Here is a 144,179-nt window from a genome sequence, read left to right as displayed (position 1 = left end):
ACATCTAATATAAAACTACAGCTTACTAACGTATATCATGAAAGGTATGATATAAATGTTACCTATTCTTTCATCTAAGTAGTAATATAATTCTCTGCTGATTCTTTTTATAGTATCTTATAATGACTTGAGGTTTTTTTAGCGCTCCAAGAGCTTTACATCCCCTGCTTCTCACACATATCCAGTATTAAATGATAAACTTGTGTTCGCATGTGGTTGCCACTAGGATGTAAATGACCCTACTTAAGACAAGTGTAAAGCATTATTTTATTTAGTTCAATGAGAGCCATATAAAAGGTATCTTCAGTGTACAGTGCCCCCAGTGGCAGCTGCAGGAAACCACAATTTATTATTTAAATGTTGTCGGTGCAAGGTCAGCTGCAGGCTGAGGCCCCACATTGTGGAAACACCAGATTTTGCTGATTTTTTTTTTTTAGCTAAAGCCAAAAATGGCTACAGAAGGAATGGGAAACATAAAGGATGCACTTATAATGTACCTTCTGCTCAATCCACTCCTGGCTTTGGCTCAAGAAATCACAGTAAAATCAGCAACAAAAAAAAAAGCTGTGTTTCTGCAACATGGGGCAGCCGCAGACAGGCCTCTTCTATCCAAAAAATACAGACCAAATATATCAACCATATTTCTTAGACTGAACACTATCCTGAGACCAGCATTTCAAGGTATTGTAAGTTACAAATAGGACCATTGCTTTATATTTTACACTAATGTTTGGGTGTGGAAAATGTTTCATTGTCCTGTCTCAATATCTTGCCTGGCCCCCCTCCCCTCCCCCATACTCACTGCAGGTAGTTAGTTATCCAATTCAATGTGTGTGTGAGTCAAGGCTGATGCTAAGTCATCTCGGAAGACTCAAAATATCTGCCCCATATTCGTGAACCCTATGCAAGTTGGAATTCACATCTGAAGCACATAGAAAACACTTAAAAACACTTCATTATACATGTATTCTATGATTTATATATTTTGTAAATATTGATCTCTTAATTCTTTATTAAAAGTAAATAGTTGAAAAATATCAAGGACCCATCTTGAAGAAATGACTGAGGTTTTTGTCTCACCCTTGCCCTACCCAAACACAATATACAGGGGTATGCTGTTTCTGACACTGACAACATGTTGATTTACATGCCTGGCTGCCATTTGAGAACTCCAATTTGTCACAGAAAAAGTGAGTGAACTATAAAGCAAAGTAGGCAGGTGGACAATAGCAGGGAATTATCCCTATCACTCAATCTGACTAAGGCCTGGTTCACATCTGTGTTCGGTAATTCAGGGGAGTCCACATGGGGACCCCCAAAACAGAATACTGAACGCATTGGAAAGCATTGTGCAGTGAAAGCACATGGACCCCATAGACTGTGCTTTCTGTGCGGTCTCCGCACAAGTCATGCGGACAGGAAAGCAGATTGTTAAGTACTTTTCTGTTGTTCCGTGCAGACACCGCGCAGAAAGAACATGGACCCCATTATAGTTGGTCCGTGTGCTTTCACTGTACACTGCTTGCTAATGCATCCTGTTGTCCACTCGGGGGAGTCCCAATGTAGACTTCCCAGACGAATTATCGAACGCAGATGTGAACCAGGCCGAAGCCTGCCTAGCACCAGAGTTTTCCTCTAATAAGAGGAAGCCTCACAGGGTACTTAAATAGAGACCCTCAGAATGCACTGTATCAGAGACTCAGGAACAAAGTACTCAGACACCAGCTAAGACCAACACATAGACACACAGACTGTAAGCAAGAGAGTAATCAGACAAGGCCAAGTTTCAGACTTCAAACAAGAGAAATTCGGGTCACAGGATTAGCTGATCACAAGAGTATAACCAGCAGAGGACTGGAGCAAGACCCCAATTTATATAGCACAAGGTTAACACTTGTCAGTCTGGACCAGCCCCCTAACACTCACATATATGTCCTAAGAATGGTGCTTGTTGACTTTATTATAAAGAAGAAAGGGAAACAGAAGGAATGAAGAGAAAAACATTTTTCATATTTTTATATTTAAAGTGCTATTGTTCCATCTGTACTAGTCTTGACATCATTTAAGTAACTTACGTCTGGGTTTACATTCTCTTATATAGGTGGTACCTGTATTTATGTACTTAATAATATTACAAATATGTTACGCTTGATAATAATATTCAGGAAAGAAGGAGGAAAGAATGATGGAAGATATATCTTCTTGTTTACATATAGTCCAGTGACACGATAAATTAGGACTCTCCGAGAAGAAGATCTGTATACTACAGGAGGCAGCCATTAAGAAACCTTAGATGGAGTAATATCATCAAAGATCAGGTAGTCAGAGGCTGTCTCATCTCCACTAAACCAAATTGGCTACAAAAAATGTTACCAGTAGGGAATTACAGGCATGGCAATTGTGATTACAATCCAAAAGCCAAATATCTCTAGTTTGGAGGTATAGGACACAAATAAAATAATGTATTAATTATAAGACAATGTTTGTAGCTTATGTTATATCATGTTTTTGTGACTTTTGCTATATTGGGAAGATTATTAGGTGTCTATTAGAGATGAGCGAACACTGTTCGGATCAGCCGATAGGAACAGCACGCTCCCATAGAAATGAATGGAAGCACCTGTGACGCCGGCCGGCCGCCAGCAAAGTCAGCGTCACAGGTGCTTCCATTCATTTCTATGGGAGCGTGCTGTTCGGATCGGCTGATCCGAACAGTGTTCGCTCATCTCTAGTGTCTATGTTAAAGTTCAAGAACATTTCAAGCCAATCGCATCTGGGAACCTAGGTTGGTCCATCATATTAGAGATATACATGTTGGTAATGCAGACGTGCTCCACTTTGTATGTAAAGAGCATGTCCTGATGTACCAAAATACCAACATTTCAACATGTCAAACCAACATGGCGGAGATAGGCATAAATTATTATTAAAAAAAAGAAGCTTGATGGATCTTGAAGGCAGATGCCTTGGGTACTCTGACCTTAAATGGTAAAAAGTATATGAGCTTGGTTCTTTAAGGTTTTTGAATTGCTTTTCCCCTTCATTTTTGCAAATACCTTTTCCTATTGAAATCGTAATCCTAAGTTGAATAATTATGATGAGTCTGCTCCATTATTATTGTAAAAGATCCACTTTCCACTTTTTACAACTAAAAATGCCTCGCTTAGGATAAGTTTCCTCCGGTGCTATGAGTTCCTTTTTTATACTTTTCATTGCTAGTGAATTTGTAAATATACCTGGCACCCGAGGCGTCTTTATGTATATGCTCATGTTACATCATGTTAATTTATGAGACGCTGGAGCTTTATTACATTGTGTTATATCCCCATGGGAATGACATATAAGAAGCACTAAGTACTAGGTAGTCAAAGAAAACGCAGGCTTATTATGTCATAGACATGGCACCTTGGCGTCTGGAGTCATTAAAGGGGCTCTATCATTGGGAAAAGTCATGTTTAACTAATCACCTTTAGAAAGGCTATTCCACACATACCATTAGTATGTAAATTGCCTCAGTGGTTTTTGAATGCGCCCGGTTTTATTCATATGCTAATTAGTTTCCAGCCAGCACAGGAAGTTCCCAGCAACCTCCTCTCTGCTATTCTTTCCTATCTGTGTGTGCAAACAAAGAAGCAGGAAGTCATTGTACACATCCATAGGAAAGAATAGGCAGAGGGTGCACGATGAGACTTCCGGGTGCACCAAGAGGCTAATTAGCATATGAATAAAAATGGACTTATTCAAAAACCACTGAGGCGATTTACATACAAAAGGTACATGTGGAATGGTCTTTCTAAAGTCTATGCAAGGATGTGCTTAGATAAAAATGACTTTTCCCAATGATAGAGCCCCTTTAAGGGAATGGCACACAGGAGGAATGTTCTTATAAGTAAGTCAGTATAAGTAAGTTAGTCAGAGGAAGCGCATCAGTGTGAGATACGGCCATCACTTATACGCTGCTTGCACCTCTCTCTATCTACAGTTATTACGCCAATTGGAATAAAGCTGGATGGTTTTTTTTTAGCATACATTGGTGACTGCCCCTCTTATTTTGCTCTACCATTACTGCATTATTGATGTTTATAGAGATCAAGCTATAAAGTCATGGCGGATTATATCTCCAGGATTGCCGGCTGCACCCTTCTATTTTTTATTCAGATTGGTTTTCTCACCAGCTCACCTTCCAATTTCATAGGCCAAACAAGACTACCGTAACAGGTGTTCCTATATAGGTGAGAAACCAAACATTCCCAGATTTCATGTTTCTAACACAGAAATACGGTCTTCTATTCGCCACAAAAAAAATTGAGTACAACATATCTAAAGCTACCATACTTATAGTAAATTGGTTGAAAATATAAAAAAAAACAAAAAAAAACACCTCGAGATTCTTCATTAGTTGATAGCTTTTTTTAATGGCTAGGTAATAAAGATGACAGATTACAAGCTTTCAAGGCTCTAGGCCTCTTCCTCAGGTAAATTTTTTAAAAAAAATTCTGAAGGATGCACATTTATGTACAAAACGACACTTAGCAATAGAATTTTAGGAGTAAGGGGGGGAAGAAGGTTATTGGTACATACAAGTTACTTGTTAGCCAGTAAAAAAGGTATCAACTACTGAAGACTCTCAAGTTTTTTGTTTTTTTATATTTCCTACCCACTGGCTAATACGGTACAAAAACAAACATTTTCCTTATACTAAGTTGGTTGAATCTGTCTGCTTGGAATTGATGGTAGAGCATGAACTTGTCACTAAAGTATAATTTACACATGGCCTGACTAAACTCCTAGGATTAGAGTGTAAAGGTCAAAGGCTTCTCAGAGTTAATGGGAAGAAGTAAGAGGATTTGTGGAAGTCCTATACAGACATAATGAAAGTTATCAAAGGAACTACAGAACTCACCATATAGACCCTGTTGAACTGTAAGCAGTTTTCAAGTCAAGTAAAATCTTTCACATTTGACCCTCCTGGTTTAGTATTCTTACTTTTTACTTCTGTATGCAGAATAAAAGAAATATTTAAGGATATGTTGATGGTATAAACACAACTAAAACTTAATCCAATTAATATTATAAATGTGAAAGATTGTGAGTTTGGATGTTTGTGGGTTTGTGTGTTTAGATGTTTGTTCCTCAATCACAGCCAAACGGCTGAACGGATTTAGGCCAGATTTCATACATACCTAGATATTTACTAGGAAGGAGCAGTACGGTACTTCTTAGGTCCCACACTCACCCGGTATCCCGACCGCGACCAGTGAACATTCTCTCTCCCTCCGCTGTAGGACTTGAGATGACATCATCGCAGGTCTTTCAGCTGGGCTGCGATTGCGTGGCTGCAGTCTGGGGGCAGGCCGCAGGAGAAACCGAGCGGCCTCATAGGTTCGCAGCACCAGTCACAAAGTCCGTGCCGGAGAAAATGGCGGCTTCTCCCGGGTCCGCTGCAACGCCGCCATGCCAGCCGGCTGCGTGGAGCCGGCACAAGTTCTCGCCGAACTTCAGCACACAATCGCCGCACGGCATAAGCAGCAGGGACGTGCCGTCGGGAAAAACAGCCGTGGGACTCTGACCGAGGTACCTCCGCAGCACTTATTCACTGAGTCCATTGTCCCTGGTGCTGTACACCCTATGCCAGCCCTGCAAATGAAGCACAGCCTAGCCTACCACACCGCAGGGCCGAGACGCCCTGTAGCGGCCTCCAGGTAGGGCTTGCTGTCTACAGGGATTAGGGGCTTTCACAGTTCATAGGGTAGGGGGGGAAGAGGGATGCTGGGGCTCCGTGGATGAACAGGGTTGTTGGTGGGGGGGGGGAGGGAAAAGGGATGTTGGGGGTCCAGGGATGAAGAGGGTTATTGTTGGGGGGGGAATGTGTAAAGGGATGTTGGGGGTCCAGGGATGCAGAGGGTTGTTGGGGGGGGGGGGGTAAGGGATGTTGGAGGTCCAGCGGGGAAAGGGGAGCCAGGTATTCAGGGGTAGGCCCGCAGGGAACTGTGGTAGGTGTGCAGCGGGGGGGTGATTTGCATATCTTCAACTGGCGGGGGCCATTGTTGCGAGCCATGGAGAGGGGTCAGTGGAGCGTTTGGGCAGGACAGGCGGCAAAGGGTGCGCCACAGTGGGGAAGACACATGGGGGGGTGCGTTGAAGACGGTGGGCCCGGGCGTGCGCAGGAGGTGGGTTTGGCAGGGTGTCAGGGGGAGGCGGACGAAGACGCGGGTACTGCTAGTATTTAATAAATTGGTTAAAACTTAATCATTTTCACTTACCAGCAAGAATACATAAGTTAATATACAGAGGGGAAAAGGTCAAGGACCCATCGGCGTGCATGAGGATTTTTACCGCACTTGATGTGGCAGGGTGTGCCTATAGCAGTATAAGTGGTCATGCATACAGCTCCTTTTATGAGAATGTTATATGAGGATGTTTGTACCTTGCACCCCTTTCTTCTGAAACAGCTGACTCTGTTGTTTTATCTAGTAACATCTCAGGTGTATAATTTTATTATCTGATAAGTGGAAACTATTAAGTTTTAACCAATTTATTAAACATTAAGTAATAGTCTTTTTTTTTTTTGTTTCTTTTTCTTCAAATTTTTAACAACTTCTAACCAGTATAGCACCAGTGCCAGATCACATTTTGTTTTAGGGTATAGCATTTTATGGGTCTGAATAAGATCATGGTAAGGACTTTTACAATAAAGGAGTCCATAGGGTGGAATGGCAATTCAAGTAAATGCAACATGACAATTGGAATAAGCAATTATTATGGAGAAAAATATAGCTGGGAACCTGGATGATTATCAGCGCGGGGGTCTTGTGCCCCCACCCTCATCCTGCTGCAAGATCATGGTCAGAAGGAGTTAAATGGCGCAGTGGTCACACATGTTATTTGGGACTGTCTGAGATACAGGAGCGCTGTATTCAGCTTTTACCTTTGCACAGGGTTTTGCAGGAGGACAGATCAGAATGGTCATTCACACTGTAATGAAAACAATGATGTATATAATATGTATCAAATATTTCTGTTATACACATAGATTGGTTACACCTCCCCTTCAGAGTGGAAAAAATGTAGACTTTTCTATAGTAATGTATTAATAATAGCACACAGTTATATAAAGTACCTTTTTTTATTTTTATTTTTTTACTACTGTCTACTTGGGGTGTTTGGTGAACATTTTTTAAATTTACTTTATTAACCTATTTTACTTCCTATTAGTAGAAATTAGGCCCTAAATATCTCTGCATCAATGTTGTAACTAATCCTTGGTGGGGCCTGTATTTCACCTATTTACAGATATAGCAGCAGTATAAATGTGTACATGAGTGGTATAAAACTGGAGATACCAGGGCCATATGATATGTGAGTTTCTGCTTTCATATTATATCAAGAGTGCAGTTCTCATTGTTTTTTAAATAAAACAATCAAAAATCTAAAAAACAGTCAGGATTATGGGTTTTATACGCAGTCTATGCTGTTTTTAAATAGCGACTTCTCCATTTTTGTTAACACTAGAACTTCAATCTTGGCAGGATGTTGGCAGAGATTTTTCTAGGTGGTATAAAACCAGAGCTACAGCTGTATTAACCCTCCTTTACAGGTCCTTATGGACTGGAGATTTACTCACCAGTCTCATCTCTAAGTAAATTTATAACATTTATATTTATAATATAAATTTAGAAAATTGTAGATTCACACTGAAGGCATCAAAACTATGAATTAATACATGTGGAATTATATACTTAACAAAAAAGTGTGAAACAACTGAAAATATGTCTTATATTCTAGGTTCTTCAAAGTACCCACCTTTTGCTTTGATTCCTGCTTTGCACACTCTTGTCATTCTCTTGATGAGCTTCAAGAGGTAGTCACCTGAAATGGTCTTCCAACAGTCTTTAAGGAGTTCCCAGAGATGCTTAGTAGAGATGAGCGAACACTAAAATGTTCGAGGTTCGAAATTCGATTCGAACAGCCGCTCACTGTTCGAGTGTTCGAATGGGTTTCGAACCCCATTATAGTCTATGGGGAACATAAACTCGTTAAGGGGGAAACCCAAATTCGTGTCTGGAGGGTCACCAAGTCCACTATGACACCCCAGGAAATGATACCAACACCCTGGAATGACACTGGGACAGCAGGGGAAGCATGTCTGGGGGCATAAAAGTCACTTTATTTCATGGAAATCCCTGTCAGTTTGCGATTTTCGCAAGCTAACTTTTCCCCATAGAAATGCATTGGCCAGTGCTGATTGGCCAGAGTACGGAACTCGACCAATCAGCGCTGGCTCTGCTGGAGGAGGCGGAGTCTAAGATCGCTCCACACCAGTCTCCATTCAGGTCCGACCTTAGACTCCGCCTCCTCCGGCAGAGCCTGCGCTGATTGGCCGAAGGCTGGCCAATGCATTCCTATGCGAATGCAGAGACTTAGCAGTGCTGAGTCAGTTTTGCTCAACTACACATCTGATGCACACTCGGCACTGCTACATCAGATGTAGCAATCTGATGTAGCAGAGCCGAGGGTGCACTAGAACCCCTGTGCAAACTTAGTTCACGCTAATAGAATGCATTGGCCAGCGCTGATTGGCCAATGCATTCTATTAGCCCGATGAAGTAGAGCTGAATGTGTGTGCTAAGCACACACATTCAGCACTGCTTCATCACGCCAATACAATGCATTAGCCAGTGCTGATTGGCCAGAGTACGGAATTCGGCCAATCAGCGCTGGCTCTGCTGGAGGAGGCGGAGTCTAAGGTCGGACCTGAATGGAGACTGGTGTGGAGCGATCTTAGACTCCGCCTCCTCCAGCAGAGCCAGCGCTGATTGGCCGAATTCCGTACTCTGGCCAATCAGCGCTGGCCAATGCATTCTATTAGCCCGATGAAGTAGAGCTGAATGTGTGTGCTTAGCACACACATTCAGCTCTACTTCATCGGGCTAATAGAATGCATTGGCCAATCAGCGCTGGCCAATGCATTCTATTAGCTTGATGAAGCAGAGTGTGCACAAGGGTTCAAGCGCACCCTCGGCTCTGATGTAGCAGAGCCGAGGGTGCACAAGGGTTCAAGTGCACCCTCGGCTCTCCTACATCAGAGCCGAGGGTGCGCTTGAACCCTTGTGCAGCCTCAGCTCTGCTACATCAGAGCCGAGGGTGCGCTTGAACCCTTGTGCACACTCTGCTTCATCAAGCTAATAGAATGCATTGGCCAGCACTGATTGGCCAGAGTACGGAATTCGGCCAATCAGCGCTGGCCAATGCATCCCTATGGGAAAAAGTTTATCTCACAAAAATCACAATTACACACCCGATAGAGCCCCAAAAAGTTATTTTTAATAACATTCCCCCCTAAATAAAGGTTATCCCTATCTATCCCCGCCTGTACAGCTATCCCTGTCTCATAGTCACAAAGTTCACATTCTCATATGACCCGGATTTGAAATCCACTATTCGTCTAAAATGGAGGTCACCTGATTTCGGCAGCCAATGACTTTTTCCAATTTTTTTCAATGCCCCCGGTGTCGTAGTTCCTGTCCCACCTCCCCTGCGCTGTTATTGGTGCAAAAAAGGCGCCAGGGAAGGTGGGAGGGGAATCGAATTTTGGCGCACTTTACCACGCGGTGTTCGATTCGATTCGAACATGGCGAACACCCTGATATCCGATCGAACATGTGTTCGATAGAACACTGTTCGCTCATCTCTAATGCTTAGCACTTGTTGGCCCTTTTTCACTCTGCATTCCAGCTCACCCCAAACCATTTTGATTGGGTTCAGGTCTGGTGACTGTGGAGGCTAGGTCATCTGGCATAGCTCCCCATCACTCTCCTTCTTGGTCAAATAGCCCTTACACAGCCTGGAGGTGTGTTTGGGGTCATTGTTTTGTTGAAAAAGAAATGATGGTTCAACTAAATGCAAACTGGATGGAATAGCATGCCGCTGCAAGATGCTGTGGTAGCCATGCTGGTTCAGTATGCCTTCAATTTTGAATAAATCCCCAACAGTGTCACCAGCAAAGCACCCTCACACCTCCTCCTCCATGATTCACGATGGGAACCAGGCATGTAGAGTCCATCCATTCACCTTTTCTGCGTTGCACAAAGACATGGTGGTTGGAACCAAAGATCTCAAATTTGGACTCATCAGACCAAAGCACAGATTTCCATTGGTCTAATGTCCATTCCTTGTGTTTTTTAGCCCAAACAAGTCCCTTCTGCTTGTTGCCTTTCCTTAGCAGTGGTTTTCTAGCAGCTATTTTACGATGAAGGCCGGCTGCTGCACAAAGTCTCCTCTTAACAGTCGTTGTAGAGATGTGTCTGCTGCTAGAACTTTGTGTGGCATTGACCTGGTCTGTAATCTGAGCTGCTGTTAACCTGTGATTTCTGAGACTGGTAACTCAGATTAATTTATCCTCCACAGCAGAGGTGTCTCTTGGTCTTCCTTTCCTGGGGTGGTCCTCATGTGAGCCAGTTTCTATGTAGCGCTTGATGGTTTATGCAACTGCATTTGGGGACACTTTCAAAGTTTTCCCAATTTTTCAGACTGACTGACCTTCATTTCATAAAGTAATGATGGCCACTCGTTTTTCTTTACTTAGCTGCTTTTTTCTTGCCATAATAGAAATTCTAACAGTCTATTCGGTAGGACTATCAGCTGTGTATCCACCTGACTTCTGCACAACACAACTGATGGTCCCAACACCATTTATAAGGCAAGAAATCCCACTTATTCAACCTCACAGGGCACACCTGTGAAGTGAAAACCATTTCCGGTGACTACCTCTTCAAGCTCATCAAGAGTGTGCAAAGCAGTAATCAAAGCAAAAGGTGGCTACTTTGAAGAACCGAGAATATAAGACAGATTTTCAGTTGTTTCACACTGTTTTGTTAAGTACATAATTCCACATGTTACTTCATAGTTTTGATGCCTTCAGTGAGAATCTACAATTTTCATAGTCATGAAAATACAGAAAAGTCTTTGAATGAGAAGGTGTCCAAACTTTTGGTCTGTACTGTACATACAAATAATAATCAGATGCAACTTAACCTAATGACTTATACAATCTGTGATGCCCCCATTGCATGTATAACAAACATCAAGGGTTTCATCATAACTACATCTACAGTGTTGGCCAAAAGTATTGGCACCCCTGCAATTCTGTCAGATAATACTCAGTTTCTTCCAGACAATGATTGCAAGCACAAACTCTTTGGTATTAATATCTTCATTTATTTTTCTTGCAATGAAAAAACACAAAAGAGAATGAAAAAAAAAGTCAAATCATTGATCATTTGACACAAATCTCCAAAAATGGGCCGGACAAAAGTATTGGCACCCTCAGCCTAATACTTGGTAGCACAACCTTTAGACAAAATAACTGCAACCAACCGCTTCCGATAACCATCAATGAGTTTCTTACAAGGCTCTGCTGGAATTTTAGACCATTCTTCTTTGGCAAACTGCTCCAGGTCCCTGAGATGTGAAGGGGGCCTTCTCCAAACTGCCATTTTGAGATCTCTCCACAGGTGTTCTATGGGATTCTGGTCTGGACTCTTTGCTGGCCACTTTAGAAGTCTCCAGTGCTTTCTCTCAAACCATTTTCTAGTGCTTTTTGAAGTGTGTTTTGGGTCATTGTCCTGCTGTAAGACCCATGACCTCTGAGGGAGACCCAGCTTTCTCACACTGGGCCCTACATTATGCTGCAAAATTTGTTGGTAGTCTTCAGACTTCATAATGCCATGCACACGGTCAAGCAGTCCAGTGCCAGAGACAGCAAAGCAACCCCAAAACATCAGGGAACCTCCAGCATATTTGTCTGTAGGGACCCTGTTCTTTTCTTTGATTATTATTATTATTATTATTATTATTTATTTATTTATATAGCACCATTAATTCCATGGTGCTTTACATTTGGGGCCTCTATGTCGATGCCTTTTCCCAGAAAGCTCTACTTTTGTCTCATATGACCAGAGAACATTCTTCCAAAATGTTTTTGGCTTTCTCGGGTAAGTTTTGGCAAGCTCCAGCCTGGCTTTTTTATGTCTCTGGGTAAGAAGTGGGGTCTTCCTGGGTCTCCTACCATACAGTCCCCTTTCATTCAGACGCCGATGGATAGTACGGGTTGACACTGTTGTACCCTCGGACTGCAGGGCAGCTTGAACTTGTTTGGATGTTAGTTGAGGTTCTTTATCCACCATCCACACAATCTTGTGTTGAAATCTCTCATCAATTTTTCTTTTACGTCCACATCTAGGGAGGTTAGCCACAGTGCCATGGGCTTTAAACTTCTTGATGACACTGAGCACGGTAGACACAGGAACATTCAGGTCTTTGCAGATGGACTTGTAGCCTTGAGATTGCTCATGCGTCCTCACAATTTTGTTTCTCAAGTCCTCAGACAGTTCTTTGATCTTCTTTCTTTTCTCCATGCTCAATGTAGTACACACAAGGACACAGGACAGAGGTTGAGTCAACTTTAATCCATTTCAACTGGCTGCAAGTGCGATTTAGTTATTGCCACCACCTGTTAGGTGCCTCAGGTAAGTAACAGGTGCTGTTAATTACACAAATTAGAGCAGGGGCGGATCCAGGGCCAGGTGAGCCGGGCAACCGCCCGGGGCCCCGCGCCTAGCGGGGCCCCGTGCCATACAAGGCACGACACAGGCCGGACAGACCTCAGCCAAGCACACGCTGGAGCCGGCCTTCATGAGATCCGGGCCCGAGCCGGCCCTGAAACGCCCTGCACCCTCCCTCCTCCACCTCCGAGCAGCCGGAGGCCCCGCGGCATCAGACACTGACAGTGACAGTCAGCTCATCAGTGCTGCCTGCAGATGCCCACCGTCCACCCGCTCCAAGTATCTGATGCACAGCGATACCTAGAGAGGGGGGAGGTGGTACAGCACTGACTGCTGCCTCCTGTCTGTGTACGCGATAGGCTACACAGTGACTGGAGGCATGTCATGTGGATTGCTCACTAAATAACAGGGAATCCGATTCGATTTCCTGATAGTGAGCGGATCGCTGCTGTGCTTTCAGTTCTATGCACAGACATAGAACTGAAAGCTTGTCAGTGTACTAGGAGCTGCAGCTCTGGCTCCTGTCAGCGCTTCAGGACGTTCCCCCTCTCTCCCCCCCCTCCCTTTCTCTGCCTGTCCTCTGCCCACCAATGAGAGGGCTGAGGAGAGCCCAGGGGGCGGGGCTTATCCCTGCCGAGCTCCTGCCGTCCTGCACACCAGAAGAGGAGAAGAAGCTGCTCCATGAAAACGAAACTAAAGATACACAGGTACATACTGGGGTTACTTATTAAGGTACTATTCCGTTATCGGGCCAGCAGAGCTGTTCAGCACTAGTATCGGGACAGCAGCAAGCAAGGCCGCATACCCGCATCGCAGTACAGTTCCGGACAGCATCGCGCATCGCAGATGAGTTTGGGACAGCATCGGGTTCAGCAGCATTCACACACACACACACACACACAGCTAATTGTAAGTGGATATACTTTATTTCGTAATTGCCGGCAGAGATGCTCAGCACTAGTTATCGGGACAGCAGCAGCATCGTAGTGAGAGAAATGGACGTGTCGGGCTGTGTTATATAACTTGTCTTAAACAGGAGGCATGAAATTAGCGATCTCTTTTAACAAATCTGTGAACATTGTTTCTTTGGAATGATTTTGTCGCCACATAAATTCGGCTAAGTATGACTCCAGATGCTGGCGGGCTGTTCCGCGCTGTCTTTTATTGCGCCATTTAGCACTTCCCCACAAACGTTCCACATTTTGCGTGTGGCACTGAGTGTTTGGGTCAACAAAATTGTACTTGTGGTTCACTGTTAAATGGTCGTAGCCAGCAGCTTTTAAGTCTGTAGTATTATACCCCTTCCAGCAATCAGAGTATATTATACTCCCATCTGCCACGTTGGCTTTAATAGAAGCTATCAATGTTGTAGCTGATCTTTCTGGGACTGCAACAACAAAACACTCCTTAGTCTCACGGCACAATCCTCCAAAGATCCATTGTGGTGGCAGAACCCGGCCGCTGTTGTTTTTCCTTTTTGTAAAAAGGCTTTCATCCACCTCAACCACTTTGTTTAGGCCTCCTATTTTTGTAGAAGGTCGGGATATTAAGGCACTTGTACACACTTCGCGGAGGTAATTATTCCAATCTACGAAGGTGTTGTGATTCATCTTCAATTGCTGTTCACAAAACTCTACGGATGTCAGCTCTTGGCACCAACAATATATGAAACGGGCAGCCGTAAGAAAAGGAATGCGTGAGTTGGCAAACCAAGTTTGCGATCTCACACCCTTTTTTTCGTCACACGGACGTTTGCTGCACCGCCATTTTGGAGATGCTTTGGCCAAAAAACACATTTTCATCTGGTGGTTACGAACACAAAACCGGCTCTTATGGATCAGACCATTGGCTTGGAACAGTTCAATTGCTGATTTTTCATCTGCAGGTAAATCCCACAGCGTGTAATCCATCTGACAAAACTGCTGAGAACTGTGACTGAAACAATGGTGAGTACTGTGACTACAACTACGAACACACTAATTTGGCGCCCAATTTTTCTGTCAGCATCGGACCAGCCCGGCACGTCCATTTCTCTCACTACGATGCTGCTGCTGTCCCGATAACTAGTGCTGAGCATCTCTGCCGGCAATTACGAAATAAAGTATATCCACTTACAATTAGCTGTGTGTGTGTGTGTGTGTGTGAATGCTGCTGAACCCGATGCTGTCCCAAACTCATCTGCGATGCGCGATGCTGTCCGGAACTGTACTGCGATGCGGGTATGCGGCCTTGCTTGCTGCTGTCCCGATACTAGTGCTGAACAGCTCTGCTGGCCCGATAACGGAATAGTACCCTTATTAATATCAGGCATTTGGGGTGATTACTTTTGTTTTAGTAACTCCATGTGCCTCATATTAATAGCAGTTAACCCCATCATGTCCCTCACATTAACCCCCTGTGTGCCTCAGCATAAGAGTTACTGATATGTGAGACATATGGGGGTAATAGTAATGAAGATACTTTATTATTACCTCCATGTCTCTCACATATCAGTAACTCTTATGTGAGGTACACAGGGGTTAATGTGAGGGGCATTATGGGGTTACCTGCTATTAATATGAGGCACATGGAGTTACTAAATTGTAATGCACATGACCAGATTTTTTTATCCACAATTGTCCTGGTATAGCGGTCAGCGGTGGTGACAGTATTTAGTCCTGTAGGGGCCACTATGGGACATAATACTGTGTGCAGGGGCCACTATGGGGGATAATACTGTGTGCAGGGGCCACTATGGGGCATAATACTGTGTGCAGGGGCCACTATGGGGCATAATACTGTGTGCAGGGGCCACTATGGGACATAATACTGTGTGCAGGGGCCACTATGGGGCATAATACTGTGTGCAGGGGCACTATGGGGTATAATACTGTGTACAGGGGCCACTATGGGGCATAATACTGTGTGCAGGGGCCTCTAAGGGACATAATACTGTGTGCAGGAGCCACTATTGGGTATAATACTGTGTGCAGGGGCCACTATTGGGTATAATACTGTGTGCAGGGGCCACTATGGGACATAATACTGTGTACAGGGGCCACTATGGGACATAATACTGTGTGCAGGGGCCATTATTGGTCATAATAGAGTGCGCAGGAATGCGTAGGAGGGACTCGGTCGAGATCTTCGGTGTCGGGGGAACCCCATGTCAAAAGTTCGCCACGGGGCCCCGCCATTCCTAGTTACGCCACTGGACAGTATGATGTGTTTGTTGTACTGAGGACTGGAGTATATAATACAGTAAAGGGGTACTGAGGAGTATATAATACAGTGAGGGGGTACTGAGGAGTATATAATACAGGGGGGGGGGTACTGAGGTGCATATAATACAGTGGGGGGGGGGTACTGAGGTGCATATAATACAGTGGGGGGGTACTGAGGTGCATATAATACAGTGGGGTGGGGGGTGTACCGTACTGAGGAGTATATAATACAGTGGGGGGTACTGAGGAGCATATAAAGTCAAGGGGTACTGAGGAGTATATAATACAGTGAGGGGGTACTGAGGCATATATAATACAGTGAAGGGGTACTGAGGAGTATATAATACAGTGAGGGGGTACTGAGGCGTATATAATACAGTGAAGGGGTACCCCCCAGACCCCCCGGTAACTAGGGCCCTGCAAAAGTCAATTGCCCAGGGCCCCGCAAACCCTGGATCCGCCACTGAATTAGAGAAGCATCACATGATTTTTCAAACTGTGCCAATACTTTTGTCCACCCCCATTTTATGTTTGGTGTTGAATTATATCTAATTTGGCTTTTTGACAATTCTTTTTGAGGTTTTCCATTGAAGACAAATTAAATGAAGATAATAATACCAAAGAATTTGTGATTGCATTCATTTTCTGGAAGAAAAGGAGTATTATCTGACAGAATTGCAGGGGTGCCAATACTTTTGGCCAACACTGTAAGTTACAATGTGGAAAGACATATACATAGAGTACTTACTAGCAGTCTGTAAACAGGAGGGTCAGCTGATACTACTACTGTTGATATGGCTTATACTAGGGTAAACATTAGCTTTTTTCTAATATGGGCATGGATGGTATTGCTATAGCAAGAGTCACTAAACCAATGACCTGTGGGCTGTTTAGTGTCCCATATCACCCTGACAGGTAATATACAGTGTTTATAAGGCCTATCTCCCTGACAACACTAAGAGTCTTTCTAGGTAGAACTTTACAGCCTGTTTTTTTACGCAAAGGAAAATAAAATAAGTTAACAATGTATATGACAAAACTGTTCAGTAAACCCCACCCTACACAGTAGTGAAAACCTGAAATGTTACTTGTACTTTATTTTTCTTTGAAATGTGATTGAGATTGCTAGAAAATACAGAATACCTAATGTCTTACAATAAACTGAGATTAGGGCGATAAGTCTTCTTAAACGCTCTCAGACACGAGCAGACTGCTTCACAGACAAACCATTCTTAGAAGACAGATTTTCTTAGAGATTATGCTAACTTCTTGGGGAAAAGTATTTCCTGGGAAGTTAATCTTTCTGAGAACGCTCGGTGACCATGTGGACCTTACAGTCATTATTCGCTTCAGTAAAACCACAACTCATAAATCTTTTATTTGTGGAAACAAAGCAGGCTGAACTCTTATGGCAAGCTGGTATATACACTTGTTTCTCTGTGCACTTTACCACAACTGTACAAACATTGGTCTCCTTCACTCCTCATAAATCGTCCTCACACATCCTTATGCTATAGAACATTACAGAGCAATAGAAAATCCCATCCATATACTAGAAATCAGGAAATGAGAATGGAGTTCCCAGGGTAGATAAGGCTTGTATAGAATACAGTTTCCCATTTCTTATACAGTCCTATGAAAAAGTTTGGGCACCCCTATTAATCTTAATCATTTTTTGTTCTAAATATTTTGGTGTTTGCAACAGCCATTTCAGTTTGATATATCTAATAACTGATGGACACAGTAATATTTCAGGATTGAAATGAGGTTTATTGTACTAACAGAAAATGTGCAATATGCATTAAACCAAAATTTGACCGGTGCAAAAGTATGGGCATCCTTATCATTTTATTGATTTGAATTCCCCTAACTACTTTTTACTGACTTACTGAAGCACAAAATTGGTTTTGTAACCTCAGTGAGCTTTGAACTTCATAGCCAGATGTATCCAATCATAAGAAAAGGTATTTAAGGTGGCCAATTGCAAGTTGATCTCCTATTTGAATCTCCTCTGAAGAGTGGCATCATGGGCTACTCAAAACAACTCTCAAATGATCTGAAAACAAAGATTGTTCAACATAGTTGTTCAGGGGAAGGATACAAAAAGTTGTCTCAGAGATTTAACCTGTCAGTTTCCACTGTGAGGAACATAGTAAGGAAATGGAAGACCACAGGGACAGTTCTTGTTAAGCCCAGAAGTGGCAGGCCAAGAAAAATATCAGAAAGGCAGAGAAGAAGAATGGTGAGAACAGTCAAGGACAATCCACAGACCACCTCCAAAGAGCTGCAGCATCATCTTGCTGCAGATGGTGTCACTGTGCATCAGTCAGCAATACAGCGCACTTTGCACAAGGAGAAGCTGTATGGGAGAGTGATGAGAAAGAAGCCGTTTCTGCACGTACGCCACAAATAGAGTTGCCTGAGGTATGAAAAAGCACATTTGGACAAGGCAGCTTCATTTTGGAAACAAAAATTGAGTTGTTTGGTTATAAAAAAAGGCGTTATGCATGGCGTCCAAAAAGAAACAGCATTCCAAGAAAAACACATGCTACCCACTGTAAAATTTGGTGGAGGTTCCATCATGCTTTGGGGCTGTGTGGCCAATGCCGGCATTGGGAATCTTGTTAAAGTTGAGAGTCGCATGGATTCCACTCAGTATCAGCAGATTCTTGAGAATAATGTTCAAGAATCAGTGACGAAGTTGAAGTTACGCCGGGGATGGATATTTCAGCAAGACAATGATCCAAAACACCGCTCCAAACCCTCAGGCATTCATGCAGAGGAACAATTACAATGTTCTGGAATGGCCATCCCAGTCCCCAGACCTGAATATCATTGAACATCTGTGGGATGATTTGAAGCGGGCTGTCCATGCTCGGCGACCATCTAACTTAACTGAACTTGAATTGTTTGTCCAAAATACCTTCATCCAGGATCCAGGAACTGATTAAAAGCTACAGGAAGCGACTAGAGGCTGTTATCTTTGCAAAAGGAGGATCTACTAAATATTAATGTCACTTTTCTGTTGAGGTGCCCATACTTTTGCACCGGTCAAATTTTGGTTTAATGCATATTGCACATTTTCTGTTAGTACAATAAACCTCATTTCAATCCTGAAATATTACTGTGTCCATCAGTTATTAGATATATCAAACTGAAATGGCTGTTATAAACACCAAAATATTTAGAACTAAAAATGATTAAGATTAATAGGGGTGCCCAAACTTTTTCATAGGACTGTATATCAGTCAGTATTGCTGGGGTGCAATAGGGCAGGTTTACTAATACTGTCTATAAGTAAGACCCTAGACAAGACAACTTCCATCTGCACCAGATTTATTAACTGCTGAATGGCCGTCTAATTTAATCTTACATCACCTATTAGTTGGCTTAGTTTTCCTCAAAAAATGTGTCACAAATGTTGGGTGTGCAAAGTTACATCTTAAACCCATATCTTACTAAACCATAATAGCTTGTCCAACAAATCGTAAAGAGAGTCTAAAATGATTGATAAATATGGTCACTTTTTGGCACAAGTTGCATCACAATTCTGGCAAATTTTCAGAAATAAATCTGTCCCTGTTGTTATCACTTTAATCAGCTTTTGTCAATCGTATACACAAGGTGGTTAATTAAATGGTATTGTGGCCCCCAGAATATGGAAAAGCTAGTCCTAAATGTCCAAAGAATATGTGTAATATACTTACAAAAACATCATTGCTATGTAAAGACAATGAGATGTAGTGGAGACGTCCTTACTAGAGATGAGCGAGTAGTGTTCGATCGAGTAGGTGTTCGATCGAATACTACGGTATTCTAAATACTCGTACTCGATCGAACACTACTAGCTGTTCGAAGTTTAAGGTTCGATGCAGAACCAGCGTTGATTGGCAGAATGCTATATATTTTGCCAATCAATGCTGGTTCTTCTCTTACCTTTAGAAGTCTTCTCCGTGCAGCGTCCCCGCGGTGTCTTCCGGCTGGAATTCACTCTGCCTAGGCATCCGGCCTAGGCAGAGCCGACTGCGCATGCGCGAGCATGCCCTCGCATGTGCAGTCGGCTCTGCTCAGGCGTCGGGCCGGTCTGAGACGACTGCGCATGTCCGCGCATGCGCAGTCGGCTCTGCCTAGGCCCTGATGCCTAGGCAGAGTGAATTCCAGCCGAAAGAAGACGCGGGGACGCCGGCGCCGGGAGAACACTTCAAGGAGAATCCAGCCCGACCGTCACTCGTGGACTTGGTAAGTATAATTTTATCAAATTTTGTGTACCCCTGAAACGAGCATTTCCCCCAATAGACTATATTGGGGTTCGAAATCCGTTCGAACAGTCGAACAGTGTGCGGCTGTTCAAATCAGATTTCGAACCGTGGACATTTTAGTGTTCGCTCATGTCTAGTCCTTACCTCAGTAGCTAGAAAAATCTTCACAAGCACCTGTTACCCTGTATAGTAAGCAAAAGTGTGAGAACAGCAACAACTAATCACTCTCATGTATCACACACAGGTAAGGAGGGTTTTCATATATCCTATTAATATTATAAATGTGAAAGTTTGTGGGTTTGTGAGTTTGTGTGTGTTTGTATGTTCGGATGTTTGTTCCTCAATCACGCAAAGCCCGCTCGACCGATTTGGCTGAAATTTTCCACAAACATAGTTAATACACCCGATTGCGCAATAGGCTACTTTTCGTCACAATAGCGCACATACGTTTTTCCCAGGAACCCCACAAAACCCAAACTCACATCACCATCTCTGCAATCTCACACACTTTGGACCATAGCAAGCCACAAAATTCATATTACCCTCTACAGCCTCGCCCCTAACCCCACACACTCACATTCACATATACTTTACCACTTTGCCCCTCACCTTAATGATACTCCAGGAGGCGCTCTATAACGCTCCTGAGCAGCCATGTTTGCCGACCCCCACCGCTCTGACAATCCGCGACACCGCCCACCCATGTCAATACCCCTAGGCGGTCTAATAAATGCAAAAAAAAAGTTTAAAAAAAAGTAAAAACAAAATAAAAACAAATAAAAAGGATTAAAAATTCAAATCCCCCCCCTTTCACTAGAACACATATAAAAGTAGTTAAAAACTGTGAAACACATACATGTTAGATATCCCCACGTCTGAAATCGCCCGCTCTACAAAGCTATACAAATATTTTTCCTGTTCGGTAAACGCCGTAGCGGGAAAATGGTCAAAAGTGCCAAACCGCCGCTTTTTCACTGTTTTGATTCTGAAAAAAATTTGAATAAAAAGTGATCAAAGCAATAACATTTCCCGAAAATGGTAGAACTACAAAGTACACCCGGTCCCGCAAAAAAAGAAGCCTTATGCATCCCCGTACACGGACGTATAAAAAAGTTACAGCTGTCGGAATATGGCGACTTTTCAAAAAAAAAAAAAATTTTAACACAGTTTTGGATTTTTTTTAAGGGGTCAAAATGTAAATGAAACCATATAAATTTGGTATCCCCGGAATCGTAATGAAACACAGAATACAGGGGACATGTCAATTTGGTTGCACAGTGAACGCCGTAAAACCAAAGCCCGTAAGAAAGTCGCAGAAATACATTTTTTCTTCAAATCCACCCCATTCTGAATTTTTTCCGTTTCCCAGTACATTATATAGAATAAATAATGGTGGCACCATGAAGAAAAATTTGTCCCAGAAAAATTAAGACCTCATATGACTCTGGGAGCGGAGAAATAAAAAAGTTATGGGGTTTAGAAGGAGGGGAGTCAAAACCGAAAAACCAAAATCAAAAAATGCCATCGGCGGGAAAGGGTTAACTTCAAATACTTCTGTCCCAAAGTCACTATGTAAAGTTTCTCACAACACCGTATATATAGCAGCTCAAATACAAATGAACTTCAACACAAAAGTCTCACGTATTCTCTGAATTACAGCAAAAACAAGATACAAAGTTACATTTCATATCCCATACCTTATACACAGTACGAAAACCTTACCCGCGCCTGTATATACCCACTTCTACAATCACCGCAGACGAAGTCGCGGGTACCAGCTAGTATATATATATATGTGTATATATATATATATATATATATATATATACACACAGTATATATTATATATATTTACAATGTAGTAAAAAAGGAATATATATATATATATATATATATATATATATATATATATATATATATATTCTTTTTTAACCACATTGTGTTCATAAGGTCATAGACTTCATAACTAGGCATTTTAACTTTCGTTTTTTTCCTTCATTCTTCTGTAATTGTGACCAGGGGGTCTTCTATAACTGTGAACGGGAAGGCAGGGATGGTAATAGACTGTCCCAATCTTCCCTATAGGAGGTCTGTTTGTAGCATATACACACACGTCTTTGCAGTGTTAAGAGTTAAAGAGGTTGTCCCATCACAAGGATCCTATCTATACTGCTTGTTAATATGAATATAAGACTTTTCCTAAATACATTGCTTCTGCAAAACTGCTTTGTTTGTCCACTATCTTACTTTATTCAATTCATTGTTGACACATCCCTTGACTTATCTGCTCAAAAGTCAAGCGATGTATCTGCCTGCTCTCAGGGGGGAGGGAGGAGGGGATAAGTGCACGGGAGCGAGCCTGGAGGGGGGGTAGTTTACACTTGGGGGGGGGGGGGGGAGGGTCCGCCAATACAGACCCGGCATCCACTGTAATAGAGAGGCGGATGCCGGGGAGGGTTAGATTCTGGCACAGGTGCCTGCAACATCGCTACGCTCCTGCCCTGCATGAAGCCAGCAGCAGCAGGAGCGATACTGCTATTCCGGAGGGGGGGGCGGAGGAGCACAATAGCAGTATCGCTCCTGCCGCTGCTGGCTTCATGCAGGGCAGGAGGGAGCGATGTTGCAGGCACCTGTGTCGGTGTCTACACTCCCCGGCATCCGCCTCTCTATTACAGCGGATGCCGGGTCTGTATTGCATTGTGAAGGCTGTACGTCCGATGCCTAGCTACATCGGGAGCGCACACGCAGGGCCAGCGGCATAGAAGCAACGTCTTCTCGCCGCTGGCTTTGCATATGTAACCCCGCCCACCAATGACGCAACAAAGCAGGAAGAAAGAAGATTTTACAGCAGCGAAGACTGGTGAGTATGCGACGTGGGAATACCCCTTTAAGGTCAGGAAGCAGATATTCCTGTCCCCTGGAAGATTATATGTGAATTAGCTCTTATTCACCAAGTAACTTTTTTTTTTTTTTAATCTCAGAAAGAGATAAAAGGTTTCCATCCAATGGTTAAATAAGAGCTAATTCACATATAATCTTGTGGGGGTGGTACAGGGTGGACAGATTTATATATTTATTTTTAAAAGCCAAATGATTCAGGCACACATCAGCTATCCAATGATGTATAGCATTTAGCAAGTTGGAACTTGGTAACAGGCCCTTTTTGAAAGAAACAGTAAAGTACGCAGCTCATAGATTCTATAGTTATATAAGACGCGTGGGTCCAGAAGGAGCACCACCTGCAGCCATTATTATAGTCTAGTCCTAGCAGTCAGGCATGATGTGCAGTTTTCATACAGCAGATGCTATTTACTTGCTGTGTGCAGGCAGTGGCGTAATTGTGGACCGGGTACAAACTTATGTCTGGGGCCGTTTACCCCCTTCCGAGACCGAATTCTTGATAGTGGTGGTTATGGGCGCTGAAGCGATATCTCAGATATTTGAATGGGATACAGCTTTAGTACCCACAACTGCCGTGATCAAGAATACAGTGAGTGAGCAGCACAGCACCCGGCATGTAAACAATGCTGGGACAGTATTACATGCTCCGTAGTAGCCCCCACACAGTATTACATGCTCCACAGTGGACCCCAACACAGTATTAGATGCTCAGCGGTGGCCCTCAAACAGTATTACGTGCTCCACAATGGCCCCAAAACAGTATTACGTGCTCCGCAGTGGCCCCCAAACAATATTACATACTCACAGTGGCCCCCACACAGTATTATGGGTGGATGAATGGATGGTTACCCCAGGACAGGTGAGTATAAGTATTTTTTTTATTTTTATACACCACCTATCATGGTGGTCCGGGGCCTGGTCATTTCCAGCTGGTCACAGACCCCATACACCTCTGGGCCCAGTCGCACCCCTTGTGACCACGATTGTTATGCCACTGTGTGCAGGGTCTCACCTCAGACTGTAATAAATGGAAGGAGAGAAACTGTCTTCAATGATTAACATAGAAACAGCCAATGGGAAGCAAGATGTCGTGTGTTATCCTGCCAGGGGCCATGTGAAAAGCCTAAAGAATTGCTCATGTCTGTGTGGTTTTTGCAGATTTAGCAAAATTGCTTGTGTCTCATGAATTAGACCTTATTCATATGACCATTCTGTTCTTTATATGCCATCTCGCCATTAAATATGGACTGATATTGGTCCCTTTTTTTTTAAAGGACCTATTTATATCTTAACCCCTTCCGGCTGCAAGCATTTTTTGATTTTGATTTTTGACTACCAAACCCCCTAACTTTCTTTTTTCTGTTAACAGAGCCATATGAGGAGTTAATATTTGCTGGACAAATTGTACTTCGTAATAGTACCAATGTACTGAGAAGCTGGAAAAAAATGAGAAAGGGATCGAACTGGAGAAAATCTGCATTAGTGTGACTTTGTGCGCTTTCATTTTACAGCGCTCACTGTGGAGCCAAAATGGCGCCTGTATTCTATGGATCAGTACGATTTCATGGATTCCAAATATATATTGTTTGATTTACGTTGTAACCTCTTAAAAAAATCCAAAACTTGCAAAAAAAACAAAACAAAACAAAAATCAAACATTCTGACACCCTAATGCTTTTATATTTATGTCCCCCAAAATATAGCTAAAAAGTACATCTGGTCCCGAAACCCCCCAAAAAACCTATGCAGCCCCATACACAGGCATGGGGATGTATAGTTTTGTTTTGTTTTTTCGGGGCCAGATGTACTTTTTAGTTATAATATGTTGGGGGATGCATATCACTTTTATCACTTTTTATTCAAAATTTTTAATAGTGGCGAAACAGCGAAAGAACGGCGGCTCAGCTCTTTTGAAAAAAAAATTTCCAGCAAAGGCACAAAATTATTTTTTTTTAGAAGTTTGTAGACTGGGTGTTTTTGGGCACTGGGATACCTAATGTGTATGTGTTTGCCTTTTTTTTCTTTTTATATGTGTGCTCGGGAAAGGGTTGTTATATGAATTTTTAATTGTTTTTTTCTTTTCTTTTTATTTGTAATTATAAGACCCCCTAGGGGTCTTGAACCCCACGAAGTCTGATCACTAATGCAATGCATTAAAAATTATACTTCTATTATAATGATGCATAATGCCAGACAAGGCTGTGAGCCTGTCTTGGCAACCTGTTGCTGACCCCTAATCTTGTTCCGGGATCAGCGATACTCCCCAAAATGCTGGCTTTCATGTGCTGGTGGGAAAACGGTGTTGGGGGTCTTAATATAGCAGAGACCTGACGGTTATGGTGGCTGCTGTAATAGTACCGAGGATGTTGGGAATGAGTTAATAAATAAGAAAAATACAACAAAACCTCAGTGTTATGGTGGATCATTAACAAATTCAGAAAAGGCAAGACAGAAGTACAATCATAGAACAGCATATAAGGAATGTAGTATAGGTCGCAATATCAGCCTGTTTTTTCATGGCTGTTAGAGCAGATTGTCATCTGACTGATGACCCTTAAAAAACGAACCCACTGTGGCAGATTTATTATGCCTTCTATGGCAGTTTTCTGATGTCTGTTGTAGGTATGTGTCCAGGTTTGTGTGGCATTATGCCAATTACAGGATAAAAACTGCTCATTGCCTTGGGCTTTTCTCTAATATACAGATGATCTCCATGGTTTTCCTCTTCTTGTTCTCTATTGATGCTGTTATACAGAGAGGAGAGTGAGGTCACATTGTATCAGGCTGGCCAGGTTCACAGCATATTAGGTTCACTTACAATTGACAGTGTCAGATTAGGACTGGTCAATTGTCAAAGTATTTATTAATAAGCGTACTAAAGATGCCTTTACAATAATGGGAGAATCGAGGAACTCATGAAGGAAAGGAACAGAAATGGGAACAAGAGGAAACAAGGTAAAGGCGGCGACAGGTCCATTTCTTCCTTCTCTCTTTTTCTTCTTCTTTCCTCTTTCTCTCCTACTCTTCTCTTTTTCTTTTTTCTCTTCCTTCTCTTATGCACCCACCTCTCCCTTCTTTCCCAACTAACACACCTTTCCTTTAAACCCCTAGACTCATTCCGCCTTTATTCAACATGTCCAAGTTGGTCTTCACCTCCTTTAATACCCATGGCCTCAACTCTCCAAATAAAAGATCTAACATTTTCACCATACTCCGTAAGCTACATACGAATGTGGCATTCCTTCAAGAAACACATTTTTAAATCTGGGAAAATCCCTCATCTTCCCACAAATGCTTTCCTCCTCTGTTTCCATTCCACAAATCCAGTAAAGTCCTCCAGGGGAGTTTCTATTCTTTTTCATCACTCATTACCCTTCCAGTGCTCTCAAAGATATGAAAACTCAGAGAGAAGTATTTTGTTATTAAAGGGCTCCATTGCCTCTTGCAAACACACCTTTGCTACTTTCTAAGCCCCTACCAAGGTCAAGTTTCTTGGCTCATCAAAGCTCTGGGAACATTGGAGCTTAATGTGGGAGGGTTATCCTTGTCGGAGATTTCAATCTTACCCTAAACCCCTCCTTCGATTCCTCCTCCGGCACCTCCACTACTCCTCAGAAGGCATTCTCCAAGTGCTTCATGCTCTACATTCATCTTGGGAAGGGAGGGGAAAGTCAATTCTCACCATTTGCTTCAAGCCATTACTCACGCTCAGAAAACTCATTCATACTTAATCCTTCTGGAGATAGATGCTGAGAAGGTATTTGATTTGATAGCGTAGACTAGCTGTTCATGAAAGCAACACTGAAAATTTTTTATTTCCTGCCCCAGATAATAAATGCAGTATTTACTCTTTATGACACTCCTCTTGCCCATCTAAAGATTAATCACCTTTCACCTAGCTTAAATATCAGGAAAGGGACCAGATAGGGCTGCCCCCTTTACCCCTCCATTTTCATCCAGTTTTGGAGTCTTAATTGCAGGCAGTCTCTGCACACCCAGATATTTCAGGCCTACAAATAGGTTCACATACTCTGCATTCTGCAGTGTTTGCTGACAATGTATTATTCTTAGTGTCTAACCCCGATGAGGGACTTCCAGTTATAGTTGATCTACTTACGCATTATGGTTATGTTTCTGGCTATAAAGCCAATTTAGATCAATCAGAGGTGTTGAACATCACAATTAGAGATGAGCGAACACCGTTCAATCGAATACATATTCGATCAAATATCAGGCCGTTCGAGGTATTCAATTACAATCGAATACCACGAAGCAAACGCAGGGAAAATTCATATCCCCTCTGCGTTTTTTGCACCAATATCTGCACAGGGGATCTATCTCCGATGTAGCAGAGCTGACCGATGTAGCAGTGTCCGATGTAGCAGTGTCCGATGCAGCAGAGCTGAGTGTGTAGCAGGTCCAGCTCTGCTGCATCGGCCTGCTGCATCAGACACTGCTACATTGGCCAGCACTTAGAGTTGAGCCGATCTTGACATTTCAGGATCGTTTTTAAAATCCGATTTCCGATCATTCGGAGATTGGATTTTAAAAACGATCCTATTCACAACACAGCATGTAGTCCAAAAATTTTTAAATTTTTGGACCCCACGCTGTGTAGTGATTAACTCCCCCACCGGTGTCCACTTACCTGCATAGCTAGAGCTCCCAGCTCCTCTTCTTGGTTCGGTCCTCTGTTCACATGTATTCAGAGCGCCATGCCCCCGCCTCCCGAGACTAGTATTATGGAGAAGGCGGGGGTTAGGAAAGTGTGGGCGGGTACTGGGAGGGGAGACATGAGTGATGCACTCACGTCTCCCTGCCCACACTCTCCAGCTGTACTAAGCCCCGCCTACTCCCTGCATCTCAAGGATTGCCATTCTCCTGTTGGGGCAGAAGTTACCTGTTGCAGACCTCTTCTTCACTTTTCTCTGGCGAGGCAAATGACCAAGACTTCCCATTAAGCTCCTAATGAAGAAAAAATTGGCAGGGGGCATGGGCCTTCCAGATATCTCTGAGTACTGCAAGGCTGTTGAATTGAAGGGATGGATAAAACTCACCTCTCTGGGGTCCTCATTCCTAATCTTTAGTATCTCCTACTGCACTTTTGGACCAACCTCTAAAACAGAGTTGTGGATGTATGGCTACCTGGGCCACCATTCTAAGTCAATTGATCAACTCTTGTTGGGCGCCTGGAGAAACGTGGTGTGATTTGAAATGGAGTTTGTCACACTCTCCTTCTCCTTTACTCTCAATTGGTGTTTTTCCTGACTGTTGAGGGCGTTCGAACATGGCATACACTGGTATGTGACACCGCTTACTTTCACCCAGGCTGCTAGATGTTCTTGACCAGACAACAGTAGTGGACCTCATGAAACTGGAATCCCTTGTCTTTGATAAACCCCTATCTATTCTATCAAAAGCACCATCTGTCTAAGTTTGTCCAGGACTGGACTGCACTCAACAAGACACGCACTGACCTTACACTCTTCGAGTGAACTCTTCTGGCACGTAACAAACTTCTTTCCAAAACTTCATATGTCCTAGCTTATTACATTAGTTTGATCCAGATTTATAAACCTGCCTTTCTGTCATCCTGGGAGAGGGAATTAAATGTCACTCTCTCAGATGAACAACTCAAGCAAGTACTCCACAACGCTCACGGATTCTCTTGCATACAACTGCAGGAGACACACTACAAGTTGCTGACCAGATGGTACCAGACCCCTCAGTGGCTCCACAGAATGAATCTAACAGATACTGACGTTTGTTGGAGATGTAAGGTTCAGAGCGGATCCCTGTCACACATATGGTGGTTCTGCCTGAGTATTAGTCAATTTTGGAAGGATGTTCAATCCATACTAGACTGGTGTCTTCTCCATCGTTTCAGATTACTCCGGCCATGGTCTTGCTCTCCCTACCATCCACTCACTATCATCCATCCAGGTCTAATCTTGTCTCACTCCTTTTATCTGCTGCCAACTCCCTAATTCCTCATAGATGGCTGAGCACTGATCCTCCTACGAAAGTTGAATGGATTGAAAAAGTAAACCAAATGACTCATTTTGAGGAGTTGTCGAGCTGGAAAGCAAGACGGCACGCTCGATTTCTCCAGACTTGGTCACCGTGGAGAGATTTGAAATTGTGAGTCTATCGTCCCCATGCATCCTCCTCTTCTTCCCTTCTCTTCCCCCTCTCAGGCACCTGAATCCTCAGCCCTTTCTTTCTTGTCCATACTAGTGGATACTTCTATAACCATTTAAATAACATGATCCTTGATATAAGAATTAGACATAAATAAAAACTATCAATATAACTTTCCCAATAGGAAAATTGGTAAAGGTAGCCTGTCAGGTGGGGTTTTTTTTTTTCCACCTTAACCTGGCTCTATCATGTGCAGGATGAAGTCATTTCCCTTTCCATTGGTCCCCTCTGTAATCTTTTTTATGCAGCAATGTGAAGATAGGTAACTTTTTATGATTTCAAACATTTCTAAGTAGTCAGAGGGTCGGGGATCAGCTTCCGTCTAGTCACAAAGTCACTTCTCCTAGACATGCCTGACCTATCCCTTGTGACGTCAGGGAACAAGGGGACTGTAAGGGAGAGGTTAGTCATACCAAGAGGTAGGATAAACAAGGTGAGAATGTGACTATGCAAAGGCTTCTTTTATCACCAAAATTCAAACTACATTTACATTGCCCAACATTTTGTTTCATCAGTGTCACAGACTGATCATACAATCTGGCTTTTATGAATTTAATACCAATTCCTACAGACATATAGCCAGAGATTAGGCAGTGTATATATGAAATATTGAAAAAACTTGGCACTCACCCTATATGTAAAAAATCCAAGCTTTATTGAAGAAGTCCAAGTAAAAACATACAATGGGACAGAGCTGTTACAGAGCTTGAAAAAGTGCTGAATAGCATGAAACAGCTGTCGCTCTTCCTCTGAGCGTGCCTCTTCCCATTGTATGTTTTTACTTGGACTTCTTCAATAAAGCTTGGATTTTTTACGTATAGGGTGAGTGCAAAGTTTTTTCTATATTTCATATACCTTTTGGACTTTGCTTCACTTTGAGCACCACCCTAATACAGTAATTTTTCACCCCCATCCAGGCTATTGCTATTTCTTGGTAGTGTCACCTTGCTCCACATATACTATTAGGCAGTGTATTCCTAGAACCCAAACTGTCTCAATGACCTATCTATTGAGTTTGATGCTGGAATTGTAACGACAATTGGCCAGGGTAAAGAAAAAAAAAAAAAAGTAGAAAAGGCAGCATTCAGCTTTAAATGACATTGCGCACTAGACATAAACACAAGATAAACACTTTATTACCATATACATATAGATATATATTTATTTATATATTGATGTCATGTTAGAGAGCGTCCATTCACTGAAAGAAAATGGGATTGTAAAACATATTCATTGCACAGTAAGAGGAAATCAGACAAATTCTTGGAAAGATCTACTCCTTAACACTGAAACATTGGAGTCTAAAAATGTCACTCTTGAGGTATCCAGCATGGAAATAAGACGGTAAAATGCCAAATGAGTTATGAGATCACAGCCAGGCTGCACAATGACTAGAATTCATAAAAAACAAGACCAGATGGTCAATGAAATGGAGGAACTGGATGGAACCAGCGCTCGATAACACATGCACCATCGGCTATGGTGCAGGAATCACGTGTACCAATGTGGTTAAGATTTTATGACTGTACCTGCTCATAAAACAGGAATGTTCTGCTTGGATTCTTTGCCAAGATTATGTATTATGATTTCATAAAGCAAGGTTCGCTGAGAGCAAGTTTCTAAAGAGTTCAATTCTAAAGGACTGAAATGTTAGCCATATGGATCAAATGGAACAAAATCATAATTTTACTACAATGCCCTATGCAAGGTGTTAATGCTTCATAGGATGCCCTTATTGAAATCTATTGCATATGCCATCCACTATTAGCATCAGGGGCCAAGAACTGAATGTGGCTTTTGTTTCCTAAGGTGTTCTGCGACTAGGGAGGACGAATAGGAGTATACTGCCTCACCAGCGCAGATCAGATACATTACACTATACTATTGCTTATTCCACTATCCTTCAAATCTACACCTTCATAGAGAGGATCTTCCACTCCGTTTTGCTATAGCAGCATGTCCTTTGCAGGTACAGTAAAAGCCTTATTCTTTACTTTGTACAGAGGACGCAATCCTGTAGAACTTCTTGAAAGTCACAAAGAATGGTGTAAAAGCTCCATACTTACAATTCCTAAACGGACGTGAAATAACTGAAGATGTATAATGCATAGACCACATACTAAATGCACGCTTGCTGCTGGGTTTTTTACAACTTTTGGTTTGATTTATTAAAGCAAAAAAATAAGGGAGTTGCATCTGTCACTGTCTATGTAGCTGGTGAAGAGTGACATTTTTATTAGTGTAAACATCTATTCCGATACAGTGATAGAGGTACAACATAACACAATACTACAGATATAGTCCAATTCTAAAAGGACTACCATTTTAACATGCTGTGTCACATCAAAGATCAGCCCTGAGACCAGTTCACATCCTTCTCGCAAGTCTTCCTAATGCTATTATTTCACACCCTGACATGCTTAAGATTCAGCACGTACTTCTAGCTTGACTCCAAACACTTCACCGCAGAGTTTTATCTGAAGTGATGTGTTTGGGCCGACACAGACGGATCAGAAGCAGTAAGAACTTAGGAATCACAACACACCAAGGCTAGTGGGAATGACATTGGAAATTCGGATAAAAGAAGTTAACTGAGACATTGATACAGCACCCATGGGCATCTTGGAACATACACTCACTACAGCTATTCATAAAGAGGATTTAGAAGGGTTACGCTGATCTTTAACTCTGTCACAGCCCAAGTGAAGGCATGTTGTGCTGGCCGCTCAGGAATTGAAATAAACCACCAGTAGTACAGTATCTGCCATACACATAGTAAAACCAGCTGTCGATCAGTTAAATAAACTTTACTTAATCTTAAAATTTGATGTCACACCCTCCCCGTAACACTGGATCAGACAGTAAGGCAGAGGAAGTGTCTGCAGCAGGACCAGTGGGAGACAAGGTGCGTTGAAAATGTCTTTTCTTAGAAGATAGGAATGTAGTTATCAATCTTGGCTCGGTGTCTCTGGGCGATGCACTCTGCGATCCACACAATATTTCGGCATTCTTGTTCCTTTAGCTTCACAAAAGCATAAAACACGCCGAAATGGAACTGGTTCAGAAAGGCCAATTTATTCAATTTCACCTGCAAAAAAACAAAAGAATATATGAATAAACAGACGAACAAGCAAACCTGTATAGTCAGAAGGAGAAAATCGGCAGAATGTGAGAATCATCTGAGAAGTTTTCTGAAGCCTGGTAAGGAATGGGATAGAATAAGCAATATTCACCAATCCAATGCCCCACTGCTCCAGTCCTACCACTCCAGTATACCTTTACTTGTCTGCCGTGAGGATATTCCTGTCTAGTTATGGAACTGCTGCAGCCAATAACAAGAATATTGAGGCCCTTAATTGCAGCAAGCACATAGGGAGGGGGGGGGGCATATCGTGCTGCAGCCACGTAAGCAATGAGTGGTGGGGACAGCTGGACCAGTGGGACATTGGATAAGCGACTATTACCATGTTTACCTGAATCCGGGAAGAATTAATGCTCCAATCTCTGCCTCTAGTTTGGTCCCCATTTAAGAGTATGTTCACACAACAAAGTCTGACATGGATTTAGAAGTGGGATTCACTCCCAAAATATGCACCAAATTCCATCCATAATTGTATTCAACGGAAGGCAGAAATAAAAAGAGGGCACTAAAAAATAAGTGCAACACCGGATATTCAGATAACCTCTGGGAGCGGATACCATGGACTTTTGTTCATGATATCAGCCCCCCATTTTCAATCAGAAGCATACTTGCCATTTAACAAGTTATATGATGAATGTAGCACCTAAGTTTTTTTTACAAAAATAAAAAAATAAAAGACTTTTTATTCTCCTTTGTTAGGGGGCGTTCACACTACCATCATTGTCCGACAGGTAGTGTCCGCCCCTAGTGTCCGTTCAAAATCTGGCATGGACATTAGGAGCGGGCACTAGCTGCGTCCGAGACACTTTTCATTCATTTAAATGGAGATCGGGTGCGTTCTTTTACACTCCGTGCCTGTCCTTAACTGTCCGTTTGTAAAGATGTCCGTCTTTTCAAGCGGACAGAAAAAACCTACATGTCGGGTCTTGCTGTCCACTTGAAAAGTCAGACATATTTACAAATGGACAGTTAAGGACACCCACGGAGTGCAAAAGAACGCACCCGATCGCCATTTAAATGAATGACAAGTGTCACGGACACAGCTAGTGTCCGCTCCTAACGTCCGTGCCAGACTTTGAAAGGACACTAGCAACGGACACTACCTGTCGGACACTGACGGTAGTGTGAACGCTCCCTTAATGAAAACAAAATAAAAAACAGAATTGGTATTACCACATCAGTAACAACCCATAAAATAAAATGAGTATGTTATTTATTCTACATGATAAACACCATAAGCATTATAAGGTAGAATTTAGGTTTTCTGATCATCTTCTCAAAAACAAAAAGAAATAAAAAAAAAAAAAAAAAAAAAAAAAAAAAAGTCTTCTATACTCACAAAAAAAAAAAGGTCTTGTAAAGCTACATTGAAATAAAATGTAAAAAAATATTGTGAAAGCGAGAATGCAGAGAGGGATAAATTGTTATTGCTTTAAGGCTAAATGTGTTAGATCGATAAAGGGTTAAAATGTACATAAGGCATCGGCGTTATGTGTCAGTAATATTTATTTCGACATCTACAATTAAAATGGTGCCAATTTCAGAAGGGTTTTGCAATTTTATGTGACAGTTTGAGGATTAATACAGTATATTACAACTTGTATTCATGGCACAAAAACTGCCAGAAAAACGGTCTGAGAGGTTTCTTGTTACGTTTTAATAGCATATACAATAAAAATCGGCAGAATTAGTCCTTTGGGCTAGTTAACATGGGGTTATTTGGGCCGGATTTTGACGTGCAATCTAAAAAAACCAGCCTCTCATTGAAATCAATGGGAGCCGATCATTTCCTTTTTCCGCGAGTGGTTTGTTCCCGCTCGTGGAAAAAAACAAACGACATGTGACTCGGTTACATAGACAAGCCCAGTGACCGTACAACATGTGCGGTCACTGTACCTTTAAATCCTATTTCCAGAAACATCTCAGTAAATTTTATAGATGACGGCCTGTCTTGTTTTGGATCCCATGAAGCTATATAGTTCATTGCACTGAATCTGGCACAAACTCCGAGACCTTATCAACCTGTAAATGTTTTATGCACAAAGATTGAGTTCTTTCTTTTAATTAAACGGAAAGACACAATATCGACAAACTAGCAAAAACCAGTTTCAAAGCCACTAAAATCTTGGCAAACCAACTTGCCCTTTGGCTTATAAGAGTGTTATTCTATTGTGCATAAGGACATTGGCAGGGGATCAAATTCATGAAGCAGTTCTCTAGTCTGTGTAAGGGATGCACCATTTATTACTTTATTGCTGATTATATTATATTCTTTATTTCTCTTGTTTATACAGCATAGGACCCAGCGCTGCGAGGCAATAGAGAATCCAGACTTAGACTCCTTCATAAATGTCAGAAAGCAGCATTAAGGAACAAATAGCGATTCCTAAGAAAGCAAATATGCAACAAGCTCTGCATCTCATAAATCATACAATAGAAGTCATTGTATAATACAATTTATTAATCTTTTTTTTTTTTTTTTTAAGCCATAGTCAATACTTTTTTTCCTAACTGCAACTCTATAGCCCTCCACATGGATTATGTAGAGACAACGTTTCGACAGTGCTATGACTCTGCTCTACTCTATGTAAGCAACTGGAGTAGAGCAGGGTTGTGCTGTTCATCCAGTGCAGTGAATACACTATGACAACTACACTCACCGGCCACTTTATTAGGTACACCTGTCCAACTGCTCGTTAACACTTAATTTCTAATCAGCCAATCACATGGCGGCAACTCAGTGCATTTAGGCATGTAGACATGGTCAAGACAATCTCCTGCAGTTCAAACCGAGCATCAGTATGGGGAAGAAAGGTGATTTGAGTGCCTTTGAACGTGGTATGGTTGTTGGTGCCAGAAGGGCTGGTCTGAGTATTTCAGAAACTGCTGATCTACTGGGATTTTCACGCACAACCATCTCTAGGGTTTACAGAGAATGGTCCGAAAAAGAAAAAACATCCAGTGAGCGGCAGTTCTGTGGGCGGAAATGCGTTGTTGATGCCAGAGGTCAGAGGAGAATGGCCAGACTGGTTCGAGCTGATAGAAAGGCAACAGTGACTCAAATAGCCACCCGTTACAACCAAGGTAGCCAGAAGAGCATCTCTGAATGCACAGCACGTCGAACTTTGAGGCAGATGGGCTACAGCAGCAGAAGACCACACCGGGTGCCACTCCTTTCAGCTAAGAACAGGAAACTGAGGCTACAATTTGCACAAGCTCATCGAAATTGGACAATTGAAGATTGGAAAAACGTTGCCTGGTCTGATGAGTCTCGATTTCTGCTGCGACATTCGGATGGTAGGGTCAGAATTTGGCGTCAACAACATGAAAGCATGGATCCATCCTGCCTTGTATCAACGGTTCAGGCTGGTGGTGGTGGTGTCATGGTGTGGGGAATATTTTCTTGGCACTCTTTGGGCCCCTTGGTACCAATTGAGCATCGTTGCAACGCCAAAGCCTACCTGAGTATTGTTGCTGACCATGTCCATCCCTTTATGACCACAATGTACCCAACATCTGATGGCTACTTTCAGCAGGATAATGCGCCATGTCATAAAGCTGGAATCATCTCAGACTGGTTTCTTGAACATGACAATGAGTTCACTGTACTCCAATGGCCTCCACAGTCACCAGATCTCAATCCAATAGAGCATCTTTGGGATGTGGTGGAACGGGAGATTCGCATCATGGATGTGCAGCCGACAAATCTGCGGCAACTGTGTGATGCCATCATGTCAATATGGACCAAAATCTCTAAGGAATGCTTCCAGCACCTTGTTGAATCTATGCCACGAAGAATTGAGGCAGTTCTGAAGGCAAAAGGGGGTCCAACCCGTTACTAGCATGGTGTACCTAATAAAGTGGCCGGTGAGTGTATACTCTCCTCCACATAACTTATTTAAGAAGGTAAAAGGGCTACAATACATAGTGAGGGGTTCTACAATGTACAACTTATATACTAACTGCCGAGAGAAGGAAGGAGGGAGGCACTTACACTGAATTTACTGAACCTTGCCCAAAAACAGGTCCGTGGAGTCAAGAATCAAAAGACAGACAAACACAGACAGACCCTGAACCGGTACAGACTGAGCGCACACAGCCCGGAGACGTACAAGCAACACAGGGAGACGTACAAGCCGCGGGAGAACAGGCTGTGCCAACACTGTGACCAGGGGGCCCTAGAAGACGAAGCACACTTCCTGCTACACTGCACCAAATACTCAGCTTTTCCGACTTCCGGAGTCGGAAGATACTCAAACTCTGACGGATTAATCCCGGAGATGCTGGACTTGTGTGCTCAGTTCTCCTGTCTTGCTGAATGATTCACCATATGGGCAGATGTCCTGACATTTTCCTTGGGAATTTGCAGGTCTAATTCAGAATTCATTGTTGCATCAATAATGGCAAGCCGTCCTGGCCCAGAAGCAGCAGAATAGGCCCAAACCATAATACTACCAACAGAGAGTTTCACAAATGGCCTCAGTTTTTAATGCTATTTCCTTTCTCCAAAGATAATGCTTTTCATTTAAAACCCAAAAATCTCTATTGTACCAATGGACTTCTGGCTTGTCTAGGTGTCCTTTAGCAAATTGCAGATAGGCAGAAATGTTTTTTTTGGAAGAGCAGCAGTTTTATTCTTGCAATCCTGCCATTTGTTCCTGGTATTCTTGTTAAGTGTTGTCCTGATGGTGGACTCCTGAAGATTAACATTAGCTAATAATTAGCTGCTTAGAAGTTACCTAGGGATCCTTTGTGATCTCACAGACTATTATACGCCTTTGCTTTTACCTTAATCTTTGTTTGTTGACCATTCCTGGGGAGGATAATCGTGGTCTAGAATTTCCTCCATTTGTACTCAATCTGACTGTAGATTGATGGCATACAAACTTTTTATAGACGGTTTTGTAACCTTTTCCAGGCATCAATTACTCTTCTTTTAAAGAGGACCTTTCACCATTTTGCCTATAGGCAGTTCTATATACTGCCGGAAAGCTGACAGTGCGCTGAGTTCAGCACACTGTCGGCTTTCCCGATCTGGGCCCGGTGTGAAGAGCTTACGGTCCGGTACCGTAGCTCTTCTATGGTCAGAAGGGAGTTTCTGACACTCAGTCAGAGATGTCCTTCTTCACAGCACAGCCAATCGCGCTGTGCTGTGAGAGCCGGGAGGAACTCCCCCTCCATCTGCTCGCAGTACTCGTCCATAGACGAGCATTATTATTATGGGGGGGGGGGGGGGGCGGGTGTATTGGGATAAATATAACAGTCCGTGGAGTAGCAGAGCCGAGGGTGCACAAGGGTTCAAGCGCACCCTCGGCTCTGATGTAGCAGAGCCGAGAGTGCACAAGGGTTCAAGCGCACCCTCGGCTCTGATGTAGTAGAGCCGAGAGTGCACAAGGGTTCAAGCGCACCCTCGGCTCTGATGTAGTAGAGCCGAGCGTGCACAAGGGTTCAAGCGCACCCTCGGCTCGGCTGTACAGCTATCCCTGTCTCATAGTCACAAAGTTCACATTCTCATATGACCCGGATTTGAAATCCACTATTCGTCTAAAATGGAGGTCACCTGATTTCGGCAGCCAATGAATTTTTCCGATTTTTTTCAATGCCCCCGTTGTCGTAGTTCCTGTCCCACCTCCCCTGCGCTGTTATTGGTGCAAAAAATGCGCCAGGGAAGGTGGGAGGGGAATCGAGTTTTGGCGCACTTTACCACGCGGTGTTCGATTCGATTCGAACATGGCGAACAGCGTGATATCCGATCGAACATGTGTTCGATAGAAAACTGTTCGCTCATCTCTATTAGAAACCATATCCAGAGAGTGGATAGAGACTGTCAGCCTCGCACACAAATCAAGTTACCTATAACATGGGGCAACACGGCGGCTCAGTGGTTAGCACTGCAGCCTTGCAGCACTGGAGTCCTGGGTTTGAATCCCACCAGGAACAACATCTGAAAGGAGTTTGTATGTTCTCCCCGTGTTTGCGTGCATTTCCTCCCATTCTACAAAGACATACTGATTGATAGAAAAAAAAAAGCACAAAGTGATCCCTATATGGGGCTCACAATCTACATTACAAAAAAAAAAAAGTTACCCGAAACATAGAAGGCTATGGAAAGGCCCATTCCCTGCCAGCAAGCAAAAACCTTGAAAGCGGTGAGGAATTGAAACCCAAAATATATGATGGAGTAGCATAACTTTTTAAAATACAAGAATGAAAGCTTTAAAGTAGTTAGTGTCTTTTCAGCAAACTTATTCTCCTATGATAGCCAAGGTAATGACACTTAGCAAAATGCCAAGGGGAGATTTATTATCTTCCTGTGTCACTATTTTAGAGTAAAAAAAGTTGTATGCTGCGAAGTAGGAGAATGGACATTACCAGTTTTGGAAGTCAGGTGTGCTTTATGTTATGTCATTCTCCATCTCAGCCAATACTAATAAATCAGCCACGAGAAGTATGCCCTGTATACAGATAACAGTCCTCATGGGCTGAAAATTAACACATCTTCATGGCCATGGGACTTTATTGTGGAACAAAGTCACAGTCACAATCACATGATGGTTCTTGGCCAATCAAGATGGTGACAGGCTCCATAATGTGGAGAGTTTCTTACTAGAAATGTGAACTATTTCCAGAAGAACATGAAGTATCGTGGAAGGACATGAAGCACAAGCCTAGTAAGTAAGTCTCCTTAATTAAGAGCGATGTTCACATACAGAACATACACTAATAGTCCTTCTTTTATAATGACAACAGCCTGAAATCCAGGACCTCTGCCATCTGGAAGATGAACTGGCACCTCGACAACTCGTCTCGCTCCCTCTAGGATTAAAAAGAGCATTCTGGAAACTGCTGCAGCCAACTTATCTTGTGTGATAAAAGTAGCAACAGTCAACCAAACATCTGCTTATAATGGGAGGTTACCAGAGAAGAGCAGACTATGCTGCAACATGGATGTGGGGTTCTGTGTTCTAGTTAAAGGGGCTCTATCATTGGGAAAAGTCATTTTTAACTAATCACATCCTTGCATAGGCATTAGAAAGGCTATTCTACACCTACCTTTAGTATGCACTGTAGATTGCCGCAGCGTTTTTTGAATAAGTCCATTTTTATCCATATGCTAATTAGACTGGGTGCACGATGCATCGTGCACCCTCTTTTCTATGGTTTCCTATGAGTGTATACAGCACAGGCTGTTGCTGCTGCTGCTGATGACTCAGCTTCCTGTTTGCACACACACACACATAGGAGATAATAGCAGGGACGAGTGCTGCTGGGAACTTCCTGTGCTGGCTGGAAGCTCATTAGCAATATGAATAAAACTATCTACTATCTCTAATCTACATACTAAAGGTCGGTGTGGAATAGCATTTCTAAAGGCTATGTAAGGATGTGATTAGTTAAAAATGACTTTTCCGAATGATAGAGCCCCTTTAAAGGGAAGGTATCAACCAGATAGTGAAATATATCCCTTGTTTTCAAATCTGTTTTCATAATCTGATTGTAGATTTTTTTTTAAAAATGGTTAATTATATGATTTACAGCATTGCTCTGCACATAAGCAGGAGTGGACTCACCCAGGTCCATGCATAGGGATGGGGAGTAGATAGGCTGTGACATAATGTATTGTTAGTAATGGATACAATATTGGTTGACATATTGTGGCGTTATCGTCCATTGTAATCCTGTCTGTCTGTCCTGCTTTGATTTAAATTAGGCGACTGCTACAAAAGACTGCTATAGAACTTGAAAGTGAGTTTATTAGGTTTAGCAACCAGAATGAAAATTTCAGTATATAGTACTTAGTGGCATGGGAAATTCAAAACTTTGCAAAAATCTACCCGGCACAAGAGTGAAATATTCATACGTATGTAATCAATGGATTGTCTTGAACCGGTTAAAAAAAATAGCATTCATTCTTCATTATTCCCACCTGGAACATTTACGTTTTATTCAGAGGATATACCAAAAATGTCAAATAGAAGTTTGTCGCTTTGGGACCTGTGTCAATTCAAGAATTAGGGTCCACCAGCCTACATGGCTCATGCATGCGCGGTTCTCTCTATTCACGTGTATGGGAGTTTCAAGCACAAGCAACCAATGAGGATACTTACTGACGTTCCATAGAAGTGAATGGGGAGAGCCTCACATGTATAGTCACTGCCCTAGTTGGCTCCCCCTGCGCTTGTCATCGTGATACATCTTTAAATCTATAATATTGGTGGCACTTTCAGAAGCCTTCACTGCAAATTCTTTCCCTGCTTGTGGAAAGACTATTGCTTCCAAATGACAGAAACCCCATGATAAGTCACGCGGCCCAATGGGTGACTTTCCTTATAAGGGAAGTGTGAATAGAGTCGATCACTATGTTCAGATGAAAATAATCAAATATTATTCATATATGGCTGTTTACATTGCAGTCGGCTTCACTTCAGTACAATTCCTTGGTGTGGGCCTGTCTTATATGATTCTGGAGATTAATCCCTGCTGTAAAGAGGTGTCATACTCATTCCCAGGCCTTGCAGCAGTATACAGATTACATTTGCAAAAAAAAAAAAAAAAGAAGAAAAAAAACCCGGTAATGAGCACAACACCCCTTGAGTACTGAAACGTTTGCCAACAGTGTACGTGTTCCTGACCCCGATGTAACGCAGGTGCTAAAGACAGAACATTTCCAAATGATCAGAACAGTCATTTGATACTTTAGGAGGAAAAAACACAAAGTCAGCAAAGCGGCAGATGGATCCTTTTATATTATGACAAAGTAGGGTAATGACAAAGAAATGAGTTTTCATAGTACAAAACCATCTGTAAAAAGAGTCAGACTGTAAGGCCAAGCACTAAGCAGGAATGGCGAGAAGGAGAAAAATTGTCATCTGGATCTCATCATATTCCCTGCGCTACTAATGAAGAACCAGAGAAGTTCTACCGCACCATTGCCAAATCTTAATGGGTCTGCCTTTATAGCCAGCTGTGTGCGCTGAAGGGCATGCTACATAGTCATGGCTTTCCTCAATATATTGTTACCTCGTGTTCGAAGAATCTGTCTTCCAGAGTTTTATCTCCAGGATTGTTTCCTGCACCTTCAAATAGCAGTTTGTATTCCTGAAGAGAGAGTAAAAGACATGTAAGGCCGCAGCAACACAATTTGCACATACATTTATTAAGACAGATATACGGTATTTTGATGGCAGCGGACATGACTGCCTGCCACTGTGACCCTCAGCAGCTGTCACTGGGATCAGACATACCAATGACAGCTGCATTTTATGAGCAGCTCTGAAGGAAGTTACCCGAAGTGAACGCACCATTAGTAGTAAGTAAATTTGCTATGTGTACTCTATCCAATGTAGGATTCACTGATAGCAAACATCTCATAGTGTAGATATCTGTTTGCATACACTCTCTGTTTTATATTGTTGTTAGGTGCTCATTGCAGTGCCTTTCTAGGTCCACAGTTGAAGGGACAGGTTCCGGTCAGGTGTACAGTAGTGATTCGGAGTTAGGTTTAGAGTAAAGTGGTAGTGTACATTTTTGGGAGTGTTTAGGACTACCCTCCTTGTATAATATCTCTCTCTCTCTCTCTCTCTCTCTCTCTATATCTCTCTCTCTATCTATCTATATATATATTCTTCTCTCCTTGTCCCTCTCTCCTACTCTTCCTGCACATTTGAACCACATATTGGTGGACCTCGTGGACGTGGCTTCTACGACTGGTGAGTGACGTGGTTTATTGTCTTGGAGGCCGCCGCATCTATCGTCATTTTGTTGGTTCAGTGGACATTGTAACCTGTTGTAGAAACCTACCAATATTTTATTGGTACATGCTGTTTTATAGGCATGCAATAAAAGTTACATTTTATGAATTATTCCCTTTGGAGCTGTAAAGAAGTCTTGTCACCTGAAGGCTGTCCCCCCCCCCCCCCCCCGACAGAAGGAGGTCCATGTACTTTGAATGGATTTTACATGGAACACTTGTCACTATATTTCTTGTACAGGCCATTTATATTTTAATATAAATTAACCATGTCATGCCTTAGACATCTCTCTTCAAGACTAAGGGTATGTTCACATGGAGTTTTTTTTATACAGATGAATCTGCCTTAAAGACCGTCTCCAATTCATTTCAATGTAAGTTGGTAGCAGATTTTTAACTCTAGCTGTTTTTTTTTTATCACTTATTTTCAGGTCAATCGACCTCACAAAGCCCACTGAAATGACTGGGAGGCAGACAAAAGAAAAAAAACACAATTCAGATTTTTGAAAATGAATCAGAACAATTGGAGGCTTTTTTTTTTTTTTTAAGACATATTTCTCTTTAACAATCTGTCGCTTCAGACCTCAGAGTATAATAAGCTGTGGCCCAGGGTGGGTGAGCAAACATAAGAAAACAGTGTTAGCAACTAGAGATGAGCGAACATTGTTCGATGAGCGACCACTGTTCGGAACAGCCGTTTCGAACAGCATGCTCACAGCACGCTCCCATAGAAATGAATGGAAGCAGCCGGCACACGGGAGGTTAAGCGGCCGGACAAGTCTGCGTGCCAGGTGCTTCCATTCATTTCTATGGGAGCGTGCGGTTTGGATAGGCTGATTCGAACAGTATTCGCTCATCTCTACTAGCAACCTCTTCCAAGCACCAGCGCTACTCCCATGTTCTCATCAAGTCTTCTGACTGACATGGGTCATGCGGCATCGTGACGCTTGTGTCTATGCATCAGGATGCCATGTGAACTCAGTAAGGTCCAAAGAGAACAGGGAGTCGTGCCAGGGTCCAGGAGAGGTGAGTAACACTGTTTTGCATGTTTGCTCACCTTCTCTGGGTTTCCGCTTATTATACTCTGGAGCCTGAACAGACTCCAGAGTATAATAATAGCAGTTCTGGTTCAGAAGTGTTTGGTCCAAATGAAATTACAGGTAGAACCTCGTAAATATCGTAATAACCAAACTGGAATAACCAACATGCATAAAATCACGTTGGGTTGATTTTGGGTTTTGGTTATTTTTTTTTATTAATTCCCCAGCCCGAGATCATGATAAAGCAAAGTATACAGGACAGATCTAATGAATCGGCGGCGCACCTAAAAGAAAGGAAATTTACTTACAGGATAATAGTCAGCTACTGTCTTGACCTGCTCATAATCATCAGCTCTCGCCAACTGGGCCAACCCTTCAGGGTACAATTTACCACAGTGTGGGAACAACTTGGCGCGATCTTCTTTCGAGAGCTCGGTGCCAAATGAATTAATTGTGATTATAAACGCCCGGCGGTCAGCTTCAAACTGTAACAAACAGGATTATATCATGAATGCTCACACACACTTACTATGAATAGAATAAACTTTCATCTCATCTTTTCCATATTTTACAGTTTGTATTGTAACGTAAGCACTTGGTTCTCCTCTGACAATAATTATAGACACATTTGATTTCATGGGAATGTCCAGAATAGGTCTAGAATATGTCAATTATGGATAAGGCCTACAAGGCCTATATGTAAGCCTATATAGGTAGGCCCAAATGCCTGTGGAGCCTAGCTGTCAGCAAAGAGGGAATCTAGTGCATGACATGTTACACTGAAGGCCACTTTATTAGAGACAGCTAACCTTATACAGCTGGAGCTTCCCCACACGGAAATTAGACAAAAGACCCCAAAGGGCAGGATAAAATCAAGGGAGTGTGTTATTCATGGAAAAGATTCAGGGGGAATTCATATTAGAATAAGATGGTGCCAGTCTGTAAACCTTATGCCACCATATCAAAGGTGTGACAAGTATGGTGTCATTGATGGATAAAAACATCCGGCGAAGGGGAACCCTGTGGACATAAACAGAAGGATCACGGGAGGATGTCAAGAACTATTGTGATGGGGGCCACACGGTGACTCAGTGGTTAGCACTGCCGCCTTGCAGCGCTGGGTCCTGGTGTTCAAATCCTGCCAAGGGCAAAAAAACATCTGCAAGGAGTTTGTATGTGTGGTCAGATGAATCTGAATCTCCTTAGCACCATGCTGATCATGGATCGGAATTGCAGCATGAACAGGAGTCAATGAAACTTTCCCCTCAAGTGGAAAATAGTTTAGGCTGCTGAAAGTGGAGTAATGGTTTGGGAAATGTTTCCTTGGCACATCTTGGCTCCTCTGATACTAGTGAATGAACAGTAAGGCTTACCTAAGCTTTGAAGCTGACCAACTTTATGGCACCTGTTTACCCTTTGGCAGAAGGACAATGCACCATGCCACAAGGGTAGATAGTAATGGAGGTGCCCCGGGATCATGGCAGTGAATTTTCTTTGCTTTCCTGACTCTAAAAGTGCCATGTACTAAAGTACATGTACATGTCTCTAATAAAAACATTCAATCAGCTCATTTACTGAAAGGTTGGTTGAATAATGGTAAGACACAAGATAAGAGGCTATTTTGGCTATATTAGGTGAAGCTAAGACTCACTGCAGGACTCTTTCAGTGTAAAGTTTTTGCTTTTAGAATAGGGACTTGCAGGACATCGGCACCCTGGATGTGGATTGCAAGCTTGTGTACTTTTGCCGATATATAAAATAACTCCTCATGATTATTAACTTACTTTTACAGAGTGCGACCAGGCCCCTTTAGGTTGGTTGAGGGAAAATGGTGTGCTAGTGCTTGTGGGGTATATGTATAGATGCTGGACAGCCCATCTGATCTAATGGTATGGGCATCATCAAATGGCTGTAAGCCAGCACTGCGTACGCCACATTATGATGTGACAGGCACCTTATATAACCATTATCTGGTAGACACTATCAATATACTGTGCCTGTGCAATCTCCACCAAATACCCCTTGGGCCTGTCTGCATCCTGCTGTGAACCATTGCTTCAGCTAACATCAGGTAAGTACGGCATTACTTTACGTGAAATGATTTATAGTAAAGTCTCTGTCAACTTAGAAATATGCAGGGTGGCTTTATATCAATACTGTGTAAAGATGGTAGGGGTGGGCATGAAATAAGTTTTCCTTTCCTAAGGTTTTGCCAAGCATAACCTAAATCTATGTTTGTTCTTCGTTGCCATGGTAGGAGTTGTTTCCCAAAAAGGTTTTATTTCTCTAATATAGATACCACTTAACAAGGCAAAAAATAGATGCAGTTTTCTCAAGTATACTGTAAAATAAAGCAATACTGGAAACCACAATCATAATAAAAAATAATGCAGGTTACAGGTCCATACCTCAAGAATGGGACACATGGCATCTGCGGTTGTGCCTCCAAGGCTTTTACAGAATTTATAAAAGGACTCCAAGTAAGCCTAGAAATAAAACATGAAATGGATTCACCAGTAGATCTTACACTGTATCTACAAGGTCCCCCCGCCCCACCAGAATTTAAAGGTTTCTATGCCCCTCACTTTCACATGTAAAAGGGATGAGATTTTCCCACCACTACTAGAACACTGCTGCTATGGAAGAAGCAACTCCAATGCCAGATATACAGAAGTAGTGAAGTTATCGGATGTTGAAAAGACAAGGCTAAAAGGTATGCTGCTTGTAGGAGACCAAGTGATCATGTTTACTAGAGGTTCCTTGCTTACAAGTCACATCCATTGGAGAAAGAGGTCAAGTGACTAGTTAATAGATCCTTGAAGTAAAGCGACCTCCTATTTTCTTCCTCTTATAGTTGCAATGCAAATGCTACATTTCATTCCAGTGCCAATAAGAATGAATGTGGCAGGAACCAAGCACTGCAGGTATTGCAGAATTCTGGTAGTAAGCCATTATGTCATGACGGATTGGTAATTTATGCTGTTGTGGGAGCTACAACAGCTATAGTAGCTTAGCATGTAGGAAGTAGCCTTCGGGTGCTGCGGTCCTTGGATCCTTGCCATAGCATTAATCGATGTACTAGAAAAGCCAAGGTTATTCACATTACCTCTCCTTAATTCCAAGTAATATAAATGATTAAAGTTTCAAGAATCTTATCTTAAACTGGCATCAAGTCAGATCTGATAATGGACAATGATCTGATCTAACTTAAACAAAGCTCCACAAATCTCACCATGTTAATAAAAACTTGCGTCTCCTTGTGAATCGATTGAGGTTATCACCCATTCCTCATATCTGACATTGTAAGATACCGCTAAAGAAAGTGAATACAGTTGTTTCTAGTTATGAGGCAAGAAGCCAGCATCTAAGTTTCACCACATTAAATGCAATAGTTTGGTTTTTTGCACTTCTATGCATCAAATGACCCACAATAACAATGATCACCACTAACAATATGTAGAAATGTGCACCGAGGTTTCCAATGCCTCAATCTGGAGAATTTTGACTTGGGTTCTGCTGAGATTTTACTTGTACGCACCTTGTAAAGCGTGTTCCTGATTATTTCAATGTTCATTTCATCAAGATCTTGCTCTGATATACAATCCTGAAAGAATGCGGCTACAAAACAAAACATGTAATGTCCTTAATGCAGAGCAGCAATGAAACAACTAAAGATTCAGTTGTGAAATACGGGTTACTAGAGTTAGAACCGCCAAACTTCCAAGATTTTCACTTCTGGTGAGGGTAAGTTCACACAGTGTTTTTTTGCAGGAGGATTTTGAGGAGGAATCTGCTTGAAGAAGATCAGGATGCTTTTTCCCCCCCCTTGCTGAAACATATCAGTGACAGTAAAAAAAGAAAAAAAAAAAGTGCCATTAAAGCAGTTTTCCCACCTCCCTGTTTCAGCAGCTTCTTATTACGTCCTGTATTCCTGATCACACAGTCAAAGCTGCCTCCCCCCAGCTTTCTGAACAGAACACTAGAAGGATCACAATACTTATTATGATTACTAAAAATCTAATAAATACAGATCAAATAATAAGCACATGCTTCTAGAGAAGGACTCAGTTTTATCTGTAGGTTTCCATAGAGAGATAACAGACAGGGCTTTATCAGCAAACTGCAATTAGCTGAAGGCAGAGCTGTAGATAACAGCGCAAGTGACATCACTTGTCTTGCTTATCACACAGGTCTGGCGCTATGGAAACACTGTGTAAACCATGGGAGATATGATCTCACATAGCAGGAAAACAAAGCAGCATTGTTAAAGCAATATATTTAGGGAAACTCTTCAATTTACATAAGCTACTAGTATAGATATGAAACTTGAGCTGGGAATACCACTTTAAAGTGAATGGGAGAGTTGGCAGATTTTGAGGTAGATTCCCCCTCAAAAGTCCACCTGTAAAAACTCAGTGTGAACTTACCCTTATATGTATCAAAATGAAATGCTGGGAAATACTGAGGTTTCACATATTTACTATTAAACATGATTTAGTTATTAGCAGATACAACATAAACACTTACGCAGAAAAGCAATACAGTGTCATCAGCCATGAGGAAGATGGTGGACAGGATCGGGGAGTTGAAGTTACTTTGTAGGAATCTGTGGGTTCCCATGCCAGAGAATTTATTTAGAATTTATTTTAATCACAGAAAATCTGAGAGTTTGGTTCCTGAAGAGGATGCCTATGCAACTGATCCAGCACAGAAAATGTAGTATTACATAGCAGCCTTTCACATGAATGACTGCCCATGTAATTCCTGGATCCCTCAGGTCTTCCAAATGACTCAGACTCACTCTGATGTAGGCTGATCTCCCATCAGTTCAGATTGTTTTTTTATTTTTTTTGGACAGTTTACCAGCCCGAACCCAGCATGATAGATTAGTTCATCTGAGCTGCATTCAGAGCAGTAAATCCAGTCCACATACAGATCAAGTATCCCGGCTTGACACTTGAGCCGTGTGAAGAACCCCTCTATGACATCCATATGCGGTCATTCCTTTCCTATCCATAAGCCCGGATAAGGTTTATGGATGTTATAAAGAAAAAGAAGAGAAAAGATCTGCAAACAGTGACTCTACAGACCTGAACGGCTACAAGTAATAATACAGAAATGTATAGCAGCCAGAAAATAATATAGGACATCCCAGTGGCGTTCAGGAGAAAAGGGGGTCATCGTCTAGAGAAACTAACAGTATATAAAACGTACCTAAAGGAGTATCAACAAGTATGGCATTGTATAGTTCTGCAGGTGTCTGGGCAATATTCACAGCTTCCATCTGTTCAAAACTGCCCAAAGGGTGGCACTTGGGCACAAGCTCAGAAATTGATCGCTGATGTAAGGTGCCCGTGATCAGCAGGATAACGTTGTCAATCATATAGCTGTACCTGTTAGAAGAAGGAAACATGGCTTAGAGAGATTCAGGACTCTGAACAGTCTCACATAGTTGCAATAATAAATACACAAAAATAAAGGTCACAGATACTGACAATATCGCCAATCTAGATCAACAAACAATGTAGAAACTGTCACAAGTCTGGATGAAAAGTAAAGTATAGGTGATCTATCTACAGAATCTTTTAAGAACTATTAGACCTACGTGTTTGTATGGCTACAGAAAACTGCGGAAAAAAAAAAAACGTGCCCAATCTAAGCAGTCTTGGGTCACTCCTTAAGGCCATGTTCAGATTTTGACTGATATGAATTAAAAACAGATCAATTTTTTGGTTGAGGCAAACAGATGCATATTGAAACCTTGAATCCGTCATTAGAGTCAACAGTGGGGATAAAACTGAAAGATGCTTTCTGTCTGTCCAGTGTCCTATTTTAGTTTTTGCAGGAAAATGTAATATAAGTTACTGTATATACTCGAGTATAAGCCGAATTTTTCAGCCCAGTTTTTGTGCTAAAAAAGCCCCCCTCGGCTTATACTCGAGTCAACAAAAAAATATTTTTTTTCCCCACAATATCAATGTATAGAATGTACCATAAAATGGTGCAAAAAAAAAAAAAAAAAAAAAAAAGGAAGATTTAAAAAACAAACAAACAATCCTTTCCCTAGAATACATACAAAAGTAGAAAATGACTATGACACACATACACATTAGGTATCCCTGTGTCTGAAAGTGCCCGGTCTACTGAATATAGGGGATCTGCAGTGGTCCTGTTCCGTCGGGAAGGGGTTAATAGGAGCACTGCAGATATCATATAGTCAGCCAGGCTGAATTCCAAGTATGTGTGTGTGTGTGTGTGTGGGGGGGGGACACAAGCTGTCCTGGACTGGCTTAGCACCGAGCGGTGGTTTGGGGAGGCCACTGCAGCAGCCTCCCTTCACGCTCAGGCAAAGAGCAGGTCCTATCCGTGCCTGCGAACTGCGCTAAGCCACGCCCCCTTCACTCCTCCCACTCCGCCCCCTTTATTTTTTTTAAATCTTTCTTTTTTTTTTGCACTATTTTATGGGAGATTCTATACATTGATATTGTGGCTGGACATAGACCCCCCCTTCCTTAAAAAAATAAAAATTTTTTTTTTTTTTTTGCTGACTCGAGTATAAACCGAGGGGGGCTTTTTCAGCACAAAAACTGGGCTGAAAAATTCGGCTTGTACTCGAGTATATAAGGTAAATTTAAGATATAAAACAAATGCCTCACCTTGCGAAAGGGAAAAACTGTTTAACAAAAATCAAGAAAGGTGACAAGTACACATTGCTAAAATTCTGGGGTATTTTCAATGGTAAAGCTGCCATAATGAATCGATCAGTAGTACTGTAAGTACATGACATCACTTCTCTTGTACTAATACGAATTACGATATGTATTATAGTCAAGAGCTGCATTCACTATTCTGCTGGTTGTATTCTTGTCTTTGGAAACATGTCGAGATCTTAGCTAAGCTTCAGTAATGTAAAGGGAGGCCACAAGGAAAACTATGACGTCATCGGCATCACAGAAACCTGGTGGAATGACATGCATGATTGGAACATACAGATGGGAGGATACAACTTATTCAAAAAGAATAGAACTAATAAAAGAGGGGGTGGAGTTGCATTGTATGTTAAAAAAGAACACATCTCCACAGAAATTACAGTTTTACAGAATGATAATCTACTGGAAATTATTTGGGTAGTAATTCAAGGGAAAAACAATGATAAGGACATCATACTAGGCGTTTATTACAGACCACCAGGACAGACAAAAGACATGGATGAGATTTTTTCACAACAAATGACCACGCTCTCAAAGAAACATGAAATAGTGATCATGGGAGACTTCAATTACCCTGACATTCATTGGGAAACCCACACAGCCAAGAGTAAAGGCTCCATCAAATTTTTATCCTCTCTAGCAGACAACTTCATTGCCCAGCTAGTAGAAGAAAACACGAGAGGAACATCCATTTTGGACCTAGTCCTAACCAACAAAGAGCACATGGTTAAGGGACTACGGGTAGCAGGGACACTGGGATTCAGCGATTCAGCTATACTTGAGTTTGGGGTTGCAAGAAGAAGAAGACCTGAGAAGACACAGACTTCAAGGCTCGACTTTAGCAGGGCAGACTTCAAGAGCCTGAAGGCAAGGGTTAGCAGAATTCCATGGTGCAAAATTCTTAAGCACAAAAATGCACATGAAGGGTGGGAAATCTTCCGTAGGGAAATCATTAAAGCACAGGAACTAACAATACCTAGAAGGAAGAAAAATGGGAAGCACCTAAAAATATCAGGATGGATGACCAAAAAATTACATAACCTGTTAAAAAGGAAAAAGGAAACATACAAAAAGTGGAAGATGGGAACTATACCTAAGGAAGAGTACACAGCAGTCTGCAGACTCTGCAAGACAAGCATCAAAGGAGCTAAGGCTGAACACGAATTGAAGCTTGCAAAAGAGGCAAAGAGTAAGGTAAAAGGATTTTGGGGATATGTTAAAAGCAAAAGAAAAGTGAAGGAGACCATTGGAGTCCTGAAGAATGACAAAGGAGAAACAGTTAACATGGTGGAACAGCAGGTGGAGCTACTAAATTCATATTTTGTATCCGTCTTCTCCCAAGAAACTAATGGAAATATCGACATTAATGGTTATGGAGATGAGGGGAAGGAGGACTCCAAGCTGACTATAAGCGAAGGTCTGGTAAGAGAGCACTTAGCCAAGTTACAGGAAACCAAGTCCCCAGGACCAGATGATTTACACCCTAGAGTCCTGAAAGAGATAGCAGAGGAAATAACAGAACCCCTTGCTATAATCTTCGGTAAGTCATGGGAAACAGGAGTGGTCCCTTTATATTGGAAAAGGGCAAATGTTGTCCCCATCTACAAAAAGGGGAAAAGGGACGATCCAGGAAATTACAGGCCGGTAAGTCTGACCTCGATAGCAGGAAAAATCTTTGAGCAAATTGTCAAGGAACATTTACTTTGGTACCTGGATGGGAAGGCATTAATTAACCAGAGCCAGCACGGCTTTATGACCAATAAATCTTGTCAGACTAACCTGATTTCCTTCTACAACAAAATCACTGAATGGTTGGACCAAGGGAATGCCGTGGACATAGTATATCTTGACTTCAGTAAGGCATTTGATAAAGTATCACATAACCTTCTTATTGAAAAAATGATTAAGTATGGCTTTGACAAAAAATCAGTTAGGTGGATTCACAACTGGCTTAATGATCGGGCACAACGAGTAATACTAAATGGCTACACATCGAACTGGAAGAAAGTCAAAAGCGGGGTGCCGCAGGGCTCTGTTCTGGGCCCAGTACTTTTTAATATCTTTATAAATGATCTGGACGATGGAATTATTGGGGAACTCATAAAATTTGTAGATGATACGAAGATAGGAGGAATAGCCAACACTAGAGAGGAGAGAGAGTGTATTCAAAAGGACTTAGACACACTGGAACAATGGGCTGAGGCGAACAAAATGGTATTTAACAGGGACAAATGCAAAGTTCTACATCTGGGTAACAGAAATGTAAAAAACATATATAGTATGGGAGGAATAGAACTAAGTGATAGCATAGGGGAAAAGGACTTGGGCATAATAGTAGATCACAAATTCAACATGAGCCAACAGTGCGGTGCTGCTGCAAAAAAGGCTAATAAAATTCTGGGATGTATTAAGACAAGCATTGAATCTAGATCAAGAGAGGTCATTATTCCGCTGTACTCTTCCCTGGTCAGACCACACCTGGAATACTGTGTACAGTTCTGGGCGCCTCAATTCAAGAAAGACATCGATATATTGGAGCAAGTCCAGAGAAGAGCAACCAAAATGGTGGAAGGTCTGCAAATCATGTCCTATGAGGAGCGGCTAAAAGAACTGGGATTGTTTAGTTTGCAGAAGAGAAGGCTGAGGGGAGATTTAATAGCAGTCTACAAATATCTGAAAGGTAGTCACAGTGCAGAGGGATCTACCCTATTCTCATTAGCACAAGGAAGTACAAGAAGCAATGGGATGAAACTAAAGGGAAAGAGATACAGATTAGACATTAGGAAAAACTTTCTGACAGTGAGGGTAGTGAGAGAGTGGAATAGGCTGCCACGGGAGGTGGTGGGCGCTCCATCAATGGAAATCTTCAAGCGGAATCTGGATAAACATATAGCTGGGATGATTTAGGAAGACCTGCACTCGCAGGGGGTTGGACCCGATGGCCCTTGAGGTCCCTTCCAACTCTACCAAAAAAGTAAAAGTAAAAAGGTCTGTGTAATAAGAAGCAGCAGATAAACCCAAGGATACCCTACATACATTTTGTCACAAGCGATTACAGGAAAGCACTACGGTTGTACGACAGACTGGTATTCCTTCCTGCAAGGCTCAGGATTACAGTTTCAGCATTTGGAATACAACCATGTGTATCTGAAGGTTTATTTTTCCATAAACATCTGAAAGGAACATTTGTGCTTGTTGACACTAAGCTGCAGACATGGATATTATCCGTTCCTAGAGAGATAAGCTGAGCAGGCACAAATGCAGACGGCAAGCAAAACCCTCTGGACAAACATCAGTCTATACCCAGAAGGGAAAGAGATCTTGTCAACTAATGCAAACAAGCAGGGTGACCTGAATAAAATGCTGTGAAGGAATATGGCAGCAACACTGGAGAAATGTTCGCATGTAGCATGCCAGCTAGGAGTTATGCAACCCCAGGCAAAATGCCCTTTATATTACATAGCCAGGAAGAATACAGTATAAAAGGAACGTGGCCGCTTTACATAAAAGTGACACTGCAGATGAAACATTGCTAGAACCATAGCTAATATTCCATAAACCAGCCTGTAAATAAAGAAAATATGTATTTCATATAATACAGTACCCCTAGAGGCAAGAACAGGTGAGCTCCACTAGACACATAACAACTCTATAGGCTATATGAGCCAGGGTGGGTCAAGTGGACTCTATATAGCATTACCATACAGCATATATAAACCCTCAAGAGATCAAATGGATCCTCAAGGCATCAAAAACACAGAAAAATGGACAGGGGATATGCCCAACAATACAGAATATCAAAATACATTTTGCCTGGTGTGGTCTTTGACCTGCTGTCCCAGGGTTAGCTGCTCTCACTATGCAATAAGTTGGTACTTCGCTCGGTAGACGTCACCCCAGGTCCCTACTGATGTCGGTGGATGGAACCAGAGATGTCTCAGCTGGTGAGAAGTCTGCAAAAGACGACAGCCAAGCAGCAGGACCGCACCGCGCCGGGAGGAGACCGGAGAACCAGGGAAGAGGTGAGTATGTTTTTGTTTTGGTTTTTTTTCACCATCCCGGCCCAATTAAAAAAATAATAATTTAGCCTGAGCAACCTCTATCACTACTGATCAGTCCACTTCATGTATCATCGCCAAGTGTTTACATCACTATTATATTCCCCCATCTAGTTTGTGAATTAGCTTTACATATTTAGATTGGGCTTACCTGGGGACATTTGTTATACAGGACCATTAGGGTATATTAAAGGGGTTGTCCCATCACAAGGATCCTATCTATACTGCTGGTTAATGTGGATGTAAGACTTTTCCTAAATACATTGCTTCAGCAAAACTGCATAGTTTGTCCACTATCTTACTTTATTCAATTCTTTGTGGCCACAGCTCTGACTTATCTGCTCAAAAGTCAAGTGATGTATCTGCCTGCTCTCAGGGGGGAGGGAGGAGGGGCTAAGTGCAGGGAGCGAGCCTGTGTTTCTAGCTATTCCGGTGTCTACACCACACATGTGACCTAGCTCCCTGCTCTCAGATAGGGGAGAGGAGCTGCTTTCATTTCTGAACTCTCTTCTGTTCTCCCAGTTATCAGGCTAGCTAATTCAATTGTGTTCATTATGGCAGACACAGGCAGTCTCTGTATGTAACACAGAATGGAGTTGCTCCTGCCTGTACTTCATAGTCCAATATTGAGGACCTTTGATGACATCACAGGCCCTTCAGCCACCCCATAGGATCACGCTATGCGGTGGGCGGGGCTACACACTAATTTTAGAAGTGCTGGGATTCTGCTATTCACTGCAGTACTGTAGTATTGCAGTGAATAGTATGAGCGATCAGACCCCCTAGGTTTCAAGGTACCTAAGGGGTCTGATCATAAATGTAACAGAAGAAAAAAAAAGTTTTTAAAAGTATTAAAAAAAAAATATATATATATAAAAGTTCAAATCACCCCCCTTTCCCTAGATTAGCTATAAAAGTAATTAAAGAACATTAAACATAAACATATTAGGTATCCCCGCGCTCCAAAATGCCCGAACTATTAGAATATTAAAACATTTATCCCGTACTGCGAACGGCGTAGTGGCAAAAAAAATAAAAACAGCCAAAAAGCGTTTTTTTCAACACTTTGCCTCCTATAAAAAATTTAATAAAAAGTGATCAAACCATCAGATCTTTCCCCAAATGGTATCAATAGAAACGTCATCTTGTCCCGCATAAAAAGACACCACAACCAGCTCCATACATGGAAATATGAAAAAGTTACAGGTGTTAGAACATGATGACACAAAATTTTTTTTCTATTTTGCAAAGTTTATCATTTTTTTAAAAGTATCAAAACATTTCAAATACTATATAAATTTGGTATCACCGCGTTCGTACTGACACGTAGAACACAGGTAACATGTCATTTGTACCAAACAGTGAACGCTGTAAAAATTAAACCCATAAGAAAATGGCGCAAATGCATTTTTTCTCCAATTGCACCTCATTCTGAATTTTTTTCCAGCTTCCCAGTACATTGCACAGCATATTGAATGATGCCATTACAAAGTACAATTTGTCCCGCAAACAATAAGCCATCATGTGACTCTGTGAACTGAAAAATGAAAAAGTTATGGCTCTTGAAATGTGAGGAGGGAAAAACGAAAATGCGAAACCAAAAAATGGCCTGGTCCTTAAGGGGTTAAGGTCTTCCATTGTTACATCTATTGCTTAATGTTGGGGTTTATTCTGACTGACAGAACTTTCTCCTGACATCAGGAAATCTCGTTTCTAATTCACTTTTTTTTATCCCTTAATTTTGGATCAACACTCTTGTACTAAAAAGTGAAATGACCAAATAGGAAAGGAGGGTTTTCCATTTAAAACACATCTTTCTTTTGCACAGGATAGAGGCTAAGTGATCGCTAGCTATTTCCATGAAGTGGTAGCAGCAGGTGTGACCACCATTCTATTCACTGCCATTTATTTTGCTTACTTGTATAGCGCCAACATATTCTGCAGCGCTTTATAGACATTGTCAATCAACATCCCCTATAGGACTCACAATATATTCCCTATCAGTAGGTCTTTGGAGTGGAATAAAAGGATTGTTGTACTCGGCTAACTCCATTGGTCCAATGGATGTGAATGGAGCAGTGGTCACTCATGTTCACTATTGCTCTATTCACACAAGGGACTCAGAACACCCTGTCCTAATGGTCACTGCGGCCCCCAGAAGTCAGACACTTATCCTCCAGCCTACTGATAGAAGAAAAAAAAAAAAAAAAGAACCCTTTAGTATTTAGAGAACGCTTTAGTATTTAGAAACCTGTAATATTCCTTTTTACTCTTCATTTTCCATCCAGACAGTGACAATTACAAAACAAGACATCATTATATAATATAACTATGTCATGTAGAGAGCGCAAAGTCTACAAACACTGTACGGTGGCCATAATAGTAATTATGTTACATCAGGTATAATCTCTGAGGGAGGCAAAAACAACCTGTTTGGTAGATTAAAGGGGTTACCAGGATTCTTTTTTTTTTTTTTTTTAATTATTATTATGGAATACAAATGTACTTCTAGTTGGTCAGAAGGGGGGATGTCCATCAATAGGTAAAGACTGGTACAGGGACTTATTGGACCATGCATGCCCTGCTAAGAATTCTGGGTAAGGAATATGGAAATACCACTTTATTGGTGAAACAGAGAAATGTGCTCCTAGGACCCCCTAGGACGATATCGCAAAATGCATTAAAGGGGTATTCCCATGACGCCTGTTCACTAACCTGCAGGCTGTTGTGCTCTCTTCACTTCCTGCTTTTCTCGGCACATAGGTGGGCGGGGTTTCACTTGCACGAGATTAGGTGTAAATGAATTACGACAGTGTGAAGCTGATGTAGCAGAGCTGGATTTGAGTCAGTTTGCATTACATACAGAGGTAACGGACTCCCTATCTCAGCCCTTATCAGCCAAATTCAATTAAACCAACTGATAAGGGCTCGTTCACACGTGAGCCCAGGGGAGGTTTTTGACAGCGGATTTCGCGTCAAAAACCTCCCCTTACAATGGTGGTCTATGCAGACCACCAGGCTTCTTTTTTCCGCTAGCGGCGGACTGCTGCTAGTGGAGAAAAGAAGTGACCTGCTTCCGTCCCCGGCAGCACTCTCCTTAGTCGGCTCATTCATTTGAGCCGACAGCGGAGGGGAAAGCCGCGATGGTCGCGGCAGGTGGGTTTTGACCAGAGAGAGACGCAGCTCGCCGCGTCTCTCTCAGTGTCAAAACCCGCGCGGGCAGTTCACGTGTGAACTAGCCCTAAGAGCTCAGAAATCCTGGAGCTCTCTGAGAAGCTCCACTACTTAAAAGACACAAACAGCTCAGAGCTGCTCCCAGCCCCTCCCTCCCCCTCTGAGAGCAGTCAGCTACATCACTTGACAAATGAGTAGATAAACCCAAGGGCCATAGAAACGGAGTGTCAACCCCTTTAATACTTGGTTTTCATCTTACCTTCCAAGAGGTGGACACTGGGAGAAAATTCCTTTTTCCCCAATGAAGTCCAATGTGCATGTTCCTTCCTCACTTTTAGTTGACCATTTATTTAGAAATCCAGGATTACAGGTAACATTTTGGTCATTAATGGACCTTTTTTCATACAGATAAATGAGATTGTAGGAGGTGTGGCAGATGCCACTGGCAATATAGTGGATTGGGATCCTATTCAAGTACTCTTCCATGGTTGTTTTATGTTTCGGGTTAACTATTAATTTATTTATTTATTTTTTTAAATGGCCTGTGAAATAAAAAGAAATATTGTACATCTATCAGTTCCTGTGCTATGCCTTCTGTACCACCGACTAGGCTTTATTTATGTGACAACCGTGGCATCGCCAGGTTAATGTGTGGTCATGAGGTGGCTACAACAGTCAGAAGCCGTGATAGCCACAATGTGTGACCGCTGGGACTGCCGATTTGCTGACGTGCAAAGTGCCACTGACCAAACATCACTACCACAACCGATTAAACAATTCCTTTAAAATTATGATTTATAAAAGTTTCAATAGTTTTATCCTTTATTTCACACTTCAATTATTCCAGGATTTGATGCCGCTAACTCTTTAGTTCTGTATCAAAGTCTACAAAAAGTGATGTTTAATTGATCCTTGACCCATGTCCTGCACCGAGAATAAGTAAACACTACTTTACGCAGGGTGAGATGGTAAGGTCCACAGAAGTGAACTACATCGTCTAGCCACCGCAAAATAATCAGTTACTATTTTATTTACTTTTCATTCATTTCTTTTTGGCTAAAAGAAGCCCAAGTAGAAGAAAAGTTAAATATATAAACCAAATGGAATGAACTTTGGTAATGTAAGACTTTTTGGTCACTTTGGTCAGAATAGTGGGGACTTTAACAAGTTGAGTATCCCCATCCGTGAATAATTGTTTCTGTTTACTGTAGAATTAATATATATATATATATATATATATATATATATATATATATATATATATATGAGAAATTTTACTTCGTTATGTTTTTTACTTTACTGAACGAAGTAGTAACTATTCATATAGGACTTTTTCTTCTGTTACTAAATTAAACAGATATAACAACATGTTAGGAGCAACAGATTGTAATATCGGTAAGGTGAACATACCGATAACAAACAAACTAATTTTTAACTAAGCACATACTTGCATAGCCTTTAGAAAGGCTATTCCACACATACCTTTTGTATCTTATCGACTCAGTAGTTTTTTAATTAGCCTGTGTTTATACATATGCTAATTAGCCTCCAGTGAGTACCAGAAGTGTCAGTGAGCACTGTGTGCTGTGTGTGAGAGCAGGGGAAGGCTGATGAGAGCAGCCTCTCTGCTCTCACACACACAGCAGACAGTGCTCACTAAGACTATCGCTGAGACTAATTGGCATATGTATAAAAATGGGCTCATTCAAAAATGACTTGGTTAAAAATGAGTTTTCCCAGAGATAGAGCCCCTTTAATGCCTCCTCTATCTCTGTCCCGATCTGGAACAGCTTTCTTTTATATAACAAATGAGGAGCTCCTGGAGGACAGTAGCATATATTACAGCATACATTATGACTGGTCCGGCACGTAGGAATTCACCTTACAGAGAGATTGCTTACCCTGATCAGAAATGCACATTAAAAAGGTTTAAAAGGATTTAGCAATGCAAAAGAGGCAAAAACAAAAAGACTACTAATAATTTCTTCAGAAACTCACTCTTTGCTGACCTTTCCTGGCAGCAATTTCTTGAAGAGCAAAGTGAAAGAGTGCGGCCAAGACAGACACAAAAAGAGATGATCTCGGATGACAATCTCCCGGGCTGGATTTAAACAAGGCTATATTTTTCAATACTGCTTTAAGCAATCCCATATGATATTAAAATGCCAGACAATATTAAAAATAGTAAGGTTCATTAAATCAAGGTCTCCATGCACAAGGCTGTATATTTAGTGTCAAGGACAGCATCCTATTGCATTCTCTTAAATCAGGAATAAAAACTTGTTTTGGGAAAATCGGTTTCTGTTCCCATAGAGTAAAACCTGATTCCACTCTGGGCACCAAATATGCCAACTCAATATACAGCAACCAGGTGCATGAGGTCTAAACTGGCGGAATATTCAAAGATCATCACTGGTACATATGTATGTAATAATTCCTGGGAATTCTCCGTTCTAAAGACATGTGGGGTACAGAAGCCAAGCATTTCGTTAAAAATTTTAATTTTCATAAGTTTATGTGTTAACTTTTGGAAAGCATCTCTGGGGTCAAAATGGTCACTATACTCCTTGATAAGTTTCTTAAGAGGTGCAGTTTCTAAAATAAGGTCACTTCTTGGAAGAAGGTGAAGGGAGAGGCTGGCAGGGGAGTAAGTTCTGGTAGCTTAATGTGAATCAGAATAAATTTTGTTGATCAAAGTAATAATAAAAGGTCCTAAAAGCTTCCCTTACCAAAGTGTAACTCGGGGACAATACACTCAGCAGAGATGCCGGCTCTTATCACTTATACAGGAGCATTTGTAAATCACAGGTGTTTGACTTTAATAAAAGTGACTGCAGCTCCGGGTATCAGACAGACTGACGTGAATAGCCAGATTGGTGACGTCTAAGGGTTAAAGTGTTCCAAAGTTATTACCACATAATGTGACACGAATCACATTTGAAAGTAGGGCGGTGTCCGGAAAGCAAAAACAGGCCATGTCCGTACGGCCTCTGCAGGCCATGTCCTTCCATTTTCTGTGGCCTCTGCAGATCAGCTCCTATAGAACTGCCCATTACTAGCTGTTATGGGTCTCTACCCTACTGCTAGTTTACGCTCCCAATCACTGACCAAAATACTGATTTGTGAATAACGCTCTATCTATTGAAAACAGAAAGAGTAAAAAAAAAAAAAAAAATTATTCTTTTACGTAGCAAATACAGCAGACACACATTCTAAACTGGTTGTGAGGTTTAGAACAAAAATGAAGAAAAATAAACCCATAAAGAGCATGATAAGACCCAGCGAAATACAGACACTAAACAACAGTCAAGCACAAGGCTCTGTTTTCAATCATATGCAGGGCCATTGCTTCACGTTCTGAATGATACACGATACGAAAAACACTCAAAAAAAGACACGAGATGTCAAGATGAAGTAAATACGAGGCAGGAGGCAAATCTTGTCCACAAAGAAAATCAAAGATATTGAAATAAGGAGCACAAGACAAACTACAAGCATTTAGCAGGAATCTTCATGTGCTGATAAGATGCCACAGAAAAAGCGATCAGGTTAAGGGGGTTGTTCGCTTTGGACAATTTTTTAGGATAGCAACTAGGCATTAGATGTACAGCAGCCAACTCCATCAACCACCTCATGTCTATCCAACCTTTAGACAAGGTACAGTCGGTGGTATCTACCTTTTCTTCGCTTTAGAAGTATTTGCCACAAACGTGCATACATGTATATAGAAAGATCAGCAGAGATAAGTGTTCAACAAGAGATTACCCAACAGGTATCTCAGGTGTATGGCCAGCTTAATAAAGCAGCCACCTCCTAACAATAAACTACTTGGCACTGTGAGGGTAAGTTCACACAGGGTTTTTTGGTCAGGATTTTTCAAAACCCTGACCAAAAAGACGGCTCCCACTGAAATCAATGGGACTGCTCAGGTCTTTTTTTTACCAGGAGCAGTTTCTTCCGGCTCCCGCAAAAAAAGAAGCGAGATGCTCATTCTTCAGGCCGAGTCACCTCGTGATTTGGCCTGAAGAAACTCCCTCCTCCGGACTAGGCCCATTCATTGGGCCTAATCCGGGGTGGAGTGCGCAGCTGGATGCTGGTGCAGTGCACCAGCTTTCAGTCGCGGCTACCCGGTTTTTGGTCTGGAACCTATACACTTACCCTTACTGGAGAACGCCCATGCCCTAACTGATTTTATAAGGCTCATCGAACTTTAACCTAACGTGTGTAGTCAGAATATTTGGCTTCACCCTAAAAATACTAGGACAGAAAACGGTCCTGTGGCAACTGTCCATTGGTGAACTGAATATCAGAGGTCTGGCAGCAGTCCCTTGGAAATTGCAGAGGTTTACGGGAAATACAATAAGTGACTGTGTAATACCTGGAAGTGCCAAGTTATACACAGTAAGGGCCATACTTTTCAGAGGTTTCTGCTGTAGCTAAAAGGAAGGTGTCTAAAGTGTGTATCCCCCGTTATGACACAGGAGAGAAAGAACACCGAGCAGCCAGATAGTGCAGATATGTTAGAAATTCCAGAGCACAAGTGTATTGTGAATATGAAAGCAAGACCAGTTGGCCCCTCACCTGTATTGGGTGTGAGAATGTCACAACCACATATAGAGCATGTATATAGACAACGCGGAGGAGCCACAAAAGCCGGACACTGGAGACCGTGAACAGGAAACAGAACCATTGACGTATCAAAGGAAGTTAGGTCAAAGAAGACGGACAAACGTTGAGTACTGTACACTTTATTGGATTATGGCACAACGCAGAAGCGTTTCGGGCAAAATACAGCCCTTTCTCAAGTGCATAAAACTTGAAACATCCAAATCAGTATAAAAGCGGCGCTGTAATAGGGCCTGCTGGGTGTCTGTTTTTGAAGACTGCAGGGATTTTTTGTCCAGTCATTTCGGGCAAACACAGTGACAGTCACCTAATGGAGGCCCCAACATAGGTGTGAACGCAGCCTTAACTCTGCTTAGTTTATTCATTAGTTAAACAACAAAAAAGTTATATAGTTGTTAAATGGCAAAATAAAGGCCACTGCCAAATCATTTTATTATTCTTGTTAAATCTTTTCCTTGCCGTTATACTTGCACTGCATTAAAAGGAAAATCATATAACACTTCTTTTTTTTAATTCAAAAGTTTTATTTGGTTTTCCAGGTTATTTAAAAGAACAATACAAAAGGCAAAATAGTGCAACAACTGAGCATAAGATCATATACAGAGCATTTCCGGGTAAACATCGCCAAAAGCAGAGATAAATCCGATAACATAAAATCACAGGTGGTATCCTGTGGACAGAGCATGTGAGCGACAGTAGGATAACACAGATCACCGAAGTGGTGATCCCATCAGAGCACAAGGTACTACAAACAGACAGACAGGAGGGAAGAGATTCCCAGAGAGAAGTGGCCGCCCCTCAAAAAAAAAAACAAACAAAAAAAAACCCATAAGAAACAGCAAACAGTACCGGACACGTAACTAGCAGATAACAAGAGGAAAGGGGAGAAGGGGAAAATATAGGCAAGGGAGAAAGAGGGGGAAAGGGGAGGGGGTAAAGGAGATTACAAAAATCACAAACATAAACGAAGGAACCCACAGCTCCCGCCATACCACAACTCTCCAGCAAACACAGAAACACGTGGCGGTCACCTGGCGGAGAATACGACCACGACTATAGCAATGACAACTAGAGTGAACCAATATGACTGTAAGAGGAATACACAACAAGACCCCTCAGAATAAACACATGAAACAATAAAGACACGTATAATGATCGCAGGGTGGCATTTATGCAAAAAGAGAATGGCATCAGAGAGTCAAGGCGATCAGAACGTACGAGGGGAGAGTGGGAAACAGTCCTACAAAGTCCCTGTCAAAAATGTGAACCAAGTGACACCATTAATCTTCCATAGAGGTAGTCGCAGCAGTCGCAGATTCCGTCTGAGCCAACAAAGATTTTCGGGCCTTCGGCGACTTGTTTCTCCCCGAAGATCCAGAGGGATCCAGGGTGATAGTTGGCAGTGTGGGGATCCTTATGGACTCCTCCTGGACTGGCATCCACGAGGGGACAGAAATCGGGGGAATGTCCAGAACCTCCCATAAGCGATCTAGGTCTTGTGGCGAATGTACAGCATACCTCTTGCCTTTATGCAGGATAGCTATCCCGAAGGGGAACAACCAAGCGTATCGGAGGCCTTTAGCTTTCAGGTGATCCAGAAGGGGTTTAAGTAGCCTACGTTTTTGGAGAGTGGAAGGCGCTAGGTCTTGATAAAGTCTCAGTAGGTACCCCTCATAGGCCAAGTCTGCCCTATCTCTGGCCGCTCGGAGAAGGTCCACAGTGTGTGCGGAAGATAGGAGGGCACACACCACATCACGCGGCGGGTCCTCAGGGCTAGGCTTTGGACGAACTGACCTATGGACCCTCTCCAGGGACATCATGGAGGCAGCATCTTCGCCCACCAGGGAGGCAAAGACTTCAGCAACAATGAGAGGGAGCTGTTCCGGCAAGTAGGTCTCCGGCAGACCCCTAATGCGAAGGTTTCGACGGCGGGACCGGTTGTCCAAATCCTCCATCGCCAAATAGGTGTAATTAAAATGTGCAGTATGGGTGTCCAAGCGCTCCAACATAGATGAGGCAGCTTGCGAGATCTCTCCCTGATGGGACTCTAACAAATCCACACGGCTAGTGACAGTAGCAAAGTCAGCACGCAGTGCAGAAAGTTCACTCAATACAGGAGCAAGGGCTTGGGAGAGAGTCTGAGAAAGAGTTTTCTTGAAATACCCTTTGGAGATGGGCGCCGGAGGGTTGTCCTGTAGGGAGCTGTCTCCATCAGAGTCAGGTGTCCCATCCCTCATGCGAGCAGCATCCTCAGGAGATATTTTCTTCGGGAGTGCAGGAGAGCCCGACAGCTGCTTCTTAAGGAACTTCTGCATCCCTGCTGACTGATTCGGTCGATCCCTTGAATCAGGGGGTTCATCGGATCTACCACGGCCGATCTTAACCATGGCTATGAGCTGCGGCTGTGTTGCGATGATGTAGGCCGCAAAAACAAAATGGCGGCTTGCGGAGACAGTCCCTCAGGCTGGAGAAGAGCAAGACCAGTTAGAATCGGCAGGAATGGCACCGGAGGGGCATCCAGGCCCAGAGATCTCATGCAGGGCGTCCGAGGAGGAAAAGTCCCGTGGCAGCCAACTCCGGTGCAGAAAGCAGACAGAAGCTAAGATGGCGGCTGGCAGCAAGAACAGGGGGAGAGGTAGGCCGCAACAGTCAGACTCTCTCGGGAGCATATAACACTTCTTGACGCCAGGACTGCTTCTTCAATCCTTCCCTTTTCAAGAACTATATTAAAGGTTGTAGTGTTGACAGTTTTACGGAGCAAGATGACCAGATCTCTGTAAAACAGTCACCATGTTCTGAAAGAGCTGTAACAACTAAAGGAAATGAAATGTCTTAAGGTACATGGATTGTGGGCTCCTGGCCAAGGAGTAGGAGAGCGTTCTGCTATCAAATACACAATGAAACACTATTATTATTAATTACTACTATTTTTATCATTGCACTTTGCTTACTTTATCTTCTATGCATGTTTTCTTGTTTCTGCAGTATTCTGACTTTGGTGAACCTACATAAACAAGGCAGACAATTTCATGAAGAATAATTCCTTTAAAGGGATCCTATCATTAAAACTCAATTTTTTCTGCCTACCACGTAGGAATGGCCTTAAGAAAGGCTATTCTTCTCCTACCTTTAGATATCTTCTCCGTGCCGCTGTTCGGTATATAATCCGTTTTTCGTCGGTATGCAAATGAGTTCTCTCGCAGCACTGGGGGTGGGCCCCAGGCACTCTCCACCTCTATCTTCTTCAGGAACGTCCTCTTCAAGTATCTTCTTCCAGCGCAGCTTCAGACTTCTAGGCCTCGGGCAAAGCCGACTGCGCATGCCCACTAGCCACAAGAAAATGGCCGCTTACTTAGTATTGTTGAGCTGTTTGAGCCCTGGGTCCCACCCCCAGTGCTGCAAGAGAACGCATTTGCATACCGACAAAAAACAGATTATATACCGAATAGCGCCGCAGAGAAGACATCTAATGGTAGGAGAAGAATAGCCTTTCTTAAGGCTAATCCTACGTGTTAGGGAGAAAAAATTTAGTTTTAATGATGGGATCCCTTTAAGGAGTTTTGATTGGCTAGCACATGTCATCACTTTAAGATTAGTAGGGGTGCTTCAACTCCTTCAAGCTTTATTCCTATTCATCAAAGCTCTGCCACCTGGGTGTGCAGGGTGGACCAAAGGGGATGCATTGCAAGCTTAAATCCCACCAACTGTACAATGAAGTGATCTTAGCATGTATACATTGTAATATATCCACAATGACAGGAATGATGTTTTATGTGCAAAAGTAAAACAGTTCTGTAACGCTTGTTTACTCTTGCTTAAAGCGTATGTCTAGTGAAGGGCAGGAAAGAGAGCGGCAAGGGTAATGTGAGTTACCCAAAGTCACATTACATTTGCCATTCCTCAGTCTTCCCCTTTCTCTGTTGCTAAATTGGAGTCAAACCCATCTCATCCTACTTGAATGGTGTCCAAACCCCTACTTGATGCTGCCGCTATCAGGACTTTATTATCTAATGGGTTCCCACTACGAACAAACACAGACAGCTTTTATCTTCTTGTTTGGGTACACTAGTAAAATGAACTTGACCCCAGTTTATTAATAGGGGAAGGGGAAGACTAGGATGGTAAGAGCAATGCGAGTTAGGATGCTAAGAATCAGCGCTTTTGGCTTATGTACCTGTAATATGGCGGACAGCCTGTTCGTTTGGGGTAGCCTTCATCTTTGAGAGACAGGGAATGTCTGATAATATATAATTCCTGCCCTTCCTTCCAAGTTGTAGACAATCCCGACAGCTTAGGAGGTTAAGATCAAATGTAGCTGAAGGAAGAGTCCCCAATAACATGCTAGGAAAGGCTGCTGAATAAATTCTCTTTTATTTTGGGCCCAACATGAGGCTTCACTTTTAGAATTAATGGGGTGTGAAGAGAATGGTTTGCTGTCTCTCTAGTAAGCCCATAAAATCCAATTATTAATTCCATAGATACCATGATCAAGTTTTGGAAAGAACACATAATAGGCAGGTCATTTGGAAGAGGATATTACATCTTATTCATTCATAGTGATGGATTTGGGGAAACACTCAAGTTGTCATATTAAAGCCTCAACCTTCACCTTTGAGCCAATTGACATAAAAGTCCTAATACCCGGTGGCAGCAGCAGGAGACCTTCTCTGCGACTGTCCTTCCTAGAACAACCCTCGGCTTTCTGAGCTCTGGAACTATTTAATCCAATGGCTCTGACACAGGAACCATTAATTATCTTACTTGGCAACAAATCCAAGTAACCAGGGATAAGGAGAACTTGTTAGATAGATGAGGTGTTACTGAACTGAGAAAACCATTTGTGCCCTTTGCTTTCTGTTACTAGGCAGTAAAACCATCAGATCATCAGGTGATGCCGTGGAAAGGCGAGATCACTGACATTAAGGACAAGAAAAGATTATACACAGCTGTCACATAGATCCAAGGTCTTGAAATCTAAAGAATAACACAATTGTAAACCAGCTTTCATATAGGGAACTGTGAATATTATGTCACGCTATGGCATAATATTAATGCAAATAGTTTCAGAATGGTGCAACACCATGCACAGCCCACCAATATCACACAAAGTGAGTAGGTCTCATGGGAACATGAAGAAAAATTAAAAGTGAAGTTCAAAGGGTTGTCCAGGAAGCTGGTGGAGGTGTAAAGCGAAAAAAAAAAATCTGTTCCCAGCACTGTGTTGTCTGCCAGTGGTGTCACTTCGGTGTCGGGGACTCATTGCCAGAAATACTCAATCTCATTTGACCATGGAGGCCAATTGCTGGAAAAAGCCTAGTGAAGTCATTCACATACATCACCAAATTCTTGCCAGTGACCGCTGAGGTCACCGATTGGTCTACCGGGTCACATGAGGCTCAGAACTTCTGGGAGTGACGAACAAGATGAAAGCACACTGTCAGCAGACAACTGAGATCAGGCATGTTTTATTTTTTAATTTACATCTCCATGGCCTACTGACAGGTTGCTCCAACTCCCCAACAACCCCTTATAAATTATAATATCAGCCACCTAGAATAACTAGCTGTGCAGTATTCATTCCAATATTATACATTCACACGTGTTTCAGTCTTGTACCGCAGACATTGAAACATGGAAGAAGTAAAAAATCTTTCTATTACACCTTTATCTGTTTAACCGTTTGCCGACCTCCCATTGAATTTACACAGGTAGGGCTGGATGATGATGACAATTAATGGAAATTATTTAGGTCAAGCCCCCTTAACAGTAAGATTTGTCTCACGAGGTTCGCCCGGCATTTTGTTCAGGCGAATCGAACACGGCCAAACCGAGACTGCTATTATACTCTTTTTTTTTTTTTTTTTTTGGGGGGGGGGAAACATTAAAAAAAAAAAAAAAAAAAAAACAGTGTTGCTTACTGTCTGCTGTCTTTGGTACCTCTGGCTGACCTCAAGAATCGTAGATTGTGTCACAATACCACGTGAAATTGAGGCCCATAGACACAAGCATCGCAACGTCACGTGACATCAGCCACAAGCTCCCTTCCCTGGCCCTCCGCTTATTATACTCTGGGGATGTAAATAATAGGCCAAAGGAAACTGCATATATTTTAATTACCAAACCGAAATAACCGACATGAGTAACAATACAAGTTACATAACAATAAAGCGCTATGCATATCCCCCTCCCAAAAATAAACCAAAATAACAAAATGCTCAAATTATTTAAGAAAAAAAAAATTGTTATAAACTTCAGAATTCCATATACCAAAAACCCTGATAACGTGTGCGGTCACCCAGGAAACATGGTCACGAATTGGCTAAGTGTCATCACTGCAGTGTAAATGTTCCCTTAGGCTACGGCCTGCGGTACGCTGTGTGATTTAGGCCTTAATGTGCGTATGACTTCAGTGTTTCCCTATGGAAAAATTAGTTGCAAGCAACCGATTTTTCATTTTTTTTTGCTAAATTTTAAGTGGATAACTATCAACAGCCATATCAAATTTAGGAACACCCCAAGCTCCCGCACACATGAACAGTGTGTTCCTTATGGCGAAGTTTGCAACATTCGGTATCACTGTTCGCACCTGTAACTTTGCTCCCAGAAGCTTTCATAATGTTTGCCTATGCTATAAATGTCTCTGGACACGTAGCTCTATCTGTGCTGTATGTACACACTAACACAGCACTTGGCAGGGCGCTCACTACTCAGGACACTCTCGGCAGCCAGGCAGCGGGGAGCAGAGCTCTGTAACTGTGGCTAATTATGAACCACAGCTATAAACTTTTGTCAGTGAATAACTTGTAGTTCTGCCAGCTGGACAGGCCCTGCCAAGCCAAGGGAAATTCAGTTTACTTACTAGATCCTTCACCAGAGAAGTTGGCTTGGACTCTCTCAGGATTTCAGGCATCAGAATTACATTTGTACTTACATAACAGTGTGCGGGGACAAGCCATAGCTCCTCACCACAAATAAAATGATTCAGTGCATGCTCCTACTCATTACATGTGTAGCGGACAGCAGAGCCAGAATTTACCCGTTTGGATGAACAGAATGGCATAAAAAGCAGAGATTTAAAGGGTTAAAAAGAGATGCAGCAGTTTTCTTCATGCAGCTGTGTATGTGAAGTCTGTGACAGGCTGAAAAGTCTTGGTGTCTTTGCAAAACCTTAGCTGCGTCGGCAACCGTCAGGAGCCATGAGACATAGGGAGTACCTTACACTATGTGTAAGGGTATGTTCACACGGGGGAAAATGGATTCTGCGTGTGAACATACCGCACTGCTAGCCGCGACGGAATACTGATGCAGTGCACCAGCATCCTCATTCCGCTCTGGATTAGGCCCGAATGAAAGGGCCCAATCAGGAGGGAGTCTCGCGCCGCGGATGCCGTGGCTGAGTCTGTTGCGGAATCCGCAGGAAGAAACGGCATGTCGCTTCTTTTTTTCCGCTACTAGCTAGTGGAAAAAAAGAAGTGAGCAGCTCCCCTTAAAAGTCAATGGGAGCTGATTTTGGCAGTGGATTTTGAAGCAGATTCCGCGTTAAAATCCACTGCCAAAAAACTGTGTGAGCTAGCCCTAACAGATGAGCATAGATCTTGCATTTTCTTTATTTTTAATAATGAACATCTATTGCATATATTAGTAACTTTTTGATTGTTGTGAAGCATGTTCCTTTTAATGGGAATATCCCTTTAAGTGGGTTATGTGGGGTAATAAGTTTCTCAGTGTATTCACTGAAATGGGTAAACACACTTATTAATTCATATCCTGCATGCTCCCTCCTCCAACCTGGTCACATTTACATATTACGGGCACAATTTCTGAAGGTTATCATTACTGCAGTTAGAGAGTCATTATTCTCGATCTGATGACCCACTCGAAGTCTGGGTGTTTTACATGTACTATGGGTGCAACTCTTTTGGGTATGCGATTTGGAAGCTGGTAAACGTGGATCTTGTTGTCTGATATTCCTGATTATGTTCAGAGGGGTATTACATAAGAACAACCCTCTGATTAGGCTCAAAAGGATATTCTATTATTCCTTTATGTGACATGCAGAGAGAAAAAGTACAGTATGCTCTGTGATTGATAGGAGAGGTGATAACATGTACAGAAGCCTATGCTACCCCTCCCCCTGGGATTCACATACAGTTTATGCCCAGACAATAATGTCCTCCTCCAAACTGTCCCTAGATTCTGCCTGAGGCTGGAAGGAGGAGGATACTTTAACCCCTTTACGCAAAATCATCTACATGTAAGTGATTGGGTGTGAAGGGGTGTATGGAGAAAACTCAGGAGACATAATACAGCCAGCACCTGCCGCTAACAGCTGCGATCGCTGCCGACATGATGATCATGATGAGAAGCCCTTACAGATCCAGAGCGATTTCCTGTTAAAAACAGTCGGGAATTAAGACCTTCAGGTTAGAGACCAGAGGGCGAATTGGCGGCTGGGCATTGGTTTACATAGCCATCAATGCTTTTTTGTTTGATTTTTTTGTAGATGCACATAAAAGTAAAGAGACACTTTTGTCCATTGAATGATCTGAATGGAGCCTGAGATAGGGTCACTAGCAGAACTGTCCATTTTACACCAAATCTGTCACGTCTGTTATTAAATGGATCAGTTGAAAAAAAAAAATTCCCCCCCCCCCCCCCAAAGAAAAAAAACAAAACAGACACATCAGTGAGGTGGAGTTCACATTTGCACCCAGTGTCTGCCCTGTGTCACTCCGCCCGGGTTTCCATCCTTAGCCCTGAGAAACTGGACAGGGGACGGCTTCACGGTGGTCCGCTTTAAAGCCTATTCATTTGAATGGGTTTTAAGCAAACCGTCGGTGTCCGTCTGTGGCCTCTCTGCGAGGAAACAATTTTTTTTGGCCGGGACACAGGGCGGACACCAGGCGCAAATGTGAATGCATCCCAAGTGTCCGTTATGATAGGTGTCTTTTTTTTTTTTTCTAACAGACACTATCCTAACAGATATCCAATGGTAGTGTGAACCCACCCTAAGTATATGAAGAGTGGAGGGGGAAAAGGAAGATGCTAGAAGAGATACTCAATTAATTGCTTCTGTTACACTCTGCTACTGCGTCAGGTTTTTGCATCTATGGGTGTAAAAACATAATCTGATTGGAGCCTAATCTGTGTAAAGCAACTTTGCTTGAAAGGTGAAGAAAATATATTTGTTTAGTAACATATATTACAATGTTTCTTACATGCACTTGTACTATTCATTTATGTAAAGCGGTTTCTACTAGAGTTGCACTTTAACTACAATGAAGAAACTGCTGAGCATTTCTTGCAGCAGGAGGAGGAGAAGGCCTGCATGGAAGATGTAAGAAACCCAACATGGAGACATTAACTTTACAATTCTGATGAATATCTCAATTGAGCATCTTTGAAATGGTGAATTGGAGAAATAAGATTTGACTGCTCAGCCCCAGGTGAAATGTGAAATAGAATTTCATAAGAAAAGCTTCAGACTTACGTGATGAAATCTAGAAAACTGGCAAGAGGCTCATACGATTGATTCCTCATGTGCCTGAACTCAACCACCATCTTTTCCTTCAGCTTGTCGTCAATGACAGAAACAGCAAGCGGTGAGGCTTCATTAGCTAGAAATGTCCCATAGTCTGTACTCTGAAGATGTAGCTTAAGATCTGCAGGACATAAGAGAAGAAAAAGTAACGTTAATCAGTTGACAGCGCCATCTTTACTCTCTCTTACAGTGTCTGTATTCTGTAAATATTAAAAAATTAAAAAAGCCCGCCAATTACAATATATCACAGTATGTTTCATGTTCCCGAACCATCCCGATCCTGTAGGACAGTCCTGAATATTCTGGATTTAATCAAATGTTTTGATATAACAGATTCCATTAATATATACAACAATTACTGCTATGACTGGTCATAAACCTCAAGAGTATGAACAGTTTTAAAGATTCATGTTGCTTGGCCCGAAACTTTCACCTTTGTTCCACTTTTTTTTTATTGATAGGATAGGTCATCATTTTAAGATCTCCCCCCATGTATCAGCTGTTCAAAGCAGTTTCACAGGCCATGTGAGGTCACATTCATCGGTGCATGGCCGGTTTGCAGCTCAGTCCCATTCAAATGAACAGGCTGAGCTGTGATACCAAGCACAGCCAAATCAAAATTTTAACTCAATTATGATTAATTGCAATTATTTAGGCTAAGCCCCCTTTATGTAATGTCTAAACCTAGCGAGATTCGCCCACTGGTTTTGCTCTGACCAAAAATGTCCGAAACAAAAAACTGCTACTATTATACGCTGTGGCTTTTCAGACCCCAGAGGACAATTAGTGAAGCCCCGGGGAGGTGATCAAACATAAAATACAGTGTTATTCGCCTCCCATGGACTCGGTGCTGCTTTTGGCCCCGTTCAGGTCTCCTAAATGATGTCAGGGAATGTTGAAGCTTGTGATTGGGCCTCAGCGGTTATATCAAATTTGCATCAGCCCGGAAGAGGACAAAGGCCAGCACTGGAGTCCAGGGAAGGTGAGTAACATTGTTTGATATGTTTGATCACCTCCCCATGTCCTCTGCTAGTTTACTCTGGGGTTTGTAGAAATGTACTGCAGTAATGAAGAAGCCCCTTCAAATAGCAGCAAAGGGCCCGGTTGTTGTATGCCAGCCGATCTTTAATTGAAGAACTATCCATAGGATAGGTCATCAATTATTTAGCCTGGTAAACTCCTTTAAGATCTGTATTTCTGCTACGTGACATACTGTGCATTTTGAAATCACATTTCCGTGTAGGTGTAAGATAAACAGTAAACCTGTAAAAGTTAAATCCCAGTTCTAAAAGACTTCAATACTACTTGAAACATTGTGAAATTCTAAAGCACTGCTCTACTGCAAGGTTAGATCAAGCCTGACTGCCAAAGACAAATATAACTTTATACCAATGACTCCTACCATAACCATATACTAAAATTGGATATGCTATAAAATAATGCATTAACCAAACTATAATACGCATTTTTTAGCAAGAAAAAAATCTTGGTCTGAAGGACCTTTGATGGTCGAAGAGCATGTGAGTAATAACATGCCTATTGTCTCAAAAATATACATTTTATACAAATATATATCATAAATGGTTCTTTCATCTTGTCTTGTGAGGCAGGAGAACCTGAATATTAGGGAGGGCTGTGGGAGAAGTCAAAGTAGTACAATAATAAAAAGTATAAATAATTTATAAAGTGTAATAATGATAAATGGACTCTGTAGCATGCAGGGTGTGTGCTGTGTATGTATAATGTGTGTACAAAGTGTACGTCAGGGGTGTGTTTTATGTAATGTCCTACAGAAAACAGTGTACCTGTCTCTTCACCTGACTTCGAAGAAGAAGCTGTTATGTATGTATGGAAGAAGAAATACTGCACAATATATCTGCATTAATTAGCTATTTTCCTTCTGTATGATACATCTGGAATTGGTAGTTCTATCAAAACTATTGGGTGAAGACTGTGCGCCATATACTGCACACAGCATGTAGAGGAGAATCTGCTCTAAAGCTGGCTCGTACTCAGAAACCATTACATATATTGAGAAGTACTGACTGTTTAGTCAGTCATTTCTATTCTTCCCTAGGTGTATTATTTTTTTTCTGCAATCTGCAGGGAATCTCCTTTCATATGACACCACAAGCAAGTGTGAACGTTTTATAATGTGTGAGATATACCGTATATACTCGAGTATAAGCCGACCCGAATATAAGCCGAGGCCCCTAATTTTACCACAAAAAAACTGGGAAAACTTATTGACTCGAGCATAAGCCTAGGGGGGAAATGCAGCAGCTACTGGAAAATTTCAAAAATTAAAATGGTGGGAGTTTTTGGGTGCAGTAGTTGTTGGGTGCTGGGGAAGGGGAGGGGTGGTTTTGGTTGTCTGTCTGCCCCTTCCCTGAGCTTGAGGACTGAGTTTTTTTTCCCCCACTTGTAATTCAGTAACAAATCGGTGAGAGGCAGAAACAGCTCTCAATACAGAAGCCAAGGAGAGATTGAAAGATGCAGGTTTTCACAGAAAAGATCCAAAATTTCTTAATAAAATATATGGCACAAATACTGCCAGAAAATCAAAAGTTGTCTAAGAGTTTAGTTATGCTTTAAAGAGAAAGTCTCGACAGAGAAAAAGGTTTTGTTTGTTTTTTTTAAATGTATTTTTTAACCCCTTAGCGACCCTTGACGTAACTGTACGTCATGGGTCGCATGGGGATGTATGGAGCGAGCTCACACGCTGAGCTCGCTCCATACACGGCAGATGCCGGCTGTATAATACAGCCAGGACCTGCCAATAACAGCAGCGGTCGGTGCCCGAGCCGATCGCTGCTGTTAACCCTTTACACACTGCGGTCAAACGTGACCGCAGTGTGTAAACGGCGCCGGCGGCACGGGCGCCGCCATGTTTCCCCGGTCGCCGCCCTCCTGAACGTCACATGAGGGCGGTGATCGGTTGCTATGACAGCCGGAAGCCTATTGAAGGCTTCCAGGCTTGTCTCTGCACTAGATCTATTAGACGATGCCAGAGGCCAGAGGCATCGTCTAATAGAAGTGCTGCGATTTTGCTATTCACTGCAATACTGTAGTATTGCAGTGAATAGTATGAGCGATCAGACCCCCTAGGTTTCAAGGTACCTAAGGGGTCTGATCATAAATGTAACAGAAGAAAAAAAAAAAGTTTTTAAAAGTATTAAAAAAATAAAAAAAATATAAAAGTTCAAATCACCCCCCTTTCCCTAGATTAGCTATAAAAGTAATTAAAGAACATTAAACATAAACATATTAGGTATCCCTGCGCTCCAAAATGCCTGAACTATTAGAATATTAAAACATTTATCCCGTACTGCGAACGGCGTAGCGGCAAAAAAAATAAAAACAGCCAAAAAGCGTTTTTTCCAACACTTTGCCTCCTATAAAAAATTGAATAAAAAGTGATCAAACCATCAGATCTTTCCCCAAATGGTATCAATAGAAACGTCATCTTGTCCCGCATAAAAAGACACCACAACCAGCTCCATACATGGAAATATGAAAAAGTTACAGGTGTTAGAACATGATGACACAAATTTTTTTTTCTATTTTGCAAAGTTTATCATTTTTTTTTAAAAGTATCAAAACATTTCAAATACTATATAAATTTGGTATCACCGCGTTCGTACTGACACGTAGAACACAGGTAACATGTCATTTGTACCAAACAGTGAACGCTGTAAAAATTAAACCCATAAGAAAATGGCGCAAATGCATTTTTTCTCCAATTGCACTTTTTCTCCAATTGCACCTCATTCTGAATTTTTTTCCAGCTTCCCAGTACATTGCACAGCATATTGAATGGTGCCATTGCAAACAATAAGCCATCATGTGACTCTGTGAACTGAAAAATGAAAAAGTTATGGCTCTTGAAATGTGAGGAGGGAAAAACGAAAATGCGAAACCAAAAAATGGCCTGGTCCTTAAGGGGTTAAAGGATTTTTGGTAAAGTTTTTAACATTTTTCCATGCGATTATCTATATTATAAAATAAACAAATAAATAAAAATCCTAAAAACCCTGAAGTTCTAACTGTCTACTAGGTAATATGCTGAGCATTCCTGTTTTCTGTAGAATATTTCTTTGCAGCATTCACCTCATTTATCATCACAGCTAACATGTATATGTAGATAAAACTCAGAATCTACCAGTCACAATTGAGACTTTTACAGCTCATCTACTCCTCTGTCTACTGCCTAGAAAACTCTCCAGTACAAGTGAATAGGGTCTATTCCAAATGTAAAGCATCTGCAAATGGTGCTATATAAATAATAAAATAATAATAATAATAATAATTCCAGACCATTGTGCCTATGATTCTTCTACTGGAAACAGAAAGTCACTGAAGGTTTTAGGGTTGGTGGCAAAAGTTGGCAGTCTCTTTAAGCTGGTCTAGGCCCAAAATAAAGTTACACTTTGGCTTGGTCATAATTCAGTCTAAACATTTGTTTAGAAGAGGAGAGATGGGGACACTCTGCAATGTCACCATTCACACATGAGAGATTCCACACATTCATGGTCCTGATCACTGAGACCTGTCTAGAGGGATATATGACATAAAACAGGCAGTGATGCTTAAAAGGGATAGAATATGACTATTATAATAATTAACATGGACCAAAAAATAATACCAACCTGTCACACTACATTAAGTAGAAAGCACAAATAAAAAACACAAGATAAATGTATTTCTCAATGGACCATTAAAAGTAATCACAAGATTTCATTGCCTGCTCGGTTTCTACAAGTTAATGAGGCAGATCTGGTCAAGCTTATCCACAAGTAACAGTAAACTACATTCTTTTCTGATACCCATCTAGACACAGGTATGTTATATGTAAATACAAGTTACCTTACAGTACCCAGCAATGGAAAATTACTGAAAAAAGCCATGAGGACACCCATCATCATAAGAAACACCACCATTTCATGCAGCTTCAAAACAGCTATGGAAAAGGTACTGCAAGCTCAGTACATGGCGCCAAGCTTGCAATAACTTCCGCAGCCACTACACAGTGTACAGAGCTGCAAACCGCTGATCGCCAGGAGTCAGACCCCAACCAATCTATTACTGGTGACGAATCTACAGGGCATGTGCGGACAACTCCTTTAAATGCTCTTCAAATTAAATTTTGGCAGAGAAAAGTGAGTGTGTCTCTTACAGGCGCTTGGCGCTCAGTCAGCATAACCTTGATAGGCCTGAATAATAGGCCTCGGGGAAGCTGCAGAATAGAAGTCTATGCACATCTGTATGCAAAGCTGTGAGGTAGAAGAATTTCTTACCAGGGCTAGATAACAACTGGGACAATCCAAGCATCGCATGGTTATGAGTGGAGTTGGAGAACAAACCTGAAAGCGTGTGACCAACAATAGTTCACGTGTTTCCCCGAAAATAAGACAGTGCCTTATATTAAATTTTGGTCCTAAAGATGTGCTATGTCTTATTTTCAGGGGATGTCTTATTTTATTTTTGTGTGCTGCAGTCACCACTGCGCTACACTGAGATGTGCTTGCTGCGCAAAGACTGTATGAAGGAAAACATTGCAGCCGACTGAACACTGTGTGCGGTGCTCCGTGTGCACAGGAAAGCCGGCTGCTGCAGCTGCTGTGATACAGTATGTTGTATCCACTGTTCCTGCTGCTGTGGGATGAGCTGGGAGAGTGGACCCCCCGCTGCATACCATGCTTATTGTATGTCCACTGACATCTCCCAGCTCATCCTACAGCAGCAGGAACACTGGATACAACCTATCGCAGCAGCGTCAGCAGCCGGCATACCTGTGCATACGGAACATCGTGTACCAGTTCAGCTGGCTACAATGTTTTTTTTCATACAATCTTTGCACAGAAGGATTATTATTATTGGGGGATGTCTTACTTTCAGGGGGTGCCTTATATTAGACAATTCAACAAAACCTCAGCTATGTCTTACTTTTGGGGAAACAGGGTACTACCTGAGCACATTGTCACAAGGCCAGTACATAAGAACTCACATCAGTCTGTTGTCTTGCATTATCTGAAGAAGGCCAGTCTTCAAACACACACATATTGCAGTGTCCAGAAAGTCTATGGACATATTTCCAAACTTGCAGCCAGGCAACTATTGATACACTATACAGTGAAACATTCGTTGACCACAAGTTCCATTCATTCATGAATCTACTTGCATCACAGGGCCTGTGAGGATATGCAACGTTTTCTGATGTGTCCAGTTGTTGCATTAAAACTTTCGAATATTAATTACTTAAATTTTTTGTTGTCTTGTTTGTTACAAAGTGTAATAATTCTAAGCTAGATCTTTGTAAAAAAAAGTTGTCCTTTGCACCACTTAGACCAGTGATGGCGAACATACGAACATAGACAGGGGAGTAAAAATTATTGCCTGCTACCGTGTGTGTGGGGGGGATATCATATACTGTGGGGGGGAGGGGTCAAATACTGTGGGGGATGGGTAAGGAAAAGGAGGTCATATGCCATGTGGGAGGGGGAGGTGCTACAAAAAAAAAAAAAAAGAAAAAAAAAAAAAGGTATATACCATACATATACCATGCAATGGGTCAGAAATATATAATACAAGCAACTATATCAAAAATATTATTTTATTTTTTTCTCACTACAAATCACTAAATTATGAATATTTCTAGATGTGACACAGCTAGTTATTTAGAAAATTTGACACACGTCTACATTACGTAGATAATCTTTTGATTTTCTAAGGTGTTCTGTTACTTTACCTAAAGTGTTTTCCTACAAAATAAACCAATCATAATATATTATACAACCAAGACATAAGAATTAACAAAGAGTGTCTATATGTGACAGAATAATGTAAACTCTATGTACTCTCCCAGAAGCCATGTTTCTTTTCAGCACAGGAGGTAGCGTAAAAAAAAAAATGCCTGGAACAAAGTGTTCTTAGCGTGTGCAAGCTTTCATGCCCCACGGGACAGCGACGTAGGGAGAGGAGTTCAGGAGTACTGTTTAAGTTGCACCAGATGTCAGGATTGAATTGTCCACAGGATCATGTCTCGGAAAACTTAAGAAATGGGAGCATTATACCTCGGAAGAGGAGCCAAATAATGCCTTCATGATGGCAGATCAAGGACGTGTCAAAAGTTTACTGGGATCTACTTACAACATGACGCACAATATAATCAGCAAAATATCAGACAAATGAAGGAACTGATCAAAAACAATATATAGGTGAATAAAACGTTGCAAGAAATTGCTTATCTTTACTCTCAATATTGATTTTTTATTGCTCCTAAATGGGCATTTTCATACATGGGATGATAATCTGATGAATAAATATTTGCTTCAGACTCCTGCAATGTAAAAATATGCCGAGATCAGCCTACAAGGTACAGGCATAACAGTGCTAGGATGTGAGCAGCATAGGCCCTTCCTGACAACAAGTCCATGAACAATCCTACTAATGGAGGCCAATTAGCCACATAAAGAGTTGATGATTACTGCAGGTAAATTAAGCTAAAAGACAATCGACTTTCTATATTGTCAAACGGAGCTCATTGTCAACACTGGGAACCCACCAGTATGGAACAGAACATGATGGACAAAGGGGCATATGAGATGATGATGGGGCATAGGAGATGATGCTCGGCTCTGTAGTGATAACATCTACAGTATAGTGAATGAAACATGAAACGGAGTCATGGGCAGCAGCAGATCTATTCAATGGCATGGATCCATGCTAGATTCATTTTCACAAAAGTAATCTCTCTCACACTTGAGGTGGTCAGTTTCAACGCCATCCACGGCACTGAACACCCTCCAGCCATTATAATTGAGGTGTGACAAGAGAAAACAAAACACCCATGGGCTAGGTCCTGCCACAGGTCCAATCTGCTGGCCCAGCAATCCTTGGGGTTAAGGTTACGACTGTACATAGTTGTGAGGCTGGCGAGTGTCCTCTACATCTAGCTGTTCAGTTTGGCTCAGAAAAGTAAACACTCTCTGGTTCATTCATGGCGTTCTAGTTACGGTATTGGCTACTGCGGGTGTTGCAGATTTTCCTCCTGATACTTTTAGCAGTGGCGCTGGCAGACGTGGTGGAGTGCTGACTGAGTGGAGAGGCGTGGGAGCAAAAGTGGGCAGAAGCCCCCTGGACAGACATACGGGGAAACATCCAGCAGGATACTTGTTGCAGGATACACGAGATCAGTTCTTCTGCTGTATACTTCACCTTACTCATACGAAACAAAAGAGGAGGAATGGAAGCAATGGCTTGACTGGTAATGTTGGAACAGGAAGCGTCACAGTGAGAAGGCACTGGCAGGAGGTGAAAGGTGGTGTGGGAACTTGGCCTAAACAAGCAGGGTGGTATCAGTATTAGCACATGGTCTTCTTGTATTTGCACCTTGTCACTTTCATACAATGACCCAGTAGGCTTTGAAAGCCATGTATGGTTGTGTTGTCCCAGTCCATAATTGCTGCTTCACAAGTCGACAGTGGCATGAACATTTTCCACACTAATATGTCAAAGAACTGACCACATTGTCCAGTATGTGGCGATATAAAGAACAGAGAACGCTCCCAGAGAAATAATGGTGGCCAGGTATCCTCCACTGAGCCTAGCAACATCACTTGGTGAAAGGCAGTAGAGTCCACTAAATGGTACAGCAAGAACTACACTGCCACCAACATGGCCAGGTGCAAGATGAATTGATGAACTATGGGATGACTGGACACATATTGTTGTTTCATGGACACACATTGCATTATGGGTGTCTGATGTTGTTGACCGTGTGCTAGGTGTGGATAGGCCTGGCTACAAGAATGGTAACACGGAGGAGGAGTAAGATGATCTGCTCACTTCCCTTGCCAGTGTCACTCCACCCACCCCTCATAATCAACAGAGAGAGACTGTTAGGTGAGAATGATAAAAGCCCACCTATGGCACAGTCAGCTCGTGTAATCTCCTCTTTTGTCATCCTCATGTTTCAAGCGGCAGCTGTCATTTTTTGCTGTTTGACAAAACCAAAGCTTTTACAATTTGTTTCAGGCAATTTCAGAGATTTGGATCAAATTTGGTTCATGAATGTGTTCTGTAGACAGGTCTAGACAGTACCAGGGTAGAGTGGTTTACAGCACAAAGACCTAAGGAGCAATTTTTAATAACGCTACTGTATATTTGGTACATTTTAATCAAACTACCTATAAAAACTTATACAGTATCTTAAAAACATTCCAAATGTCTGAGGCCAAGGCCACTTAGTGGTGAAGGTGGTCTTCCCAAGGATCAGCTCCTGACTTCCAGTTATAGCATTCTGGGATGATATTCTACTACCTGCTGGGTTTGTATCTATATTATAGGAAAAGTCTAGCTTCAAAATGTGGTAAGTAAAGAATATGTTAATAGCGGTAAATTGCAATGCGTAAAATTCTGTGAATTAAACAAAAGAAAAGAATAAAAAGAGTTTTCAGCTATTCCTGAAAATATGCTGAATGCCAATATTTAACAAAGTACAAGATCAGCAAGCTGTTCCACGTTTCCTCTTAAACCCAATTCCTAATCTCTACTAATAGAAAACATGTGTTTGCCTCGACTTCATGCATTACCTAACCTTACTATAAATACAGCAAGAAAGATTCATTTACAGACAATCGGATTGTACTGGGTGGTTATGAGCAATTATGGCAAATGTCACCAAAAAATCATGTTCAAGACGAACACTGCTGCTCTTCTTACACGTCTACCTAAAGATGCAGAAATCTCTTCAGTTTCTAATCTGACTCTCTAGAGCAGAGTTTCTCAACCTTTTCAAGCCAAGTAGGCCATTAGAAAAAAAGTGGCAACCAAGTAATTCCAATGGACATCATGGTGTCCAACATGTGACAGATCCTGCTCCAGATCTCAAGTGGAGAAGACAAACTGATGCGTCAAGCACATTCTTTGCTTACGGGGATGCCTATAGTAGGAGCACACTAAAAGTTATGAGGGTCATTTAGCTTCCAACCAGCTTTTCACTCATCATAGTTAAGACAAAATCTTTCTACTCTCTGCTATAGAGAAGATCTGTCCCCTTAACCAAGACCAACTGTCTTTTGATATCTGTCTGTGACCGATAACCATGGTATCTCAGTATTAGAAGATGGTTTGTGTTTTAGGTGGCACTAGCCCCCAGAAGCCTCAGGACCTTAGCACTTACTATATCTGCCAGTTCCAGATCACTGGTTCCCTATGACCCCTTAGGCTGCAGGGCATACGCCCAGAACCATGTTGTTAATAATGATAACTCTCAGAGCTAATGTAACATAATGCAGGGATACCCAATGGATGAAGATGTGTCAAGGTGTACAGTCGGCTTTGCTATTTTTGACATATTCACGGCTTCTAGATCTGTAGCATTCAAGAACGGTATATAAGTCAATGACTGTATTATTAATGTAACATTATTTTTGATATATCCAGGACTATTATTACAGATGCAGAAGGAGAATTATTATTATTATTTTTTTTTAAGTCAGTAGTGTCTTCAATACATCAAAGATGCTACTTATCATGAGAAGGCTCTAATGTGACTATGGTTGTTTAAAAGCATAAGGTATCATGGAAGTTAGAGATAAAAGTCAGATCTCCATGCCCTAAAATGTAATATAAATCACAAGCGTTTAATCTCCCACTGAGCACAAAAAAGATCTACTGGGGGGCCACACGGTGGCTCAGTGGTTAGCACTGCAGCCTTGCAGCGCTGGAGTCCTGGTGTTCAAATCCCACCAAGGACAGAAAAACCATCTGCAAGGAGTTTGTATGTTCTCCCCGTGTTTGCATGGATTTCCATCCCATATTCCAAAAAAGACATACTGATAGGGAAAAATGTACATTGTGAGCTCTACGTGGGGCTCACAATCTACATTTAAAAAAAAAAAAAAAAAGATCTACTGTAATCCATACAGAATACCAAACAAGACCAACTAAGAGGTGGTGGACTGTTAAAGAGAATCTATCATCTTCTCAAGCATAGTCAAGTGTCACCACCATGTTATATTACACTGGTAAACAACATACCTCTGTTACATGTGTTACTTGCGTAGATTTAGAGAAAAACAGCTTTGACGTCTGATGCAAATTAAGACGTTGGTGCACTGGGGGCGGGCCTTCAGTCATGGGAGCACTGCTCATTCTGGTAGGATGAGTGATGTCACGGCAATGGAAGTATCAACTCTCATCACATGAGGGGAAACAGTAGTGGACTGAAACGTACGAGCAGTGATCCAGTGAGCTGAAAGCTACGTCCACCTTTGATAACTTCTATATTTCAAAAAGCCCGGTTGCAACGTTGGACATATTGTATACGTAGATCTAAGCTTTTAAAATCTTAGTCAGACACATCATAGGAATGTTCATTACATGATGCTGCACGTGCTGAAACCAGTTTAGAGTGGAAAACCCCCCATGACAGATGCCCTTTAAATAGTTCCCCTGGAGATACAGGGCAACACGGACCTGGCCCCTAATAAAATAACACACATGTTCGGCCAAGTTAAATGTACATGTCAATAATGTCATCGGGGATAAACATTTGGCTACGAGCTATGTACTGTCTATGGCCCTCATTAGTTCAGCAGATGTTCGGAGGTTAGCCAGTATAAATTAACCAGTTCAATTCTCGGCTATTTCCCCCAATTTATTACCAGACACATTTTCAGATTTCTTACTACATACAATTGAGAAAGTTTTTACTTTCAGGTTAGTCTTTTGTTTCAGTAATATTTCAGACTTTATTTTATATCATGTTTCCAGAAAGGGAGCAAACTCCTACTAAAAGATTTTTTTATTCCATACAGGCGACACACAGTGTCAGTGGGGTGTTGCAGTGTGGGCCAGTGGTGGTATTCTTTATTATTTATTTTTTCATTTTTGTCTGTATTTCTTATTTATATATTGTGACCCCCATAAAGATGTAATGGTCATAGAGATGAGCGAACACTATTCGGAACAGCCGTTCCGAATAGCACGCTCCCATAGAAATGAATGGAAGCGTCCATTAATTTCTATGGGAGCGTGCTATTCGAAATGGCTGTTCCGAATAGTGTTCGCTCATCTCTAGTAATGGACATTTGAGAGTCATTTTAAAATTTTAGACTCTGTTTTCTTACCCATTTACTCTAAGTGAATCTGATATAACACCCCCAGTTAATAGGAGGAATGGAGCATGCTGAGATATACTGCAGAGCTGATATGGATCTGCTGTATCCTGATACTCTGCAATCACATGACTGCCGGGCTAATATAGAAAACATCATGACGACATGGTGACTTCCATAACTGTATACAGAAGGAAGGGGAGATAACAAACCATCTCTGCCTTCTCTAGGGGAAGTCCAGCTCTATTTACTGATGACGATTGGTGGAGGTCCCAACAGTTGAACCCTCACCAACAGCAAGTTATCCCCTATCCAGGGGTCAGCAACGTTCAGCACTCCAGCTGCTGTGAAACTACAACTCCCAACATGCTCCATTCACTTCTATCGGAGTTCCAAGAGCAGCAGAGCAAGTATGCATGCTGGGAGTTGTAGTTTTACAACATCTGGAGTGCCATAAGTTGCCTACCCCCGCCCTATGCTGTAGATAGGGAATAATGTCAAACTTGGGACAAGCCCGTTAAAGGGGTTTTCTGGTGTGTTTGTTATTTAGCCATCATGACGAATAAGTAGGTTCTTTAATGACATGTTCTACAGAGAATGTACTCTCAGAAAATGACATATTATATAATCAGGTTTATATTATACACATGAATGGGACAAAGCTGAATACCCAGTACTGACTGTGCCAAGTGTACACTGCAGATGTAAACAATGGAGAGGCCACAACACTTGCCAAAGTGCCAGAGGCGCATCAAGCATCTGATCATTAGAGGTGAAACCCAAACACCCAACTGCACTAATAACAGCCTTATTGTACTGTTGGAATAGATCGATATGGCAGGACAGTGATGGAGGGCAAATAAATTCAATCCGTATAGACAGAACGCTCATTTGGCCCCATTCACATACATGTATGATTCAGTCAAGCTCACAAGGGTCCTCACAAGCGGAGCTTTACTCCATGACACCTTGGAGACTGACCAGATGTTCGCCTTGCAGAGATGCATAAAGACTAATAAAAACTACTACATGGTCAAAGTCTATGGTACTGTAGTGAGTGGGAAAACTTCGACCTTGCCACCAGCAGTGGCACTAATCCAAAATCTGGATTGGAACATGTAGATCTGGAGATAAATGGAATGATGCAAAAATAGCCATGGGTTTGGGCATATTTATGACAAAATCACTGATGCACTAAAATATATGTAGGCTCTCGAGACACAGAGACAGGCCCAGACTGACTGACTGTCATATAAATTAGATGATAAAGCAGAAAAACATTAAAGTGCCTAAAAGATGGCTGACGTGATTCAGGATAACCTTATGCCTTAGTCATAACTATTGACATCACAATGGCTATGACTAAGGGATAAGATTATCCTGAAATGTGTCAACAATCTTTTAGGCACTTTAATGTTTTTCTGACTTTTTTCACTCTTTGTATGTGGAGTTTGTATTTTTAAAATCATGGATTAAAAGCTATATTTTATTCAAGTCTGGACGGGAAAACAGTCTTCTATTCGGTGATTTACTACATAATTAAAATTCTAGACAGTTAAAAGTTAAAACATTTTTTTGCAAATATAAACAATTAGGCGTGCAGGAACTTCCTATGGTCTGAAACCCAACCATGATTTCCTAATTGTGGTCAGGTTATCTTCATGTAGTGTCCATGCCTCTTCCTTATTCCCGACAGAGAAAGTCCCAGATCACAGAAGGTTCCTGCATTCATGGTCATATCCATTGGCAACTGATCAAGACAAAACATTGTCTACACTAAGGTGGTTAGAAAAAAATCTTTAAGACTCCTGAATTTTTCACTTTTTAAGATTTTTAAAAACATTTAACTTTAATTCTAAATCTAAATTTGTGGGAAAAACCCTTGCCATCCTAAGTTATGTCACCCATTCGTTTCCTAATATGAACCCTTGCTCCATGTGTAGAGATCACCGGGGGTTCTACAAACCACAGATTGTAAATGTTATGGAAAGGCTTGAGAAGTCACCAACCCGCAAGAGTGTTTGAAATATAAACATTACAGCAGACTGATACATCTACGCCCATGTTTAGTAAATATGTAGCCAAAAATAATGAGAGAACATCATGACCCAGAAATACAACAATCTCTTATAAATACATGGTGGTAACCTGATATACCCGGAGTACAAAACATTCATTTATTTGCTCTGCCCTTCGTGGAAAATGTATGGTCATGAGAGGACAAGTATGAGTGAGAGAAGCGACAATACACATGGCTGCTGTATCTAATAGTACATCTAGTTCACAGAGCCTATGGCTGTCTGCCCTGATCATGAACATCTTGCCCACTTTCAAAATGGAGACACAGCACCTGGAGTAACAAGCAGTGAAGTAAAGTACTCTGCTGCCACCTAGTGTCCCAATAGGGATATAGCAAAAGTTGTCAAGAAATCCTTTCTAGGAAGAATTTATGTACAGTTCTGCCATCTAGTGTAGGTTTCAGTTACATGCTCCAAGGTAGGAATGGCTTCTATACAATGACGCTTGCCTTAGCTCTATTTTATGTGTTATTTGAAATATTAGCAGCACGATAATGCTTCATGTATTTGTGAGCATGAGACGGAATTTCCTTCCCTGTCTTTGACAAAACAGAGACTCCTCAGTCTGGAAACTCATAAGGAAAGATGATACTGAGACTATGACACACTTCTAATGTAAGAGGAGTTGCGGGGTGCCCAATATTTTTAGGTCATTCAACTAGTGGAGTTCATGAGAACAGGGCGATCTGAAAAACTGCGACTAGGAACCCAACCACGCTAAGGGAGCGTTCACACTACCGTCAGTGTCCGACAGGTGGTGTCCGCTCCTAGTGTCCGTTCAAAATCTTGCACGGACATTAGCAGCGGACACTAGATGTCCGACTTTTCAAGCGGACAGCAAAACCTGACGTAGGTTTTTTCTGTCCGCTTGAAAAGTCGGACATCTTTAGGAACGGACACTTAAGGACAGGCACGGAGTGTAAAAGAACGCACCAGATCGCCATTTAAATGAACGAAAAATGTCACGGACACAGCTAGTGTCCGCTGCTAATGTCTGTGCAAGATTTTTAACGGACATTAGCAGCGGACACTAGCTGTCGGACACAAACGGTAGTGTGAACGCCCCCTAAGTAGCATTGAGACCCGTTCAGACGGCGGAAAACCGTTTTCCGTTGTGCGAGTTCTCCGCGCGACTAGCCACAACAGGATGCGGCATCCCGCTCCTGATTATGCCCAAATGAATGGGCCTAATCGGGAGTGAGTCTCGAGCCAGCCGTGGCAAGTTAGGCAAGTCACTTCTTTTTCCCACTAGCTGAAAAAAAAAAAAAAAAAAAAAAAGTGAGCAAATTTTTGCAGGCAGATTTTGAGGTGTATTCCGTATCAAAATCCGCCTACAAAAAAGCTCAGTGTCAACATGCCCTTAAAATTGGGTCACTCTCTTTTCTAGTGCTGTAATGATTTGCAGAGACACCACCACCCACTTTTCTTGTCACTTTAGACTAGAAACACACTAGGGAAATTTGTAAAAGGGAGTCTATCATTGGCTATACCATTTTTTTAAAATAAGCATATACTTCCATAGCTTTCTATTCTAGACATACCTTTCATCCACTCATTGATCTTCCCAGACGTTTTTTAATTACCGTATATACTAGAGTATAAGCCGACCCGAATATAAGACGACCCCCCCTAATTTTACCACAAAAAAAACTGGGAAAACTTATTGACTCAAGTATAAGCCGGGGGGGGTAATTTTTCAAAAATTAAAATGGTCGGAGATTTTGGGTGCAGTAGATGCTGGAGAAGGGGAGGGATATATATATCCGTGACTGAAGAATATATTCACCAGAATATAAAAAAAAAAAATTTTTTGCTCGGAAAACCGTTGAAGGTGGTGTCTCCCTATCATTGCTTACTTAGAGTATTAATAAAGGGAACAGCCTGTTTTCTACTAAAAAAGTGTGATAGGTTAATAAAGTATATTACAAAAATGTTCACAACACCCCAACCTGACATAAGAGCAAAAAATTAAAAAAAATTAAAAATGTATTAACTTCACATTTTTACAATCAGAGAAGCAGCAGCTATTAACAGATACTTATAAAGTCCTCTTTAAAGGTTACCTGTATTATTTGTCTTTTCAGGATAAGGTGCCATATGTGTACATGAGAAGTAACACTATTTCTGTTCGTCATATGACATATGTACTTCAGTAGTTCCCCCTCTGCATACTATAGATGTAAGTTATAGACTTTGCTCTGATAGATGAGTGATAGAAGTTGTTTTAGCACAGGGAGGGGAAGCATGGAAAAGCCGAAAGAGGCCATTCTCTCAGATAAGATAGATATACCGTACTATTTTTTTAAGCAAAATGTGTTGGCCAGTGTAAAGACAGCACAAACAGGTAAGATGGTCCATAGTGCTCCCTCTTCTAAAACTTGGGCGCTCAATGGTAAAACAGCAAAAAAAAAAAAAAAACAATAATTGCGTGATAAATATTTATCAACTTTCTCTTTTAACCGGTTAAGGACCAAGCCCAGAAGTGCGTTAAGGACCGGGCCTCTTTTTTCAAAACTGACATGTGTCACTTTAAATAGCAATAACTTTGAGTCGCTTTAATTTACACAAGTGATTTTGAGACTGTTTTTTCGTAACACATTATACTTCATGTTAGTGGTAAACACTAATCAATATGTTTGTATTTATTTATAAAAAAAAAAACTAGGAAATTTGATGGAAATTTGGAAAAAATTGCAATTTTCAAAATGTGAAATTCTCTACTTTTCAGGCAGATAGTCATACCATCCAAATAAATGAATAAATATTATCTACCATATCTCTGCTTTATATCGGCATCATCTTTTGATTGTCTTTTACCGTATATACTCGAGTATAAGCTGACCCGAATATAAGCCGACCCCCCTAATTTTACCACAAAAAACTGGGAAAACTTATTGACTCGAGTATAAGCCTAGGGGGGGAAATGCAGCAGCTACTGGAAAATTTCAAAAATTAAAATGGCCAGAGTTTTTGGGTGCAGTAGATGCTGGGAAAGGGGAGGGTGTGTTTTGGTTGTCTGTCTGCCCCTTCCCTGAGCTTGAGGACTGGGTTTTTTCTTCCGCCCACTTGGAATTCAGTCTGGCTGAATATAGGGGATCTGCAGTGCTCCTATTAACCCCTTCCTGACAGAACAGGAGCACTGCAGATCCCCTATATTCAGTATACCGGGCACTTTCAGACACAGGGATACCTAATGTGTATGTGTTTCACAGTCATTTTCTACTTTTGTATGTATTCTAGGAAAAGGAGTGTTTTAGAACTTTTATGTTTTTAAAATCTTTTTTTTTTTCTTTTGCACTATTTTATGGGAGATTCTATACATTAATATTGTGGCTGATCATAGACCCTCCCTCCAAAAAAAAAAAAAAATAATAATTTTTTTTTTTTTTTTTTTTTGCTGACTCGAGTATAAGCCGAGGGGGGCTTTTTCAGCACAAAAACTGGGCTGAAAAATTCGGCTTATACTCGAGTATATACGGTAATTTATTTTGGACGTTACAAGGCTTACAAGTGTAACAGCGATTTTCCAGATTTACAAGAAAATTCCCCAAACTAATTTTTTAGGGACCACTTCAGTTCTGAAAGGAATTATAAAGGCCTATATAATAGAAACACCCCCAAATCACCCCATTTTCAAAACTACACCCCTCAAATTATTCAAAAGAGCATTTGGGATGTTTGTTAACCCTTTAAGCATTTCATAAGAATAAAAATAATATGGAGGTGAAATTTAGACATTTCATTTTTTTTCACTAATACATTCATTTAGACCTAAACTTAACACATTCACAAAGGGTTAAAGGAGAAAATGCATCTCAGATTTTGTTATGCAATTTCTCCCTAACACAGAAATACCCCACATGTGGGCGTAAACTGATTTTTGGGTACACGGCAGTGCATGGAAGGGAAGGAGCGACACTGGGTGTGTGAACAGCAGATTTTACTGGAATAATTTTCAGGCACCATGCCTCATTTGCAGAGCCCCTAGAGTACCAAAACAATGGAAACCCCCCAAAAGTGACCCCATTTTAGAATCTACACCCCTCACAGAATTCATCAAGGGGTATAGTCAGCATTTAGACCCTACAGTTGTTTCACAGATTTCACTAACATTGGAATGTGTAAAAGAAAAATTACTAAAAAGTCACTTTATCCCCAAAGTTTTCATTTTCCCAAGGGGATAAGCCTGCTCGTGTCCTGCAAGCTGCAGAGGAAGTGAGTCTGCTCGCTCACTTCCTCCATCGCCTGGCAGGATCACCAGGTATGTGGGGGCTCCGGTAGTCTGGGGTCACTGGCCAGACCCCAGACTACCTTTTACTGACATCGGCACCCCCCGATCTCGCCGCGGGGGGTTCCGATCGGGTTAACTTGTTGGCGGATCCCTTTCGATCACGCCGTGATGTTTCACGGCGCGATTGAAAGGGTTAAAACGTCCAGTCGGACTCAGTTCCGACTGGACGTTATTGAGGAAGGGGTTAGGTGTTAGTAACACCTAACCCCTGCCCCCCCCCCCCCCGCCAAGAAGGTACCTAAAGACAGGACATATTTTGACAATAGTCCGGTCTTTAGGTACCTAGACCGCAGGCCGTAAATTTACGTACGGCGGTCCTTATGTGGTTAATCTAGGTGTATTTAGCATAGCCGTAAGTAAAATAAACATTTTCTTTTATTTTTTTTAAATCACTTGCGCACCTTTTGTTAGCATGGAGCTCTTTCTCTCTATGGGAAGTCTGAATCGATGACATGGTGCCACAAAGGTAACACATTGTCACAAGGTTCTGCAATAGTAACATGTTGCCACAAGGTGGCAGCAGTACATCACTCTCACCATTAGAACTGTCATGATGTTGGGGCATGCGACCTGATGTTAGGAGAATACCAAAAAAAAAATCTCTTTAAAGAGGAGCTTTCACCATATCTGGGCACATGCAGTGTTATATACTGCCGGAAAGCTGACAGTGCGCTGAGTTCAGCGCACTGTCGGCTTTCCCGATCTGTGCCCGGTGTGAAGAGCTTACGGCCCGGTACCGTAGCTCTTCTATGGTCAGAAGAGCGTTTCTGACCATTAGCCAGAGACGTCCTTCTGCCTCGCGGCGCCTATCGCGCTGTGCTGTGGAGCCGGGAGGAACGCCCCCTCCCTCTGCTCACAGTGCTCGTCCATAGACGAGTATTATCAGGAGGGGAGGGGGCGTTCCTCCCGGCTCTCACAGCACAGCGTGATAGGCGCCGCGAGGCAGAAGGACGTCTCTGGCTAATGGTCAGAAACGCTCTTCTGACTATAGAAGAGCTACGGTACCAGACCGTAAGCTCTTCACACCGGGCACAGATCGGGAAAGCCGACAGTGTGCTGAATTCAGCGCACTGTCAGCTTTCCGGCAGTATATAACACTGCATGTGCCCAGATATGGTGAAAGCTCCTCTTTAAGGCTTAGGACCCGCTATGCAGAAATGCAGCTTCTTTTATTGCAGATTTTGTTGCGTTTTTTTTTTTTTATTGGCCAAACCTAAGAGTGGCTGCAAGAGCAATGGAAAATATATAGGAAGTTCTTATACTTCTACCATCTGCCCAACCCCCTCCTGACTTTGGCCCATTAAACCGCAACAAAATCTGCAACAAAAAAAAGCTGCTTTTACGCAACCTAGGCCTTTAGCCTAAAAGTTTAGCACAACTTTACATACGCAGACAGCAACAGTATCAGTAATTTATCTTCTGAATAATCTAATTTTCTGTCAACATTTGTAACATTAAAAAATATCGAAATGTATTTTATAACAAATCTTGGCTTCTTTTAGTGAAATCTTGTGTTTAAATCCACTTTATATTCATTTTTTGGTAGCTGAATTCTGTACACTGCTTTGAACTGGAGCACAGTTAACATTTGGGATTGAGAGAAACTCCATATATAATAATAATCTATATATAATCCCATCTCTGTTTTCATCTGGGGAAATCTATAAAACTGCAATCTTGGTGTCATATGGTTATGCTACAGCTCAGTCCTATTGAAATGAATGGCACTGAACTGCAGCATATCCACATGATGGGGACACATGATGTCACTTCCTGAACAGTGGAGCTCTTGGTACAAGAAAGACTACTCATCTCTTAGCTTTACTTTGCAGGTCTGCGCCGCCATTTTCAAATTCTTCATCTTTTATTCTTTATGCTAATTATGCTCTGAGCACAGCGACATCATCGCTTCCAGCACCGCCTCTGTCCTCTCTTCCTGTCTCGTCTCCTCCACTTCACTGTGTCGGCCATTTTATTGTGGTCTCTTACATGAGCAGTATGCTCGTGTAGTTCTATGGAGTACAGAGCATACTCAGTAGAGACCACCACAAAATGGCCGACTGAACATGTGCAGTCAGCTCTGTGCAAACCCCAAGTGCATGCAGAGGATTTCGATTCCAAAAAGGCACTCGGCATCTGCTGATGCATACCTCCCAACTTTTGAAGAACCAAAAGAGGGACAAAATGTGCGGCACGCATAGCGCGCCACTGCAAATTTAGCTCCACCCACTTTTATGTTGACTCCGCCCATTCTCATTAATTTTCCATGTGCCCCCACACAGTATAATTCTCCTACAGTCACCCGAAAATTATATGTCCCCCCTCTATCTCTCCCCCAGTTTCATATACACCCTTCATCTGCCCCCCGTTTCATGTCCCCTGCATCTCTGTCCCAGATTCATGTCCCCCATCTCTGCCCCCAGATTCATGTCCCTCCATCTCTGCCCCAGTTTCATGTCCCCCCATCTTTGCCCCCCAGATTCCTCCAAATGCAGATCTGAGTCAAAATCGGGACATACCTCCCTCCAACCGGGACCGTGGGACACGTCACCGAAATTGTGAATGTCCCGCGGAAATCGGGACGGTTGGGAGGTATGATGATGCAGTGTAGAGGAGGATACAAGACAGGAAGAGAGGACAGAGGCGGCACTTGAAGCGATGATAACGCTGTGCTCGGAGCATACTCAGCATAAAGAATAAAAGATGAACAATCTGAAAACGGCGACGCGAACCTGCAAAATAAAGGTAAGAGATGAATAGTTTTTTGGGGTTTTTTTCATGTAGATTGTGAGCTTCATCTAGGGATCACAATGTACATTTTTATTATTATTCTCCTATCAGTATGTCTTTGTAGAATGGGAGGAAATACTTGCAAATACGGGGAGAACATACAAACTCCACTGAGCCACCATGTTGCCTAATGGTCTTTATAAAGGCTATTCCTAGGTTTTCGTTTAAGATTTTTTTTTTTTTATGATAGAATCCCTTTAAAGGAAACATGGCATTCCGATAGATTCAACTAGCTATTATAAAAAAACAGCGCCAAAAATATGTTACAGTTTGAATAATATCCAAGAAAGAATACTGCAGGTTATGATTCTACTATATTCATGAGCTCGGAGCCACCTCACTAATAACTGAAGACCTGCACACGCAGATACATTAGTGTCTTCCATCATTGGTGAGTGGAGACACCATCAGCATGAGGAAAGATTGTGGATTAGTCTCCAAGGTGAATATGACAAGTTATAACAGAATATGCAGGAAATTCTAACATAATATAATCCTAATGTACAACTTCCAACTTGACTGTAAGGATGGTGAAGCAGCTTCCCCAAATGTGCAGAGCATCTCTCCTTATGGCATGTCAAGATGATCAAGAATTAAAATGCTTTAGTATGATGTTATAGTTCACCACCTGGTATGAGAGCAATCCTTGTATAAAAAAGATGGAAATAGCAAATACAGACATAGGGCTGGGCGATTGTGAACTTAAAGGGGTTGTCCCAACACAAAGATCCTATCTATACTGCTTGTTAATGTGGATGTAAGACTTTTCCTAAATACAATGCTTCAGCAAAATTGCTTTGTTTGTCCACTATATTACTTTATTCAATTCATTGTTGACACAGCCCTGACTTATCTGCTCATGAGTCAAGTGATGTATCTGCTGCTCTCAGGGCGGAGGGGCTAAGTGCAGGGAGCGAGCCTGTGTTTCTAGCTATTCTTGTGTCTGCACCACGTGACCTAGCTTCCTGCTCTCAGATAGGGGAGAAGAGCTGCTTTCATTTCTGAACGTCTTCTGTTCTCCCAGTTATCAGGCTAGCTAATTCAATTGTGTTCATTATGGCAGAGACAGGCAGTCTCTGTATGTAACACAGAATGGAGTTGCTGCTGCCTGTACTTCATAGTCCAATATGGGTGGGCGGAGTTGCACGCTAATTTGGGGGTGGGGCTAAACAGCAGGTTGCATGTGAAACCCCGTCCACCAAATGATGCAAGAAACCAGGAAGAAAGAAGATTTTACAGCAGTGAAGACTGGTAAGTATGCGACGTGGGAATACCCCTTTAATTGTGATTACTCGGTCATTTTATCTCAATTATGATTAATGCCAATTATTTGGGCCACAGCCCTTTAAAAAGGTTGGCTGATCCTTGTGAGATTCATCTTGCGCGGTTCGTCCGGTGGTTTCGTTCGGGCCAAAAATGAAATTGCTATTATTATACTCTGGGGACTGCTCAACATTAGATCAAATATAAAAAAATGGTGTTACTTATCTCCTTCTGGTCCTCTTCACCTCCTCCTGTGAATAGGCCTTAGTGGTCTCGTGGAGTCAGTGGTCCCTGCCGTTACTCAGGACCACAGAAGAGGAGGAAGACCATTGCCAGGGCCCAGAAGAGTTGAGTAACCCTGTTTCTGATGTTTACTCACCTCCCCTGGGCACCTGCTTATTATACTCTGGGGTCTGAGGAGTCCCCGCAGTGTAAAGGCAACTCTGGTTCAGAAATTTTTGGTCTAAATGAAATTGAAGACAAAGCTTATGAATACAGTAAAAAACCAAAACGAAATGGCCAATGTGAAAAAAATTACACCAGTTATCCTGATTGATGGAAAGCTGGGTCATTTTTCAGTTACGTGCCTGGGCCTATATGGACGTATAGATTGCACAGCCCAGATTAAAGCACACTTCCTCACACCATAGTGTAAAGCCTGGAGCTACACGAAATAACAGGAATGCGGGTCATGTGACTATCAGCAAGCAATAGTGAAAGAAGCGATGAGAAGTGCCATTGTATTAGACAAATATATACGCTCTTTATAACATGTATACTGCTGCAGAACATGAACATTACAGACGGAAGTGGCACAGCACCCATAAACACTCAAATATTTTTTTGTTTTTTTCCCATTCTCTGCTTTAGTCTATACACTGCTTCTCAATGGCGTATGGGTCTGTACAGGCTCTTCTATAATGTGGGGAAACAAAAATCTGTTAAAACCATTTTAACGCTAGAGTGTTGAGCGGCTGCAAGCTGCACCCTGTGTATGCAAGTACAGAACAGCTGTACTTGTAGGAGAGGGTGCAGCTTGTAGGAGCTGGAGGTTTGCAAATGTGGCTCTGTAAAGGTATATTATGAGACAGATCCTGGTTTATAGCCCAAATGATAACTTTTCCATACACTATTGTGTATCAACAGTAGCGATCTATCTCCCTATGTAGTATGAACACGTTTTGGCAGACACCGTCTTTGAAAGCCCGCTCAATCACAGTAGTCACTAAGTGTTACAGGTAAAACTGATGCTTTACCTACAGCATCTTATGGTACCATGGGGGATCAAATATATCACCGGCCATGGTGGCTCCTGTACATTAAAAGGGTATCAACCCCTTCAGACTGTAGATGCCAAATAGCTGATTTTGCAGTGAACAGTCAGACATTGCATTACAATGGAGATGTAACATTACGTGGTGGCCATTTAGATTACAGGTCTAGTCCAACAAAAAGAAAAGCTGCTGTTAGGGCTTATTCAGATGTCAGTTTTTTATGGACAAGATTTTTCTGTAGTCACCATAGAAAATAGTAATCCACTTATATCAGTTGTCCAGGATCTGGAGGCTGTGGGGGAAAAAAAAAATCCATTATCCCCCGATACTGTCCAGTCTTGCGCTGCCTTGTGGCTTGTTCCAGTGGTTGTCCAAACCGAATGTGAGCAGACTCAAGAAAGGAACTGGGAGTGTCACTTCCTAGGTCCTTTCCAGAGGCCACTGAGGCTGCAGAAGACACCGCCTCACCGTGACATCCCGTCTCTTTTTCCTTAGGCCACTAATTGGCCTCAGCGGTCACGTGTAGCAGGGTCTTCTGCCGGAAGGAAACAGCAGAGCAACAAAACTGCACTGCAAGTCCACCTCTGGCCTAATTTAAAACATTTTCTATTCTGGACAACCCCTTTAAGCAACTTGCAAAAAAAACAGCATTCACATATAAATGTGGCATAACAATTGTCTTTTTTGGCTCAAAAAACTGCTTCAGACACAGCATGCGGTTTTCCAATGTAAAGGAGGAAGTGATACATGGCTTCGGCACTACCACTGTTGTGAAATTACAGCTCCCAGAACGCACACTTGTCCGACTGTTCTCAAAACTCCCAAAGAAGTGAAAGGTGCATGCTGGGAACTGTAGTTTCACAATATCTGGTATGCCAAAGGTTGCTGATCTATGTAAATGCCTCACTTACCAGAGTCTGCTGCTTTTTCCACTAGTAGATCTAAAGGGTTATCATGTCAAGGTATCAGGACATCAAAAGTGCCCCTAATGAATGGCCCATGGCTCTCCTGCCTTATAGCTCAGGGATTTCCAGGTCCTATATCTCTGACGTCAATTTCTCCATTGACTACAAGAGCTTTCATGCCGATAAATGAAGTCAATGGAGAGATTGACAGTATAGTTTGCAGGTATGGAAATGATGAGCCATGATCAAGAATATGCAGGGCTCTGATAGAGTCACAAGTCCCAACGCCCAGGACAGAATCAATTTCGCCTTCCAACATTTCTATGAACTGTCAATGGATTAGGGCAGCCAATGTTCGGTGATGTCTATAGCAGATGGACTGCCAATGACAAACATGGTGGAGGAAGTGCAGAGATCAGGAGATGTGGTCACCTGACAGATCCTGATCTATTGCACTGCAGATGACAGCTGGATCACCCTGGCACTGTATAATGGAGGAGAGGTCACCCCTGACTGCTGCACATACACAGGACAAGCTAATCCTCTAGCGCTGATCACTCACCCTCCAGGGTCTCACACTGCACCAGGTTCAAGTAGTCTCCCTGTGTCAGGATCCCGGCCTTAAACCCGCGGACCAGCCCTTCCAAGTAACCGTTGTCTACGTTGAAGTAAAGCTCAGAAAAGGACGTCATGATAATGGTGATGGCGGCGAAGAGGGAGAGATCGGTCTCCGTTCAGAAGGAGAAGGATGGCTTACGTCACCGCAGCGGCTACCTAGACCCGAAGAGACGGGTGGGATCACGTGAGCGCAGCACCACCTGTCACATGACCGACCTGTCGTCATGTACACGGAAGAGAAGTCACGAAGAACCTATCAGCTTCCTCCCTGTGGTATGACGTAATGAGAACGAACCTATCAGCGTTGTTAACTAGAACGAGGCTTGAATTACAGGCGAAAAGGATGACTGTGTCGAAAGGGATTGTGGGTAACAAGATAAAGGAATCATAGGGAGTAGGGAAGTGATAGCGGATAGTTCCCGGCCCCATGAAGAGTGTCCTGCGGAGGTGGCTTGTGGCGCTGTGTACCTCACAGGACATGGCACAGCTGCTGCTGGAGAGAGCTGGCTCCTGTTCTGTGTGCCCTAGCCAGCTATAGCCAGTGCTCTACACACTATACAATAAATGTGTCGTAACAAAGGGCCTTGAGACGTATATGAGCCATAGTCATAACCAATAAAAGTGTATAGTCTCAGGCTTCAAAGTAGATTTCATTAGGGAGCCACAGATGTAATGGTGACTGCCATGAGACACTTTGTTACCTCAATTTTACAAAACACAAAAGGTTGGTAGCAAAAGGCAAGGGCAGTGAAGGAGAACTCCGCATCTCCACCCTGTTCTGGACTGGCTTGGGTTTTTTGCTATTGTGCAGAGAAGGGTTTTTGTAGAACATTTTTGTAGTGTACTTTTAGCAGAAAACAAGGGTTAAAGTTTTTCCTAGCGACGCTCTAACTTAGCGTTGCTGTATTCATAATGTATGGCCATTGTACAGATATAGCAAAACGGGGGTGGGGCGTCACTTCACATAGCTGTATCTCCAGTTTTTATACTACGTAAGAAAGTGCTTCTTGTGTTTCTGTTATAACTAGAATTATATTGGTCAGTAAACTCGGCCCTAATTAATAGCCAATTAAAATTCATTAGAGAGGCTCAAAGGGTACTATTCCGTTATCGGGCCAGCAGCAGCGCATTTCAGCACCAGCTTTCGGGACAGCAGTTCAGTTCAGCAGCGGGAATTACAATGACATCCGAGGACTGCTGGCCCGATGCTTGTGCCCAGTAGCCAGTACATCAATGACCCCCCCTCCATCTCCTCCTCCTTCCAGTGCTGCCCCCCAGCTCTCCTTACATCTACCCCGTACCCTCTCCCCGCCACATGACTAAGCCGATGCTGGCCCGATGATAGAGGCCGTGCTTGTGTGTAGTAGGCAGTACATCGATCGATGCCCTCATCCTCCTCTTCCTTCCAGTGCTGCCCCCCAGCTCTTCTTACATCTGCCCCGTACCCTCTCCCTGTAATAGGCCTCACCGTAAATCTTGAGCAATGAATGCTACTAGATAGCCGCCGGACGCTGCAGAAAGTTTGTCCCTCCGGCTCGCTGTAGCTCACCGTTCCTATAGTCGGCGTGTTTCTTGTCAGGGCCTGGATTGAGCCCCGGTGTCTTTCCTTTCGGTCTCGGTACTAGCGCTGAGGTGAGGCCTAGTCGTGTGGCGGGGAGAGGGTACGGGGAAGATGTAAGGAGAGCTGGGGGGCAGCACTGGCAGGAGGAGAAGGATGGGGGAGGGGGGTCATCGATGTACTGGTTACTGGGCACAAGCATCGGGCCAGCAGTCCTCGGATGTCATTGTAATTCCCGCTGCTGACCTGCTGTCCCGAAAGCTGCTGCTGAACTGCGCTGCTGCTGGCCCGATAACGGAATAGTACCGCTCAAAGTGTCCAGCAGACAAACCCATTTGGTTCTCATAAAGGGCAGGGATGTAGACATACGACATGGGGTGGTGGAAGGATAGCCACACACGTTTTCTAAAGTTGATAAAACAGGTGTTTTTAAATGATTATACATTTGGTGAAATTTAAAGGGATTTTCCAGCTTCCAAAAATGATCTGCAAATACAGCCACAGCAGTGCTAAATACTCGCTGTTCCCTTGTGCACCCTTTGATTTGCGCAAACATGAAATGTCACAGAGAGTGGCATCAGGCAAGGATTAGAGAATTTTATGAGCTGTAAGAACTGTAATTTTAGGTCTAGTTCCCTCTTAAAAATTACACCATTCCTTAAAGGCCCATTTTTTAGATAATAGTTCACAATTGCCTATAATTGCCCAAAATTCTTCTCAGCAGGTGAGAATTTACAAGTAAAGAGGGCACAAGGATGTAAATTAGTCATGGAGATGGTACCTTGGGATAATACTGATTTAGTCCTACTTCTGAAACTTCAACCTCAACAACAAAGGGACATGAGAAGTCAGGTTGAAACACAACTGGAGTTCCCATAAAACTATGCTTAAGAGACTGAAAAGATGAAATAGCATCTGGGTGCCAATGCAATAAGTCAGCCCCCTTTCTAGTGAGGCAAAAAACAAACAACACCGAGCCGATCCTCGTGTATTACCACTGGAAGAAAATGTGGTTTAAATGTAGAGACAAGTGCTTGCTCACCTGGGTGGGTTGTGAGGAAGTCACAACAACCCAAATAACCTTGAGAGCAAGCAAGTCCAGGGTATGTAGAATAAGGTGGAGGGCAGCAGCTGCAGGACCGTTACACGAACGGGAACGTACAATGAAAAAGAGAGCCCCAATACTATAATACATTTTCTTTTTAGTGAGCCAGAAAACACATAGTTCCAAAGTAGTAACACTATTCCCAGCATAGGCAATAGTCTATTGATAAACACTTCACACCAGATATATATTAGACGGCTAGCACCTTGTGCCTAGAAAGGAACAGGGCTCCATAGCTAGATCATAATCAATAAAACAACATGAATAAAACAACATGAAATCTTTGTCTTACCTGGCCTGGATGGCTCCAAACATGTATCTCCAGGCTAAAGGTCAGCTATTTAACACACACTGGTGGAGAAAGGGGGCGGGAGAACACTTCCCACACTTAACTAGTGTCAGGCTTGCACATGCCGGCCTAGCCCGGCGTCTGGATAATTTCAGTGCGCAAGCGCCAATCTCGGCAGCCGACCAGCGTGACGGGGCAGCAGTATAGAGCCGGCAGAAGAAAGGATGGGAGACAGGTGAATCAGGTGACAGTGGAAAACTTCATATCTTTGGGCCACGCTGGATGTTACGGCATTGTATACTAATATCCCGCATGAAAAGAGCATACAAGCCATAGATGTTAGCTTGGCCAGTAATACCGCTTTACCGTCGAAACAACGACAATTCATTGTCCAGGGAGTCCGTTTTATCTTGGAAAACAACGCCTTTGAATTTGAAGACAAAATTTATTTACAAAAACGGGGGACCGCCATGGGGTCACGTTTTGCGCCGAGTTACGCAAACCTGTATGTAGGGTTATTTGAAGAAGAACATATTTACAGCTCGTCAATAAAGAAAAATATGCAATTGTGTCAGCTCACTCACTCACGTGTCCCCGATATGTAGTCAGTTGCAAAGTCCACTGAAAATTATCCCACGTTGTAATCCTCTAGGCTTTATGTGATTGCTCGGAAGTCAGCCTCTCAGCTCGAGGTAAGTACAAAAGCCCAACGATGAATCCAGCAAACACCTTCTTTATATAAAACTTAGCCTTTAATGTGTAACATCCAAGATAAAACAAACATCGGTACTGGTATATCAGGATTTGTCCATGATGGCAGATGGAAAAGATAAGCGTCTGGCTGACGCGTTTCGAAGCCCTACAATGGCTTCTTACTCATAGCCTGACGTTAGTAATACAAACACTGCTATATATGGTGAAACTCAATAATTAGACAGTTGTGTTAAACCGGAAATGTTATAAATAAGAACAGAGAACAAAACGACAAAAAATAAAAAACAAACATATAATTCAAACCAATAACATAATATGACAAAATATAAAATAACAAATGACACTTAAAAATGAATCAAACATGAGTAATCGTAATTACCAGGTCTGGTATTCTGATTCACCGTTATGGAAGAATGGCAAGCAAACCGCATACATAGATCTTAGTGAGCATTTGCCCTCAACAAAGATGGCTGAAAAGATGTCCAATGCGCATGCTCAAGTCTTAACTCCCGATCATGTGACCTAAAAGGTCACATGAACGAAATATAACAATATTCACTATATGAAAAGAGGACCAAGCACGGCAACAAGAAGAAAAGAAAAGGAAATCCCGACATTAACAGGTAAGTCTATTGAATGATTTAAATACCTATTGAATCAGATCCCATTCTAAGTAAGATCCCATATGTATATAAGAACCTGTGTAAACAGCATCCTGAATATTAACAAAAGGACATCTACTAGAATAAAATCCCCTTAGATAATATAAACTCAGAGGTCTACTACATAATTATCCCCAAAAGATGGCCCATTAAATAGACATATAACGCTCTGTAGAAAAATGTTTTGAAAAAAGCTTTTCAGATGATTTCGAAAAAATTATTATATATAAAAAGAAGCAAATGACACACGTTATCTATATTTTATAGACATAAGATAAATCATGTTTAAAATTTAAGCCTCTAGGATCCCGAGTATTCAAATTTAGGATCCAGAAGGCCTCCCTTATTCGGACTTGTTGTTCCCAGTCTCCATTTCTTTTAGGTTTTAAAACCTTCTCTATACCCTTGAAGGAGAAAGAGGATAAACTGCCTCCATGAATATTTTGAAAGTGTTTGCTTACACCAGTTATTTTTAAAGATTTTTCATTAGAAATAGAATGAACATGTTCAGAAATCCTCAATTTCAGAGGTCTGATTGTGCTTCCTATATATTGTAAATTGCATAAACTGCAGGTGACCATGTAAATCACATGGTCTGTCCCACAGTTCATGTATTTATTTATGTTGTAAACTCGATTTTGTGAAACATCAGAAAAACTTGAGGCTTTCTCAGCATATCTACAAACTTGACATCTTGCAGTGCCGCACTTATGGAAACCCTTCACATATAACCAAGTCTCCGAGATGGTGTGACCATCTGAAAGAAGACTTGGAGAAAGATGGTTAGCTAGGGTTTTCCCTTTTTTAGAAATATAATTAACCCCTTTCGAAATTAGAGAACTGAGGGTATCATCTTGGTTCAGGATGCCTATATTGTTCTTGATGATATTGACAATACTTTTATAGTCTGAACTGTATCTAGTTGAAAAATGCAAAATTCCCCTTTTGGATTTTGTGTCTATTTGCCGTTTTTTTGGGGTCAATAAAGATTTCCTGTCAATTCTGTCTACAATGTTTTGAGCTCTATCCAATGACCAACTCGAGTACCCACGTTCCATGAAACGTTTGCGCATCATCATCATCTCTCTGGGTCACATAGGAGTCATTAGAGCTGCAAGCTCTCTTTAATCTTATTAACTCTCCCACTGGAAGGGAACGTTTGGTATGCCTCGGATGAGAACTACCGAAGTGTAATAACGCATTACCTGCTTCCTTTTTTCTAAAAAGGCCAGTCTCCACACAACCTTTCACCTCATTACCAACAAGAGTGATGTCTAAAAAGTTGATTTCTTTGGTGTTAAATTCATATGTAAATCTTATATTAACCCCTTCCCGCCGATGGCATTTTTTGTTTTTCGTTTTTGACTCCCCTCCTTCTAAACCCCATAACTTTTTTATTTCTCCGCTCCCAGAGTCATATAAGGTCTTAATTTTTGCGGGACAATTTTTTCTTCATGATGCCACCATTAATTATTCTATATAATGTACTGGGAAGCAGGAAAAAAATTCAGAATGGGGTGGATTTGAAGAAAAAATGCATTTCTGCGACTTTCTTACGGGCTTTGGTTTTACGGCGTTCACTGTGCAGCCAAAATGAAATGTCCCCTATATTCTGTGTTTCGGTACGGTTCCAGGGATACCAAATTTATATGGTTTTATTTACATTTTGACCCCTAAAAAAAATTCCAAAACGGTGTTAAAAATTTTTTTTTCTAAAAGTCGCCATATTCCGACGGCCGTAACTTTTTTATACATAGGTGTACGGGGATGCATAGGGCGTCTTTTTTTGCGGGGCCGGGTGTACTTTTTAGTTCTACCATTTTCGGGAAATGTTATTGCTTTGATCACTTTTTATTCAAATTTTTATCAGAATTAAAACAGTGAAAAAACGGCGGTTTGGCACTTTTAACTATTTTTCCTGCTACGGCGTTTACCGAACAGGAAAAATATTTTTATAGATTTGTAGAGCGGGCGATTTCGGACGTGGGGATACCTAATATGTATATGTTTCACAGTTTTTAACTACTTTTATATGTGTTCTAGGGAAAGGGGGGTGATTTGAACTTTTAATACTTTTTATATTTTTTTATATTTTTTTTACTTTTTTTTTATTTTTTTTTTGCATTTATTAGACCCCCTAGGGGTGTTGAACCCCAGGGGGTCTGATCACTAATGCAATGCATTACAATGCTAATGCATTGCAATGCATTGCAAAAAATCATCATCTCTTTTGCAGGCTGCATAGACCAGCCTGCAAAAGAAAGGATCTGCAGACAAGCCTGGGAGCCTGTACAAGGCTCCTGGCTGTCATGGCAACGGGGGGTCGGCCCTGGAGCATGCTCCAGGAGCCGGCGATCCCGGGCAAAATGGCGGCGCCCATGCGCCGCCGGGAAAATGGCGCCTCCGGCGCCTTTGACAGCAGCGCCGGAGGGGTTAATGCCTCCGATCGGTCCAGGGACCGATCGGAGGCATTAGAGCCGGTTTTCTACTGCTTAAAGCAGTAGACACCCGGCGGCTATGGCGGCCGCCCGGCTCCCGGGCGGTCGCCATAGTTACGGACCCGACACGCGCCGTACTATTACGGCGCATGTCGGGAAGGGGTTAAGATGATTACTATTGATGAATTCAATGAACTCTGGGATTCTAGATGTTTCACATTTAATGGGCCATCTTTTGGGGATAATTATGTAGTAGACCTCTGAGTTTATATTATCTAAGGGGATTTTATTCTAGTAGATGTCCTTTTGTTAATATTCAGGATGCTGTTTACACAGGTTCTTATATACATATGGGATCTTACTTAGAATGGGATCTGATTCAATAGGTATTTAAATCATTCAATAGACTTACCTGTTAATGTCGGGATTTCCTTTTCTTTTCTTCTTGTTGCCGTGCTTGGTCCTCTTTTCATATAGTGAATATTGTTATATTTTGTTCATGTGACCTTTTAGGTCACATGATCGGGAGTTAAGACTTGAGCATGCGCATTGGACATCTTTTCAGCCATCTTTGTTGAGGGCAAATGCTCACTAAGATCTATGTATGCGGTTTGCTTGCCATTCTTCCATAACGGTGAATCAGAATACCAGACCTGGTAATTACGATTACTCATGTTTGATTCATTTTTAAGTGTCATTTGTTATTTTATATTTTGTCATATTATGTTATTGGTTTGAATTATATGTTTGTTTTTTATTTTTTGTCGTTTTGTTCTCTGTTCTTATTTATAACATTTCCGGTTTAACACAACTGTCTAATTATTGAGTTTCACCATATATAGCAGTGTTTGTATTACTAACGTCAGGCTATGAGTAAGAAGCCATTGTAGGGCTTCGAAACGCGTCAGCCAGACGCTTATCTTTTCCATCTGCCATCATGGACAAATCCTGATATACCAGTACCGATGTTTGTTTTATCTTGGATGTTACACATTAAAGGCTAAGTTTTATATAAAGAAGGTGTTTGCTGGATTCATCGTTGGGCTTTCATATTTACAGCTCGGCATACTGGGGGAAGAACATCGTCTACTATAAACGCTACATTGACGACCTGCTGTTCATTTGGGATGGACCTGAGAATGAGTTTCATGATTTTACACAATCCCTTAACGCCAATGACTGGGGTCTTTCATTTTCCGGAAGGGTCAGTCAGACTAGCGTGGAATATCTTGATTTGGAGTTAATAGGTGATGACAATCGTATCCGGACAAAAACACACTAAAGAGGTTGATTGCAATGCCCTATTAGATTATAATAGCTGCCACTATCGGAAATGGAAGAAAAATGTGCCCTTTGGGCAATTTAAGCGTATTCGCCGGAACTGCACAGACCTACATGACTTCCAGTTACAAAGTTCAGTTCTGACACAAAGATTCAAAGAAAAAAGTTACCCAAAGAGCATAATTGCAGCAGCCGAATCTAAGGCCAGCAAGCTAAGCCAGCAAGATTGCTTGTTACCCCGATCCAAAGACATCAAGGTCAAATATAATCATAACTTTTTGACCACCTATAATGGTGTTCATAATTCCATCAGGGCAGCCATTACGAAACATTGGCACATCCTCTCGAACGACCCTCATTTAAAGACGTCCATTCTCAATGTTCCTAAATTTACGTTTCGTAGAGCTAGGACGTTGAAAAGTCTAATTGCTCCCAGTAGACTAAAAAAATCTTTTGTTCCCACATCTTTGACTTCTACCAACCTCTGCAAAGGTAGCTACAAATGTGGCAAGAAACGGTGCAAATGCTGTTATTGTATAACCCATGGAAGTGATGTTGTCACCAGTAGATCAACCGGGGAGTGCTTCCATCTAAAGTTTCATCTTGATTGTTCTTCATCTTATGTTGTGAATTTGTTGGCGTACCCATGTTCATTACAATATATTGGAAGGACAAAAATGTGCCTAAGAGAGAGGATCAATAAGCATCGATCCAATATCCTGAATGGTTATATGAAACACAGTGTCTCTAGGCATGCTGCAACATTCCATAATAAAAGCTTTGATGGGTTCAGAATTACTCCACTAGATCACGTTCCATCTGGCATGCATAATAGGTTCACCTCGCTGAAACGCAAAGAAATGTTCTGGATCTTTAAGTTTGACACCTTGGTACCGAAAGGGTTAAATGAAGCTCTGGAGGATGTTATATCTTAGTACAGGTCCACAATTTAGTATATCTTCCAGTGTCTTCTTCCTTCCTACCTCTTAGTCTTTATTCCCTTGGTATTTTATATTCCCAGTGCATTGGGTGTGCTTGTCCCCCCCCCATTAGTGTAGGTGAGTAGCCCCTATTCATATTTATATATGTTTATATATTTATATATATTTTTATATGTGCCTGTTCATTCTTATTTTTAATTCTACTATTTTATCCAATATATTTATTTTGAGTATAATTATTTATTCATTTATGTATTCATTAATTTATGCATATATATTATATTATTCAGTGCAATGAGTCCATATTAACACATGGGGAGAATATGTAGTTACTCCTCTATTATCACACATAGTGGTTGGAGCAGGCTTATTCACCTGTCTCCCATCCTTTCTGCTGCCGGCTCTATACTGCTGCCCCGTCACGCTGGTCGGCTGCCGGCAGGGCTCGGGCGCTTGGTACGCATGCACACAGCCTGGAGATTGGCGCTTGCGCACTGAGATTATCCAGACGCCGGGCTAGGCCGGCATGTGCAAGCCTGACACTAGTTAAGTGTGGGAAGTGTTCTCCCGCCCCCTTTCTCCACCAGTGTGTGTTAAATAGCTGACCTTTAGCCTGGAGATACATGTTTGGAGCCATCCAGGCCAGGTAAGACAAAGATTTCATGTTGTTTTATTCATGTTGTTTTATTGATTATGATCTAGCTATGGAGCCCTGTTCCTTTCTAGGCACAAGGTGCTAGCCGTCTAATATATATCTGGTGTGAAGTGTTTATCAATAGACTATTGCCTATGCTGGGAATAGTGTTACTACTTTGGAACTATGTGTTTTCTGGCTCACTAAAAAGAAAATGTATTATAGTATTGGGGCTCTCTCTTTCCATTGAGCAATTTTTAGTTTTTTGTATTCATTACCTAAGTCACTCTATGGTATTTCATTTGTCATACAGTTGCTGTTCTTTTTTTTTTTTTTTTTTTTATTCCTATTGTTTGATGATTTTTAATGTTTCTTATGTATATATCTGTGTTGCTTGAAGTGACTGTGCACTTGAGGAAGGACTACCATATGTCCGAAACGTGTTGTGCTGTTCCATTTGTTATTAAAGAAATTGCTGTCATCTTCTGGGTGAGTGCTGTTCTTCAGGCTGAGCATTGTATCAGGCCGGCCCCAATTTTTCATTGCCCTTTCTAGTGAGGTCAGTTAGAGGTTTTGCTTGGAAGTAAAATTTCCAATAATAGCAAAAGCTGCAAATCTCTGTAAGACTTTGGAAGAGGCAGGATGTGTCCAATCTACTGTAGTCTGGTTCTTGGCCATGTACAGTGCCTTGCGAAAGTATTCGGTCCTCTTGAACTTTTCAACCTTTTGCCAACCTTCAAACATAAAGAATCAACAAAAAGTGGGACACAATTGTGAAGTGGAACGGAATTTATTAGATATTTTAAACTTTTTTAACAAATGAAAAACTTAAAAGTGTGGCTTGCAATATTATTCATGTAAAAACAAAAAACAGAGAACAGCACCGAGCTGCATATGGTGAGGTACCGTATGGTAAGAGGAAATCTATTGTAAGAAAGGTTCTCACCTTAGGGGGTTGTATAAACATCCATTTATCGGGCTTTTGAACCACTTGGGGAAGGGGTTTTCGCCCCAGGTGATGAGACAGCAGGATCCGTGCCGCCTTTGGTGTCAATCAAATGTTGAAATGGACCGGAAAAAGAGGATCTCTGCGCTCGGCCGATTAACAAATAAATATTCTTTATTTCAGTTGAGGAAACACTACGCGTTTCTGGCACAATGCCCTTTTTCAAGTGTATAAACTCACACAGTTACTACATAGTCAGATGTTATTCTATAGCTCAGTGTAGACCAGGTCGGTCTTTCCTCACGCTGTAGTTGTAGTCGGATTTCGGTCGTAGCACCAGCTTAAATATATTTTACACCCCAATAGGGTCAAAGAGAAAACTAACAGGGGACATACCAGCCCCATCAGAAGAGGGAGAAAGAGGGGGTGCAGAGGGGGAAGAAAGAATAATACAGGCTCTAGACCTGAGCAGCCCGAGTCCGAAAAGGAACAAAGTTTAGAAAATCTAGAAAACATCGGCATTTTTAACCTATCAGACTATCAACTCACCCAAGCAGAAGTAAACCTCTTAAAGAAAGGTCTTTCCTTTTGCCCTACTCAAAAAATAAATGACCTGGATCTATTTATAGACCTCAATAAATACATTCGTAAGAAACTTAACTCTAACTAGGCATTTTTCAATTACAGAAAACCATCATCAAAAAAAAATCAGGAAACCCAACCAGGACCTTCTTCTTTGGTCCCTAACCAGCTTACTCACAATTCAGTTCCAAACTCCCCCCATCCGATAACCACCAGTCTGAAACCTAAGTCTAGGTTTTACCCTCTCCACCATAAAGGAGCAAACATCGAAACCTTCTACTCCTTAGTCTCCTCTGATTTTAGACAGCTTAGTAATACTAGGGAGGTACCAGTGAATCTTACAGTACCCAAGAGGAGAGCTTTAACTACCCTCAAAGATAATCCACTAATTGTCATCAGAAGCGCGGACAAAGGGGGGGGGCATTGTTATCCAAAACCGCGAGTCCTATATTTACGAAGCCACAAAAATTCTTTCAGATACTAATTATTATAGAGAAATTCCAAAAGACCCTACAGTTGCGCACCATTTAGAACAGACCTGGGCAAAGCCGAGCCTGCACAGCTTGACTAGGGAGGCGTGTCTAGGGGGCGTGTCTTAGTGCCGGCAGGACAGTGCAGGAAGATGGAGACATGTGGTGTGTGTCATAAGGTACTGGGGAATGTAAGATGCAGGGGGAAGTCTGTCTGTCTGTATGTGTGTCTGTCTGTATGTGTGTGTCTGTCTGTGTGTCTGTCTATCTGTATGTGTGTGTCTCAGTAACCTAGGGGCAGAGATGGAAGGGGATTTTTTTTTTTTTTTTTTTTTTTTTTTTTTATAAATTCTTTATTTATGAAAACAAGGTCACAGAGGAGAGAAAATAAAAGATATATAAAACAAAAACGATCACATAACAAAACACGGGGGACCCAACTATAATGAGGGTCGCCCGACAAATTCAAAGGCCGAACCTCACCACAACCAACAATACGGGGGAGGAGCGGCCGACACTGTGTCAGTACGTAAAATGAAAGAGGACGAAGGGGGGACAGAAAGAAACGGGAGAAAATCATCTGAGGGGGGGGGGGACAAGAGGTAAGCTGGGGAGGGGGAAGAGAAACGGGGGGAAGCCAGCAGGGAGGAGAAAGGAATAGGGAAAAAGGAGAAGGGGGGGGGAGTCCCGGGACACACCCACTCCAAAACCTCACCCACAGCCCACTATGGACCTGTATTGGTCAGAGCCTTGGAAGAGGATCCAAGGGGTCCAGACCTCAAGGAAGACGTCATAGGCGTCTCGTAAGGACACCGTGAGATCCTCCATAGCTTGGAGGTCCTCCACCTTGCGAACCCAGTGGCGAAGAGACGGGGGATTAGGGGATTTCCACAAGGCCGGGACGCAAGCCCTAGCTGCATTAATCAGGTGTCGAACTGCAGACTTTCGGTAGGCCTTGCGGGAGACCCCAGACAGATGAAGGAGGAAGCAGGCCGGGGTATTAGGCAGATCAGTCTGAAAAATCTGGGACGTTAAACGATGGACACCATCCCAGAACTCTCTCAGAACTGGGCAGCTCCAGAAAACATGGAGAAGTGTCCCTTCCTCCGAACCACACCGCCAGCAAAGGGGAGAGGCAGATGGGAAAAATTTATGCAGAAGGGAAGGGACATGGTACCACCTGGTAAGGATCTTGTAGCCCGCCTCTTGGTATTTACAGGCCAATGAGCTCTTATGAGCAAGCTCCAAAATTCTAGAGCAGTCCGCGTCCGAAAAGGAGAGTTTAAGATCAGCCTCCCATTTGGAGAGGAAAGAGGGTCTGTGGTCCAGAGGAGGGGAGACCAAAAGGGCATAAAACTCTGACAGGGAGTGGCGTTGAAGACCAGTGCCAACACAGGCTTTCTCAAAGCTCATAAGAGGTCTATCAAAGGAGGTCGGGTCAGCATAGGAGGAAAGAAAATGGGTGAGCTGCAGCCCTCTCCAGGGCCCTAGAGCAGGGAGAGCCATGTCTAATTGAATGTCACTAAGGGGGCGCCACTGACCATTGGCTCGGAAATGGAAGACCCTCTGCACACCAGCCCTCAACCAGGAGCGAAAAGGGCCTGGAGAAAGCCCCGGAGGGAAGGATGGAGAGCCCAAAACAGGAAGAAGGGGGGAAGGGGAGGGAGAAAGGCCGTCCTTGCGAAAGAGCAGTCGGCATACCCGGAGGGTAGGCCCAATCGTGGGGTGAGAGGAGAGGGCAGGGGTGGGGACCGGGTCCAGCCAGGGGAGCAGATGCAACGGGACATGTGAAAAGGAACCCTCTAAGGAGATCCACTGCTTGAAGGGAGAGTGACGGCACCAATCCAGAACCCGATGCAAAAGGGCAGCCTCATAGTAGCGGCGAGGATCAGGAAGACCCAGGCCGCCCCGTTTTTTCTGGAGGGTCAGGGTGGTACGCGCCAGTCTGGCACGCTTGCCCTGCCAAACAAATCGGATCAGATCCGAGTAGAGCGACTTGAAGAAACTAGGAGGAATATGGATGGGCAAGGTTTGCAGCAAATAAAGAAATCTGGGCATAACATTCATTTTGTAAATGGCACAACGGCCGAACCATGTATAAGTGCCTCTGGACCACTTTTTCAGATCAAGGCGGACTGTCCTAAGTAGCGGTAGGTAATTAAGGGAGAAGAGTTCGTCAAGAGTACTAGGGATCCAAACGCCGAGATATTTTATGGCAGTCTGAGACCAACGGAAGGGGAAAGCAAGGGTAAGAGCTGCCCTAAGACCCGGGGGGAGCGAGACGTCGAGCGCCTCCGACTTTTGATAATTAATTTTAAAGTTAGCTAAACGGGAAAACACATCCAACTCCGACATCAGGACCGGGAGCGAAGTCGACGGGTCGCGCAGAAAAAACAAGAGATCGTCCGCATAAGCCGCTATTTTCACGTGTCTGCCCCCCATCTCAATACCCAATAGGGCAGAATTAGCTCTGAGTGTCCTGAGAAGGGGCTCCAAGGTGAGGACAAAAATCAAGGGGGAGAGCGGGCAACCCTGGCGAGTGCCATTTCTGATCGGGAAAGGGGAGGACAAGAACCCATTGACCCTAGTGGATGCGGAGGGGTCAGTATACAGTGAGGAAATCCAGGACTTCATAGAGGGGCCAAGGCCAATATGGTCCAAAACCGCAAAGAGGAAGGGCCAACCTACCCGGTCAAACGCCTTCTCCGCATCAGTGGAGAGAAGACAGAGCGGGCAATTGCGGGAGCGGGTGAAATGAACAACATTAAGGACCTTAACAGTATTGTCCCTGGCCTCTCTAGAGTGGATAAAACCGACCTGGTCAGAATCCACCAGGTCAAGCAGGAGGGGGGCTAAGCGTGTAGCTAGGACCTTGGAGAAAATCTTTAGATCAACATTAAGGAGAGAAATGGGTCTGTAACTGGAGCACAGGGCGGGGTCCTTACCCTCCTTGTGTATGACCGTGATGTGGGCTCTGGTCATATCTGGGGGCAACGGCGCACCATCAGAAACCGCATTAATGGCACCCGTCAGGGGACCCAAGAGCAAAGGCGCAAACCTTTTATAGTAAGAGGCGGGAAGGCCATCTGGGCCGGGGGCCTTACTAGGCTGCATAGAACCGAGGGCCTGCGCAACCTCTTCACCGGAAATAGGGGCTTCCAGGGACACCAGAGCTTCCTCTGAAAGACGAGGTAAACCCGATTCGCAAATGTACCGATCAATCAACGGAAGGATCGGGGGACTCGAAGGAACCGCAGAGTGGGTAGATAAGTTATAGAGGCGCCGGTAAAAGTTAGCAAATTCCTCCGCGATGCGATTTGGATCCGTGAGACGTGTACCCGAGGGCCCGGCGACAAGGGGGACAAAGTTACGAGAACGTTGTTCCCGGAGGGAACGGGCTAAAGTTCTACTACATTTGTTACCGTACTCATAAAAATGTCGGCGCCCCCTGGCTAAGAGGCGACGGGTTCTAACGTCAAGTCTCTCACGCAATTTCCTGCGAGCCAGAAGGAGAGCCGTGCGAACATCAGGCGCGTGCGAGCGTTTGTGTGACTGCTCCAGAGAGACCACATCGGCTATCAATGCAGCAAGTTCCCTAGACCTCTCCTTTTTCAAGCGAGAGCCATGTTGGATCAGCACCCCCCTGATAACACACTTATGAGCCGCCCAAAGCATAACAGGGGAGGTGTCAGGCGTGTTATTCTCCTTGAAGTAGAGTTCAAGTGCGGAAGTGACCGCTAGGGAAGTCGGTACGTCCTGGAGAAGCGACTCATTAAGGCGCCACTGCCAGGACCTAGGCCGCTTCGAGGGGGATGACAGAGCAACATGGACCATCGCGTGATCAGAGAAAGTTATAGGGTCAATCGTGGAACCCCGCAGCAATGGGACATCCGAATGACGGACGAAAAAATAGTCCAATCTGGAGTAGACATCTCGGGGGTGCGAGTAAAACGAGTAGTCCCTACCATCCGGGTGGATCGTGCGCCAGGCATCAATCAGTTGGTGGGAATGAAGAAGTCTACGGACCCGGCATAAAGCACGAGTAGGCATATGTGAAATACCTCGAGAGACATCCAAGGAGGGGTCCAAAGCCAGATTGAAATCCCCTCCCACCAAAAGGGTCCCTTCAGCAAAATCGGATAATTTATCTAAGATGCGCTCCAGGGAACCAATCTGATCCGAATTGGGAAGGTAGAGATTAGCAAAGGTAAATAAAGTGCCCGCCAGTTCCCCCTTAACAAACAGGAACCTACCCGAGTTGTCCGAAAGGGCTGCTCGATACTTCCAAGCCACCGAACGCCCAATTAAAATGCTAACTCCCCTAGACTTGGATTCAGAAAAACAGCTATGATATACGTCAGGGTATCTTAGAGAGGAAAGAGAGGGGACAGAGCCCTCCCTAAAGTGTTTCTCTTGCAAGAAAGCCACAGTCGTCCTCTTACTCCAGAGCAATCGCAAGAGGGAGGACCTCTTTTCAGGAGTATTAAGCCCATTCACATTAATGGAGGAAAAGGTCAAGGAATCCATGGCAAGGGGCCCGGGACCACCCCCAGGGGGGAGGGAGAGGGGGAAAGGCGAGGGGGGAAACAGATGAGGGAGGGGGAGGGAGGGAATCAGGGAAGAAGAGTGGGAGGAAAGGGCGGGAGGAGGGGGAAGAGGGAGGGGGAGCGAAGAGAGACGAGAGGGAAAGAAGTAGACAAACAAACAAAAACAAGAGGACAAAAAGCAAACACCTGCTAGAACCGAGCTTAGCTAGCCCAAGCTCGGGAAAACACCAAACAGTGGGGGAAAACCCACTAGAGCAGGTCTCAGGGGCACGCCGCAGAATGCGCCCAGAGAGCTGCTAGAACTATCTAAGTTGGGGAGAGGTAGTTCAGGAACCAGAGCTACCCATTCCCACACCGGCAACACAGCAACAAGGGAAAAAGAAAAGGGGGTCGCGATTGAAAGCCAGCTAAGGGGGCCAGCCACAATTATAGAGAAGCAAACAGCCCACCCCCAGGCCAACCCGGGCGCACCGTGGACGAGGCAAACAAAAGGAGCACTTTTTAGCAGGCCACTGTACGGCGAAGCCTCAAAATGTAGAGACAACGACGCAGGGAGAGCATACACGGAGCAACCCTGGCAGGCCGGGGGGCAGGAAGGAGGGCGGGCAACACCGCGAACACGCGGGGGGGGTGGGACAAGAATCCACCCCACGCGCCCCCAGGGCACAAAACTTAGCATGAGGAACAAATCGCGGAGGAGACAGAGATACCATAATAATAAAATACAAAAGAGCATCAAACAAAGAAAGTCAAATGGCCTCGGTGGGCCCAGCACAGTCTAGACCATTGGCCCAGATGAAACATTCTCCAGGGGGGCCCCCGAGGGGTCCATCCCACGGCGACCCTGTCGAGGCAGTGGGGGAGAGGAGGGGCCAGCAGCAGATAGAGGGGATGGGAGTGGGAACTCCAGCCAGTCCGGCAAAGTTAAGTCAGAGATGTCAAGAAAATGGGCTAGATCCTCCACCTGGTCAGGGGAATGTAAAGCGAAGTTGGCGCCATTTCGGCGGATCAGGAGATGAAAGGGGTGACCCCAGCGATAAGTAGCTCCAGAGTCCAGGATTTTGCGGAGAGTAGGCTTCAGAAGGCGTCTCATCGCCAGAGTGCGGCGGGAAACATCAGGGAGAAGGGTAATAGAGCCATCCAGGAACGGAACCGGTCCATGGCGCCAGGCTGCCTGAAGAATGTCCTCTTTCTCTTTGTAAAAATGCACCCGGCATAGGACATCCCTAGGATCGGAGGAGGAGGTTCTTTTGGGTCCGAGCACACGGTGGATCCTATCAATATTGATCTCCGTATCCATCGGTCTAGACAGAACAGTGTTGAAAACCGAAACTGCAATAGAGCGTAGCTCTTTGGTGGCAACAGCATGGAAGGGGAATGTTATACTAGGGCAGAGATGGCAGATGGAGGGGGGACATGAAACTGGGGGAGAGATGGAGGGGGGAACATGAAACTGGGGGTAGATGAAGAGGGCACTTAAACTGAGGGGACATTAAAATGGAGACAACTGGAGGGGGCATTAAACCATGGAGGTAGGTGGAGGGGGACCTGTCTTCCTCTAGTTGCCCCCAGTTTAATGTCACCCTCCAGCTACCCCTACGGTTTAATGTCTGCTTCCAGCTTCCCGATTTTAATGTCCCCCTCTAGTTGCCCCCAGTTTCATGTCCCGCTCCAGCTGTCAATTTATTGCCCCCCTCCAACTACCCCCACTGTTTAATGTCCCCCTCCAGCTGTCCCAGCTTCATGTCCCCTCTAGTTTCCAGGAGAGGGGCTTAAAACTGTGGGGCAGTTGGAAGGGAACATTATAATGTGGGGACATATAATGAACGGGTGACTGTAGGAGGATTATACTTAGTGGGGGCACATGGAAAGATGATTGGGAATGGGCGGAGTCAACGTAGAAGTGGGTGGAGCTAAATTTGCCATGGCGCGGCCCTCTAGCATAGTTTCAATTTCTTATGCGGCCCCATGGGAAAATTAATTGCCCACCCCTGATTTAGAATATACTAAACTTATCCTTAGGGCCTTTAAAGATGGCATTCTCACTAAAAAAGAAAAGGAATATTTATTAGTACAAAATCCAACAGCAGCCCTTTATTATCATTTGCCAAAGATCCACAAGGATCCTAAGAATCCACCAGGTCGGCCAATCATTTCAGGGATCAATGTATAACAAGGAATTTATCTCACTATATAGACCTTCTATTACAAAAATATGTGATTACCCTCCCCTCGTATCTTAAAGATTCAGTAACTTTATTAGATCTAATATTGCCAATGGAATGGGAAACAGATTACCATTGGGCAACCTTGGATGTAACGGCCCTTTATAGTAATATTGAACATTAGAAGGGCTTAGAAGCTATCCATAGCTATTTGGTTAATGACAACTCAAGGTATTGAATTTATTCTATCCCATAATGTTTTTACCTTTGAAAAGAAAACATACATTCAGGTTAAAGGCACAGCCATGGGGACGAAATTTGCACCAGCTTTTGCAAATCTGTTTATGGGCCGTTACGAAGAAGCATATATTCTTAACTCACACCCTTGGTCTAGTAATATTAAAATGTACAAACGTTATATTGACGACCTATTATTTGTTTGGAAAGGGTCGGTTGAAACTTTTCAGGAATTTACCACTTACCTGAATGATAATAGTTGGGGCATCAAGCTAGCAGGGAAAATAGACAAAACAGAGATAGAATATCTAGATCTAGTCCTAAAAGGAAGCAATGAGGGCGTCCAGACTAAAACCTTCTTTAAGAAGGTAGATAGTAATAGTCTGCTTAACTATAAGAGCCTTCATTATTAGAGATGAGTGAGTACTGTTCGGATCAGCCGATCCGAACAGCACACACGCATTGAAATGAATGGAAGCACCTGGTACTTCCGCTTTGACGCCGGCCGACCGCTTAACCCCCCGCGTGCCGGCTACGTCCATTCATTTCAATGCGTGCGTGCTGTTCGGATCGGCTGATCCAAACAGTACTCGCTCATCTCTATTCATTATCATAAATGGAAAAGAAATGTACCTTTTGGACAATTTAAAAGACTAAGACGAAACTGTACCAACACAGGAGACTATGAAACACAAAGTAGGATAATGGCAGATAGATTCAAGCAAAAAAATTATCCTAATTCTATTATTAAAGAAGCACAATTTAAAGCAGGCAAACTCACTCAGAAGGAATGCCTAGCCTCGAATAAGACCACAAGGCCAGGTATTGATTTTAAACACAATTTTATTACCACTTTTAATGTTGCCCATCCTTCCATTCGCAAAATCTTAGAAAAACATTGGTACATATTACTTAATGACCAACATTTAAAGAAAGCGCTCCCCAAAAGACCTATCATAACGTTTAGGAGGGCACAAACAATAAAAAGTATTATTGCCCCCAGCAGACTGAGACAGCATACTAGGGATAGAAATGTAACGTACAAGGAGGGCGGAAGTTTCAAATGCGGACACTTAAAGTGTAAATGCTGCTTGAACATAACACACAATCAAAAGATGCTCAGTAGCACGTCCACAAACGAAAGCTTCGTAATTAAAAATAGATTGGAGTGTTCTTCCAATTATGTCGTTTATGTGCTAACCTGCATATGTGGGTTACAGTATGTAGGACGAACAATTATGACCTTGAGAGACAGAATCAAAAAACATAGGTCAAATGTGACAAATGGATTTGAAAAACATAGTGTATCCCGACATGCGAAGCTCAAGCACGAATGCAATTTCTCATGCTTTAGCATCACTCCATTGGAACAGATCCCTGCCAATACCCCGAATAGGTTTGAGGCCCTACGAAAAAAGGAGATGTTCTGGATTTTTAAATTTAATACACTGTACCCAAATGGTTTAAACGAGGCATTGGAAGATGTATCTTATTAACTAGTCCCTTGCTGTTGTTTTATAAACATCCCCTTACTATAAGCTCAGATTGTTGTTATTATTATTGTTATTATTGTCATTATTATTATTACTTTGAGCCCTGATTATTATTGTTATTTCTAATATTATTATTTATTATTATTACTACCATTATTACATAATTGATATTGATTTTAAATATTAGTAATATCTCTTCTAAGCAATCATTTTTTATGGGTTTTGACAACCAATTTGAAACCAATCAGCCTTTTATGGAATGAATTATCTACGGTTTAGAAATTTGTTCATCATTATAGGTATATTTATATGTTTTTATATATTTTTATGTACCTATCATATAGAAACCTCTGTGTATACTTTGTACTGGTGTTTGTATTCAAAATCACCTTGTATCCCCCTATTTATTTTAATTATTTATGATGTATGGATTATCTTATATCCCCCTATTTATTTATTATGTTCCGATTGTCTTTTTGTACAAAGCTGTATATCTATTTATATATCTGTATTTTTATTAACTGTTCATAGTTAATTATAGATTTGTGGATTCATTTTAGCTTCTACATAACACTCCCCACTCTACTACATTGTTTCTCCCATTCTAACTTTAACATTTCAGTAAGGAGTGTAATAGTGTCCAATCGGAGCATGCAAACGCTCCTGAGTAAACCCGAGTCTGGAGTAAAACTGTAGTGCGCATGCGCGTACTTTCGAAAACACTCGGAACCTTACGAAAATACCTGAAGCAGCTTATAGTCCCAACGTGCATGCGCATTTTTCTGTAAACGATCCGACAGAGAGAGTCTTTGTGTCACCCGCGTACAACACTTAATTTAGACTCTTCCATACATCCACAGTGTCTATGCCTCCAGGTTACTACGTTTTAACCTCCACACCTCCTTGGAAGTATATGATATATAGCGATCACACACATGCGCAATGCCAATGTAGTTTTGGCGCAAAAAAGATGCCTTTAAAAAGGAATGTGACAAGGGTTAGATTCAGTCTTCCCACAGACAGCCACATATTCGAGCACATGCAGGAAGCCAGTCCTTGACAACCTGTAAGGTAAGATCTCTCAGGCCAACTGGGACCCCTTTATTATTATATTATTATTATTATACATATCAGGAGACTTTTCTTCTTTTTTTACATATTTATGGATACTCTCTAGTCTAAACATATAATAGCATGGGATAATATTCCAAGTTTCTGTCCTTTGTTCTTCCATACAGGTATAGACATTGCTAGTCTGCTATATATACATACATATTTATATCATATATATATTAGTCATATTTATATATATTATATCATATCCACTTGACCACCGTATTCCTGTTTTCGCTGCTATATTTTCTTTGTTTTATTGAATTATGTAAAACACTTTGTGGAATGTAAACTTTGAATATAAATTATAAATTGTAATTTTTGGTCTCTATATCTGTATCAATAGGATACTCGTGTGTATTTATTATACACTTGAGAAAGGGGTTTCTCCCCGAAACGCTGTTCCAAGCGTCGTGTGTTTTGAAATCATTTAATAAAGTACGTGTTTTATTGAAGATACGGAGTAGCACAGTATTCCACAGTCATCCTTTGGTCCTTCTCTGCATTATTCCACCCTATAGGGGTGTTGGATGTCTTACTGCTGCTGATTCCCTCCGGTTGGCATATCTGAACACCATGGACTAATTATCATTCTCGACCACCCAACCAAAGGCGGTTTGAGTGGGTTGCTCGGTATACTTTTGTTTCTCTTATTATTAAATATTAATGTCACTTTTCTGTTGAGGTGCCCATACTTTTGCATCGGTCAAATTTTGGTTTAATGCATATTGCACATTTTCTGTTAGTACAATAAACCTCATTTCAATCCTGAAATATTACTGTGTCCATCAGTTATTAGATATATCAAACTGAAATGGTTGTTGCAAACACCAAAATATTTAGAACTAAAAATGATTAAGATTACTAGGGGTGCCCAAACTTTTTCATAGGACTGTATAATTCTCTTTCCCTGTGGGGTATTTTCTGCCTCTGTGTGCTGGTAGGACATGCGGAATTTTAAATAGCCAGTACCCTGTTTCCCCGAAAATAAGACATCCCCCAAAAGTAAGGCATGGGGGAGGTTTTGTTAAATTGCCTAATATAAGGCACCCCCCAAAAATAAGACATCCCCAAAAACACTGCAGCTGGCAGAACACTGTGCACGATGTTCCGTGTGCACAGGTATGCCGGCTGCTGCCTCTGCTGTGATACCACTGTTCCTGCTGCTGTAAGATGAGCTGGGAAAGCATCGTATGCTGCGGGGAGTCCACTCTCCCAGCTCATCCCACAGCAGTCGGAACAGTGGTATCACAGCAGAGGAGGCAGCCAGCTTTCCTGTGCACACGGAGCATAGCGTTCAGCCGGCTGCAATGCCCACTAAGTGAGGCTCTCCGGCACAAACGCCGGAAGCCTCGCTAATCTCTGCTAAGCCCCGCCAACCACTTCCACCACCGTGACCAACAGCAGCACCAGTGCTGCTATGAAGATGGGGAAGGTAACTAGCATACCTCCCCCCCCCCACCTCTTGCACCACCTACAACCGGCAGTCATGCCGGCACTCCGTTAAGGAAGCGCCGGCATGACTGCCGATTGTCCCCCGCTCCAGCCGCTCCATAAGACATCCCCCGAAAATAAGACAGGTCATATATTTCGGAAGATAATTTAATATAAGACACTGTCTTATTTTCGGGGAAACAGGGTATTAACTTCACATGACTTGACCCTTTAAGAGGGCACAGATACCTCCACCCTGTGTGTTTTTTTCTGGCCTGTGTGAAATGACCGGACAGGTGGGGAGGACACTCTGTCCTCTTAAAAAGGAAAAAAAAAAAAAGGAAAAGAGAAGTGGACCTACATATCTTACTGGTAAGGTCACTCTTCCTCCGGAATCCTCCGCTGTTCCTCCATGCTGCCAACCTCGGTTCCCTGTATCACGTGTGGTAAGTGCTCGGGCGTCTTTCGCCTTCTAAACATCACAGACGGCATCTTTCAACTCATAGTTGCGGACGATCAGACATTGTCGATGTCGGTTCATGCGGGAGGCGGGGCCATGATTCAGATGTATTCGGCTCTGAACTTCGCCAATGGTAGCCGCACTGAGTGGAACGCCTCTAGCAGGAGCAGTGTTCCAGACGGTCTCCTGTGCGGAGACACAGCCGCAGCCACTTCCGGGTTAGAGTCCCGTGGAGCAATGCCCCCTGACAAGCCCCCTCTCTCCGCTCCGGGACCACGCAAAGAATAATGCAAAGGGACAGAAGCCTGCGATTACAAGAGGAATCAGATATTGACAGCGGAGTAGAACAGAAAAGAGGATAACAATAAAAGGAAAGTAATGCAGATCTAACAACGCCCCATTCGGGTTTTGGAAGGCAAAAAGCCGGCAATTCAGTACATGCTTTGCCTCCTGGTTGTACTGGTGGGTTCCCCTGAGTTCTGGTTAATCCTAAACTAGACTTGGTGTGTTTCAGCTGTATTCAAAGCTACTAAAAGCAACCTCTAAAGGAAACTTGGTAAGTTCCTATCCTGAGTCCCATCACAGTGGGTAAGTGCTGCAGTATTTCTTTCCTAAAAATGTACTCCATTTCATGTCTCATGTATAGGTGTTTTCACCACAAAAAAATAAAAAAAGTCTCGCCGGATTATAAATATGTCCTCCTCTACTACACCCCCTGGTGATCAGGGGAGGAGGAGAATGTCTTCAAAAAGACGACACCCGGCGTGCATTGACTGTGATATACCACTGCCTGACGGTAGGTGGCAAGGTTTTATTTTTTTTTTCTCTATTTAAAAATCCCAATTAAGGGAATCCTAAGGCCAGGTTTTGCCTATAGGCTATGATTGGTCGTGCTGCCGTCAATATAGAGGACCTCCTCAGGAGGAAACCTCCAATAGAGATATGGTGGCATGGGTCAAGGAGTACATGGTGAGTACGGGAGCCATTAAGTGGGGATGATCCACTCTGGCCGTTTAAATGGATCTTTCCTTGCAGGACGATGCCTTGAAAGACATACGTACTTCACTGGCTCAGCTCTCTAAGAAGCAACACGTGGAAAGGTGTTCCGCTTCGTTAGCCTCTCTGTTCTCTGGAGCAATTACACATGGAGAATGAATCCAGTTCCTCGGATAATCAGTCCTCTAGTTCCAGCAGGCCCATTTTCCACAGGGATAAAACTAACAAACTCTTGAGGGCCATCCGGTCGTGGGACCAGGATGGCGAGGGGGAAGCCTCTGCGTCCACCTCTGAAATGCGGACAGCCTTTCAAGTGGATGCCTCCAAGGCCAACCTGATGGAACAGGAGTGGAGACACCCAGAGAAGGCTTACGTGACAACAAGGGCCTTCAAATCAATGTACCCAATTGATTCCTCTCATCTGATCCGTTGGGGACCACCACCTAAAGTGGATCTGGCCGTTTTAAAATTATCCAGGCGCACCGTGGTGCTCATTGATGACGGCTCTAACCTCCAGGACCTTTTGGATAGGAGAGTGGATTCGACCTTGAAGAAGGCTTACTCATCTGCGTCAGCCCAAGCAGCAGTGGCCATTGCTTCTACAGAGGTAGCAGATAATCTGCGGGCCTGGCTAGACTGTCTGGAAAGAGACATTAACTTGAGTGTCAATAGGGATTATATCCTAGCCTCCATGGGTGAAATCCATCTAGCCACAGATTATTTGAGGGAATCCTCAAGACAGAAACTAAAGTTGGCATCCAAAGCCATGGCCCTGAATACAGCAGCCAGGAGGCCCTTGTGGCTCAAACCCTGGCGGGCTGACGTCACCTCTAAATTTTCACTTTGCTCCCTCCCCTTTGAGCCGGGGAAAGTTTTTTGCCGGGGGCTGGATGACCTAATGGAAGGGCTGGCCGAGGGCAGAGGCAGATCCTTGCCTCAAGCCCCCAAAAGCAAAAGACCTCCCCCTTCTAGGGGTCGAAGCTCGGGGCAGTACAAATCTCAACATACCCAGAGGCGTCCCAGATATTGCCCTAGAGGAGCAGGTCGTGGGGCCTCCAGGGAAGACCCCAAAAAGAAGAGCTTTTGATGGGACGCCGCTCTCTGTGGCCTGTCCTCCTGTGGGAGGATGACTTTCCTGGTTCTCCGTGGCGTGGCATTATCAAATAACAGATCCGTGGGTCCTCCAGGTTATCCAATGCAGATACGCAATAGAATTCTCCCAACTCCCTGTCCACCGCTTCATCATCACTCGGTCATTACCAGTGGAACAGCAGTCCTGCCTAGAAACATCTGTGGCAGAGTACATCTCGAAGGGGGCCCTAGAAAGGGTTCCTCCTTCAGAAATAGGTCTAGGTGTCTATTCACCCATATTTCTGGTTCTGAAGTCCACAGGATTGGTTGGTTGGTGCATGATCATAGATCTGAGGTTTCTCAATCATCATATCAAAAGGAAACCATTCAGAATGGAGTCCATAGACTCAGTAACCACCTTTCTTTTGTGCAACGAGGTAATGGTCACCCTAGACCTGAAAGATGCCTACTTACATATCCCTATCTACCCGCCACACAAGAAGTACAGAGAGCACCTTCAGTTTACCGCACTGCCCTTCGGCATCTCATTAGCCCCGTACGTCTTTACCAAGATGGTTGCACCCGTTGCTGCCTCCCTCAAACTACAAGGCCTTTTTGTGGTTCCCTACCTCGATGACTGGCTTATAAAAGCTCAGTCTACTTCAGTTCTCCATCATCACCTCCATATAGCCATTGCCTTCCTCCAGGAGCTGGGCTGGCTAATCAATTGGGAGAAGTCGAAAATAGTACTATCTACCCGGAAGAAATTCCTAGGGTTCATTCTGGATTCCCAGAATATGAAGGTTTTTCTTAGCAACCCAAGGGAAGGGAGAAAAGAAGCCTCCGCCCAATTACTTCTTCAGACCCGGCGGACCACAATCCGTACCACCATGCGAGTCCTCGGCTTAATGTCAGGATGGCCTAGACAAGGGGCTTGCTGCCTCTACCCTGAAGGTACATGTAGCCGCTTTGTCCACCTATCTGGGGAGGTGTTTGTCTCAGGATCCTTTAGTGAGCACCTTTATTAAAGGGGCAACTAGGCTGAGACCAGCAGTAGCTGCATTTGAACATACAACTGAAAGCAGCGATCCGCTCACTAATAGGGAATCAGATTCCCCGTTAGTGAGCGATCCAGGCGATGGTGTGTGGGCCACATACGGCGGGCCAGATAAATGTCCTCAGCGGGCCGCATGTGGTTTCAGGACCCCTAGGATAAAGCCATTGGAAATATGTATTTTCCGATGGCTTTAGGTGACCCTGTGTTTTGGTCGTTCGACCCCCACTGGGGTTGCAGCCCACATGTTGAGAACCGTTGCACAAATGCACTTTTTTTTTAGATTCACCACCATTCAGAATTTTTTTCCAGTTTCCTAATACATTGTACAGAATAATAAATGGTAGCATCATAAAGAAAAATTTGTCCTGCAAACATTAAAGGGGTTGCCCAAGATAAACTGATAATTAACTCCTAAACTAAACTCCCTCCCCTCACCTAACTTCTAATTTACTTCATATAAAAAAATTCTATAATTAATTACCCATATCCCTGGAGCGGTCATGTGATTGCTCCAGGGACACTTTCTGATAATCCGGTGATGTTCCATTTCACCGTTTCTGAATCAGAACGTCACCATCACTCTTCCCCCTGCCCTATCCCCATCAATGCTTACCAAGTCTTCCTGCATCCAGGGAACGGCTCCTCCCCCTCTTTCTATCTTCTATCAGTGGGCGGAATAAGTTAGCCAGGGAGACAAGGAGCGTGGGAGGGGCTAGTAATAGGCGGGATCAATAGACTTAGTGATGGTGGGAGAGTATAGTAATGGGCAGGATTGCTAGTCAGTGAGAGTGGGAGGGGCTAGACTTAGCGAGACAGTGAGGGTGGGAGGGGCTAAGCTTAGCGAGATAGAGGGTTTTTTAACAGTGAGAGAGACAAGGAGGGAGTTAGTGCAGCAGCTACATAGGAAGCTGCATAGCAGGAAGGTAACAACATGCAAACAAACACAGAGGATGCAGCAGCAACCAGAGGCACCTAGAAATCACTCCAAAAACTGCTAAAGGTATATGGGTGCACTTATTAACCAATCACTAGCACTAACAGACCTTTATAAAAAAAAAAGATTTTCTGCCTCTTTAACCACTTCTGGACCGCCCATAGACTATAAACACACAAATTGGCCCGGTACTGAAGTGGTTAAGAATTCAGAAGACTCTGAGAGCAGTGAAATAATAAAGCTATGAGGTTTGGAAAGGGGATGGGAGGAGTCAAAAACATGAATTGAAGGATTCCTCTGGTGGGAAGGGGTTAATTATCCAAGCATGGCTCAGATTTAACATAAATTTTGAATCTATTAGAATTCCAGCGACACACTTTTTTGATTATTGACTCATCCTGGCCCATTCTATCTGCCTCTGTAGCCGCACCTATTCTATAAGAGTATGCTGAGAATTGAAAATTAACACCAACTAAAGCTGTAATCTTATGTATAATCCAGGAGCTGCCCCCCCCCCTTTTTCCGTCACTGATGAATAAAATAAATGAGCCATATTCAAAGCTACCAGATGCATCAGTAAATAAACGTAAAGCTTCTGCATCCTGAAAACAACTTTTCCTATTAAAATTGACTAATAAATTCTAATCATATTCCAAAATCATCTTTTAAAGAGCGAGTTAATCTAATATCTAATCTAATAATCTAGGAGATTTTAAACCCCAAGTAAAGAAATTAAGACTTTTGCAGCAAACCCTACCCACAGGGATTATCCTGGTTGCAAAGTTCAATAGTCCAAGTAAAGACTGGATCTCTTTCACTGTGGTCTTATTCTCTGCAAATAAGTTAACAATCAATCCGTCTCAGCATCTCCTATATACAAGAAGTTGTACAAATAATGAAGTAATTCGCCACCAGGGATCCTATCATCAACTACCCAATGTAAGAATGTGGAGAAAGATTCAAAGTAAAAACAAGATAAAATGCTTCCAATGGGATTTGCGTTATCATAAAGATAAGAGATATCTCCCAGAGAATTGTAACCTTCAGGGTGTTCTGATAATATTCCGAATGCTGGTTTTATATTAGCTTTGGCTAACAATGCTTTGTGTCTGAAACAAAGGCAAATCCTCATCGAAAGTGTGTGACTGATGCTGAAGACTTACCCCCCTCATCATCCAATGATGATATAGGTGGATACGATAGATGGTGAATAAGCGCACATGCACCGCTTTCCTTCTTGGAGGACACCCCAAGTGGAGAAACGCTGAAATTGACAAACGGAGGGGATGCAAATGGCCCCGCGATATATCAGCTTGCAGCTCCTTTTGCAATTTATCCCTCACAATATTTTTATACAAAGACACAGATTTCACACCATCATAAGCCATTACTTTTACATCCTGGTATAAAAAGCCTTCAGTAAAACCTTTTAAAATTAACTGAGCTTTCCGTCTGTCTGGATATCACTCAAGCTATGGGAGGAGCGTTCTTTCCACTCTCACTGACGTCGACATGTTTTGATAAAAGTTCTTTAGCACTCGGTTGCTGCTGGTTTGGCTGGAGCCTTTTAGATCAACAAGTGACAGGATGGCTGACTCCACAAAAGGAGCAGTCATGCCGGTATCTACAGTTATTTAACCATTTGCGAGAAGAGTCATTGAAAGCAAAACAGACACCGTTATTAAAGGGAGTGGGATTCACATTAACCTGCCTTGAAGGAGCCAGATGTTGGGGCAGCATCAAATTAATGCACAGCCCCACATCTTTGACTCCCCAACACAGTTTCTGTGTCATATGAAAACCAGGCCACCCCACCAAAGTTGTGGTATGCCCCTAATACTATGTCAACATGCTGAAATAATCCACTACATTTATTAGGGAATTTTTTACTCAACACAGCAATGTAAACGCAGAAAGCCTGAAGCCAATTATTAAATGACCATGACACCCTGCACCTTAAGTTTTTCAAGTGTTCCTTAGCGGAGGGCAATAAGGAAAGCAAGTCAATAAATTCATTATGCCATTTAGTTTATTCGTTAAATGAAAATCAAGTAACCACTCCACTGCCCCTCTCCAACACAGGTATACTGCTAGATAGAGTAGGCACAGAAGAGACCGAAATTGGTGAAGGACACCAAACATTTGCTACCGGATTAACAGGTTTAGGTCTAGACATAAACTGTGACATAGCAGAAACAAACAGACATTAAATCAGTATTGTGTGATGACCACTATATGTTTTACCCCATTGATGAATTGTGACAGTATCAGGTAATTAACCCCTTGTTGCAGCAGTGTGGATGAAAAGCAGATGTTGGTAAGATGAAGAGTAGTTGATCAGGAATCTCAATAGAAGCTGGTCTGTTGTAGTTTTTTATGTTGCCACTAGATGGCAGTGACATTCATATTCGTGCATATTGTGCACCAAACCAAAGAGAGATCATTAATAGTCAGGTGATTTTAACCCTATTGAGTACTGAGAGCTTTAACTACAGAGCAAACAGTGCACATGCATCAGGCCCTATGAGTGAGGGGGGGCCGCTCTCAGCTGTTCTAGAACAGCTGAGACACTCCTACATTTTGTGTGCTGTCCAGCCCAGGCAGTGAATCTCAATTCAATCCTATCTGTATTCTTAGAATGCAGCTACTATTGAATACAATGATGGACCACAGGGGGCAGTTCCCACTCAGTAGATAAAGGTTTCTGCAATTTTACTTATATTTAATGGTTTATTGAAGTGAAATCCAAAGAACAACAAGATGGACCTTCATCAGATAATCTGTACAAAGTAACAAAACAAACCCCAAATATATTATTTACAGATAATAAGTATGAATAATGAGACCAAGTATGCAAATAATGGATAGATTAGAGGACAAATAGATGCAGATTTATCATATGAAAATATAAAAAAAAAAACTTGCAAGTCTTCAGTAGGTGATACCTTTTTTTAATGGCGAACTCATAATGATGACAGAATATGACGTTTCGAAGCTTCCTGGCTTCTTCTTCAGATATATCTGAAGAAGAAGCCAGGAAGCTTTGAAATGTTATATTCTGTCATCATTATGAGTTAGCCATTAGAAAAGGCATCACCTACTGAAGACTTGCAAGGTTTTTTTTTGTTTTTTTTTTATATTTCATACCCACTGGCTAACACGTTACAAAAACAATCATTTCCCTTATACCATATGAGAATAGACATGGTAGGGAACAGGAATCCAAAAAGTGCTACCATGGATGTTTGCTATTTTATAATAACATTGTATATCACTGCATGCATACAGTATATTGAACATCGAAGATAAGCAGGATTATTAAAGCATATGATGTATTGCAGTAATAAGAATGGTACAGATGGATTGAAGAAAAAAACATGTTCCAAATACCACAAGCAACAAATTGTTCTTCATGATGCTACCATTAATTATTCTGTACAATGTCTTGGGAACCTGGAAAAAAAGTCAGAATGGGGTAGATTTGAAGAAAAAGTGCATTTGTACGATTTTCTTACAGACTTTGTAAGATCCTGGGCAACACGATCCTGGACCCAGAGCTTGCTTGGAAAAATGGCGCCTCGGTCAGCTTTGACCGGGGCATCGGAGGGGTTAATGCCCCTGATCGGTGCGGGCATTAGTGCTGGGTGTCTACTGTGTAAAACAGTAGACACCCGGCGGCTATGATGGCCGCCCAGCTCCCGGGCGGTCGCCATAGTTATACACCCGGCATCTGCCATACTAGTACGGCAGATGTCGGGAAGGGGTTAAAGGGCCATTCACATGGCAGAAAATGAAGGAAAATTCCTCTTCCTTTTCCAGCTACCATTTTCCTGCTGCATGCTCTGCCTTCCTTTGAAAACAAAGCACTATGTTTAGCTTGATTGTTCACACTTATTGTCTCTATATTATATGTTTTTTATTTTTGTTCATTTGTGCATATTATCTGATGGTCAACCTTGAACCAAGACCTGTTTGTGATGTGAGTGGCACATAAAAAGCCCAAGGAGAGTTGGGAAGTAAGATAAGCAGGTTTCATTTCTGTGCATATTGTAAATGCGGGACCTTCAGAGAAGGTAAGTTGCTGGGCCAATCAGACAGAGGCAAAGGTGTTCAGTTCACACTTGTAGGTTTATTGGACACAGTTCAGACAGTCCAGCAGTAAATAAAACAAAATGGCTTTCATCAGCAAAAGGATAACTCAAAATAATATAAGCAGTCCTTACTTCAGGGTACAAGAAAGTAAATCTCCAAGGTTTTTTCTCACCAACACACCAGGTGATTTGTTTGGGCTTTCTCCTCCAGACACATAAGGCCGTGTGTCTAACAGGTTTTCCTACAAGAGACAACCACACCCTCTTCCCATGGTCAACCTCAGTGCTTTAATAGTTGATCACTTGGGTCAGCCAGCAAAACCAGGACTGGAGTATCGGCCTGGGTTTACAACAATACCTAACTCCTGGTCCCATACGCCAGCCAGTCACCTTGTAGATACCCACCACCTCAGTGGAAGATACCTGCCCTCTACCACTTTACCATCTGCCTGTTTACAATATAAACAGATAATCCATAACAGTAAAATATATTTGCCATCTATTGGAAACTGATTTCAAGGAGATATTGCTTTAGTGGAAGGCACAAATTTTTCAGACCACATACCTATACAAGACCCTTCCTCAATCCTGGACTCCGACCTATTTTTCAAGTCACACGTTCAAACCCTCAACACTTCCTGCCACCTCCAACTCAAGAACATCCGTCGAATCTGCAACTTCCTCACCCCAGAAACTGCTAAGACACTAGTCCATGCCCTCATAATCTCCCACTTAGATTACTGCAACACCCTTCTCTACAGACTCCCAGCAAACATCCTCGCCCCCTCCAGTCCACCTTAAACTGTGCTGCTCGCTTAATTTGTCAGAAACAGGGGCCTTTGTGGTCACCTGTTAAGCAAATGTGAGTGACTATAGCTAGCCAAATTCAAAGACTAAAGTGCTAGAAATGAAGGTTCCACACCACACAAGAAGAGTTTGGTATAAGAACTTCTCTCTTAGCCTCAGCAGTGCACACAAAGAGGGTTTTATTACACACGTGCAGGTTTTTATAACCAAATACAGGAAGTAAACAACAGCAAGTTCTATCATGAGTCTGGTTGGTTGGGGTATCCACCTCCTGTGACATCAGCTCCAGGGCACTTCCACTTCCTGTGATGTGGCTTCTTGTGATGTTGTTTCCTGTGGGTGTTGCTTCTTGCCATGTGGTTTCTGAGATGTCGTTTTCTGTGGGTGTGGCTTCCTTCTATGTGGTTTTCCACATGGTCGGGGCCTACACCTGAGCAAACCCTAGAGGCCATCTTGTTATGTATCCAGTTTCAAACGTAAGTAATTATACTGCATTTAATTTTAAGGATAACAATGTTTTTGTGATTGTATAATTACAATCTTCACAAATTCACCTCACCCCCCGTTGTTCATCGGCTGCTCCCCTCTGCCAATCCCTTCATATATTTCCGACCTCTTCTCCCGTTACCTGCCTACGCGTAACCTCAGATCCTCCAAAGACCTTTAAAGAACTCCTACTCCGCTCTACTCTCATCCGCTCCTCACACAACCATCTCCAAGATTTCTCCCGTGCATCCCCCATACTCTGGAACTCCTTGCCAAGAAATATAAGACTGACCCCCACAATCATAGGCTTCAAAAAGACCCTCAAGATTCAGGAAGGCCTACAACCTCCAATAACACGACTGTCACCACACCACCATCTGTACAGTCTCTCCCCTCTCCTTCTGTCTCTATTAGAGATGAGCGAACACTAAAATGTTCGAAATTCGATTCGAACAGCCGCTCAATGTTCGTGTGTTCGAATGGGTTTCGAACCCCATTATAGTCTATGGGGAACAGATACTCGTTAAGGGGGAAACCCAAATCCGTGTCTGGAGGGTCACCAAGTCCACTATGACACCCCAGGAAATGATGCCAACACCTCTGGAATGACACTGGGACAGCAGGGGAAGCATGTCTGGGGGCATCTAACACACCAAAGACCCTCTATTACCCCAACATCACAGCCTAACAACTACACACTTTACACACTCAATACCACCTCTCTGACAGTAGGAAAACACCTTGAAACATGTGTATTTGGCACTTGCAGTGAGGAGAGCTTGTCACCAGCGGTGAATTTGGCCCTTGTAGTAAGTTGAGGTTGGCACCAACATTTGTTTTGAAAATCAGGGTGGATTGAGCCTCTAACCAGCAGAGTTTGGGCAAATTCATGGTGGAGGGAGCCTCTAAACACCCCAGTTTGGGCAAATTCATGGTGGAGGGAGCCTCTAAAAACCCCAGTTTGGACCAATTCATGGTGGAGGGAGCCTCTAACCAGCCCAGTGTGGGCAAATTCATGGTGGAGGGAGCCTCTAAAAAACCCAGTTTGGACCAATTCATGGTGGAGGGAGCCTCTAACCAGCCCAGTTTGGGCAAATTCATGGTGGAGGGAGCCTCTAAAAAACCCAGTTTGGACCAATTCATGGTGGAGGGAGCCTCTAACCAGCCCAGTTTGGGCAAATTCATGGTGGAGGGAGCCTCTAAAAAACCCAGTTTGGACCAATTCATGGTGGAGGGAGCCTCTAACCAGCCCAGTTTGGGCAAATTCATGGTGGAGGGAGCCTCTAAACAGCCCAGTTTGGGCAAATTCATGGTGGAGGGAGCCTCTAAACAGCCCAGTTTGGGCAAATTCATGGTGGAGGGAGCCTCTAACCAGCCCAGTTTGGACCAATTAATGGTGGAGGGAGCCTCTAACCAGCCCAGTTTGGGCAAATTCATGGTGGAGGGAGCCTCTAAACAGCCCAGTTTGGACCAATTCATGGTGGAGGGAGCCTCTAAAAAACCCAGTTTGGACCAATTCATGGTGGAGGGAGCCTCTAAACAGCCCAGTTTGGGCAAATTCATGGTGGAGGGAGCCTCTAACCAGCCCAGTTTGGACCAATTCATGGTGGAGGGAGCCTCTAACCAGCCCAGTTTGGGCAAATTCATGGTGGAGGGAGCCTCTAAACAGCCCAGTTTGGACCAATTCATGGTGGAGGGAGCCTCTAAAAACCCCAGTTTGGACCAATTCATGGTGGAGGGAGCCTCTAAACAGCCCAGTTTGGGCAAATTCATGGTGGAGGGAGCCTCTAACCAGCCCAGTTTGGACCAATTAATGGTGGAGGGAGCCTCCAAACATCCAAGTTTTGACCAATTCATGGTGGAGGGAGCCTCTAAACAGCCCAGTTTGGGCAAATTCATGGTGGAGGGAGCCTCTAAAAAACCCAGTTTGGACCAATTCATGGTGGAGGGAGCCTCTAACCAGCCCAGTTTGGACCAATTAATGGTGGAGGGAGCCTCTAAACAGCCAAGTTTGGACCAATTCATGGTGGAGGGAGCCTCTAAAAACCCCAGTTTGGACCAATTCATGGTGGAGGGAGCCTCTAACCAGCCCAGTTTGGGCAAATTCATGGTGGAGGGAGCCTCTAAACAGCCCAGTTTGGGCAAATTCATGGTGGAGGGAGCCTCTAACCAGCCCAGTTTGGACCAATTAATGGTGGAGGGAGCCGCTAAACAGCCCAGTTTGGACCAATTCATGGTGGAGGGAGCCTCTAAAAACCCCAGTTTGGACCAATTCATGGTGGAGGGAGCCTCTAAAAAACCCAGTTTGGACCAATTCATGGTGGAGGGAGCCTCTAACCAGCCCAGTTTGGACCAATTAATGGTGGAGGGAGCCTCTAAACAGCCAAGTTTGGACCAATTCATGGTGGAGGGAGCCTCTAAAAACCCCAGTTTGGACCAATTCATGGTGGAGGGAGCCTCTAACCAGCCCAGTTTGGGCAAATTCATGGTGGAGGGAGCCTCTAAACAGCCCAGTTTGGGCAAATTCATGGTGGAGGGAGCCTCTAACCAGCCCAGTTTGGACCAATTAATGGTGGAGGGAGCTGCTAAACAGCCCAGTTTGGACCAATTCATGGTGGAGGGAGCCTCTAAAAACCCCAGTTTGGACCAATTCATGGTGGAGGGAGCCTCTAAAAAACCCAGTTTGGACCAATTCATGGTGGAGGGAGCCTCTAACCAGCCCAGTTTGGACCAATTAATGGTGGAAGGAGCCTCTAAACAGCCAAGTTTGGACCAATTCATGGTGGAGGGAGCCTCTAAAAACCCCAGTTTGGACCAATTCATGGTGGAGGGAGCCTCTAACCAGCCCAGTTTGGGCAAATTCATGGTGGAGGGAGCCTCTAACCAGCCCAGTTTGGACCAATTAATGGTGGAGGGAGCCGCTAAACAGCCCAGTTTGGACCAATTCATGGTGGAGGGAGCCTCTAAAAACCCCAGTTTGGACCAATTCATGGTGGAGGGAGCCTCTAAACAGCCCAGTTTGGGCAAATTCATGGTGGAGGGAGCCTCTAACCAGCAGAGTTGGTGGAAATCAGGGTGGAGGGAGCCTCTAACCAGCAGAGTTGGGGGAAATCAGGGTGGAGGGAGCCTAGTATTAGCAGAATTGTGCAACGCTTATGGTGGATGAGTATGAGGATGCGGAGGAATTGGAGAGGTTGAGTACAGACATGGAGTTTCATGTTGGGGTGCTTTACACAGGTGGGCACAAAAATGACGGCTCTACCCAGTGGTGGTTCATTTTTATCAAAGTGAGCCGGTCGGCACTCTCAGCTGACAGACGGGTGCGCTTGTCAGTGATGATGCCACCGGCTGCACTGAACACCCTCTCAGATAGGATGCTGGCGGCAGGACAGGACAGCACCTCCAAGGCATATAGGGCAAGTTCAAGCCACAGGTCCAACTTCGACACCCAATACGTGTAGGGCGCAGAGGGGTCGGAGAGGACAGGGCTGTGGTCGGAAAGGTATTCCCGCAACATGCGCCTATACTTCTCACGCCTGGTGACACTAGGACCCTCCGTGGTGGCACTTTGGCGAGGGGGTGCCATCAAGGTGTCCCAGACCTTAGACAGTGTGCCCCTCGTTTGTGTGGACCGGTGAGAACTTGGTTGCCTACTGGAGGAACTGCCCTCCCTGCCGCCAACGTCACATGCTGGAAACATCTCCATCATATTCTGCACCAATTGCCTGTGGCAAGCATTGATGCGATTGGCCCTCCCCTCTACCGGAATAAAAGACGAGATGTTGTTTTTATACCGGGGGTCAAGGATAGCAAAGATCCAGTACTGGTTGTCCTCCATGATTTTGACAATACGCTTGTCGGTTGTAAAGCACCCCAACATGAACTCAGCCATGTCTGCCACAGTGTTAGTTGGCATGACTCCTCTGGCCCCACCGGAAAGTTCAATCTCCATTTCCTCCTCATCCTCCATGTCTACCCATCCGCGCTGCAACAATGGGACGATTCGAAGTTGCCCGGAAGCCTCCTGTATCACCATCACATCATCGGACAACTCTTCTTCCTCCTCCTCCTCCTCCTCCTCCATTAAACGCAGTGAAGCGGACAGATGTGTGGACCTACTCTCCAGCTGTGACGGATCGGATGCTATCCCTAACTCCTCTGTGTGATCTGAGTTATCCCTGATGTCAATCAGGGATTCTCTCAGAACACACAAGAGCGGGATTGTAAGGCTCACCATCGCATCCTCAGAGCTCACCCTCCTTGTGGACTCCTCAAAGACCCGTAGGATGTCACAAAGGTCTCTCATCCATGGCCACTCATGGATGTGAAACTGAGGCAGCTGACTTTGTGGCACCCTAGGGTTTTGTAGCTGGTATTCCATCAAAGGTCTCTGCTGCTCAACCACTCTATTCAACATCTGAAACGTTGAGTTCCAGCGTGTGGGGACGTCGCACAAAAGCCGGTGTTGTGGCACATGCAGGCGTTGCTGGAGAGATTTTAAGCTAGCAGCGGCTACTGTCGACTTGCGAAAGTGGGCGCACATGCGCCGCACTTTCACCAGTAGCTCTGGAACATAGGGGTAGCTCTTTAGGAAACGTTGCACCACTAGGTTGAAGACGTGGGCCAGGCATGGAACATGTTGGAGTCCGGCAAGCTCCAGAGCTGCTACCAGGTTCCGGCCGTTATCACAAACGACCATGCCTGGGCCCAGGTGCAGCGGCTCAAACCATATTGCCGTCTCATCGAGGAGGGCATCCCTCACCTCGGAGGCAGTGTGCTGTCTGTCCCCCAAGTTGATCAGCTTCAGCACAGCCTGCTGACGTCTACCAACGCCAGTGCTGCAACGTTTCCAACTCGTAGCTGGGGTCAATCTAACAGCGGAGGAGGAGGCGGTGGCGGAGGAGGAGGCGGTAGAGGAGGAGGAGGAGGGGGGTGTTCTTCTCGTGTCCCTGCCAGGAATGTTAGGCGGGGAGACGAGGTACACCGGGCCAGTTTGGGAAGCAGTCCCAGCCTCAACTACATTCACCCAGTGTGCCGTCAGTGAAATGTAGCGTCCCTGTCCGCATGCACTTGTCCACGCGTCGGTGGTCAAGTGGACCTTTGTGCAAAGCGCGGAACTAAGGGCCCGCCTGATGTTGAGTGACACGTGCTGGTGCAAGACGGGGACGGCACACCGGGAGAAGTAGTGACGGCTAGGGACGGCATAGCGAGGTGCCGCAGTTGCCATCAGGTCCAGGAAGGCGGGAGTTTCAACAAGCCGGAACGCCAACATCTCCTGGGCCAGCAGTTTAGCGATGTTGGCGTTCAAGGCTTGCGCGTGTGGGTGGTTAGCAGTGTATTTCTGCCGCCGCTCCAATGTCTGAGAGATGGTGGGTTGTTGTAAAGAAACGCCTGATGGTGCCTTTGATGGTGCAGGAGAAGGAGATAAGACAGGACCAGGGGAGGATGAGGTAGAAGTCAACAAAGTGGCGGAGGCAGATGAAGTGGTGTCCTGGCTCGTCCTCTGGAGTGCATCGCCAGCACAGTCAGCAGTGGTAGTGGCAGAGGCAGAGGCAGTGGCAGAGGCAGTGGCAGTGGCGTGAACGGCAGGCGGCCTTTGTCCTGCCGTTGCTGCCTGCCACTGATTCCAGTGCTTGGATTCCAAATGACGGCGCATTGAAGTGGTGGACAGGTTGCTCTTCTCAGAGCCCCTAATCAATTTCGAGAGGCAAATTGTGCAGACAACACTATATCTGTCCTCGGCGCATTCCTTGAAAAAACTCCACACCTTCGAGAAACGTGCCCTCGAGGTGGGAGTTTTTCGGGGCTGGGTACGAACTGGAACATCTTGGGAGATTCCGGGTGTGGCCTGGCTTCGCCTAAGCTGCTGACCTCTGCCTCTAGCTACCCTTTTTGGTGCTGCACCTGCTTCAACATCCACACTACTTTCCCCGCTTGACATCCCCCCTGTCCAGGTCGGGTCAGTGTCCTCATCATCCACCACTTCCTCTTCCAACTCCTGTCTCATCTCCTCCTCCCGCACAATGCGCCGGTCAACTGGATGCCCTGACGGCAACTGCGTCACATCATCGTCGATGAGGGTGGGTTGCTGGTCATCCACCACCAAATCGAACGGAGATGGAGGAGACTCTAGTGTTTGAGCATCTGGACACAGATGCTCCTCTGTTAGGTTCGTGGAATCGTGACGTGGAGAGGCAGGTTGAGGGACAATGAAAGGAGCGGAGAACAGCTCTGGGGAGCAGGGACAGTTTGGGTTATTGTTCTGTAAAGCTTCGGAATTTTGGGAGGAAGGAAGACAAGACTGTTGGGTAATAGGAGGAGAGGAGGCAGAGTCTGACTGGCTGCTGGACAATGTGCTGTAAGCGTTCTCTGACAGCCATTGCAAGACCTGTTCCTGGTTCTCGGGCCTACTAAGGTTTGTACCCTGCAGTTTAGTTAATGTGGCAAGCAACCCTGGCACTGTGGAGTGGCGCAATGCTTGCTGCCCCACAGGAGTAGGCACGGGACGCCCTGTGGCTTCACTGCTACCTTGCTCCCCAGAACCATTCCCCCGACCTCGCCCACGGCCTCGTCCACGTCCCTTTCCGGGAGCCTTGCGCATTTTGAATTCCTAGTTAGAAATTGGCACTGTATACCAGTAGTAAAAATTGTGGGTGCACGTAACCCCAATATATTCTTTGAATTACCAGTCAGAAACTGGCACTATATGGCAGTAGCAAGAAATGAGGGTATTTGTATTCCCAATATATTCTTTGAATTCCCAGTCAGACAATGGCACTGTATACCAGTAGTAAAAATTGTGGGTGCACGTAACCCCAATATATTCTTTGAATTACCAGTCAGAAACTGGCACTATATGGCAGTAGCAAGAAATGAGGGTATTTATAACCCCAATATATTCTTTGAATTCCCAGTCAGACAATGGCACTGTATACCAGTAGTAAAAATTGTGGGTGCACGTAACCCCAATATATTCTTTGAATTCCCAGTCAGACACTGGCACTATATGGCAGTAGCAAGAAATGAGGGTATTTGTATTCCCAATATATTCTTTGAATTCCCAGTCAGACAATGGCACTGTATACCAGTAGTAAAAATTGTGGGTGCACGTAACCCCAATATATTCTTTGAATTACCAGTCAGAAACTGGCACTATATGGCAGTAGCAAGAAATGAGGGTATTTGTATTCCCAATATATTCTTTGAATTCCCAGTCAGACAATGGCACTGTATACCAGTAGTAAAAATTGTGGGTGCACGTAACCCCAATATATTCTTTGAATTCCCAGTCAGACACTGGCACTATATGGCAGTAGCAAGAAATGAGGGTATTTGTATTCCCAATATATTCTTTGAATTCCCAGTCAGACAATGGCACTGTATACCAGTAGTAAAAATTGTGGGTGCACGTAACCCCAATATATTCTTTGAATTCCCAGTCAGACACTGGCACTATATGGCAGTAGCAAGAAATGAGGGTATTTGTATTCCCAATATATTCTTTGAATTCCCAGTCAGACAATGGCACTGTATACCAGTAGTAAAAATTGTGGGTGCACGTAACCCCAATATATTCTTTGAATTACCAGTCAGAAACTGGCACTATATGGCAGTAGCAAGAAATGAGGGTATTTGTATTCCCAATATATTCTTTGAATTCCCAGTCAGACAATGGCACTGTATACCAGTAGTAAAAATTGTGGGTGCACGTAACCCCAATATATTCTTTGAATTACCAGTCAGAAACTGGCACTATATGGCAGTAGCAAGAAATGAGGGTATTTGTATTCCCAATATATTCTTTGAATTCCCAGTCAGACAATGGCACTGTATACCAGTAGTAAAAATTGTGGGTGCACGTAACCCCAATATATTCTTTGAATTACCAGTCAGAAACTGGCACTATATGGCAGTAGCAAGAAATGAGGGTATTTGTATTCCCAATATATTCTTTGAATTCCCAGTCAGACAATGGCACTGTATACCAGTAGTAAAAATTGTGGGTGCACGTAACCCCAATATATTCTTTGAATTCCCAGTCAGACACTGGCACTATATGGCAGTAGCAAGAAATGAGGGTATTTGTATTCCCAATATATTCTTTGAATTCCCAGTCAGACAATGGCACTGTATACCAGTAGTAAAAATTGTGGGTGCACGTAACCCCAATATATTCTTTGAATTCCCAGTCAGACACTGGCACTATATGGCAGTAGCAAGAAATGAGGGTATTTGTATTCCCAATATATTCTTTGAATTCCCAGTCAGACAATGGCACTGTATACCAGTAGTAAAAATTGTGGGTGCACGTAACCCCAATATATTCTTTGAATTCCCAGTCAGACACTGGCACTATATGGCAGTAGCAAGAAATGAGGGTATTTGTATTCCCAATATATTCTTTGAATTCCCAGTCAGACAATGGCACTGTATACCAGTAGTAAAAATTGTGGGTGCACGTAACCCCAATATATTCTTTGAATTACCAGTCAGAAACTGGCACTATATGGCAGTAGCAAGAAATGAGGGTATTTGTATTCCCAATATATTCTTTGAATTCCCAGTCAGACAATGGCACTGTATACCAGTAGTAAAAATTGTGGGTGCACGTAACCCCAATATATTCTTTGAATTACCAGTCAGAAACTGGCACTATATGGCAGTAGCAAGAAATGAGGGTATTTATAACCCCAATATATTCTTTGAATTCCCAGTCAGACAATGGCACTGTATACCAGTAGTAAAAATTGTGGGTGCACGTAACCACAATATATTCTTTGAATTACCAGTCAGAAACTGGCACTATATGGCAGTAGCAAGAAATGAGGGTATTTATAACCCCAATATATTCTTTGAATTCCCAGTCAGACAATGGCACTGTATACCAGTAGTAAAAATTGTGGGTGCACGTAACCCCAATATATTCTTTGAATTCCCAGTCAGACACTGGCACTATATGGCAGTAGCAAGAAATGAGGGTATTTGTATTCCCAATATATTCTTTGAATTCCCAGTCAGACAATGGCACTGTATACCAGTAGTAAAAATTGTGGGTGCACGTAACCCCAATATATTCTTTGAATTACCGGTCAGAAACTGGCACTATATGGCAGTAGCAAGAAATGAGGGTATTTGTATTCCCAATATATTCTTTGAATTCCCAGTCAGACAATGGCACTGTATACCAGTAGTAAAAATTGTGGGTGCACGTAACCACAATATATTCTTTGAATTACCAGTCAGAAACTGGCACTATATGGCAGTAGCAAGAAATGAGGGTATTTATAACCCCAATATATTCTTTGAATTCCCAGTCAGACAATGGCACTGTATACCAGTAGTAAAAATTGTGGGTGCACGTAACCCCAATATATTCTTTGAATTACCAGTCAGAAACTGGCACTATATGGCAGTAGCAAGAAATGAGGGTATTTATAACCCCAATATATTCTTTGAATTCCCAGTCAGACAATGGCACTGTATACCAGTAGTAAAAATTGTGGGTGTATATAGCCCCAATTCTATTGCTAGGGGACTTGCAGGGTATTTCTGGGGTGAAGGTGGGGGGGCACACCGTTGGAACGGGTATCGGGGTATATATCGGGTATACGGGAATACACTGACAGTGTATTCCATTCAGGATCCTGGGAAAGCTGGGTTGCGGCGATTGAGCCCGTCAGTGCCACGTTACACTGACAAGCTTCTCCCTGGAATTTAGCTCTTACAAGAGCTGTTGTGGTTGTCTTCTCCTTCCTATCCTAGCCTGTCCCTGCCTACCCAGAATCTAAGCCCTAGCTAGCTGGACGGAAACCTCCGTCCTCGGTGAATTGCAAGCTCAGAATGACGCGAACCTGGGCGGCGCTGTTCTTTTAAATTAGAGGTCACATGTTTTCGGCAGCCAATGGGTTTTGCCTACTTTTCTCAACGTCACCGGTGTCGTAGTTCCTGTCCCACCTACCCTGCGCTGTTATTGGAGCAAAAAAGGCGCCAGGGAAGGTGGGAGGGGAATCGAGTAATGGCGCACTTTACCACGCGGTGTTCGATTCGATTCGAACATGCCGAACAGCCTAATATCCGATCGAACATGAGTTCGATAGAACACTGTTCGCTCATCTCTAGTCTCTATCTCTCTCTCAGGATGTAATTAGGAAAACAATGCCTCTGCTTGCTGCCCTCTAGGGACAGCCCACTTAAACATCATGCATGACTTTTTCAACAAGCCTAATGCTATGATGAGAGGTTTAGTCAAATCAGTAAATCTATTCCAAAAGGAACAGAATCCCATCTGTGTCATGCATGAATTTTAAGGGGTCTGTCCCTAGAGGGCAGCAAGGAGAGGCATTGTTTTCCTAATTACATCCTGGAAAACAGATTTGCATATTTCCCGTAATTCCCCAGTGGAGCGAAAATGGCTTTGTAAATCTCCAAACGTATGCAAATGCGCTCTCTCCTCAAGGAGTTTTATTATCCCCAGAACCCTCTCCCCTCATAGATTGTAAGCCTTTGTGGGCAGGGCCCTCTATCCCACTGTGTGTTAGGACTATGCAGCAGGTGCGGCCATGATATTGGGGTCGCAGCCTTTTCCGCTTTGGCTGTTCAGTCCAGCATGCATAGGGTTAATCCCCTTGCAGCCGATAGGCGTGGTCGATCTGCTGACTGACACTGGTGTCAGCCTATCAGCATCTTGCTTGAAGTACCTAGGCTGGCTGATCAGTCCCGCCTTTCCTACATTTAAGGAGGCTGATTTGGACGCCCGGGGCTCTAGCCTCAAGCCTCATCTGTATTGTGTGCATGTCTGTGCAATCCTTAGTTGGCAGGTAGCGAGAATTTTCCTATATGGGTTAAAATTGTGGGTACACCTTTCCCTAGTCAGATTTGTGGGAATCTCCTACCTAGCTAGTCTGCTACCTGTAGTACTACTGCTGCAGGTGGCTGTGGTGTGGGTGCAGCCCAGTGAGCTACTGGGAGTACACTGTCTTAGTTTGCTGTTTTGTGCTTGTCTTGCAGTGCAGTAACTGCAGGATTTTGTATTCATTTTAGCGGCTGCTTTATACTGCAGTGGCAGCTTCTCTGAGAAGGTATCAGAGAAGCATTCAGTTGGTGGTGTAGTCCGGCAGTGAAGTTAACTGTCGAGCCTTGTTCACACCAGTGTGCCCTTGCGGTTCAGAGCCCAGTTGGCTCCGCAGGATATTGTTTAGTATTTAGTTTTTTTTTAATATATCCTGCCAGTCATAATACTGTGCCAGTTGGTCACTGTTAGGGCTCGTTTACATCTGCGCCTGGTCTCCATTCTGCAGGTTTCCGTTTCCTGCCCGAAACTGGGCAGGAGATGGAAACCTGCAGTCATTTTTCAAACCCATTAATTTTAATGTGTTTGAAAAGTGTCCGGCTGTGAGCACCGGTGAGCGTTTTATGCTCTCCGCGGCAAAACCGGTTTTTTTTAACCGGACACAGAGTCAAACATGCAGGACTTTGTGTGTAGTTTAAAAAAACGCATAAAACACTCACTGGCGCTCACAGCCGGACCTGGGCTGACAGGTTTCCATCTTCTGCATGCAGAAGATGGAAACCTCAGAACGGAGATCGAACGCTGGTGTGAACCCAGTGTCAGTATTATATCTGTTAGTATATTTTGTGTACTGTATGTAAGCCCCCAAATATAAAGCACCATGGAATTAATGGTGTTATATAAACAAACAATAATAATAATCCAATAAATCATAAACTGAAACGCCAAATATATACAGACTTAGACCTTGTATACCCCCGTTCCTGTATAAGTTCCATACACATACAGTGGCTTGCGAAAGTATTCATACCATCAGAGGTCATACCACTGTACGGCGTCTCAAGGAGCAGACAGGAGAATAAATCTACAGCAGATTATGAAATTTTGGACCCAGAGACTTCACCTGCCCTGAAACTTCCAATTAGTTAAAGTAGGTGCCATCACAAGTGCCTGTTTTTGTGTAATAGTCATTCTGTTTTATCCAAGTAAGCCAGTTTTGGACTGGTGTCTGACATTTTTAGTAGTAATAATAATAATAATAATACATTTTATTTATATAGCGCCAACATATTCCGCAGCGCTGTACAATTTATAGGGTTCAGATACAGACATACATAACAAAGAACGTCATTTCACACAATGGGACTGAGGGCCCTGCTCAAAAGAGCTTACAATCTATGAGGTAGAGAGGGTGACACAAGAGGTAGCAGGGGCGGCATTGCTTATACAGTGTTCAGACAATTTTGTGCATTAGGAATTGTGATAGGCTTGTCTGAAAAGATGCGTCTTTAGTTTGCGTTTGAAACTGTAGAAGTTGGGAGTTAATCTGATTGTCCGGGGTAGAGCATTCCAGAGAAGTGGTGCAGCTCGGGAGAAGTCTTGTATACGAGCATGGGAGGTTCTGATAATAGAGGATGTAAGTGTTAGGTCATTGAGTGAGCGGAGAGCACGGGTTGGGCGGTAGACAGAGATGAGGGAAGAAATGTAGGGAGGTGCGGCATTATGGAGAGCCTTGTGGATGAGAGTAATAACTTTATATTTTATTCTATAATGAATAGGCAGCCAATGTAGCGACTGGCACAGACCGGAGGCATCGCTGTAGCGTCTAGCCTGATAGATGAGCCTGGCCGCTGCATTCAGAATAGATTGTAGAGGAGAGAGTTTAGTGAGGGGAAGACCGATTAGTAAGGAATTACAGTAGTCAAGGCGAGAATGAATCAGAGAGACAATAAGTGTCTTTAGTGTATCTCTGGTAAGGAAAGGGCGTATTCTGGAGATGTTTTTGAGGTGGAGGTGACATGAACGTGCGAGTGATTCAATATGAGGGGTGAAGGAAAGGTCTGCGTCAAATATGACCCCAAGGCAGCGGGCATGCTGCCTAGGAGTTATAGTAAGGCCTGAGACTGCAATGGATATATCAGGGACAGATCTGTTAGATGGTGGAAACAGTAGTAGTTCAGTCTTAGAGAGATTTAGTTTCAGATAGAGCGAGGACATGATATTAGAGACAGCAGAGAGACAGTCACTGGTGTTCTGAATGAGTGCAGGGGTGATGTCACGGGAAGATGTGTATAATTGGGTGTCATCAGCATAAAGATGGTACCTGAAGCCAAATCTGGCGATGGTTTGTCCAATGGGGGCTGTGTAGAGAGAAAAGAGCAGGGGGCCGAGGACCGAGCCCTGAGGAACCCCAACAGCAAGGGAAAGAGGGGAGGAAACAGAGCCCGCAAATGATACACTGAAAGTGCGGTCTGAGAGATAAGAGGAGAACCAGGAGAGCGCAGTGTCATTGAGGCCAACTGAGCGGAGCATAGTGAGGAGAAGTTGATGGTCAACAGTGTCAAAAGCTGCAGAGAGGTCCAGAAGAATAAGAAGAGAGAAGTCACCATTGGATTTAGCCTTTAGTAGATCATTAGAGACTTTTGTGAGAGCTGTTTCAGTAGAGTGCAGAGCGCGGAAACCAGATTGTAAGGGGTCAAGCAGAGAGTTAGCAGAGAGATAACGGATTAACCGAGAATAAACCAGGCGTTCCAAAAGTTTAGAGATGAAGGGGAGGTTAGAGACAGGTCGATAGTTAGCAGCACAGGATGGGTCCAGGGAGGGTTTTTTCAGTAGCGGGATTATAACAGCATGCTTGAAGGAGGATGGGAAGATTCCAGAAGAGAGAGAGAGGTTAAATATTTTAGTAAGGTAAGTAGTGACAGCAGGGGACAGAGATTGGAGAAGGTGTGAGGGGAAGGGGTCACTACTGCAGGTTGTGGGGCGAGATGAAGAAAGTAGCTAGTAGTTTCTTGCCTAGCTTAGATGCCATCTCAGTCATCCAATGCGCATTTCTGACATATGTGTGGTCCAGGGTGGATCTGGACTAGGCCTCAACCCAGGGCTCATTACTAAACCATAAAAGGCTGCAGATCCTGCAGTAAAAGTAGGTGTATGGTTCTGTCTTGTAACCCTGAGACCAGTGAGACAATATTGCGACTATTGTGTTCGTATAGTTAGGTTATCAGTTCTGTTAGTTAGTGGCTCAGACGAGCAGGTATTTATATTGTTTTTGCTGAAGTTAAGGCTGTGTTTTGTCTTGTTTATTTTTTGTGCCTGAAGTGAAGGTTTACGCTAGGTTCACACCTGCGTTCAGGGTCTCCGTTCTGTGCTTTCCGTCTTGTGCATGCCAGAAGATGGAAACCACAGACTGGGTCCGGCCGTGAGCGGCGGTGAGCGTTTTATGCTCTCCACCACGAAACCGTTTTTTTAAATCCGAACACAGAGTACTGCATGTCCAACTCTGTGTCCGGATTAAAAAACCCGGTTTCACGTCGGAGAGCATAAAACGCTGGACAGCTTTCTCACCCATTCAAATGAATGGGTGAGAAATACTCCTGCAGGTTTCCGTCTCCTGCTCTATTTTATGCAGGAAACGGAAACCTGCAGTACGGAGAGAAGACCGCAGATGTGAACGAGCCCTTACTGGTATTTATTTTCCTGTTTTTTTCAACTGTTTGAATCCACACCACTGCTTCTACCCAGCTAACTTCACCAATATATATATATATATATATATATATATATATATATATATATATATATATATATATAGTTTCTTTTCATTTAATTGAAATCTGCAATCGGCATTCTGTTGTTCAACTCCATTACAGTTATAATTATAGTTATATACACAGTATACAGTTAGGGCCAGAAATATTTGGACAGTGACACAGTTTTCGCGAGTTGGGCTCTGCATGCCACCACATTGGTTTTGAAATGAAACCTCTACAACAGAATTCAAGTGCAGATTGTAACGTTTAATTTGAAGGGTTGAACAAAAATATCTGATAGAAAATGTAGGAATTGTACACATTTCTTTACAAACACTCCAAACACGCTCAAAAGTAATTGGACAAATAAACATAACCCAAACAAAATATTTTTATTTTCAATATTTTGTTGTGAATCCTTTGGAGGCAATCACTGCCTTAAGTCTGGAACCCATGGACATCACCAGACGCTGGGTTTCCTCCTTCTTAATGCTTTGCCAGGCCTTTACAGCCGCAGCCTTCAGGTCTTGCTTGTTTGTGGGTCTTTCCGCCTTAAGTCTGGATTTGAGCAAGTGAAATGCATGCTCAATTGGGTTAAGATCTGGTGATTGACTTGG

At 43.1% G+C, this 144,179-nt stretch overlaps 1 protein-coding gene across 1 annotated transcript; it reads right to left on the bottom strand.

Annotated features, from left to right (window-relative positions):
• Positions 1 to 30,271: 30,271 nt before the first annotated feature.
• ATP6V0D1 (ATPase H+ transporting V0 subunit d1) lies at positions 30,272 to 96,732 on the bottom strand. Its single transcript, XM_075281815.1, has 8 exons — positions 96,455 to 96,732; positions 71,119 to 71,290; positions 48,275 to 48,453; positions 46,599 to 46,678; positions 45,469 to 45,546; positions 43,369 to 43,545; positions 41,291 to 41,368; positions 30,272 to 32,215 (listed from the first exon to the last, which is right to left on the bottom strand). Exons 1-8 carry the CDS (start codon positions 96,582 to 96,584, stop codon positions 32,054 to 32,056), a joined length of 1,056 nt encoding a protein of 351 aa, XP_075137916.1. The 5' UTR covers positions 96,585 to 96,732; the 3' UTR covers positions 30,272 to 32,053.
• Between the last annotated feature and the right edge of the window lie 47,447 nt (positions 96,733 to 144,179).

Source organism: Leptodactylus fuscus, chromosome 7 (genome assembly GCF_031893055.1).
Source record: "Leptodactylus fuscus isolate aLepFus1 chromosome 7, aLepFus1.hap2, whole genome shotgun sequence".
Classification (NCBI taxonomy): Eukaryota; Metazoa; Chordata; class Amphibia; order Anura; family Leptodactylidae; genus Leptodactylus; species Leptodactylus fuscus.
This window is presented reverse-complemented; position numbering and strand designations above follow the sequence as displayed.

Excerpts from the sequence above, each read along its gene's own strand:
- ATP6V0D1 (XM_075281815.1), bottom strand. The coding sequence starts at position 96,584 with ATGACGTCCTTTTCTGAGCTTTACTTCAACGTAGACAACGGTTACTTG. Across the intron at positions 45,547-46,598 it reads TCAGGAACACGCTTTACAAG|GCTTACTTGGAGTCCTTTTA; the intron begins GTGCGTACAAGT and ends TTTTATTTCTAG. Across the intron at positions 41,369-43,368 it reads CAGTAGCTGACTATTATCCT|GAATACAAACTGCTATTTGA; the intron begins GTAAGTAAATTT and ends CTCTCTCTTCAG.